We start from the raw sequence: 121,896 nt of genomic DNA, 5'->3' as shown, positions 1-121,896 counted from the left end.
CACATACTAATTTACTTAAGTGACACGTTACTTTGTCTTAACAACTGAGACACCTCAACAGCTGAACAGAAGTCACAAACTGAATCTCAGAGGAATAATTAGTATACAAAAACCAAACCAAGCTGAGATAGAGCCGCCCAGGCAAATGGCCCTTGGGGTCTGCCTACAAAACAACTTATTTACAATCAAAACAGTCACATCCTGAAGAAATTTTGACAGTGTCCTCCAAAGCTCCAGCTACTCCAGGAAAACAACCTGCTACAAAAGGTTGTCACAAAAAATTTATCTTGTGATGTGCAGCCAGACCCTGCATGGAAAACAGACTGAAATGTTTATCCATTACTCAAGAATAGCATAAGCAGAAGTTCCAAGCCCCAACTCCCCTGCAGGCTGCTACGGTGCTTCTACTACTCCCAGTGTAGGTTCAAGGTGCCTTTTTGTTGATATGTAGATGCCCACAACAGTCTGTAGCTGGAGCACAGCCCAGCAATCTTGTTGATATGTACCATATCAAGATGTTCTTCTTGTGCTCTCCAATTTTCTTCTGTGCTTCAACTATCCCTGGTTAGGAGTTTCCAGGAAAACTTGCTATAAATACCATCACTGCCAAGGAGCAAACCAACATCAAGGGCAATACTCTTCTATCAGAGAACTTCAGAAAGCAAGTCCACACTGAGATCTCTCTCTGGAAGCTTCTTGCATCCAACCAAGGACCAGTCCCTCCAGTCTGCTACTCAAACACCACCTCAGCCTCTGCAACACTCCTCCAACAGGACCACACTTACAACTACATACAGCTACTCAAGTCAGCCCCTCTACCATCAGCATTGACTTCTCACAGGGATTGTTTTACATAAGTCAAGACCAACCCATTGCTACTGGACAATATCTACTATGAATCTTTTGCACACCACCTTGCACTGCCTAAAATCACACCCTGGAGCCTTTGGTATCCATGTGTTGCAAGGGCTAGGAAACGCTTTCTTCCTCGGGTATGTAATTTCTCCTCCACGACTGTGCAATGCTTACTAAGGGCTTTACCCCCCAAACACCCACAGGCTGGCAATGCAAGCCCTAACTGGACGTTATTCTAAGCCTTGCTTATCTGTAGGAAGGACACATCCTAAAGCTTCCCATCTGCAAACATCAACGCTTTCACACTGACTACTCTCTACCTTGAGCTCACAAGTGAGATAATGGTGACTTAGTTTTGGCAGAAATGATAGTTGTGTTCCTCTTCCACGGGCATGTCAGCAACTCTCAGTAGTGCTGTGACCAGCAGTTTGAAGCACTTAGTAGGTTCTGGATTTTTAAACAAAGATGTATTCTCCTAAGTGTTTACAGGGCATTAAGCAAACATTTTACATTCTACTGAGATGTTTAAACATGGAAAACCATCTCAATTACTCAGCTTTCATTTATACATCTCTGTGACCTCTCTGTCCCAGAAGGCTGTAGAAACAAGACTGAGTTACTAATCACTTTTGCAAGAGATGACTTCACTGCCTTTTGGCAACTTTCAAATGCAAGAACAGCAACAAAAATTATATAAACCCTCTTTGCTTCACTTTACAGATTACTTTCTCTTTTCATACCAGTTAAAACCAAAACACTGTACAATAAAAAACAAGTCCACATCCAGGTTTGAAGGTGCTGCCCTGTTGTTAACATGTAATGCTAACAAAATTCTTGAGACCAACCAGTATGATCTATGAAATGACCATCTTCAGTGGGCAAAATAAAAACCAAAGAGTTTACTGAATGTAACAATTCTCACAAGTCCTCAAAATAGGTTCCTGGAGCAGCAAGGAAGCAATTCGGAGGTGCTAGATGCTCTCTCAAGTCGATACAGCTTTGCTGAAATCTTGCTGCTTCTCACAGCGTGCCGATGGGTTCTCTCATTAATAAAGCACATCTTTTTTGTCAGGTTTCCACTTGGCTCCAGACACTACTGTGAGACTGGCAGGTAATCATTTAAAATTACATTTGCTCTAACATTATAAGGTTATTTACTATCCACCTGCTCCAGTGCTTAACCACAAACAACGTAAAAGCGCCTAACAAGGCTCGGATGAGGCGCTCTACTGTTTACCTAACACCTATAGCAGGGTATCCACTTGTCAGGGACTTGCAGTCTGAAGTGTTAATACAGAAATATCTTGGGAAAGTCTGAAGTTAGAAGTCATGAGACATTTTTATGTATGCATGTGTACAAATATCAAGTTGTCTACTTTTCTTGTCAGAGATTTCCTCTGTAGCTAGAGAGTCAGACTGGCAGAAGATGACCTTGAGTATTTCACATTCTGGAGACCCTGGGCAGCACATACTTGAGGGCAGTGAAGATGCGAGTCATTTCATAGTCATTACTGATCCTTCTGCTTGACACTAGATTCTGAATCACAAATCTGGAGCTGCAGACAGATCCCAGGGCTCACTGCTAACAATGCACAAAAACAAGAGCAGGAAGAAGAGAAGTTATGCATCCATGCCATGGGCTAAAGTAATTGTTTGTAACTAGTCTGCCTTGTGTACACAGCAGAATTCCCTTATTTTTCTGCTGCTAAATTCCACTGTGGTTCTGGGTCACACATTGAAAGTCAAAATGAGGAGCTGTGATGGAGCACAGACATGTGGTACTGTTTACTTCCTGAGCAGGGCATGGCACTTGAACCCAGGGCCTCCCATGCATGATTAACTGCAGAAACTGGAATCTTTATACAAACAATTTTAAAAGGGAATTTGATTAAACTTAAAGAGTTATCTTCTCAGAATAGCTGTACCAGTGAGACCTGATTGTGCAAGGAGGAATCAGCCATGCAGCAAAAGGGAATTAGCTTAAAGAACAACCAATTAACTGCTTTTGGGTTTGGCTTTGTTTTTTTCAGTACTTGCTATTCTTTCAATTGTTTTTAAGGGAAAACATTAACAGCACAGCATACAGATCAGAGATTCATAGATTGTATGGGGTTGGAAGGGACCCTCTATCTTGTCCAACATGCCTGCAGTTAGCAGGGGCAAAGCAACTGTAAAGCTAGTTTTGGTATCAGAAAAGCTGTCCCTGAAGTTGCACTGGAAAGGCTAAAATTGATAGAAAATATAAACTAATAACGTTTTTGATATTTGCAAATGATGACACTTCTTACCTGAGAGGCCTCTTCAGGAGAGGTGGGACACAGTGCCCAAAAGAACAGAAATCAGGTCCAGCGAGGTCCATTCCTCCAGCGGAGCTGTATTTCTAGGGTATTTAAAAGGTACCAAGTCACAGCAGAGCTAGTTCCGCTGTTAGAGACATTTTTTATCTAGCAATGAAAATTTGGAACCCTCAGGAGGAGGGTCCTTCTGATCTTCCCAACTCTGTCCAGGATTTCCTGCTGAATCTTGTGGCAAGATGCAGATTTAATCCTCATTCACAAGGAAGTAACATGAGACAGAAGTAGGGACCCTTTCCCCAGGAAACCAAGACAAGCAACTCAGTTATCAATGATAGAGACAAGCCTACAGGACATGCCACGCTGCAGTTTGGGGAAGTCAACATCCAGTAGCTACTGGAAGCAAAATAAACCAAATACTTCAAGCCAGTCTTTCCTACAGGGAATCAAGGATTGTACACAATACTACAGAGGAACTTTTCAAAGCATTGGTGTGATGGCATCAACATTTCTTCATCTATCTGGAAGTACAATGCCCAGTGCCAGAGTGAGGAGTCAAAGTCCTTGTCTCCTGGAATTTAAGCACATGCAGCCACAACACTAACATGGTTGATGTCCAACTTCTACATCTGAAAGAGTGCCAGGCTCTGCCTATGAGCTATAACAGGGAGATAAATAAGCCCTTTCAGGATGTAATATATCAGTTTAGGGTCTAATTTAGGATTACATTCATTATACCCTATAAAAGCCTTTTTCTCTCTAAGGGATTCTGGACAGGTAGCTCAGGCAGTGATACCCATATCCACTGATGAATCCTGTACCTTGTGACTGACTAGTCAGGCATGAGTTTTTCTCTGGCATTCCCATGGCACCCATTCTTCTATTTCATTAATTCACCTAATTCTCCTTTCCATTATGACTTATTCTAAACTGTGAATACACAAAAGCAGTATCAAGAAGTCTGCAGCTACCTAGATCTCCTATTCATCTTTTTCTCCCAGAAATCAGCTCAGTTGTGTCAGCCACATGCCATCTTCCCTTTCAAAAGCTTATTCAGGTCTCGCTAAGGCAGTTTCATATGCTAGGTGCCAGACAAATTGTATCTGCTCCCCTGAAGTATGCAGATGGGGAAAAGGTCATCCCAGCTCAAAAGTGCACATTTTATTTGTATCGTTTCACACTTTCTCCTGTTCCAAACTACCTTAGTGAAAACTGCCTGTCCAGAATCAGAACATCTCAACCTCTCCCTCCTCATCATCTCTGACCGGGAACAAACAGAATTCAGTATGACATCTCTGTTTTCTTACTCTCATTTCCTGATCTCCCTGTTGTAAACTCTTTGGCTGTTCACTGTTTTCCCCCATCTTTAAAGGCCCTGCCCTTTGTTGCCCTTGTTAGGCTAGGCTTGCAGACTCCTTCCATGAAAACTTCTCCCCTTGAAGAAGGGGAAACTTCCAGGTGATTTCTCCATCTTTTATCAAAGTTCAGACCTCCTGTATGCTACTGTCCTCAAGATTCCCCTTCTTGATGACTTCAGAATCTAGTTCCCTTAATATTTTACAGCATTTCTCTCCCTGCTGCACTTCTGCAGCAGACAAACCATGCCTCCACCATTGCCAGCAAGCCTATTGCTGAGTTTTGTGTGTATGTGTGTTTTGTCTGGCTGGGTGCTTTGAGTGCTTGCTTGTTGTTTTTACACACACTTGCACATTTTGTTTGCTCTTTACTAAAAGCAAGACCAGAAATTACATTTCCTCTTATTAGCTGAAAGACAATTTGGGTGGATAAGCCAGAGCACAGTTCAGAGGAATAAGATAATAGGGTTTCAAACATCACACTGTATCTTTCAGACTGGAAGCTGGGTTTTTAAATAAAATCCACCCTTACACTAGTATTTTATAAAGCAGATACTTGGGAATTAGACTAAGATCTCACCCACAAACAGCACCAACATTGAACTCTTCCCTTTGAGCCTGAACTCCAGGCTCATATCAAATCCTGCAAGGTAGCTCCTATCCTAAGGGAGAAGTGCTCTGTGCTGCTGAGTTGTTCCTACACCACAGCTTGAAGAGAAGGGAAAGGCTGGGAAGACACATACATGTGCTCTGGAAACCAAGGTTTCCCCACATACACATATTCCCATTCTTTGTTAAGGGCCAAAGCTTAATTCAGCCTAAGCTGAATTTAGCTTAATTTAAAGCCTAAACCACAGTAGTTGCTGGAATGCCAATTGGGCCTTAAGATTTCAAAGCTGGAAGTTATCAGATACCAAATTTGTTTACGTAGGAAACAGGCCCTCAGGAACACTAAAAATAGCATTTAAACTCCATTCAGCAGTAATTCAACACTGCAGTCCCATTTACAAATACCATTACTAGGCAGAAATGTAGCAAGCACTGGTGTTTTCAAAAGCAGAATCATTACCACCACTTTACCTCTACATGCAGACTTCTCAGAAGATTCCTCAGGTGTGTGTTGGGGCAGAGTAAGCCCCCCAGCTTCCTCCTCTGCTGATGTTCCCTGACTGAGAGGGGACTGAAGGGGGAGGAAGTTCCTTTATTTTATTTTTGTTAGGGGGCACATGGGCAGGAAGGGCTGGCATGTATTGAAGTTTAAAGGCTGAAAGATCCTCGAGTTAAACAACTGTGCTATGAAAGTAGATCACTACCTTACTGGTACCATATTCTCCATCATCAGGAAAATTACAAAGATACTTTCCAGCAAGGAAACCCTCTCAATTCTTAAAAATGCTTCCTGTGCTTCCAAAGCTCCAAGCCTCTCTATCCCTGCCCTCCCTTTCCAATACAGAAAGGCAAGACTAATTCCTAACCTCTGTACACCACAGCACTGGAAACCATTGCAGTATCTTGCTGTATTACTTCTTCTGTGTTTAACACCCATGAGCAACACATTGTCCATGCTTTTGTGTTTAGTGATCAGTAGCACCCAGCATGTGAGGACAGAAAACACAACCTTCCAGCACAAAACTTTGTCCTTATGAGCATCTGTGATAGCAACATCTACACAGTGCTACATTTCAAGGGTACAAGTTGTATTTTCCATTATGCTGTAAACACATTTCTTTCCCTTGCAGGACAAAGATGACAACCTTGTTGACTGGTACAGCCAAGTGCTAGCCCCTTGTAGGCAGCAGACAGCAGTCTCCAGTTCCTCGTTACAATGGTGATGAGACTGTCAGTCTTCAGCTGTACCCTACAAGCTAGTCTCTGGTTCTACCCCCTCAAGACCAGACCCACTGGGTCCCAGTCCCACTGCTTCCCAAATATAACTGTTGGCTGAAGCTGGTGTGCCCATGCCAGCAGGACTGCAATGTGCAGCTGGGTGGCCAGGGTCAGGAATATGGCACACCACCAAAAAAGGAGCAGTATTCTCTCCAGGGCCACTGGCATGAATTGCACCAGGCAACTCCAGGTGGTAGCTCCACACTAAAGGGTGCTCACACTCCCAAGAGACAGTGACTCCATGGCAGTTAACTGCGCTCCAATGACACCTACACACAGATGATGCAAAAGAGGAAGGGGCAGACCCTGGCCAGTTTTCCTGACCAGAATCTGAAAGGTAGTGGATGAATTTTATTTGAGAACCACAGTTTACATGAATAACATTTTACTATGTATTTTATTACATCAATGGCTTGAAAAAAAAATTTATTTGATGTCAGCAAACATTGGAAATCATAGAAAAATGAATTATGCAGAATTTCACAAAGGAATTTACCCCACTATAATTCCTCATACAGTAAAATAATTCAAAACCAAAATGTTACTTTTCAGTGGCTAAGCAGTTTCATAATGCTATGAACATTCATCACAGTAAGTGTGCTGAATAATAGAAAACAGGCAAAAAAGACATTTAAAATATTACTTACAACATCATTATTACAACATACTTTCTTTAAAATCCCAATGAGTATTTTATCACTTCAAAAGCTATACAGCATTTCCATTATATTTGCAAACTTAACCTTATACATCTTTTAAAATCTTGAAAAAACTTCTTTTAAGCAATCTATAAGCAGTTAACAAAATTGGTAAAATCTACATAATGGAATACTATACACTCCAGTATAAATTTTAATTTTAAGAGAATATGAATGTAAACACTCATTATTATACAACATGCATAGACTATACTGACCTTCCATCTTCTGAACTGTAACTTTCACTGCAATTGTGCTTTACTATCGACAGGAAAAGCTGCATTAATCCAGGGAGTGGCAGAAAGTATTTGCTTTAGGGGCATTGCACAAGGTTGCTAGATTTTTGACTTGCTGAAGACAAGCTGGAGCTAATAAAAAATAATTTTTCTCTTTTGTTGTAAAGGCTAAGCATCAGACCACTCATCCCTGAATGGGCTGTGTGTAATTTCATTACAGATTTCAAAAGGAACGCATTATCAGTAAAGTTTCCTACAGTATTTTTGAGCTTCATTGACTTGGAGATTTATGTTCACAAATTCAGTGATCAGGTTAGTGTAATGCACTGTTTGGCTCATATTTGGTGTGCAAGAATACCAAGAGCATATTAGCAATTTTGAGAATAAAAACTGAAACTTAAAGTGACAATGAGCGTATTTTAATACATAATGTTTCAGATGCGTTTGTACAGGAAAGAAGAATGCTTGTCAGGACGCTGCTTGCAGAGTGTAAGAGTTTCACTCTCACATTAACTATTAAAAAAGTGTTCTAGTGGGTATTTATGGGGTCTTTCTGGTTGCAAACTTGTAAAAATAAATATTAAGAATTCATTATCCCCATTGGTATTAAATATATCAAGACACAACCACTGTGGTTGCACGACCAGTTATGGCTACTATGACCTTAAGCATCTGATTGTACGTTGTTGCTATACCGTTAAGCACAACTGAGACATGTATTTTTTCCCCCCTGGTTATACGATTAGATTACAAAAATTGATCACTGTCTCCAACCAGTTAACATGAATATTCAAGTAGCAAGGTTGTTTTAATGGATAAGCAAAAAAAAAAAGAAGTTACCTAGCACTTTACACAGCTACATCAAATTAAATAGAACAAATGGAATTCATGTATATGCAATACACTCTTATACCTTTAAGATTTCTAAAACTAAAGCTTAAACTATCATTTTCTTTAACGATACCATACTTTGCACAATAACTTAGGAGAAATTATTTCTCATTTTCCACAAAATATATATAATTATGACATTCACATTGATAGTTTAAGAAACAAAATTTAAGTGAGAATATGCTATCTTACGCAGTTATCTTTGTGGACCCTTGTAATCAGAATGCAACCAGTTGATGTATCTAATGCTTGACCCATTCAGAAAGTGAAAGAGAGGATCGTCACTTAAACAAGACCAAACCATTTAAACTTTCAAAAGCTAAAATTATTTTATTGCATTTAAAAACATAGTTAAAGAGAATGTAAAAAACTAAATGTTTAAAGTACGGTGCTATTATATTGTATGTATCAACTACAATAAGATAGCAGTCAACTGAAAAGTAATTTAACAACTTTTTTCTTCCTAATATCACAAATTACACGTTTCCCCCTACCCCTTGGGGATGAAGCCAAAACACAACTTTTCTGATCATAAGATGGACAGATTTGAGGGCAAAAACAGATGAGAAGTCCTCACAAGTAACAACTCACCAGCAGAAGCCTCTCCCGATGAGTGAGTTTCACCAGCTGGGATGCAAGCTCACACAACCCTCTGACACTGGTGAGGACCTGTCTCCATGCATTGGTACCAGCAGGAGGTTTAATACTGGAGTATTTCTAATGAGCAGCATTGCCTTACACCCAAACCGACAGCTGAATTCACAGTGCTATTTGCCCGGTCTTTGATCCTAACTCACACTGGCTAACCACTAGTGTCCTTTCCCACAACAACCTCCCAACTCCAACTGGCACAAGTCTACAGGAACATCTGCAGGACCACCATCAGAGCTGCCAGTTCACATCAACAGTGAGACATTGCCACAAACTAAGGATGCCAAGTTTCCAATACAGAGCATAGAAAATAGCTCCCTTCCATCCTCCCATGACCTCAAAGGATGTCTCTGGAGCTACCAGAACGAAATTGCTCAGAAGCAGCTACAAAGTGGCTGAAATGCCCTTTTTAGGCTTCACACACTAGCTTGCCTTAAGTAATGCCTATCTGTTCCTTTGTCGGTATGTTGTTGCTCCATTTCTGATGTCTAATTGCTTTTCTCACACAAGGCCCAAGGAGGAGACCGTGGTACATGAGGCTACCTCTCCTGCCTTTCTTTCTACATTGCAGGAGGTACAGTCAGAGCTGGCTCTGTCTCCTGGCTGGAATAATCCTACCTCATCTAGGTACAGAAAACAGAGCCCACGCAGCACACAACATGGCAGCCCAGCAGCTCTAACATCAGCATTGAGTTCGGGCTGTATTCTGAGCTGCAGCACCTCAGCTGCAGGACATGAACTAGGTCATTTGTGTTAAAACGCTGCTGCCATACATTGCTGTGTGCCAGCTTGGCCTAAAAGCTCTGTAGAGGAAGAAAGGCAAAGAAGGTCACCTGACAGTTTCTCCCGACATCATTAACCATTTTTAAATGCTTTGTGACTAGTGTTATTTTGCAGCTTTCCACTGGACAAGAAGTAATACTGCTGCTTCTGGCTTCTCTGAACACTGCTCGGCAGTCAGCAACTATCTTGTTCAAAGTGCAAAGTCCCCATACAGGACTTTCAAGAACAGCTCCAATTCTTGCCAGCTAGACAGGCCACAGCACAGGTCATCTGGTAAGAGGGCTGGGGATTTGAAAGCTGCATGCACCAAGTCTTTGGAAAAGCACCTCTTAGATTTTAAATTGCATATTTTGGTTCAGAACATGAAAGCGATGTGTGCTTCAGAAGGGTTAAAATGGCCAATGAAATTAACCCAGTTCTTCTCCAGTAAACTTTCAAGAGACCAAAAACTCCTGGAAGGCTGAATTTTATGCTCCAACCCTCAACCAGAATTCCAGCGGGAGAAGTAGTTTGATGTCTTTGGCAAGCAGCGCTCTGAAGAGGAATGAGACACTGGGACAGGAAGTGATCTATGGGAGCCAAATGTAAAAAAGGCACGTATTCCAAAAGGAGAGGCACCAGAGAAAGTTGTTTTGACTTAATCCCACAGAGGATCAGGAAAAAGAAAGTTGTGTAGCACTCATTTAACAAGTTACAATGCAAATGCTGAATGCCAGGGGTTAAATAGCGTATCAAATGGTTACGTATTCCCTTTTGCACTAAATAAAAGCCATTAAAACATACAGGACTAAAATGCTCGTTTAGGGAGCTAGCTCTCTATGAAGCGAGAACATACAGATACAGTGGAAAGAATTGCACAAACCAGAAGTGTAATGAGTTAGATCCACAGCCTTGGGCTGACCAAACCTTAGAAATAACATTTTCTGTCACTTTGCATTATTGAAGATTGTTTGTTACCACGCCCTGCCATTTCAGAACAAAGCTGACACCACTGGCGCGTGCACACACCGCCCCTTTCTTTATAGAAAGCTCAATAACAATAGTGTCACTGTAAGAATACACAGGAAGCGGAGACCACGAGGCCATGCAGCAATATGCACTTACACCCTACGGACTGAGTACTGTAAGAACTCCTAATGTGTAGTTACTGTGGGGCTGCTAAGGAGCTCGTTCTCCAGGTTGGTCAAAATTTACAGACAGGTGTTACTGGTTCTAGAAATCCCAATGCTTAAGCAGGACGTTGATGCTGAGCTACCTGGGTGCTTTGAAAGAAAGTGGAGGCAGTATGGAGGAATGAGGGGAGATTAAGGCAGATGTAGCACAGGACTGGAAGCGTTTGCCTTTTTTTGGTAATAGCTGCTTGTCCACAGATATGATGCAGATGGCTGTCTGAGGTTTGCTAATACCTGATATCCTGGATAACACAGTAGTCAACACAAATTGTTCTAGGCTACAGCACCTTCTCACGAAGCAGATGCATATCTGACATCAAGAACAGAAGTAGCCTGGAGGGAAGGAGGAGGAGGGAGAAAAAGGACACGTTTAGTTTTAAAATTAATATACACAGGCTTTCTTGTATCTCCAAACTTCACCCCAGATCCATGGTACTGGAAGCAACATGACAGATAACCCTGGCACATGGGAGGAATAGCAGCAGCTTCCCCTATTCTGATCTGCATCAGGATTTATTAGGAGTGCAAATGTACAAGAATTAAGACTGGAGTTGAGGTTACTTTATTATCATCAGTCTAACCTTCCTCCCTTCAAAAATAGAGAAAGAAAGAAAGGAAGAAACAAAACCACAAAACTGCAGCCACTTGCTATGAAAATACACTGAAGGGGAAAGCCCAGAGCAGTCAGAGGGCTGACACAGCTTTTACTAGGCTGGCAGCCAAGTAGACAAGGCATGCCAGAGGAAAAAGCACGCAAGGGACTTAGGAACTTCAGTGTTGGGCCAGAAATCTTCCTGACTACTGCTGAGTCCACCTGACTTGACCAGCCACCTGTGCAAGTGCTGCACGATACTGCACAGTTCAGGAGGGACCAGGAACACTCCTAGCTCAAATGCCTATGTGATAATTCCAATTTCACATCGCCCCCAGAACTGCTCAGACAGGCAAACAGTCAGCACTGCACTTGTTACCTCTAAAGGCAGGAGCACATTTACACCCAGCCTGAGAAACAGTGTCTGGTACTGTACAGCGGACATGCTCTCTGAGCACATTCATGTGCCCCTTCCTTGTATATTTTTACAACAGGATGCAGTCTTGGTAGTTAAAATCTCCTCCATGCTGCCAGCACCTCCCTCATTTCAGCTGTGACACATCAGTTCCTACTGTCTAGAATAGGCTTGGTCAAGAACTACAAGCCACATGGTGCTAGTGTAAGGCATATGTGGTATGTCATAGCTGGCAATTCACTGCCACAGTGCCTGGCTCCTGCTTGTGTCAGCCTGGTGCAGGCAGGCTCTCCCCTCACCCCTTACTCAACTGCATGGTACTTTGAACTGCCTGACTCCCACAACAGCTGTTTTATCTCTACGCTTTGCAAGTGTTCTCACCAGCCTGTTGTTCTAGTCCCCATCCCACCACTCAGCACTTGCTCAGCTCCAGCCTGGGCACTTTTCATCGTAAGTGTGGGGTTCACAACTGCTGCTCCACCAGCCATTTCACCAGACCCTGCTGTCATGCTTCCAATTCTCCCTCCTCCTCTAACTTCTCTGGGATCCTCATTGCTCCAAAGGCCACACACTCGATCACATCAGCGTGCTCCAATTCCTGCTGCAAACTAACACATTTTTATCTCAAATGAGATCAAGCATCAAGGGTGCATTTGAAGGCAGGAGGAATCTCAGAGGGCTCAGAGAAGAAAAACTCTGCACTGCTAACACATACAGCTCTACTGATCACAGGAAAAAGCAGTGACACAAGCCATGTAATTCAAACTGGCAGCTATATATTAGCACCATTGCTTCCTTGCTCCACTTCTCAGTTCTGGAAGAATGGGACAACTTTGCTCACACGCTTCTGAGAAGACAAGTTTTTTGAGTTTGGTTTTGTTCATCTGTCATACCTTTGGACTTAGTTCCAAAACAAGCATTTTTTTATTAACCCATCATTAGGATTTGTGAAGCAATGAAGTTCTGCTCTCTGAATGCCTGAATGGCAGCATAAGTGAGCCAGCCATAATCAGGACAACAAAAAGATACAGTACACTGAGAAGTCTTTTGTCCATGCAAGACCAAAGTTTGCCTTTTGCTGTTGACTGTGCTTACATTTAGAAGATAGGGCTTTTGTGCCAAGCTACCTTATAAAATTAGGCCAAAGAAAGCCCTAGATCAGACATTTTTAACATGCGAACCTCTAGCGGGGTTTTCTGTTGCAAGACTGTCAACATTATTCTTTTGTAACTAACTTTCGTATTTAAACACTCTACAGTCTTAAGTTCATTTCAACCACACGTAGTCTTTGGAGAAGTGTTATCACTGTGAAGCTCCATCAAGGAGAAGCTGTTTCTAGAATTTCTGTCTTCACAGAAACTGCTGTAAAAATCAATGAAACTTTGTCTCTAGGTAATTCCAGAGGGAACAGTTTCACACACTCGCCTTGTTTATAGCTTTCTTCCCTTCCCTCAAGTGAAACAACTCCATCATCAAAAACGAAAGAGTGAGCTTTGCTTGAGAAGACTGTAGGGTCCCACAAAGCCAAACCTAGAACAGCTTGTAGAACTGAGTGCAGGGAAAGCGTCCAAGTGAGATAATGATATATGGGGTTTCAGCAGCAAGTGGCATTAAAATGTCCATGTGCTGATGAGATACAGATACTGTCAGAGGGCTGCAAATGAATTGTTCTCTTTCCACTTTCACACGTGTCTGGAATTCCCAGTTCCCAAAACCAGTACTGGAATCTGTATATCCAGAGGAAGTGAAATACGCTCAAGATTGAAGATTGTCAGGAAATGGCTTTTGCACAGCGTGTGCATATACATACACACACATCTATCTGAACTGAGCTCAGATGGGGAATTTTACGCAACTTCTAAATTGGATTTACCTCATCTTCCTCTTCAGACATTTTAGTGGAGTTATCAGGGGATTTTACGGGCTTCTGGCTATTGGTTCCATTTGTCTCCTCTTTGCCATGCTCTGCCTCCCACTCCTGTAGAACCTCATCTATGTTGAAACGACGTCGATAATTTACAAAAAAGTTCTTCACTTGCACCACAGACTTGTTTCCAATCACATCAGAGATTGCCTGGAAGTCTCGGCCGTATTTCCTGATTGCTAAAAGCAACAAAAACAAAACCAGCATGTTACTTCCACTAAGGCCACAAATCAGCCTTGAGTTACAGCACAACAATCTGAAGCTGAACTTCCCAGAAAAGCTTGAAACCGTGACAGATTAATCAAGGGGGAAGAAAAAAAGACACCTAAAATAGCAAGAGAGGCAGTTAAGACTAGCTGTGCCGAGGAAGAATACAGTAAAGTGTAGCAGAGATGAGCAGAGCCATTCTAAAAAACCTGGGTAAATCTGGGCGTACTACTTGAGATGTTGTGCAGGAAAAGAGCATAGCTGTGAGTCCAGTAGAGTTTCACTGTCTGAAATCTTGGACAAGCACAGAGTTTTTGCAAATGTTTGTACGATGCAGTTTATACTGCCCAGGAAGAGGAAGAGGGATATTGCCTTCTTGTTCAATTCCGTTCTTTGTGCGTTAATACACAGCTATGACAAAATTCTTCATTAGCCACTGAAGAGAAACACTGCTCTGAAATGCAGCAGTTTTGATTGTCACCATCTTAAGTACAGATAGACTTGTAGTACCATACCTTGCACGGCAAGAAGCTGCTCATCCGTGGTCCAACGTGCATTAAATTTCTGAACAATCTAGACAAAAGAAATTAGGTAACTTCATTTATATATGCAACAACTTTTTTCACTTGTATCTGAGCTCATAAAAACCTCACAAAAACAAGCAATTAACTACTAGCCAAACCATATCATTCCTTTTAGTAGCAACAACGTTTTCAACGAAGAACTGCACATGGCATCCATTTCCTTAACTGTGACATACACTGTGCCAGTAAGCCATGACAATACAAAGAGATGGGGAATGCTCTGAGCAGATAACCAAGAGCCACACTCTTCCAAAGCACCTACTTGGTTTTATCACAGACACCCTAGGTAACCTTGGTCAAATTATTTCCAGCATGAGGTGCCAGCGTTGGAAGGAAAACAGCAAAAGCACCAAGTGTTAAGAGAACCACAGGCCATCAACGTCTCTCATTTCTCAGAACAAAGCAACTACCCCTCTCACAAGGGCACTGATAAAACAGGGCATCTCTGTAATACCCTGTACTTCTCTTAGACACCACTTTCATATGTTAAACACTGCTGTTTCTTCTCATTCCCCATCTTTGACTTCCATTACACAAAAACATTGAACATGGTAACAATCTCGATTCACAGTGACAACTAATATGACTCTGGTCCTGGTTTACTGGCAAGAGGAATAGCCCTGTTATGTAAACACAAATTAGCATTTAGCTCCACAATAAACAAAGGTCAGAAAAGGATCCTACCTCTGGAAGTCTGTATTGTTCTATACCACCTTCAAGCTTTTCTTTGAGTGCGCTGTTTGTCTGCTTGATATTCTGAATCTGAAAACAAAGTTTCATCCCTTTAACAAGGATTTAAAAAAAAATAAAATAATATTGGGACAAATCTTCCAGCAGCCCCAGCAGGAATCCCACAGTTCAGCATTCCAGTTCTCCCCACAACCTTCCTTTTCCAAAAAGAAATACACTGGACTAAAGGAACACAGGAACAGCTGGCATGTTAGGGGAACTCAATTTATTCTATCCTATATGTATCTGCAAGTTATTTGGAGCAAGAACTGCCCCCATACCCAGGGCTGCATAAAGCCTGACATAAGAAAAAAAGGCCCTGTACACAGCAAGTAATGGATTAAAGACTGCCAGAGAGCTTTTCTTCTCCCAAAGAGTGAGAAAAAGGCTTTAGGCCAAAATACCAATTCTACTAAGTTTAATAAAGACTTTGAGCCAGATCTCTGCTTTAAAAACAGTGAAAATGCTCACATCTATGAAACTAACTCATGTAGTAAACCTGTCTCTACTAACAAATATTTAAAAAGCATTTGTTTGAAATGTAGACCCATCAGAGAAGCAGAAGGTATATAGGAAGGTTTGTAAGACATCTGAAGAACACAAACATACCTGCCTGGTCCAAAAGTACCACAGGAAAAGGCAAAGGAAATTACACTTTGCTAAAACCAATGTTATCTAAGGAAAGTTCACAGTTAAAACATAATGATCTCTGAAATGCAAGAAATGCTAAGCGCCAACAAATGATTCTTCAAGGTAGTGCTATGGGTTTTTCCTGCTTAAAGTATAAAATATGCTTGCCCATAGATAGGAGATGTAAAACACAGGGCTGTGCTAGTTTATTGCAAAAGGCTACAGCTTGTCCATTAAGCCACATAATGATGTGAATCATCACTGTCAAGATACACATTCCAGCAAAGTTTGCAGACTGTGACAGGCACTATTGCCAAAAACTGCAGTTATTCTTGATCTATCCCATCCACACCTGCCGTTTGATTGAGACTAATTCCATGTCCAGTTGTCTGAGTACAGTGGTAGCAGCTGTCGCATTGGCAGAAACAGCTTCCACATCTTCCTGGGAAAGGAACATTCCTTTGGGAGGTTTCCTCTTTGCTCTGTTCTTGGCCTGTGTATTGTGCTTCTCCTTCTTCACCTGAGGAACGGTTTCAGTGGGCGGCACCTAGCAAACAACAGTCATTTTTACAAAACTAGATGAACTTCAAAGGTCCCTTCCAAGTCAAGCCATTCTGTGATTCTGTGTCTTTTAGCCATCTAGAGAATGAAAAAGGTAGCTTGCAAATGGAAACATTTTTTGCTTTTAGTGGCACATCACACAAACATTGTCTTACATAAATATCCCCTTTATTCTAGGCAGCTTTCAGTATGTAAAAGAGAGACTGCTGACCTTCTCAGCCTGGTCTCATGCTGGGAGACAGATGCCCACTTTCCCAGCAGTTAATATTTTAGTTATTTTCAAATGCTTCAAAACCTCTTCTCTTGTTTCCATCATCAGGCCTGACCATGCCAGTTCAACTTAACACCAGAAGAAAACAAAGCGGAGTTTGGAGACAGAGGACAAACACAACAAGTCTCTGTAAACCCTTCTAGGTTTTCTACATGTCAAACAGAACAGATAAACCAAATTTAAAGGCTCAGGATGAAGGAGTGAGTAAAATAACTTTTAGATTGTTACAGTTTCTTGGAAGCCAAGTTTCCTTCTTCCTGAAGACTGGAAGATCCCAGCACAACTGCTGGCAGATAAAAGCCTGCACCTTTTTCACTAGCTCAATGGCAAGAGCCACACAGGAACAGTAAGGTTGACAATTGCCTATTTTCTTCAGCACAAAGGACTGTATGAGAGAGAACGCCTAAGGCGAGCCCAGGAGCAAGAGGTAACTGTTGCTGTTACACGATGGATACCTTATTTCTTTTTGCAGAAGAGGGTGGGAAACAGGAGAAACCAGACTGGTCTAGCTACAATTAAGTGAGGTAAGCTCTGCAACTCCACTTCTGAAGCAAGCACTTTGATAACTGAGCCAGGTAAATTATTTATCACAGATAGACATTTCAGATTTATTCATGTTTCCTCTACGCACAGAATTTCACAGGATCATGCACAACGGATTCAGGCTGTAGGTGGACCAATACATAATGCCTGCAGTGCAAATATCCCAGAAGTCTCAACTTTACGGAAAAATTAAAACAGTTTCAAATTGTTTTACACAAAGAATGTGAAGCACCTTTGTGTTGTGGACAAAGAGCCAGAGCTCCAGCAGAACACTTTTTGACAGCTCCAAATGCCTCTAGGCCCCAGTGATATCATGCAGGGCTCTGAAAATGTGAATCTCTATCCTATCTTGGAAACTCTTGCTTTCCTGGCCACACACCTCTCTCTATAGAATTAAATCAATCAATGAAAACCACAGAATTAAAATATAGAGATGTAGCAGTGCTTCTCTATTTATATATTGCCACTTCTACCCAGTGCACTTCAGTCTTGCAAAACTCGTAATGCAAACAAGGTTCCCTTCCTCACATTGCGTGGCATAAAAAATAATTAGGGAGACCTTTCCAGGAACAGGGAAGATGAAGAGAAAGCAGCTCTAGTTCATGACCTCAGTATTATGGAGTCACTATGAGAGGAAACCTGAACAGTTAGTTGCACTGATGAGAGATTTCAGACACTCTAAGAAATCCCAGTATTATTTGGCAAGTCATATAGTAACTGACATGGCTCGGAGCTGGAGAAACCATCTCTGAGGTGCTGGGACAGGGAGGTTCTTTACAGTAAGTATGGTAAGCTAACAGCACCTCACCACCTCTGCACATCTGACCACATTATTAAAGGAAACTTAACAATTCAAAAAAAACAAAACACTTTCCCCTCCTGGATATCTGATCTCTCCCCAGCATTTTCAATTAGTGCCAGGCCCAGGTACTGCAAAATCAAATTAAATGAACTCTGAATAGGCTATGCAGGTTGTCACCTTCATTTTACCCACCAGTACAATACCCATCCAGAAGAACTTCTACAAGGCTACCTGCCATTGCATACACAGCCATGCATAGCTCCATGAGTTCCGGTGATATCTTTCAGATCGAGTGCCATGGCCTGCATGAGCATGACAGGGATGGCAGAGAGGCTCCTCCCATACAAGTCTATAAAAATGTCTTGATGGTAGCTATCAGCCATCTGCTCTGGTTTGGCCTTACAACAGAGGCAGCCAAATTGGCAAACTACCTTTCCCTCTTTTGCAGCAAGTTTGGAGTGTGTGAGTCTGGCAGCGAAGGAAGTAATAATAAACAGGATTGAAGTGAGCCCTCTAACAGATGCAAGCTTTCAAAGAGCTTATGGTGAAATCAAAAGTTGAAAATTCATTAAAACAATGGGAACTAAGACAACATTATTACATATTTATAAGACACACTAGAGAGCTGCACTATGCAGCTGTAACTTAGTCAAGTGAGAACCCTTCTAGTTTGGGTGCTGCACAGGCTTTTGAGCACTTGGTTTCTTGTAAGGATGAATATGAGTGGCTTCACGTCTACTCAGCTCCTAGGAATTCATCAGGGATGATGGTTCCTTTGGTGGAAGGAACAGCCAAGGCTTTGCTAGAAAGTTGAGAGCACTCTAGCATAGGTGAAGAATGGACCTGAATGCTGTGATTTTTCATTTATTCCACTCAAAATAACTTATTGGATGAATTAATCTCACTGACAGTAACTAACAAAACATCTGATCTAGGACTCTGGTCTTGCCTGTGTGCAGTCACATTTTAATTATGTTTTTTTTTCCTTACATATACCCTTTTAAAAATAGCTGGGAAAAAAAAAAAACAACTGAAAGAATAACTGTAAGAAAGAAATTGGGCTACAAGAAAGCAGGAAGGGAAGTTACTTCAGGGAGAGAAGGTCTTAGGGTAAATGTCTTCCTGTAGCACTCACATACAACCCACGCTCCCGCTGAAAAGCAAGACTTCTTTAATTTAGTAATAGATAACTAGCAGGTTATACACATTAAAATATGCACCTCCTTGTTAAGCAGCACAGACTGGGTTTTAAATAATGTCTATTATATTTGTGTGTCTATTTTCATCCAGAACTCCAAAGAGACTAAATGACATACTTCCCTTCCAACAAGCCATCTCAGTGGGGACATAAGTGCTACTACTCCGTTTCTACGCAGTTGATTTATACCATCACTGAAGGTGGCTCAAACTAACACAGCCAAAGAGAGAATCAAAGAGACTAGAAACATTCATATAGTACATTATCATGGGATGGTAAAGTCTTGAATTTTCCCAGCTACATTCATAACTTATTTTTCTCTACTTGTATTGATCTAAGAATAATTCTGAAGACAATTCTTCTTTTCTCCTGTGACAATTACACAATGCAGAAATAAAGAAAGTGTCACTAATTACTTCATGTAGAAGCCAAGTAAACACATTTGCACAGTTGTAAGAAAAAAATTATACCTCTTTTTTGCTCTCCTTGTTTTGTTCAACTTCAATGTCAATAGGGTTATTTCCATTTGCCTCCTCCATTTCATCCTCACTGGAAGACAAAAGCAAGCAGTTCTGTATTGGTTCATGAGGCCCTCTTTTTCTATAAATATCATGCTAAAAGAAACACATGGATGCAACAGCAAGTGCAACAGCTTTACTTACTTCTATTCCCAGGGTATTTGGTTGTTTTAGGGGTCTGGGGTGGGAGTTTTAGGTGTTTGTGTCAAGAAATTCTTAATTATAAAAATAGTGACCATGTCTCGTAAAGGAGGACTTCTCAGTAGTGCACTTAGACAAAGTCAGTCTGCTCAGATGAATGCAAGATAGGTGAAACTGAATATGCAAGTTATCATATAAAGCATGTGGGACACTGACCATTTTAACTTTGGACAAAACAAGACAGAAATGAAGACTTAGAACTATAGCAAGTAACTAAGCCACAGGTTTCATACAACTCAAACATTTAGCAAGAGACATGCACAAGATGAATTCCCTCAAGAACAAGTGTAAAAAAAATATGTTTGAGCTGTTGGTTTTGTTTGTTGTAGGGGCGTTTGCTTGTTTGGGGGGGGTGGGGGGGGGTGGGGTGTCTGGTTTTGCTTGTTCTTTTTGGTTGGTTTGGGTTTTGTTTATTTCAAGAGGTTATCAGTTACAGGATAGGCATGAAATTCATGCAATATTCAAAGTGACCTTGGCACACCCAGCCAGTTTGGCTTTGGTGTAACTTTAATCAGGTATTAAATCAAATGTATTTTCACCACTTAGAATTTGTGTACTGCACACAACTAAAAGTTAATAATAATTGTACTATTTGGGACGATGCTCAGAAACAGAAAAATAATCTGACCTAATCAAAGCTGTCTTTTTCAAAAAACAAACAAAAACCCAGTAACAGCGTCCTCCCCATAACCCAAAACTCCCCCAAAAAATCCAAAACAAGACAAACAAGCACACAAGCCTAAACTTGTTTTGTCATGTCCAACTCTGCAGGCTTGGGGTGACAACTTTGGATGGTACAGGTATGTCACAGCATCCATGCACAGCAGGGCTGTGCAGACAAACTCCAACAGAAGCTGTGTCATGCTATTGGGGTGCTGGAGTCAGCCAAGGGGTGCTCACACAGAAGCAAGGGACAGCAGCCACAGTGGGTGCTAAGGAGCATGGCTACAGTGCCAGCATTGAAGCCTGGCTGTCTCCCTGCTGCAGCAATGTGCTGTGCAGACGCAGGCCAAGAAGGAACATATCCCTGGGTAGCCTGAGCTTACATCCACCACCACAAGAGCAGTCACTTGTACAAACCATTCCTACTCTCTCTCAAACTGCCTGGCTCACAAGCTGATTCACAAGGTATTTAGTCAGTGTAATGACTATCCCAGGGAATACTTACAAGCACCCCCTCCCAGAGCTGCATATACAAAGACCCTTGCATACAGCTAAGAACAGCTACTGAAAACCTGGTCCCAAATGCACTGGGAGCTATTTTAGTGACAGACTGAGGAGCTGGGGGATTTCCCTGCCTAGCCACAGAAGACATATAGCAGTATTTGAGTGAGACACATCAGACTGCCTCTTCTCTTAGCTACATCTCCAAAAGAGCTTCCTTGAGTTTTCCCCTAGGCTCATATTTCAGCTTTTCTGCAAAGGCCAAACTCTCACAGGCTTCACTGTGCTCACAGTTTGCTCTTGTGTTCTAGCAAGTTCCCCAGACATGAACTAGATCAAACCCCACCCAATCATTTCTGCAGTTTTAAAAACCGCTAACTATTGACTGAAGAACACTTCTGAAGTTTTGCCAACACCTTATGACACAGTACAATCTCAAAATCCAGACACCCCAAATTCACCCAGCTTTTCTTCCATGCTCTGCATGTCTGCACTGATAACTCCTTCAGAGGTGTAAGGTGTTTGATAATTCAGGGGCAGAAGGGAAATCAAGTATCAAGCTGAAGGCCTGGTACATAGTTTGCATTTCCAATCCAGCTGTGTGCCTCCAAGGTTACAAAATTACAACACTTGGTAACCCATGCAGTTCTTTCCCAATTACCAGGTAGTCTGAGGTGCTGCTTTTCCCAGCAAACAGGCATAGGTACCAGAGAGATGTATTTCCAGATTGCAGTAATTTAATTTACAAGCACAGAACAAAACCAGAAAGGTAGTATCAAAAGATCCTAAACTACATCGCACAAGACAAAAACATACTCCTTGTAAGGGATTTTTTTTCTGCCCTCATAAATCGGTAGGGAAAAAACCCAAACCAAAATAACAAGCTATTGCAAAAAAAGAGCCAGGATGGGAAGGAGAAAAATCAAAAGAGTCTTTGCAAAGAAGGGAAAACAATGGAATGGGAAAAAAGTCTCAAGTCAGATAAAGCCAACCAAATAGTGGGCAAGTTGGCTGGTACTGGACAGGTTGGCTGCTAGTATCTCCCTGGCCCTGCTTGTTAAGCAAGCGCTGTGGATCTAGTGGAGAGAAGGGAGAGGTTGAATGAGTCATTACAGCTCAACCCTGCAAACACATTTCTTCTCCATTTCAAAATGGGGCTCACTCAATCACACTGGAGCCAGCAAGTGTCTCCCTGGGAAGTGCTAGAGCAGCAAGTCCTTCGAGGGAAAAAGCTTTTGTAGAATTTTGCTTAATTACATAAGGAGTCTCCCAAAGCCAGCAAAGACAAACTGCTTTTTGGAACAGGTTGAGAATGCACCTGCATCAAGCAGATGGAGCTGCTGGTGTTCAGAGGGATTTTTTCCCTCCAACACTTGCCTGAGGGCACATAATTTCTGAGGCCTTGTTAGCTCCAAAACCAGGAAAAGTCCTGTGGCAGACCTAAGTGTAAAAATATCTCTAGCAATACACACAAGGCCACTGGCTGACTAAGCCCTCAAGGGCTTGCCCAGTTATCTAGGAGGGTGAACTCGCAGACAAAGCTACACAAACAGGAGTCCAGCTCATCTGCTGAAGCTCAGTGGCCTTTGGAACACCACCGTACTCACCCAAATCCTAATGCACCCAGCACTCTTTGGGACACCTCTGCCAGAGAACTCATCCCAAATTCCTTTGTGCTACCCTCTTCTCAGTCACTCAAAAACACAGCCTCAAGTCCATCTTTCTCTGGAAACAGAACTTGCCCCAATAGCCTTATATTGATAACAGGTTTTGACATAAAAGGCAGGGGAAGGGGCTGTGTATGTACAAGACAGGGCTGAGGGGTGCTGCCCTGAAGCCTGTACCCTGGGAGGTACAGGTCCTCATTCTGTTGAGCATCACACAGAGGAAATAAAGGCAGATTTCTATCTCTCTCATTACTTCCTTTTACTGTCCTGCTTATCAGATTTTCTGGCTCTGCTGACAACAGTGCCAATCAACTTGTAACAGTTTTAGTTTCATTTTCCCCACCCTCAAGCAGTATCAGAAAAAAAGTTTCTACAGTAATGTGATAGTGACCACTGCAGTAGAGGGCAATGAGAAGTTGCAGTGTTGAGACAGGGAATCCACCTAATTGCTGACAGATTCCTTTTGGCTTTAAGCAAAGCAAAACATGCACAGCAGGGAAGAGGGGTGGGGAACAAGGTGTAGTACCAGGAAACATTTTGTGGAAAATCCTACATCTAGCTTCTAACAGGAATTGCTGAGATAACCTAAAGAAGTGAGCGTGTGTCAATACACAGCCTTTCTTCTCACAAACCTACCTTTCCTCACGTTCCCTTTTCTGTTTACGAGCATGACGGTCCATCACGCTAGTTTTAGTCCTTGTCTTCTTCCAGGAGTAGTAAAATTTCACCAGGCTGGCTATTGATTTGTCAGGAAGCTGCAAATTAAACATATATCCTTTTATATGTTTATATGTAAAGTATCCCCAGGAGTTCACATACAATTGGTCTGGTTTCGTCATGAACGTCTGATCATTTTGTGTTGGATTCTCTAAAAGCTCAAGTGAGGCAGTTCTGCAGCCTCTCCAAAAACTATCTATGAAGGAGTGTTTCAGGTTAGTGCCTACTATTTAGGGATAACCAAATCTCTAAGGAGTATCTCAGCAAGCCTCCATTTGCCAGCCAGGTAGCTGGTTCCCTTCAGAATAGATGAACATAGCAAGAGCAAATCCAAAATAGGGCCTTCAGACTGAGAATTTTAAAATGCAATACAGGCATGTGTAAGCAACCTCAGGAACTGCTGAATTGCAGGCTACATCCCAAGCACATCTTTGATGTTTGGTTAAAGAGGTTTATTCACACCATTCCAACAATGAAGTCTATTTGCACATCTCAACAAAGACGTTTTCAACGTCACTGTGGGGGGAACTGACAATACAGGTCCCAGAATTTTATCTTTCTCTTTTCTTCTTGTCCTCCTACATTAATGTCATTGCCCTGTAGCTATGGATGAAAAGTCTGCCTTCCAAAACACAAAATTTCATTAATCTTAATTTTCTACTTTTGAGGTATTCTGCATGGATGTCCTTACACAGGACTTGCACAAGGTAAAAGTCCAGCCTTTCTCACTGAATAAAACATGCTTTAGATCAGTGTCTGATTCAGCTTGGAGACCAGAACAAGTAGGGAGGAATAGCCAAATGTGAGCAAGAGCCAGATCTCTCTCTTTCAGATACAGCAACTTAAGTCTCCATTTGAGATAAGCCTGGTTCTCAGACTGCAGGTTGATTTTAGATTCTAATAATGGATCACACCAAAACTATGACCCTAGCCCACAGCTGCACACAGGCATAAATCCATCTGTGTTAGCAAGCCACAGGTGCTACAGTCAATGTGTTGTCAATAGCCATGCAGCAGGCTGGTACACTGGAATTAAAGAATTCCAAAGAACTAACAGAAGGACAATGCTGCTCCTGACAAACATCCACTTGGTCGCAAACACACGTTAAGAGCGCCAAAACAACAGATCCATCTCTGGTAAATATTGCCACTCACTTTCAATTCTCTAGCTTTGATGAACTTTTTTCTCCCCCTCAGTTCTAAGTGGCATCAGTGCTAATAGGGCAGCATATTAGGGTGCATCAAGAGAAGCGTGGCCAGCAGGTCAAGGGAGGTGATTCTCCCTCTCTACTCAGCTCTGGTGAGACCCCACCTGGAGTACTGCATCCAGTTCTGGAGCCCCTATTACAGAGGGATATGGACGTGCTGGAAGGTGTCCAGAGAAGGGCCACGAGGATGATCAGAGGGCTGGAGCACCTCTCCTATGAGGACAGACTGAAGGAGTTGGGGCTGTTCAGTATGGAGAAGAGAAGGCTCCGAGGTGACCTAATTGCAGCCTTCCAGTATCTGAAGGGGGCCTACAGGAAGGCTGGGGAGGGACTTCTCAGGATCTCAGGTAGTGATAGGACTAGGGGGAATGGAATGAAGCTGGAGGTGGGAAGATTCAGGCCAGACATGAGAAGGAAGTTCTTCACCATGAGAGTAGTGAAGCCCTGGAATGGGTTGTCTAGGGAGGTGGTTGAGGCCCCGTCTCTGGAGGTGTTTAAGACCAGGCTGGATGAGGCTCTGTCCAGCCTGATCTAGTGTGGGGTGTCCCTGCCCAAGGCAGGGGGGTTGGAACTAGATGATCCTTGTGGTCCCTTCCAACCCTGACTGATACTATGATATATAAACTCACCATTAATGTGCCCCTGACCCATGGATTCCTGTCACATTAAACAGAAAGCTTCATGCCATTTAATTCCTTTGATGCAGAATGGCTTTTCTAGGAGCAACAGTAAAAAAAAATAACTAGGGAACAGTGCATGAGTTTGGTGTTCCTGTACTGGAATGCACTTCACTCATGGAGAGAGTCATGCTTCTACACAAAGCAAATTTGAGAATTTTGTGCTTTGGTACTGAAACAAGCAACAGGACAGGCTTTATGTTCTCTTTTCCCTCCCCAGGAAATTCCCCTCTCCTTTTGTTTCTCCCTATGTAAGAACAGAGGAATAAAGAAAACAGCTTCATCCTTTCAGAGTCCACAACTCTTGAGACTGTATCCAGCTGTCCACAATATGTGCGAGCCTCACTATCTGACCCAAGAAAGTAGGGGACCCTAGGACTCCAAGACCATTTGAAAACAAACACAAGTGAAGGAGCTTCACCAAGGATAGGAAGAAAGCAAGCCAAGCCTCTTCCTGACACCCTTCTGAAAAGGGACCTGGCAGTTCTCCTTCATACTTGGGAGGCAAGTCACCTTTTGCTTTTCAGCAGGATCAGCAACACAGGCATTCATGTGTGCTTTGAAGTGGCTGAACAGACTGCAACAGCCTATGCTCACTTCAAAGGGTCACACGCAACATAACCAGGTCCTGCTGGAACACTCAAGAAGCACTTTACTGCAGGAGAGCAAAGAACAAAGCCTGGTTCCCACCCAGGTGATGAACCACTTGAAGAAACTCTCAAGATACAATTAATAAATATTTTTTAACATCCCATCCTCCCCCTCTTTTGAAAAATTGCACACACCCATGCAGTTCCCTTTCAGGCAGAAACCTATCACAGTTTTAAAAAATACCACTACCAGGCAAAAGCCAAGGACTGAATGCTGGCAGTGGTGTATGAACCTCCATACCACAGCACCCATTGACAGTCTCAAATCAGATTAAGCACAGACTTCATAGGCAAAATGAATTCCTAGAAAGCAGGCTGTAAAAAAGGAACAGGCTGTAGAAATTCCTAGAATTCCCAGAAAGCAGGCTGTAAAAAATTTGTACACAGATGATCTTTACTCTGTGTGTGGGTGGGTGGGCATGTGTGTACAGACCATATCTGATCTCCAGCTGAGACAAACACTACTGTAGCATGCTGGGGACTGAATACTGTAATTTCCAACCAAAAAAACCTGCACAGTCAAAGTTCATCCTGAACCAGGAAAACATTTCTACAGAGACTCTGGAAACAATGTGGTTTCTTTCCATTCATGGCAATATTTTTCCACTAACATCCCCTTTGGCCTGTTCTCTCCCAAGAGCATTAGACAGGAGCCTAGCACAATCAGGACTGAAGATGATGGTACAACTGCCTGCTGTGCTTTTCCATTCCTGTGACACCACTTACCATCTGCTGGATCCTGTGGAAGGTTTTCCCATGGAAACTGAAGGCCTGTTCAAATAAGACCTTGTCTTCCACTGTCCACTCATCTGGGAATGGAGTAAAGTTTGGCAGATCTGCCAAAGACTTCTCAATGTTATGCTTGTGCCAAAACAGCATTCCAAGGGCCTAGAAACAATTAGAACATCAAGGGAACAACTGTAATCGCAATTACATTATACACATGCAAAGGGAGGGATAACATTTTTCTCAGGCAACATGCTAGACAATTTTAATTCTCAGCTACATCAGACACTTCTCTGTATGTAAGAAACCCAGAATCTGATCTCCACCCCAGTAGTTGTGAAGGCCAGTGAAATGTTTATCCAAACCACACAGGTAGTAATGTAGTAAGACAACAGCAACAGAAAGGTGAAAGAAGAAAATTTAAGGCATTATTCCAGCTTCACTGGTCGTGGTATGTACAGGAAAGCTAAGCAAAGACTTGGGAAGGCTATCTAAAACCAGCCTGGGCTAATGGGAACTTCTTGCTAGTGCTCAACTCCCTTCACTTCTTGTGCAATTGGGACAGTTTAGTTGACTGGGGGGTGGTGGTGGTTATAGTTGTTTAGGGGGCAGAGTATGAGGGAAGAACATATACAGCTTTGACTTGCTGCTGACATCCCTGATCAAAAGGGGGAACAAACCTCACTCATTCTGGGGACTGCTCTTTTGTTCCTTGGAGAGATGCTTTGTTTCACTACTGCAGTCTCCAGTTCTAGGTTCCAAAGTGCAGGCACTGTACTTTAACTGCCAACATTCTCCTCCTGTTATATGTGAGACGCTTGCAGCCACCTCTCTCTCAGGAGTGCACAGCCCCCGTGTGTTATAACACATCACTACATCTGGCATGCCAGTGACATGCAAGTCATTTTGGGGAAGGCCTGACTGCAGAACTAGAAACCAGGCTTTGGCAATGGCTGTGAAAAGAAAACAATTCCCAACATGCTGAGTAAAACACCAGAGTAACCTGCTTGTCATATGCAAACTCAGCTTGGGTTTCAGCCACAGTGACCCTCATCTAGTAGTTTTGCTCTGGCCGCTCAGAGCTACAAAAATCCCTCTAAATTTGGGGGTTCCCCATTATGCTTTGCTATGCAAAATGCAGTTCCTTTATGGGATTTTGCTCCCCTAAGACTTTGCAGAGTGTGTATATAAACATTAGTGCTGCACAAGATCTTGCCCTGACCCTACTAGCCTCTCAACACTGCCCAGGCACCCTTCTCCTCCCTTTTGTCATCAAACAGAACAAGAAGCAGTCTTGACTGCAGCACGGTCACTCCAGATGTCATAGGAACAACACAGACACTTATCTCCATCCACCCTGGCAGGCACAGAGTGAAATAAACTATTTTGCAGCCACAATAGACTGAGTTTTCTCTCCCCAGCCACTCCTTTCAACTTCAATTACAAGATGTACCAAATAACCCCTGTGAGGAAGCAAGGGAAAAATCCAGGACACATTTTGGGATATCAGGGTAGTGTTAAATACCACCAAAGGTGACAGCAAGGGCTGAAGTATACAACAATGTTTTCCTTGTAGGCTTGCTTAACAGGAGAAAGTGTCCCTCCTCTGCCTTGTGCTATCCTAAGAAAGCTCTGCAATTGTCCACAAGTGAATGAATACGCAGCTATTCCAGCCTTCAGGGTGTCTGACATAGGCAGGCAGGACAGCACAGCTCACAGTCAGACTTGCTGTATCCACTCCCAAAAGCCTGCAACTCCTACAGCTCAGCAAAACCACCTACAACCATTTGCAAGACCAGTTGAAGTGGGCTTGCCCTGCTGGAGCTCATCTGCTTGACAGAACCTGCCTTTTCCCTGCCTTAGAGCTGGTGAGGCTGCAGGAACTCCCACCAGCACAGCCCCAAGCCTCCAACCATCATCTGACAGCAGCAGAGCCAACAACAGGGCACTTGGCCACAGGCAAGGGGACAGAAAGGACAGAATTATAGTAGCCACATGCAATGCATATGCAGCCAGCTGGACAGGAAAGCTGCTGGGCAAAGGAGTGCCAGAACATGCCCCAGCCACCCTGACAGGCAGCTTGCCATTCTCTCCAACAAACTAGTACATCTCAATCTGCAAAGGTAGGCTTTGGGCAGGGGGTACAGACAGAAGAATGGGAATTTCTGTAAAGATGGTCAGCTAAGCCACCTGCACAGAGGTCCAAAGAGACTGACTGCTGGGGAGATGCACGCATGGGAAAGGAATGCCCTGGTCAGGAAAGGCCAGAAACAGGGGCCAAGTGTAAACCAAGCTCTGCCTGGCTTCCAGGGAGTTCATATCAGCTTATCCACAGTTACCCAGCCAACAGCACCTCTGATGGTATCTGCTGAAGAGAGAGTATCCTGTGGTGACACAACTAATCATCCTGATTTGAAAGCCTTGACACTTGTCCTGTAACACAAAATGAGTGCATGTCTTCCAGAGCGATACAAGATAGATCCTCTCCAGTTATTTTCTGGATGTGCCTAGCTGAGCTGTCTAGGAAATCCCGAAGGACCTGGGAAACATGTTTAACACCAGAGCATTACACAAGAGTGTTGGAGCAAGAACAATCTTTAGAAGGAAGGAGACAATTTTACAAGTTGCTCAGCCACTTTATATCCTGGTGGGGTAAGTCCTGCAACTTCTACTTCTGTCTACAGAGAAGGGGAGAAAAACAAGGTGAAAAACTTTGAGGAATAAGCAGGAGGTCTGTTAAAATGAATGCAAATCTCTGTCAGACAAGTGTAAGTCTTTCAAAACACAGGAATTCAATACTGCTTTTTCTAGAAGTCACAAGCTTTGACCAATCTACAGTCTCCAGACAACACTTGTCCATTAAAGAAACCCATTTTTATTACCCTATGAACACCTATTTTGGGCAAATGTTACCCACAACATCCAATGCTAAGATATCCATCTCAAGTGAAGTGAGCTACCACCCTTATTTTCATTTAAGTTTGCAGCCTTTCAGTGCTTTCATCTTCCTTTTATTGTTGCCTTCTGCCCTTGGAAACTGCAATTATCAAGTCTGATCATTCCTGATTTTGCTGGAAATATTACTGGGTTTCTCAATTTCAGTGCTCTTTTTTCTGTCTTTTTGAGCATGAGTATCAACCACTGAAAGTCCAACTCAAAGATGATAGCAATTTGAATAGAAAACCTGCCCACCTAAGTCATTGGTCTCTATGCCCTTGGCCTGAACAATTTCATGAAGTTTCCATAGAATCCTTCTGTAAAGACAGTACATAATTTGCCAGTACACTATGTCAGTAGGTTCCCTGCCTTCCCTTTTCCAGGCAAGTATTAGTGCATAAGAAAACTCTACAGAATTCAGAAAAGCTTCCCAGGCATAGGTGTACTTATCTCCCCAGATGAGTGTTGAAATTCATGTTACCTAACCCAGGAAAGATTAGTATGCAACCTCAGACCACATGGAGTAAAGGAGAAGTCTGCTCCTCAGACAGGATTTCCATCCCTAGGCTAAAGGCACTGGCTAACCGCAGGGACAGCTGGTGAAGTCATCTACTGCTGCTACACATGTATCTCAAGTGCTCCTTTATTCAATGCAAAATGATTTGCAGCACAGTTTTTAAAGTAAATAACCATGGATACTGGTTTGCCTCAGAAAAGCATATGATGGTTCAATAGCTCATTAATAACTTCCAGTACGTCCATGAGGCAGAGGTGGAGCCATCAAGGGGAAACTGCAATGCAATCAGGCAGTTGTTCAAAGACAAGCCAATCTCTTTAACACAGCATAGGGGTTCTGAAAATGTTCAAGTTGTAGCCACCATAGGAAGCATAATACCCATGGTTAAATGCTGCTAGAAATTAACATGGCTTTGGTTTTCCAGTTTTGACTCTTGCAGTAAAGCTAAGGATGAACTACATATCCCCCAGAGCATGGGTTACTATTAAGAACAGCCAGTTTTGGAGAAGTTAGGAGAAGGGAAAAACCCAGACTGTATAGAAGGAAAGAAGCAGTTCTAGACAGTCACTTTATGACCTAACACCTGCTGAAAAAGATTTAAAAATAAATATTCAAAGGGTTTTACCTGCTCCATATTGTATCCATGCTTCTCTTTAGCAATGGCAATATATTCATCCACTGAAAAACAAAGACAAGGCATTAGAGCATTTCATAAAACCATCTCCTCTTACCCTTTCATTCTAAAGCCCAGCCCTGAAGCTCTGACTTCAATCATGGTCATTGCAACTTTCACATAGAACTTGCACGAACAGCTGCTGTTTCCAACAGTTCAGGAAAAACAGCAAACAAGAGGAAAAGAACAGTCACCAAACTACTATGTATTTTTCTTACCAAGCCTAGGTAATGTATGATATCCAATCCAGTTCCAGCACTTCTGAAACATGGCATATAGCATTTCAGAACTTGTTCACCAAAGCTATGGACATGACAAAAGTCCCCAGACACAGTCCATACCTTCTAATACTGCCAGAGTCCTAGCACTGCCAAACCACTGCAGATATCTTGGCAATTTTTTCAGCCCTTATGCCTCAGCAGTTTTACATCTTGGACTGAACTCCACCCTCTATGCATTATTAGGCCCCCAGCAGCTTTTACCCTTAACAATGCAAAGATGCTCTAAGGAGTTACATTTTACATAGACAAGACTACAACCAAAATGTCCCTTTCCATAAGAGCTTACACTATATGCAACAGCACCCATTTGATAAGGCTGGATCAAAGTCAGTACTAGCAGTGGCATTCTGCAGCCTGTGCCCTTGTGATTGGGCATTATTAAATGCACTGTAATTGACATCTTTGAAAAAACCCCACATGCTAGAAGGCGAAACTTCCACCATGAGGTTCTGGCTCTTCCAAGCTCCCACCTGCACACAACGGGGACTTCCAATGGGCTGACTAAACTGTTGCTGGACTCTGTTTTGGATGCATTCAGCAAAAGTTTTATTAGCCCTCAGGAAAAAGGTACAGCCCCGACCATTTGTACCTCATGCAGTACAAATGCATCTGTCTCTGCAAGTCAGCAAATTGTTTCTAAGGACCATATTGAACATGGGATGAAAACTATCCCTTCTTGCTAATTTCTTCTTGTGCAAGGCAAACATAATAGAACAGCTTCACAGACAGTGCAGGGAATGGGGACAGTAACAGAAAATTCTTAGATTGAAATTGCTCCACTGCCTAATAAAACAGTGAGCAGTTGAGGGTTACCAAAGGGTAGGAACCTCAGAAATCAGCTTTGACATGGAAAGGAACAACAACAAAAAAACAAAACAAGAAAACACAATTCAGGAGGACCACACAAAGAAAATGGGGACAAATGGAACTGCCTCCTCCCTACACACCATCCCTTCCCTCCACATGCCAAAGAAGGCAGGGAACATCAGTAGGATGTGGACAGAAGAATGATTTCATATGCTCCCAGTGTTTAAAAGCAGACCAAAAACAAAGGCTGCCAGGAAACCTCAAGTGCAGCATTTCCCTGTACTTCAGCTAAACCCCTTAGGGCAGGTATTGCCCATGCAGTGTTATATATTTTGTGTAAGGGAGAGGGGGAGGGAAAAGAGTTGAATTCTCTGAAGTCCATGGCTGAATTCAGCTCTTGAATGCTAAGCACTGCTGCATTAACTAGCTCCCTTTTGCTGTGGAAAGATCTACAGTTCTTGATTTGACTTCAGCATCTTATCCTTTAATACAGGCAAACAAAAGATGGGGGCTTTCCTCTTTCCTACCTATTACTCTTCCTATGCCAGATGCTATGTACAGTGAGAATACTCCCTCTCTTTTGCACCCTAGCCCCCTCAAAAATATAAAATCATTACAGCCATTTCCTCTCCTAACCAAGCAAGATCAGCAAGGTCCCCATGTATTAATAGGATTTCTCTTGAATCAAGTCAATACACCACAGAGCCAAACAGCAGACTGTGAGTGACTGGATACTATGAAAGGCAGGAGGATGCTTTTCTTGTCATGGTGAGGTCTGTGATACCTCAGTGTCATCCCTCACGGTTAGAGTAAAGGAAGAGAGGAGAAAAATAAGATGCAATAAGGCAGTACTCCCATATACTAAAGGAGCATCTGTGGATGAAGGAAGGGCAAGGAGTACCCCATTGTAATGCTACTCTTGCCTGCTCACTGACAATCTAGCTCGTTCTGCTTGTCATTTCTTGGCTAGTTACAGATTTGCTTGCTTTGATGCTTGCACCATCTGAGAGGTATGACAGTGTCTTGAGCAATCCTTCTGATTGCTCTTTCTTTACGAAATATGAACAAGCACAGCACCAGCTGAGTCATACAATCCTTTAGTCTCCCATACCAGTAGAGCCTGGAATTGCCATAAGCTTAATGCTGGGAAAAAAAGAAAGAAAAGAAAAAAAAAAGAGTGTCCTCTTCCATTTGTGCCTTCCACACGTACCTCTAGCAAGCTCAGGGCAGCAGGCACATGAAATTCTGCTCCACTGCATTTCAGTCGCATTCAGTCACACAGCATGTAACCCAGCAATATGTTTAGACATCAGAGTTCAGAGCCAGAGAAGCCCGGGGCTGAGCCATGCTTACACCAGAAGAGACAGTATGCCAGAAGAGAATAAGCAAAGGCAGCAAAGTAATCCCATCCCATTTTCCCCAGCATAAACTACAGCACCACACACTTTCTACCAGCATAATTTTTCTCCAAACATGTCAGACAAAAAGCATTCTCCCATCCCATTCAACTCATTTCTCTATGCTGGAAAGATATTTTGGCACAGACCAGGACAGAAAAAGACAATATTTGAATAGAGGCAGTTGTGTGACACAAGATGCATTGCTCCTGTGAAGGCTCTTGTTGCTACTAGAAACCAGATGGGGGGAGCGATGGAAATGAGAATCAAACTAGTATTTCTTTTGCATGCATTTCATCTGTGATGGGGTGAGCAGGATGCTTCTGGCAGCCCCATACCCAGAATGGAGTGAGCAGTGCCCAAAAGAGCCCCTTCTTAAAGCCAGTCATACTCAGGAAGGCAGAAGCAGCACAAAAGGTGGGGATGCAAAGGGAATAGAGTCCCACATACTGTCCCCAGCAAAGAGGAGAACAGAATGCTCAGAAATACTGAAAAACATCTCCCCATAGTGCAAGAATTGAGGTCTACAATGAAATGACTAAAGGACCCTAGGTGCAGCACTAACAAAAGAGACAAGAGAAATTGAAGGGAGTAGGAAAGGAAGCAGAAAAAGATGCTTCCCTTCCTACCATCTAGAGAACAGTTTATGACCAAAATGTTGTCATCAACCCCCTGAATTTTATGATCTTGTTTCCAGACATCTTTCTTCACTCACCCTTTTTTCCTGCTAACTATCTTTCCTGCAAGAATTCCTCACTAGAGGTAAAAGACAGGCAACCCTCGTCTGACAGAGGGAAGGAGAGACAAGAACAAACTGCATTGCTGATTTTCAGTCCTGCATTCTAGAAGAATGAATTGAGAGATGTAAAACAGGGAGGCATTAATTTGAGAGTTCTCCCACCCTGAAAAGGGAAATGCCTGAAAGCAATGACTCCACTCATCACCATTTGACCAGATGAAACTCTTTCCTAGTGGGACTTTCAAGAGGATTTCTACCCCCTACTCATATTGCTTCTTAATGACACTACCAGCATTGCTGGTCAACTTAGTGACCCCAAGGAGGGTTTGCTGCAGAAATGAGTGTGCTAAAGCTTATAGAAAGCAACAGGAATGCAGAGGTAGAGCTGTTGCAGCAGCCTCAGATCACCCCTATTACTGGGGTACTGCAGGAGCTCTGAACACTTTGCATATTACGTGATGCAATACCCTGACAGAACAGGGTGAAATGAGGACAAAAGGAGCAGCCTTCACAGCCTCAGTAACGTGCTTCACAGGGTTTGATCAATGCTGGAACCTGTGAGGAATTCAGAATGTTTCTGTATACCTCCCACTCCCCTCCATCTCGCGTGAGAACAGGGGAAAGGAAAAAAGTCAATTCCCATAACAGATTAATGGCATATAAAGAAAATAAGGAACATAGACACATCCATGTGAAATTCTTCCAAGTTGCAAAACACAATTATACACAACAATTGTACACAAACAACTAAGCTTTGCCATGGCTGTAATAATGAGCAGCTGCATTGCTGTCCCACCGCCCTTGCAGCATTGGCAGAACAATCCTGCCACCTCGTGGTTCCAGCACAGGAGAGAAAGATGCAAAAAGCACAAAGATTGGACAAGTGTCTCACCAAAGCCAGCTGTGACAGGGAGGGGAGAACAAGCAGAGAGCAAAAGACAGTGGCTTGATCACTTTTTCCAAGCAGAATCACTTCAAATAAAATCAGCCTATTTGAAAGACTCCTTTAACACTGTTTCTAGCAATAGAGAGCGACAGTTACACTAACATAAAGGCTACTTAAAAATTACCTCATGCAACTGAAGGCATGAAAGGATTTAGGCTTCAACTGCATTGCATCCACAGCTAGTGAGGGAAATTCTGGATGCAACTGGCAGGCAAAGTAAAGGGAAAAAAAAAAAAAAAAAAAAGAAAATCACCCATACCTGGACAAGCAATAGGAGCAACAGAAAAATACCCTGCAGTGGGGTAGGGTACCTTGAGCAACAAGGCTCCACAGCATCTCTCAACTGCACACCTACTTACCTACTTGCCTCCCTTAACTCAGACTTTATTTGTATCTCATCTCATGCACAGGACCAGAAGGTGCTAATCCATTAGAAGTCTAGGTAGGCAGCATGGCCAGGTAAAGCACCCCTAGCATCCAGCCACCTGTTGCCACCTGGGAACACGCACATTTACTGGGACCCCGAGGAACTGGACTAGGAAACTGCTCCACCTGAGAAACATCCACTCTTCTCCTGCTGTGTTATCTCCTCTCACCCAAGCAGCAGTGAGGCCATGTAAGCACTGAGTGGTGGTGGTTGAAAGGACTGAGATGGTCTCACCTACCAGGATAGGCAATCCCAGACCCCACTATCACCAGCCCTAACTACACAGGCTGCCCCTTTCTCTTTGCACTAGCTCAACTCAAGGCACTGAACAGGTGACCACCACCAAAGCAACATGATACTCATAAAACGAAGTCTTACACTTGTTTTATGGTTGTATATGATATAAATTACTTTCCTGGAATGTTACACAAGACTGAAAAGAGACAAGCCTCCTAGTTCCAGCAAGGAATGAGATTGTCTCAGTCAAAAGTGAGCTCATTCCTTGCCCAGACACCCCACAGCTGCAGACATGAGCAGGAACAGGCATGGACAGGTAAAGTAGCACTGGTCAGAAAGTTGTTCACAAACCACATCTGGAGTCTGGAAACTACAGCCTTGGAGAGCATAAAACAAAAAATAAAATGGAGTGCTCCATGCTGGGCAATTTATCCCTTTAAAAGCTCTGACAGCTACCAAAAGCTTCCTATCCCACACAAAGGTAATCAGTCCCCACCTAAGCAGTGCACACTAATAAGCTAGAAAAGGAACATCATTATTTCCTATTTTCCTCCCACCCTTTTTCTCTCTTTTTTTTTTTTTTTTTAATACTGCTCTTTGCATGGTGTACATCTAAGGGCAAGTTCAAAGTTGAAACTCCAGTGATGGTTGAAGACCTCAGTCATCTGCCTTTTGATTTTCACCACATCAGCAAGAAGGCTGCACTGCAGACAGGTATACTGAACAATCTAACATAGGTTTGGCAAGCAACAAAATCTATTTTAAATTGTTTATCAGGAAAGCCTTTTGCTAGTTGACACACTACTTTTAAAGCTTTTGCCAATATATGCTCATTCCTAAAGCTGGACCCCAGCTGACACTACCAAGGAAAGGTTCCACACACTGCATATAGGTATGGGGAGATGTATTAATGAGGATTTCCATAAAAGAAAGCCAGCCAGCTGTTGCTCTCTTGGCTTTTTGCTGCTGCTGTCTTCCCTCAGAAAGGCCATGTAGATGCCCATTGTAAGGACATCCATGGAGGACCTAGGGGCCTAACCTATGACCATATTAGATCTGAGTATAGCTATCACTTGGACAGGTACTGGATTGTATTAAACATACTTAGCACATAATACTGGGTTTGTAGGTCACACAAGAACATAAACCCAGTGTACATTAGCTTTTGACAGGGAGGGAGTACTTATTCCCATGTATGACCTTCCAAGACATGGACTGGAAGTTACAGACAGGATAAACATATAGATCAGACACCCTAACGACAGAGTGAGTTTATACCAGAGCAGCTCTTTGTCCAGCAGTGCTCTCAGTTCAGTCCAAGCAGCCCTAAGCCCAGATTTATTCTGCTCTCACACTGTGGCTTGAGTTAACTCCGAGAGGCTATAGGCCTGGATTACATACTTAACTACCAGCAGTGACATGCCCAGGCAATGCAAGTAGCAACATTATCAATACAATTATGATAGGAGGTAAAACATTCAAAAAAAATATTTGATCAGATGGGTCAATGCACGAGATGGCAGCCTGGATTAGAAGAAACTTCCCTCACAGATTTTGTTATGGATTTTTTTTTAAATGCCTAACACAGTGGATCCTTTCCAAAAGCCAGCTTCACTAATTCAGAAAAATACCATTTGACACACACTGATGACAGAGTCGGCACAGGAGGCCATAGATTCTAGACTACTAGTAGCATGACACAAAGCTTTGGTACTCTACCCAGGAACAGCATTCTTAATAGTATGAAATTCTTGGTCTGCAAGATAGCCAGCACAGGTTACCATAAAGCTTGGTCAGACAAACTGCTGCCAACCAACTTCACAAGCCACCAAGGAATATTCAGACCTCTGAAAAGAGTAAAACCTTCCACAAGGTCCCTTCAAAATATTCTGAAGCCTTCTAAAACCAGAACTGCTATATTCCTCATTGTAATAGGAATGCAAACTCATGACAACACTGTATCAGAGCCAGGCTCCCTAAAAACCACGGGTAACCCTACTTCCCCATGACACAGGGTCTTTGTGCAGTACAAGGGCACACACACAAGGGATGAGTGGGAGCAGAATAGCCTTCAGGTTAATTACAACTCATTATTATTGTTACCAATAATAAAACCTGTGACAAGAGTAGAAGCCATGCTGACTGCCTTTATAATGGATACAAAACCAAAAGAAATGATCAATCTGTCCCTTAGCTACTTCCTTGAAGGATGTCACTTGAGCAGAATGGAAGCATGGGGCAAGCCAGCAGGCAGTGAAAGGAAGATGAGTTGGAGTCACACAGAGGAGATGCCCTCAGTAGATATGCCAAGAGCCAGGAGCTGCTCAAAGAGCAAAGTGAGCCTCCAGCTGTAATTGCCCACATCCAGCTTCTCAGCAGCTCCAACAGGAGAACTCCCTGATCCTGAATGGTGAGTGGTCAGGCCACAAAAGCACCCCTTACTATTTCAGTTATTTTTCACAGCCAGTGGCCTCATTTCCAAACCCAACTATGAGTAACACAATAGTCTCAGCACCCCAGATGGCCTCTACAGTCAAGAACAAGTTGCATGAAAGATTGCTTCCAGCAAAATGAGATGAAGAATGCCAGGGACTAAGTAACAGCAACTTGATGTTGGAGAGGAATGAATCCTTCAGTTGTATTTTCTGAAGTGTAACTGAAATGCTTTTGTTCCATCTGCAGATAAAAGCCTGTTTGCAGATGTTTGGTGCCAGTCCCTTTGGAGAAGGCAGGAGCTTTCCCACAACTCCACTCAAGGCACTACTGCATCTGGATGCTAAGCATGAAAAAACTAGCTCTCAGACTTGCTTTGAAAGATTACATCTTCCTCACTTTCACTTCAGTAGGATGTGAGCACATTAGTAGCAAGCACAGTAAAAGAGACTTACTTCAAATGCACAGAGTGTTGCAAAAACTAAAGAGAGCAGGTTCTCTCAAGAACAGTTGTGGCTCTGCCACCCAGTTACTTGCCCAACCCCTTCTATTCTTGCTTCCTGAAAAAAAACAGCTCAGCCACTTGATAAGCACCTGTTTAATCACTTCATAAGGCAATCCATGAACTAAGAGAGCATAAACAAGCACCTACTACAGGTTAAGGTGCAGCAGATCGTAAAATTCCAGGTACCTTACCCCACACAACATGAGAACCTGGGCAATATACAAGAGTTCTGGGTGATGAACCCTTTCTCCATTGGAGAAGCCATCAATGGGCAAACTCACATGGACTGCCCTACTGTAGGCAGGCCAGACTTTAAGGGACACTAACACTCAATAAATCCATTCTTGCACTTGTTTACTTCCTACAGGTCTGAAACCAAAGCAGTACAAAGAAAACTTTTTGACCCCTCAAAGAAATCCAGGCAGAAAGACAACAAGCTTATATTGTCAGCCAGACCTTGGACAACATAATCTTTATAGCTACCTCTAAACCCAAGTATTAGTGTTACATTGACAGATAAAGGTACTGAAAAATACACCCCCCAAAAAAAATAGAAAATGCACTACTACCCTACCCTAACATGAATCTGCAGAAGCACAAGATTGAGAAAGTAACTTAACATGGAGTGCAAAAATAAAGAGTACAGGAAAAATAACTGTGGGAGTGGTTCCTAATTAGAGCAAATAATGCCTCAGCAAACACATTATGGTCAGGGAAGCTCTGGCACATGTCCTTGAGAAAGCCTAGCTGCAATGCCTCCTGCACCAGCACCTCTTTAAAGGTCACACTCTGCAGCAGCATATGATATAGCAAGCTGTTACAGCCATAACCTCCTCTAACATTCCTCAACAGAAGATATATCCCAAAAGAGCCACTCCCTGCCTGTGCACAGCTCCCATCACATCCCTAAAAACACATATTTGTTGGTGCATTTGCTAACTAACCTTGTTCAAAGGGAAAAAATATATATATACTTTTTCAAAAGTTACCCTCTAGTTCCCCAATCCTTCTTAATTTTCCATCACAGCTACAGTAAGACACAAGAGGTCAAGAAAAATTACCTAGTCCTCTGAAATGCTCCATGCCTGCCATTCCCAACAAGATCAGCAAGACTTGAGCACACTCAGCCCATCCCAGGGCTGGGTGCAAGCTGTGTGAATTAGCTGCAGCTTGCAAGTTCTTGTCATACTGGTCCTACAACTCCAAGTGCCTATCAGGCTAGCTAAGGCTGCTCCCAAACCTATTTCAGATCGAGGCTTGCTGCCAGGACAGCTCTTAGCACAGCTATCATCACTCCATTACATCCACATCATCTTGTCCCTAAACTTCTCTTAGAAAAAAACCCAGCTTCTTAGCACAAGTACTAGTTCAGTCCCTGCAGCAGCAACAGTAGTGGCAACCTCCAAACTGGGTCATCCTGACATGTTTGGAGGCCTGTTTCACACTGCAGTAAAAAGGAGGAACAAACAGGTGGCAGAAGAGAACAAGGCACATGGAGAAACTGGTGACTGCCCTCACCATCCCCCCCTCTCCACACAGCAGCAAAAATTCCTGTAGAATAACATAGCTATCTTAGATAAGACACCCTACATTCTCTCCACCACATTCTCTCCTTCAGGGTGTTTATGGGTTTTTGAGGGTATTTGTTTGTTTGGGGGTTCCCCCCCCCTTATTTTTTGGTCTTTGTATTTGAAAAATAAAAGCAAAAAATAAATCCAAGCAAACTGCACACCACACAATACACTATGCTATGGGTGAAATCCATCCCAAACACACGCTAGTCCTTTCAAACTAAATTGCTCTCCTAGCTCCGATACAAACCACTGCTGTGAAAGGGTTAAAAACTCATGCTGCTTTAAATAGGCATTCGGGATCCAGTAATACCAACCTGCAGCAATAATGATGAAAGAGCAGCTCCAAGATTTCCACACAGCATTGCAACAGCAACTAGCACAGCAGATGACATAAGGCAAACTGCAGCTAAGTTTGAGGCAACTGAGGCACTCATGGGATACACCCATAGGCTGCTATCTTCTTTTTGCTGTTTGCAAAATTGCTACCATAAGCACTGAAGATTGACTCAGCTACAATGAAGAACTGCATCACTTTACCTTTTGAGCATTTTCTGAAATGCAGTAACTGTGGCTGCCCAGAGAAGTGGCCTTGACTACTATTTCTACAGCTAAACTTAAACAGAATCTTAAAAGGAACAACGGTTGTCTCATTTCTCAATGCATAGAGTTGTGTTCTTCAGGTACTGTATTTGCATCCAAGCTTCCCAGCTGCCAGGTTCTTGGCGTAGTATGAAATTAAATAGATGCAATTCTGCTTTTCCATTAATCCTTTTTGCTATCAGTGAGACAGCCAACAAACTGGTATTTCTAGGGAGGAAGTACATAGAAACAGCAAGACCATAATTTTGAGGGTTTTGTTATATCTTCACTTGAGTGACAAAAGATAAGCACCTAGCTTCAGGTGACAGTTATAACCCCTCAGGTCTACCTCCTCAAAGACCTCTCTTGTCTCTACCTGGCAGCTGTTTTTTAAGGCTAACACTTCTCATACTGTCATTAAAAAAAAAAAAAAGAAAAAAGAAAAACCTCAAAAGAAATAAAAAAGGAGAAGAGAAAAAAGAGGCAGCTCAGACACAAGCAAAAAAAAAACCCAAACAAGAAAAGCACAATCCATGCACTCCTTTCAAAATCCTTCTACAGCACTTAGCCAGCCACAAAACAAACAAACAAACAAAGAGACAAGCTCAGCTAAGAGTTCAACAACAGTTTTCTTCTCTCTGGTGCAAAGCCTAAGGCAGCTCCCACCCTCCTATCTCTGACCAAGGTAGCTGTACTCTCCCTGAGCACCAACACAACCTTTCTTGGGGTTGTCTAACAAACCAGGTCACAATAATGACAGGGGCTGGAGGGGAGATGGGACCAAAAATAAAACCACAGATCTAACTATTCCCAGCATCCTTTTTACAGTGTGATGAAGAGGAAGGATTTAAAAAGCAGATTTGCTGATGCTGAATATGTACTTGACTACATTCTTTCCCTCACTGATGCTGCCTGAGGAGGGGCGCCTGTGTGGCAGGGAGGGGGTGGTTCCTAGGTACCTCTGAAGCATTAATCCCTTCCTTGTTAATCCCTTCATGCTTAACAGAGGCTTCGTTTTCTAAAACAGAGATTTTAAGACCACTTTTCCTCATCTGTAGTGTCCCATTTGTAGTTTTCTACCTTATTGCTATGGCACCCTACACCCCCAGGAAAACAACTACAGATAATGATAATGGGAGTCGTCTGTGCACAGAATTCACAGGCCAAAATAAATGAGCTGAAGGAGAAAGGATGTGTCCAGGTAGAAGCTCTTCTTGAAACAACCATGGGTGAGGTACACACTGAAAACAGACTCACCACACAAAGCATGATCAGACACACTCAGCAACCTGAGAAGACAACCATTTTCTTGTCATCTACTCTGGCAGACATTTTAAGTTAGACATTTCAGGCAAAGGTGATTTCCACCTTTAATATCCCCATTAAAAGAGAAACGAACAATAATAGCCTGTTCTAGTCACAGACTACCCTTTGAACTATAGCTGGAGACAGACTCTGGCCACTTAAATCTGCAATCTGCCCTCAAAAATTCCAGTATTCACCTCACCTTCACAACAGAATCTACCAAAACTCACTCTCAAAGAAGGCTGTTGACACTAATGACCAGGACACACTTACAGACTTGGCTGAGAGGCTTTTGAGACCTTGAATGTCAACTCATAGCTTCTTAGGGTGGAACATCACTACTCTCACACTCCCAAACCGTTACCCAGCCTGTGGCACAGTTAATTAAACCTTGCCCATCCAGACACAACAGGGTTAATACAGTAACCATAGCGACGAGCACTTCTTCCTCCATCAGCACCTCAGCTGGTACATTGTTGCCTTCCCAGGATCAGGTTTCCAAGCACATTCAGGGACTCCCTCCCTTTCCCCCAGTCACAGGGCTTGGCCAAGCATATCATGAGGATGATAAAGCACTCACTGTTTCACCTCATCTGGCACTCCTCCGTCCCCATGTCCTCTGGGCACTTCTACCTTCCCTCCATAGGAGGAGGGAGATTGTCTAAATTCTCTCCAAGTGCACCAAGGGAGACGTAAAGCAGGGAGCCAGCTGCAGCCTCAAAGGAAGAGATGCCATGGGGTTATAAGGGAAGCACTGATGAGCATCCAAGGTTGGCATACCAGTCAACCATCAGGTCAAAGAGAAGCAGCACTGCAAACCAGAAGACCTAGCTACCATCCACAACCTGCTGTCTCACAGGTATTAGGGAGAGCATCTGCCTCCATAAACTGCAAATCCACTGGACACACCCACCAAGACACCAAAACTTCCATCTAGTGGCATATGTCTTCTGTCAGGAAGAGAGCACAAAAATTACTTTCACAACAGAGCTTATCACTACCAAAGCAATGTGTCTTTCTCCTCTTGTAGTTCACCTTTGAACTCCAGATGCATAAAGGCAATCATCGCATCCTTTCTTCTTGCTTGGTTTCCATCCCTCACTTTTGGGCAGCTGCAGATGCCAGTACTTGCTCATTTCTAAACCAACTCAATGTCATTTTTATGGTTCTACCCACTGGTGTACTTGGCACAGAGAGTGTTGTTTTATTAATAGCTTCATGCTGGCCCAGCTCTATCCTGTGCAGGGTTTCCACAGCATCATTACAATGCATTTTTCACTATTTCTCCCCTCCTTCCCAATGGGCCATTCAGACAGAGCAGACATCTGCCTTCCACCTAGCTGTTCTTGCTCCTCAATGTCATCTTGCTCAAGACTTCACTCTTCCTCCTCTCTCCTTTCCCACCCTCTGTGACAGAGTCTCAGCACAGCCAGAACAATTGCTCTCCATGGCACCAAGTCCTCAGAGAGCCTCTCAGGCATCTCATTTTGAGAGCAAGTTCTTTGTAAGAGTTGCAACACCACCCACAGCACATGGGGTATTTGGAGCAGAGCTAGAAGGGGAGCACAGTTATTTTAAGTTCAAATGTTCAGTTGCTGCACAATGACAATTCTTTCTTTGTTCTTCAAAAGAGACAGGACAAACTTCTACCTTTGGTCTAACTTTGTGAACTACTCACTAATGGTGACAACTGCTATATAAGTGACCTCTCAAAGGCAGAGGTATGGCAGTAAATATGGAACATGCTGGCAGTATTCAACTTTGGTATTAATCTGGGCAAGGCAGTTAGTGGTTTGGACCCAGGATTAATAGTTAACAAGGCACAGAATAAAAAAAAAGTAGTCCATGTGCCAGCACACACACTTCCGTTTCATTTTTCTCTACCATATGCATCATTTCATTGCTCCCAGGTGAAACGTTTCTCCAACATGATTAAAATATTACTCCAGCATACAGGGTGCATGGGACCAAAACAAGCTTTAACTAAGTGTATGAGCCTGAAACATCTAGTATACAGGTACCTACCTGGTCTTGGCTGACACACTGATCTTTCTAGAGTTCATCTCAGTAGCTTACAACCTCTGCCAGTTTGGCCAACCCCCAGCAAACCCATCAGCATGTATTGCTCCAGGCATTGTCACAGATCTGCTTACAGTGTTTTGTAGCAGAGATTCACCTTAACAGAAATGGCTTCCAAAAGTTTCACCAACCACACAGAGCCATCTTGCTCATGAGAGCTACCAGTACACTCCCAACTGACAGCTAACATGTGCTGCACTAACTTCCGTCTTCACATTGAGTTCCAGCCATAGAAACAGGGAAGAGGCCCATGACTTTTTAAAGAGTTCACTACAAGAATTGGCATAGGAAAGATTAAAAGGCTTTGGAGTACAAAGCAAAGTAAGTAGACACAAGTGCCAACATGCTGCTGACTGCAAGATTTGTACATCCACACTTCAAACTGATCAGCAATATTAAAGAATGGATTTGCTAGTTAAGATTCATAGGTCTTATAACCAAAAGGGGCTAAATGAAACTCATGCAGACCACAGCTCCTTTCACTTGCCATTTCACATTGCCAATAATTTCTCCCATCAAGGATAACACATCACAAAAATCCATGGTTCTAAAAAAAAAGCAGCAAGAAATAGAGACTCCATTATTTCCTTGGATAACTTCCACTAGTCAATCACAAAAATCCCCACCCAAACTCAGGCATTTCCTTCTAAGTCCATGTGGACTTACTTTGTAGCCTTTTATTTATATTATGCATGTATCTTACTATGTCAAAACCTCTCTTTGAGAAAATAATTGACAATAGTCCCCTTTCAGTCTCTTTTCGGTAAGCTAAACAGATGCCGTTTGCTGCATCTTCACTTTCCAAAACATTTCAGTAGCTCCCATGCCCATCCTTTTCTCAGATTTTCAACACACAAAAAAAAAAAAAAAAAAATCACTATTCTGAGGTTCACTTTCTGGAATGCTGCTGGTTGCAGAGACAATAAACCATTCCAGTAACTACCTCTTTACACCCACATCATCTATTGGGTCAAGCAGAACAAGGCGAAACTTTGTCAAATTACCTGCGCACTGTGTCCCCATAAATTGCTCTCCAAGACACTTTTTTCCAAGTACCAGCCCTGATGCAGAAGATAAGGCCAGAACTTCTAGTACTGAGATTCATAACCTTGCAGTTGTGTCATTAAGAGCCCACTGCATTGGCATCAATCCGTGTTAGGGAAAGACCCAAACCACTCTACAGGACTGTCAGTAGCATTTGTTTTATTTACTGTTCTGTCAATCTATGCCTCATTCTGAATTTCTCTCCACAGTAATTCCATATCCCGTCCCATATCACTGATGGATATGTTGATCATCATCAGTCTTCTTACACATCTCCATGGACCTCATTTAGTTAGGATTCACTAACAACAGTGCCAAGATATGTCAGTGAACACCAGAGTAGCTGAAAAGTTCTCCTGTCCCCTGATGTTTGCTCTTCATAAACCATAAAAGACATTAGAGAATTCTGCTTGTAATACATTCAGTACGTGCTCTACAGCCATTGCAGAGCACTGGTGTTTTGGAAGAGGTTCCCATCTTCTGAAAGGAAGGAGGATAAAATCAGGCTCTCAAGCAGTAGCAAATCAGTGCATAACAGTTGGCTGAGTACATTACAGCTCTAGACTTATTTCTACAAATCAATCCATTTCTAGTCTCAAAAAGAACAAAAGCCTTCAGCAAGATTTGGTTTTCATTTTTAAGCAACACCTGATCGTGAGGAGAGTAACAGATACCTTTTAGTTGCATAAGCTCAAAAGGACAGAAGACAAAAGCAGTAACCAACCAGCCCCCCTCTTACTCTAATCTCATTCTCTGCACAGCTACCCTCATCTGCTGGAGTTTCCCTGCCACTCCAAGGTCCTTTGGGCCACCTCTCCCAGTGCTCCTTTTGGGCTTTTTTACTGCTACTAGATGCTGAATTTCACAACCCCGTTCCTCTCAATTAGACACGAGAGAAATATCTTGTGCCATATACAGCACAAGAACATCGTACCTCTCCCCCTCAAAACACCACACAAAATATTTACCTTTTTTTCCCCCCTCTTTTTTTGAAAGGCAAAATTACTGATGCAATTTCTTACTGAAATTTTGAGCCTTTTGAGAAATTTCTTGTTGCTTATGTTCGCACTGTTTACTGTACCAATAGCCAAGTGCCACCTAGTTTTTATTCAGTGTCATGCTACATTTTTAACTGCCTCTTCGGTTCACGACATCTTAGTAGATACTATATCCTTTGTACCTTTTATAATATCCTTGCATATTTTTGTGCTGGTTGCCACAGAATATTCAGACTATTTTACTCCACCTATCTTCACTCCTTTTCCTCCTTCACTCTCTCTTCCCTTTCCAAGAATCAGGTTTCCTATCAGGCAGGAGTTAAATGTTCCAAAGCTGAGTTGAGATTCACAAGACTGTCAGACTTGAGAATCAGCTAAAGGAATCCTGTGTCACAGAGCAGACCCTCCTTTTGGTGGAGGCAGCAGTTTATTGCTCTTGTACCTTTTGAGAGGTTTCTTGCTGTAGGTAACTGTGAAATATATCCCTCTCCCCGTAAGTCTTCAGGAAGCAGACAACATACCACTGGTAGAAGGCAGACATGATCCTTGAAAAGCCCTTTTATCTGTAGATCACAATACCATCATCCTTAGTTATTCAAGGGGTAACTTGTTCAGTGGAACAAATGCCCCAGGACAGAGACCAGCCCTTTCATGACAGAGCCAGTTTGTGCACAGTCTCTGCTACCTTAATTTGCAAACGCCATCACATCCCCACAAATATGTTATGATACCTGATGCATCTTAACCCTTGGGTCTAGGGGAAAATCAGTTATCAGCTTAATAGTGCCACCACAAACAACTGCAAAGGAACGAGAATACAAGACTTTTATTCCTGGTCCCAGAATCAGAAAAGAGGGGGGAGGGGGGAAAAAAAGGCTATGAGCACGAAGTCAAAAATAGCTCCTTTTAAAGGCTCCCTCCCCCAGAATCACTTAGGTTTAGTTACTGCATTCAAACAGCAGCCCTTTAATCAAGGAGTCCTACTTATTCAGAAGGAAAACTGTAGCTAGACAAACCTTTCAAACACGAGCTCTGCCATCTGGCAGCAGCACTGAGACTTGTTCCCAGATACACAGAGTGCTGGTAATTGCCCTCACGTGGAATTCCAAGGCATTGCAATTGTTCTGGTATTTAAACCTCCATGGGCTCCAGATGTAGATTGTGTCTTTGTCAGGAAAGATACTACTAATAGCTATATATTCCACCTCCAAAATACTTTTCTGTTTGCTCTCTCCAGTTATTTCTGTGATCTTCTACAGCACCAGCAGTAAAAAAGTAGACCATGAAGGGCTGTGGATTAGTATCTTAAAGAATTCATACCAAGGGAGAGTGTGTCAGATTTCTCCTGCTTTCCCTGCCTTCATAGATTTGATGCTCTGAGCAACTGCGCAGTGGGGAATGAAGGTCTTCCCAGGGATTGCTTTGTAGGCTTTGCTTTTTTCAAATTAATTTTATATCATAATGGAAAGGTCATAGACATAACCTCTCTATCGGAAGTGGCAATTCTGCACCCTTTAGGTGATACATAGAAAGGAAGAAGGGAATAAAAGGATTTGAACAGACTTACATTTTGCTTCAGACAGATTCTGATTAGGTGACCAGACCAGCATGCCGAGATTCTCTCTCTCTTGACTTCGCCTTGCAAGTTTGGCTTAAGAGAAAACAGACACAAACCAGGTTACAGCAAAATCATTTCAGATGCAAAATGGATACAAAAGTGACTTCTCACACATATATCTGTAGCTTTTAATCAAGATATAAAACCCATCTGTAGAGTTAAAACCCCATCTTCCCATTCAGACCTGAGGCTTTTCCTTTTTTCTGCAACACATCTCCCCCTATATAACATGACAGACACCACACACTCACTCTTTCATGCAGAGCACTAAGAAGCACACGTTAGATGTAAATTAAAATTTAATTAATGTTTCTCTTCCAGCATACTTGATTGTTTTTCTTCCAGCCATCATTAAACAAAAAAGGGAGTAGCTAGGCTCAGGCAGCAAGCTCCAAGCCCTTGACATCCTGAGACTGTACTGTGAAGCCAGGTTAACACTTGAGGGTAGACACATGCATGAACACCCTCAATTTCACTTCTGAGGACCTCCTTCCCTTGGCCCAAATGCCCTTCTATTAATCCATGCTCTTTACAAGACAGAAATGGACACCAAGGTGACACTCAAGTCTTCCCAGGTCAGAATCACCTGCACTCCAAAAGCAAGTCTGTTTTCAGCCAACTTAATGCTTGGTTGGCCTGAGAGCTCTATAAGTCTCAGGCAAAGAAACAAAGCCACAAGTTTTAAAGACCAACCTCAAGCTAAGGTGTGTTTCAACAGTGAGTTCCTGTCACAAGCAGTCAAAAGAGGAGGTGGATGAAAAGAGAAACAAACTTGCTCCATTGAGTCAGCACATGCACAGCCAGCTCAACTACCCACCCTGGCCAAGAGAAACTTGCAGGTCTTTTTATGAATAAGTGTCTACAGTGTTACTTCCACTCCAAAACGTCACATAATGCTGACATTTTATGCAACACCTCAACACAATGCTATTTTCTCTGCATTGTGCAATTAGACATATAAACACCACTTCATGTGTTAAACAGGTCACAAACTACACTTCAACGCTATGAGCACTCAATTTGCTCAGCTAAAAGGTTTTAGATAAAAATTTTAACATTAAGTGTAAATCACAAATAACATGCATTAAAAATAACCAGTTGCCAGCAACACACATACACTGAACTAACAACTTTTTTTCCAAGACAATCACTATGATTATCTTTCATACAGTTTGTTGTGCTTTTTCAAAAATAAGGTTAGGAACTGCACATACAAGATACTGTGTGCTGTGCATATTCATTACTTTCTATACTAGACAGAAAAACAGGACAGAGAAGAGACAACAGCCACCTCTGGTGGCAAGATATGGGGGTGGACACCAGGTCTATACACAGAACATGAAGGGCAACTTCATTTAAAATTACAACTTCATACAAAGAAATATATTCTTGAAGAGTTGGGGATTAAATCATACTTTCTCCCTCATTTCAAATCTAAGTCTGGAACGCAAAGAACCATAAGCCTCTCCTTTATCAAATTTTGCTTCTCCCCCCCTACCCAGGATGGTCTGTCCTAATGAAGTCTAGCATAGGGTTTAAGATGCAAAAAGTTTCCACACTTTCCATTATACTGAAAAGCACATACTTATCCCATAAAAATACTCAAAGGCAGGTGTTACCCTAAACTGTAACAACAGAAATCATCCGTCAGGTCTCTTAAACACTCTTCACCCAAACAACCCACTGCAGTTCAGGAGCCTGCACACACTCTGCCAGGAAGATTTAATACTAGGCAAATTGTCATCCTGGCCTTACCACAGTCTCACTCACTGAACTGGTAAAACACACCTAACCTAAGAAAAGAGAAAGTTTTCTTCTAGTTTAGTAGGCTGAACCTCCTCCCCGATGTGTCTTGGCGTACATCCTAGCCCAACTGCCCCTTTTTGGAGCAAAGCACCACTAGCTCAGCTCACCCACTGGTGAAGTTTCACCTCCCACAGTTAGAACTCCAAGTTACACTTTTGTGTGTTAGGAGGGAGCACCACAGCCTTCCTGGACCTGAACTGCAGTGAACCCTGGGTGATCATGACCAGTGCAGGGAGATACTGCAGGACCTCATGGCACCCAAGCAGTGTTGGTAAAACAAGTTCCTCATTCTCCATCACAGCTCCCCACCAGGCACCTAAGATCTCCCACTGCAAAGGGAGTGCCTTGGGTTAGGGGGGACCTCCTTCCAGCACCACATTCCAGGGTAAACTAATCCTAGGCCTCACACCCAGAAGAACCCCCTGCACTGGATGCTGGCTTCAGGCAATCCTTAGAACTCTCTTCCATCCAGTTCCCACAGCCCAGTTTCTTCCTCCTTCCAGCCTCTTGGTGGCAACAAGCAGCCAAGTTGCACTGCAGTTGCACACTGCCCCTTTCGTGTGCACACACCACCTCTCCCACCCTGCCTCTCTGCCCAAACCCACACCTGTTCACCCTCAACTCTTGTTCCTGAGTGGTAGAGGCCAGTTCAAGGCATGCTGTAGGATAAAGTTAAAACTCATGCTTCTCTGCAAAGCACAGGAGCACCTAAAGGCCAATACACAACGCAAGGTGGGGGACGGGGATTAGTGAGCGTCCTCAAACATCCAAAGAGGCCAAGTCTTCTTCTATGGTATCAGAGGTGACTTAGCCTGCCACCCAGCTTCTTCATCTAGTTCAAACCCCTTGGTAGAGCAGGATCACCTAGAGTAGATCACACAGAAACATGTCCAGGTGGGTTTTGAATGTCTCCATTGAAGGAAACTCCACAACCTCTCTCGGCAGCCTGGTCCAGTGTTCTGTCACCCTCACAGTGAAAAGCTTTTTCCCTACATTTATATGGAACTTCCTATGCTTGCACCCACTGCCCCTTGTCCTATCATTGGGCATCACTGATAAGAGCCTGGCTCCATCCTCACACTTTGCATATTAACAAACATTAATGAGGTCACCCCCTCAGTCTCCTCTTCTCCAAGCTAGAGAACCAGCTCCCTCATAAGGGAGATGTTCCATTCAATCATCTTTGTGGCTCTACACTGGATTCTTTCAAGCAGTCCCCTGTCCTTCTTGAACTGAAGGGCCCAGAACTGGACACAATATTCCAGATGTGGCCTTGGCAGTGCAGAGGGGAAGCAGAACCTCTGTCGCCCACCACCACCACAGCAGACATGACAGGCATTCTTCACAGTCCAGTGTTCGCCTCATGATGAATACATGCAGCACACAGTCTTGTTACATTGATGTAGCAAAGAAAAGGTTAAGAGCTCGCTCAGAATTTGGAAGCACACTAAAATGGTTATTTCATAGCAACAGCCATGAGAGGCGAAGACAGGGCTTAGGGAAGAGCAGTTATTAACATCCCTTGCCTCAATATTTCCAAGCACAGGTGCAAGGCTCACCAACAAGGAGTTCTTACTTCCCCTGCTTCTGGACAAAGAATTTGAACACTCTACACATCACTGACAATGTTAAAAAGCTAATTCAATTTAATCTGTTGTATATTCCACATAAAAGTAATCACAAGGAGGACAAAAGTTACTATTTTTCAGACAAACACATGAATTTAGGATCTGGTTTAGAATTTGCTTGTTTCAGCAACTGCAATTAAACCAACATAATCTGTGTTTAGAGAAGCTGTATACTGGCATAAGATCATCTGATGTTTCAGGAAATCATTTAGTTTACTCACCAGATATTTGTAAAGCCTCTGCCATAGCCATTAGCTCCCCATCATGGTTGTTGTGAGAGCAGACATTCCATAATACCTTTCCCACTGTTGGCTTTCCTATTTGTCCTAAGACCAGGAATAATTGTGGATGCTTCCTTCATCCTCAACTGGAAGACTAGTACAAGCAGCACCTCCTAAATTTTGCTCCACTGTCAGAATTCAAAGGATGCAAGCTTCCATTGCTCTTCCCCAAGCAGAGAAGTACAAACTCAACCAGGCACAGTGCCATGTTGTAGTTCCCATCCCTCTCTCCTCTCTCATCCCCAGAACCCTACTCTACAGGCTATACACTGAAACATAGGAGGGAGCTGATCCAGGTTAAAACTCACCTTGTGAAGAAAACGTTAGTTTTACAGTTGGTCCCAGCTACAGATCTGGTTTACTGCACAAGGCCAAGCAGCTCAAGTGTGCAAGGGAGGAGATGAGGCAAAGCATAATACCTATATACATCAACATTATTCTGTAAAAAAGTTGTGGAGTTTTGGGTTTGGTTTTTTTCATTTCCACCCTCACCCTGGAGCTGTGAGAACGCAACACCAGCATGCAGCTGACCACAGAGCAGGTAGAAATATATTGATTTGCAGAGTAGAGAGGCAACACCACCACTGGAAGTTCCTATCACTTCTGCTTGTAGGCTGAGGCTTTTTGTCCCTGGGGGTCCCTGAGCTGCCTGTGCTAAGGCACAGGCCTGGCACATGCAAGAGCAGCACACTGCCAGATGTGAAAACTCAGTCCACAGCAGCTATGGCTCATCCCCAACTCTTGGAAAGCTTTTGCAAGACTGACACACAGAAAACACCACAGGGGTTTCAACCAGCAGCAGCAGTCAGCTCAGACTCCAAGAGGCATTAGGCCAAATTTAACAAACAAGTATCTTGACTAAGTCCTTAAAGCATGTCTTCTCTTCTGTGAAGGTTACTACCTGGAACAGCCTCAATCCCAAGACTGTGTGTCTGTCACTTGCGTACATACAACATCAGTCCTGCTCTCCCACTCCCTCTAAGAGCCACACTTCCTTGTTGTTTTTAATCCAAGTCAGAGAAGAGGGTGAAGGCTGCCAAATGCCCTCTGCAGAAAGAGCAGAAAAGTGGAACTTGCAAGATCCCTGCAAGGAACTTCCTGAAGGACACTAAGCCCTAATTAAACCTACAAGTCCTCTGATCTGTTACCTTAAACCCCGGGTCTGGAACCCCTCCCTATACCATGAAATATTAATCTATCTCCTCACATTTGAGAGGCTGCTCTGCAGACAACGTAGCTTCCTATTTTCTCTTAGGCAAACCAAAGTTGTACTGGTGCTGGCATCAGGACTGTATGAATAAGCTCAGTGTTGAACATGCTGCAGACTTTGTCATCATGAATACATTTGTGTTGACATGAAACCACAAATCTTTGTTCAGGCTCTCTAGAACGTTGCAAGACATAACGTACACGGCACTCCAGGCTCCTCAGCCACCACGCTCAGCAGAGTTGCTGCAAGTGGACAATAAAGCAGGGCTGAAGGCAACAAGCCTGCTTCTCTCCTCACCTCTACCCAAGTGCTGTGAAGTCAGGACACCTGACAGCAAAAGGGAAATGGTGCATGTCTCCATACAGAAGCTACCAAAGGCTACTGCAGCACACATATGAAGTTCCCCCTACAGGTCAGAGTACCTTTCCCATCCCTCTGACCCCTCCTGAATTTCAAGTTAGCCATGGAGGCACTGGCGATCAGTACAAAGGGAAAGCTGTGTCTGGCTGTAATACCACTCAGTTCATCCCACCTGAATCTCTTTTTGGGGAGATGAACTCAGAGCCTCTGAAGAGTAAAGTCAGAAGGCCAAAGGATGAAGCTTGCACTTCATCACTTGAATCTTTTCAACACCTCACCACTTCTGAAGGGAGAGGAGAGGAGGGTCCTGCTCAGCCAGCTTTTCTCTGTTTTTCTGACATGTGCTCCCTGCCTCTGCCTACCATCAAGCTTCGACTCTGACATTTATACCTCCAAACCAAACACATTTGCTAAAAGTAACCTGGCAAAATAGAAGCAAACAGCATTTTCTTCAATTATTTAATCAAATCGGATGGCTGCAAGATGAGGCCAACAGCTAAACAGGTACACAGGGAGCAGGAGGCCTATGTGGACAGGGGACTTTCTGCCTCCACTCCAGAGCTTTACCTCAACGTGATGGTTCAAGAGCACCACTGCAGGAGAGTTTCCCCTTCTACCAACACTTATTTGAGAAACCAAAGCAGGGGATCTACCTGAGCTTAAAAAAAAAAAGTAAACCACCAAAACAAAACAAAAGCTGTTAGCTTTAACTCATACCAGTTCCTAGTTTTCTACTGTATATCCTAAGAGACAAGGAAGACAAATGAGGAAGAAGGGACAGGCAGGACACCTCCCTCAATCACACCACCAGTTAATGCTATCTTAAGGACCACTGGTGGAATAACAGTGCACACAGAGCACACCACCAAGCAGAAGCCAAGCACAGTACAGCTCCAGCTTGATACATCCCATTTGATTTTTCTTCTGCAAATTGCAGAAGAAATGTGCCTGAATCAACTCAATGGGAAATAAGAGCCACCAATCACTCTATTACCTATTATTTTGCTTCTGTGCAAAGCACCAGTGCCAGCTGCCACTTGAGTTCCTGCACTTGAAGGAGCTGCTCCATCTTGCAGCTCTCCCCAAGGACACTGCACATCCCAGCTTTATGTTCTGCTTTAGGCAGCTGTGCTGACCCTCAGAGAAGATCCTTGCCTCCTGCAGATGCCAAGACACACTGCTTCCCAGCTCCATCCTGTCCAAGTGGGGAAAAAGATCTGCCAGAAGGCCTCCAGCATTACTCCTCCTCCATAACCTTTTCAGTAGTCTCTGATGGCACTTTTTGCTGTTGCTGTTTGCACAAGGCAAAGCCCTGTGAGTTTCAAAGCAAAACATGCTAACACATGGCTGTGCAAGAGCCCAGCAACAACCACCACAAAGAAGGGGCAACTGCAGCTAGTCAGTGCATCTTACTCAGAAAAAGCAAAAAGTAACTCAGAAAAGCATCTCCACTGTCAGGTATTTGATACAGAAACACTGTTGTACCATCTCTGGAGGGTAAACACAAGCAAATCAAACTATGAAAAGCACTTGCCATAGAAGTACAGGGAATTCTTCAGGCACTGATCTCTTGCAAGACAACAGGTAAGAAAGCATTTCCAGATCTAAACAATGTATTTCATTAAGTTATTAAAGTTTACACAATAACTGAAATCCCCAAGGTACAGGATGGAAAAATTCCCAACTACAAAGGCTCCCATGTTACTAACAGCATTTACTGATCTCCCCCCATAACTAACTCATTTTTAAATCACATACTGTAGGTTTAATTTTAAAGACTAGAGAAACACCTTTTCAATGTGTCACCCTCAACATATATAGCAAACAAGCATCGTATAATACTCAAATGTGATCAGATGTTGCTATTGTTTGGGGAAGAGCTAGAGCTGACATAGGACCATTTAGCTGATGAATGCTGCTTAAAGAGGTTTTAGACCAAGTCTAAACATAGTTATTTCTAATGAAGTGAGATTAATAAGTGCTTCCATTCTCAACCATACCCTCTTAAATAAAGAAAATGTTAATAGTCATGATGACTGCTAAACACAGTAAGGTAAGGGAGGCACTGGCTCCCATAGTTTAAAAAAAACTTGATGTTATCCAAACTTAGAATGTTAACTGTAAATGCACAGCTGCAACACAACAACAAAATACTTGTGGCACAAGAGAATTCGATCAGAACTGAGCAGCAGAAGAAAAAGTTCTCCACCTTCCTTCTCCTCTGCTAGCAGTGGTGTCCTAAGCAGTAACTTGAAGACATTTGAAGAACTTTAATGTCCACCTCCCTCCACTTCCTTCTGCATGTGACTTGTCTCGAGTCAGCAAATGATGCTTGTGGTCCCCTTTCATTTGTGTTTTCTAAGGACTGCAAAGATATGTAACATCTTTGCACACACTACAGAATCATTAAATGCATCAGAATATTTTAAACTGGAATCCTGCAACTTGAGGAAACTTTTTTAATTGAAGTTATAAATTAAGCAACAGTTAGGTCTACCTATACATGGCTACACGCAGTTGACACTATAATCTATATGCAAAGAACATTCTGAGGGCATTTTTGTATCTGCCTTTGGAAACAAAGGTTTCTATACAGAGCAGCAGCTGAAGGGCCTTAATGCCTCAGAATAGGTGTGTAGGTACTGCGCTGCAAAAACCTACACAATATAGCAGTGTGAAAAATATTGCTTAAAAAAAATAACCAGTTAAAGGCTAATCATCCAGTAATGATTACAAAGGTCATTATTACCATTAGAATAACTGGAAGAGAAAATGAGAATATGCATGGTATGCAAAAGTTTCACTCACTTCACAAAGTAATCAAGTTCAATGCATACCAAGTTTGAACTTCCTATCTTTACTTTTCTTAAGTTTTATTTCAAACTCTTTAAGAATGTACCAGATCCAACATGCCTTTACTGCTAGTTAAAGAGCTAGCAGTAAAGCAAAAGCGGTGGCCTACATTTTGTCCACAGCCCAGGCCAGAACAAACAATAAAGCCAGAACAGATGTTGAGGCCTTGCCTTGTTTTTTTTTTTTCCCTGAATAATACAGTCCACTCATTCTTTCCTGCAAGCAGGTGGCACCAATGTGCAGCCATAGATGAGGTTTGAATAACTATACAAGCAAACAGCTTTTCAATGTATACCCTAAGTGTGCAAAATAATTTTCACTACATGCATGCAATTCCAATCTGAGCTTCTGCCCTGCAACCCATACAGGTACAGGAAATATGTTACCCAAAGCATGAAATATACCCCTTCACACACTCAATATTGAGAAGCACACCTCAGCTAATCACAACAGGCTTTTGTCTAGACATGGCTGGGGTTTTGCAATGAACCATGGAAGGGCTGGTGTATGTTTAAAGAGAGTAAAATATAAAATTAAGAGCACACACATTTGATCAAATTTCTTCATTCCTCAAATGGCTTACAATAGATCTATGGTAAAATATTATACCATCCACTTTTGGTTTTGTTTGTTTAAGGAAAAGGGTTACCACAGCTGTCTTGAGTGCACAACCAGAGAGGAGGTAACCAGAACAAAGCAAAAGCCTGCAGTGCACATGTTGGGTTGGCCCTATGAGGCTCGTCTGCCTTTTCCAAACACAATTCTCCCCTCAACATCAGAGAGCATCCTTGGCATCCCCAGGTCACAATTCAGAACCATAGCAACTTCAAAGCTTCACTAGCAGGACTGGGGTGGGACTGGACCCATTCCACTCTACTGGTCAGTAGCAGTAAATAGCATATATGAGGCCTCATGGGCCCCACACACCCTACGGCTACCAACCCACAACCCGCAGCTGCCATGCTAGGCCCCACATCCTGCCACCAACCTTGGTAACCCCTGCACACCCACAGCCCTACAAAAACCACAATGGAAGACCTCCACAGAGCCATGAAGAGAACCATTTTAAAGTCTGTTAAAAATAGGTAAAATGCATGCCCACAATTAGGTCTGAGAGCCAAGCTACAAACTGAGCCAAACTAAAGTGAGCCAACTACTGTTGGTTACTGTTCTGAACACTGCCCCAATAAGAAAGCATTTTCTTCCTTCCCTCCAAGCTGTTTCCTTTCCACGCACATTTAGTTGACCAAGAAGTCACACATACATGCCTACTTGAATGCAAGTAAGATCCATGTATAGAATTTAATATACAGAAAAGAAATAGCAATAACGTAGCACCAGGTCTCATGCTGCCAACAAATAGATCACTGCCAAATGTGTTTGAAGCTCAACAGTCTACCGACAAGGAAGAAGAGATAAGGTAGAAATCTTTCTCTTTCCATCATAGATCTTGATTCTGCTGACTCCCTTGATCCTTTGCAATAACTAATTCCTACACACACAGCTCTATATTCATAGTTTCCCATTTCTTTACAAAGCCAGACCTTAGGTATTCTCACCCACTGAACAGGGTCATCTGTTATGTTCCCTCATACCTAGCATGAAGAGCTGTTCGGGCCCAGTCCTGCCTGTTACTCACAGGCAGCACTCAGGAATAATGAGTCCCGGACCAGCAGAGAGAATTATTGAGCCTGGTTTTGTATCTGCATCATTGGATTTAATGGCCCTTCATTGGGGCGGGGGCAAAGTCCATCAAATAGTCTAATCCTTTTTGAACCCATTTGTAATTTTGGCATCTCCAACATCCTGTGGCAGAGTGCTTCAATTTAATTACATGTTTGTTGTCTGAAGGAGAACAAAGAAAGCCTATGCACACACTTGGTTCTCAGCTCTGAAGCTGCTACTCAGTCATTTCATTTGGTGGCCCCATTTCCTGCCTTATGAGAAGCAGAGGATAACTGTACCCTGTTCATCTCCCCTGTGTCTCTTTCTGTTTTACAGACCCTCTACCACACTCCTCTCAGTCATCTGTTTTCCAAGCTAGGCAGTCTGGGGTTTTCTGCTTCCCCCTTATACAGAGATGGAAAAGAACAACTCCTGTACTTTATCTACTTATCTTACAGGTCTGAGAATTACATATGCATGGGGAAGGGATGAAAATGGGGCACAAGCAGAACTGTACACAGTGTTCACAAAGAGGGTACACCACCGGATTTATGAAATATGGCACACTGAGGTTCTGTTTTGTTCTCAGATGCTTTCATAACAGCTTTTAACATTACACTTGCATTTTAACTATTACCATTAAGCTGATGAAGAAAACACTATGACTTCCAAGATCTTTATCTAGAACAGCAAGAGCTAATTTAGAGACCACTACCATACACATAGAATTAAGAGCCGTCCCACCCACTACCCACTTCTTAAATATTGCTCAGCACATAAGAGTTACCTGTCACTTTTATAGCTGTATTGTCACAAGACAGAACAGGTTGCCTATTCCCCCCATTCAGCAGATACCCACAGCCCTTCTGCTGCTCTCTCCTTCAATATACATACTGTCTTTTGCACACTTACAAGAGGACAATCCAGCTGTTAGTAGTAAATGTAAAAAGCAAGAAACAAAGACAACAATCTATGTAATCTGAAATGGAGAATACAAAAGTGTTGCTTTATTTGGAAAGTGAGAAATGCAGTGGCTCCTCTCCAACCCCCAGCTCCAGGACACCTCTGGCTTCCCAAGTCTTCTTGCCCCAGGAGACATGACACAAGGAACAAGAAGCCAACAGTTTCTCAGACCTTGCAGCTTCCCCCTATCCCCTTTCTCATTAGAGACCAATGCTGTTTAAGACCACCAACATAATGCTGTTGAAGGCTGCCAATCCTTTTTCATTCCATAGCACTCATCAGGGAGTAAGAACACCCAGTACCTCTGCTCAGGAAAGACACTCCCACATTTAGAAAGCACTGAACCTCCTTACTCAGAGAGCAAACCCTGTTACCCCTGCAAAGCATCAAACCTGGCCTTCATAGGCCTGCACAAGCACTGGCAACCCAAACAAGCAACACTTTATGCATCTTTCCCACACACTAAGGAGCAGCTGGTCTGGTTTCTACTGCCTCAAGGCAAGAAGAAAGGAAAAGAAGTCAGTCTTGAGTGTTTGCAAAGCAGAGAAATTACTTTTTTTTTGTATTTTTATCAACACCTCTTCCCTTCCCACCCATCCAAAGTTCACATGACAGCATACTTTTGAGATAGCTTACACGGACCACAAGTAACCAGTGCCTAGAAAGAGACAGTGATATGAAACGTAGATTCTTGGTTAATGAAGTAACTGGTTTATTTTTTCCACCAGGCTTTAAAAAATCCTCACCAAGAGGTAGTCAGGAATAGATCTAACTAGAACCCTCTCTCCAAAGAGTATGGGATGTGCATACTTCTTCCTCCTCCTCACCCAACATCTCAGAAGTTCATTAAAGAAAAAAAAAAAAATTAAAAATCTCTATCAACTGTGCTCAATGGCTTATGAACTAAGGCTGCTGGGAAAACATGTTACTGTTTGGCAAGACCATACTGTGAAGGGCATGCAAACAGGACTCACTGGTGTCTTCATCCAGACAAGAGTCTACTCAAGAGGTCAAATGAAAGACAAATTCCACATTACTGTACTCTTGCAGTTCCAAATCATTTTACACAGCTGAATGAATCAATTTGCAACAGCTAATCACAGTCACCTCTCAATAAGTAATAAAATTACTCACATAATGATTATTTAAAACATGAGTCAAATACCACTTTTCAAGGCCCTAAGAAGACAATCCCATCATATACAGTGGCAGACAAATCTTCCAAAGTCAGTTGTGTTCTTTGGACAGGCTGAACATCTAAGAAGGTACCACCAATGCACGTCCTGCTGGAAGCAGTGCCCTCCAAAAACAGCAAAATCAGGCCCTAGCCACATGCCCAGAAAAGGCCTCACCTCTGTGCTTAAGTCGTTTAAACTAACCCGATCGCTTCTACCTAAAGCTGGTTTCATACAGCTTAAAGGGAGTGTCTTGGCTGGCAGAGCAGCAGAGATAGCAACCTCTGAAGAAAGGGCAGAGCTTTCTCTCCCAATACAGAAGCAGTGACGGGTCCTCAGGCCAATGTGAGTGTACAAGTAGTTTACATATCAAATCCAACCCAGTACTGAGTCATGCACCAATGTGGTATGCAACTGCAATCAACAGGCTGCGAGCATGCCCAGTTTAACCCACACAAATCCGACTATCAAACGTCTGCAACAATTGCATATCCTCCTCTCACCCCCATCCGTGACAGCCTTCCAGGTCCTTATCCTCACAGCACCGCTACCAACAGATGAGAGCTTTTATCAACACACACACGCAAAGCACAGCGTGCCAGGCTTGCAGGAGCTGAGCCACGTTTCCCAGGCCCTGTGCTAGACCCCAACTGTGGGTCATCCTTACTCATCAACCCACACTCAGAAAAGCTGAAATCAAATAGGAGCCCATAAATAACACATTTGTAGTATTTCAAATCAGATCTTGAACAGTCAGCCTGCTTCAAGCTCTCCTTGGAGATGACTGCTGTATTCATTAACGCACAAGCCCTCCAAGGCACAGACAGTCCCTCTCCTTCTGTCTGCATGGGGCCTGGCTCACCAGGGTGCTGTAAGGATAATATTCATACCCAAAAACAAAGTCAGACTTAACATGCCCTTGAAATGCAGGCAGCTCCTGGATCACATTTGGTCCCTGACAGATTTCACAAGTTCGTTTTTTCCCCCATTTTTGCCAAACTCAGAGGCACATAAGGACTATATTTAAAATGTTACTAACAATCAGAGCAAGTCTTAAAATTTTGGTCTTAACATTCAACTTTTAGACCATCCAAAGCAAGTCATCTGATCCCTCCTCTCCTGTCTTCAAAAAGTCTCAGAAATAGTTTGCCCTGCATCTACATTAATAATATCAGAGCAAGAAAGCAGTATACCGAGTATGAGAGAGGCTGAACAATTCATCATTGCTACATACCAAGCACTGCCTTGCACTCATTCTGCACTGCTGTTCTGCTCATACTCCCACTTCAAGCCAAATGTAACTGATCCTAAAAGGTACCAAAGTAACAGCAAACCAACACCTGGAGAGACAGGCTCTTGGCAATAAGCAGCAACAAGCACACCTACCACCCAGAGGAACAAAACAGGGACACAGCCTTGCAAAGATGTTGGATTTTCCTGAGCTGACTCTGCTTTGGATTTATGAACACACCTTCTGCAGTACCAGCATTTGCATACCACAGCATATTAAAATTAAAAAAAAAAATCAGGACACAAGCACAAGGGTGAATAGTGGGAAGAGGCCCACTGTGCTTGGGGAACTGCACAGAAAAGCGTGAGTCTTTCTGCTCTGTTTATACACTTCAGGGAAAAGCAAATCGGTTATGACCTATCCGTGTCTAAAGCACAATCCCCTTCCCAGCCTATGCAACAAAGGGGACAAAGTTTGCAGGCACAAGGCCTTAGAAGCTCTCTGAAACACAACCACCACGTGGCGATCGTCAGGAGCAGCGCTCACACAAAGAGCCGAGAGGCAGCAGGAGAGGGGAGAGAGCTGGGAAATCCTCGGCAACCAAGCAGCAGGGGTAAGAGAGACCAAGCGTTATTATTCCATGGCCAGGATGAATCAAGCACAAAGGGGATGGTGAGGCTAAGCAGATAAGGCGAAGTCAAACGAATGCCAGCCTGGCAGTTTAGATAAACGGAAGGGCCAGACTGCTGGAAGAGGAGTGTGGTTTGGTGGAGAGCTGAGGGAGGAACCCAGCTTCGCGCTGCTCCGGGAGGGGAAGGAGGAGGCACTTCCAGGCAAGGCAGAGGAAAGTGGTTCACACAGCAGTTACCTGCCCTGTAGCACGTCTCTTGCACTGCAGCACCGTCCTTATCACACACACACAACTACAAAATTAATTTAACTATACTGTGTTCAGGGCCATTAGTCTTTCCAATCTGAGGATCAAAATCCTATTCAGCACAAACGCCTCTCGACTGAGACTGACAATTCATCTGTTTATTCCAGTTAAAAAACAAACAAACAATCCCTTTTAGATAGAATTCATGCTCAGGGCAAAACACCTTCGATGTCTTCCCTCCCAAAACTCATCATCACAGTGAAAGCAGTCAGAGCATCCCTGCCTGCATTACGAGCCCAAAGGTCTCATGTTTTCCCTTCCTGCAAAAAACATAATGGGGACCAAAAATGCAGTGGCTGGCCCCCAGCAGCTGTTTGATAGGAATACAGCTGTGCCTCCTCACACATCAGTAACGCTGCCCTGCACTGCGCAAGCTCAAAATGTGGCTGTCATACTCATTTTCTTTACCCAGAGACCATTGGATAACTCCATAAAAGCAACCAGCAGCTCCCCACAGGGCACCACATTGAACTCCAGTCACATAAGGAGGCATTAAGCAAAGTCCCTGTCCTTCAACACCTATTGCTACCACTAGAACACTGTCTCCACACTATCACCTTCTGAGCATCAGTGACCCACTGATGCCTCCTGTTCTGCCACCAGGTCACTTCAAATCCAAAACTCAGCACCTCAGCTTGTAGAAAGCACTTAATGGGACTTAAACATATCATCCATAGAGAAGTTTAAAAAAACCCTACCAAAACCAAACCACACACACACAAAAATACACCACCAACGATCAGCAACAAGAACGAGGCAGCAAGGGAAACAAAACACACAGGGACATAAAGAGGACAGAGAGCCTCAGGGGAGGGACAGTATTTAGAAGAGCAGAGTTATTAGAGACTGAGAAGCTAAATCATGCTAAGGTTGCTGGGGCTTCAAAGAGGAAAGAAAAAAAGTCTCTGCAGAGTATTTTACCCACCTATAAGGTTATTGTGTTATGTGGTCTGGAGCAGAGCAAAGCTGAGACACACTGGCACCAAAGTGGAAAGCAGATGGTCAAAGAAAACTATAAGGCAAGGTAAGCCAGGGAATCTGCATCATTTACCTACAGCAAGGGGCTCTGTCAAGCATTTTGAGACTCTTGCATCTTCCTCAGGAGAAAAGCTGTGCATCTTCATTTCTATCCTGGCCTGCACTTTCTTTGCAACTTTCCCAGCACAATTCAATTGCATTTACTGTTTTCCTGACATCTGGATTTTCAGAGGGTGCTACCTTAGACTACAAGACAAGAACCATGAAATGGGGACTCATAACCACCATTCTTAGTGCAGCTGAGCTCTGATCTGATTTGAAAGATTTGAGTCCTCTGCTCTGTGCCAACACTCAAATCCAAATTGCTACTAGGGAGACGAGACCAACACCATATCACTGCAGCCACCTTTCAGGTAGTTGTAGAGAGCAGTGAGGTCTCCCCTCAGCCTCCTCTTTTCCAGACTAAACAATTCTAGTTCCCTCAGCTGCTCCTCCAGCAGTTCTCCAGATCCCTCACCAGCTTTGTTACCTTTCTATGGGCATGCTCCAGCACCTCAGTGTCCTTCTTGTGGTGAGGGGCCCAAAACTCAAACAAGATACAACCTCACCAGTACCATATACAGGGGCACAATCATTTTCCTACTCTTGCTGGTCACACCATTGCTGATACAGGCCAGGATGCTGTTGGCCTTGCCCACCTGAGCACACTACTACCTCATGGTCAACCAGCTGTCAATCAACACCCCCAAATCCTTCTCTAGGGGGCAGCTTTCCAGATGCTTTCCCAATTCTGTAGCATTGTCTGGGGTTGCTGTGTCCCAAGTGCAGGACAGAGCACTTACTCCTGTTAAATCTCATACAACTGACCTCATCCCATCAATCCAGCCTGTCTAGGTCCATCTGCAGAGCCTTCCTACCTTCGAGCAGGGCAGCACTCCCACAAAATTTAGTGTCATCTGCAATCTTACTGAGGGTGCACTCAATTTCCTCATCCAGACCATTGGTAAAGATATTAAAGAAAACTGGCCCAAATACTGGGCTTTGGGGAACACCACTTGTGATCAGCTGCCAACTCACTTTAACTCCATTCACCACCACTCTTTGGGCCTGGCCATCCAGCCAGTTTTTTTATACCCAGTATAGTGTCCACCCATCCAAGTCATGAGCAGACAGTCCCTCCAGGAGGATGCTGTGGAAGACTGTCAAATGCTTTACTAAAAAACAGGTAAACAACATCCACAGCCTTTATCTCATCCACTAAGTGGGTCACCTTGCTGTAGAAGGCAATCAGGTTCATCAAGCAGGACCTGCCCTTCATGAACCCATGGTGACTGGGCCTGATCAACTGGCTGCCCTGCACATGCTGCATAATTACACTCAGGATGATCTGTTCCATGACCATGCCTGGCACCAAGGTCAGACTGATAGGTCTGTATTTTCAAGTCCTCTTTCTGGTCCTTCTTGTAGAAGAATGTGTGTCGAAATGATTTGGGCTAAGTTGACTCCACAGGCTTCCCTCTTCTCCAATCCCATAAAATCCCTCAGCCTCACCTCACTCTCCTTGCATGCACGCAGCTCCTCCACAAAAGCTTTACAATCATTAAGCCAGACTTGTTACCAGGGCCAGAGACACTGCTGGGAGCCTCAGCTCCTTTTAAGGCACACTCCAATTGGTCCAGCTTTCTAATGATAAAACTATTTGCAGTCAGACATTCATGATGCCAGCAGTGATTCCTGTTATAATCATGTTCATTATGATCTAGCCTCGTTATACAACAAAGGAAGAAGAGTTCACAGCCCATAAAAGATACTCAGCTCCAGTTAAAAAAAATAAAACAAAAAACACAAACTCGAGAATAAACCAGCTTCACCAAACAAGACTGAAGCTCTTTTCCTACAGCAGATTTCTGTATCATACATTTACTGTGAAGAACAAGAATATCTTATTCTCCTTGTTCCTAAGATCCTGCCCAAGAGCTGCCCACAGAAGGCACTGGATGTCCGTACTTCGCCAAACATGACTCCAAGCTCAAGCTTGTAAACATTTCCTACATCTCCACTTGCAGAGTCCTGCATGAGGGTTTCAGTGTGACATGCTCAACCTCCCACACCTCTGCATACAGTTCTCCATTATCCTGCAACATCTGTAGGAACCGCCTGTGACAACAGTTACAACACGTGCTGCTGCAAAAGACACAGAAGCAGCAGAGAAAAGGGACCCTCTGAAGCCCTCAACAAACACCCATCTTCAACAACTGTCATTCAGGAGGAAAATGGCAGAAGCCTCTCAACATCTGGATGCCAGATCTTTGCACCTAGGCAGTTTGTTTAGTATATCCAGCATAAGCTACAAATGTTAGCTCATGTTCTAGCAAGGCCTGAATGCCAGCAAGACCTTGGTCACAATGCAGGGAGATAGAAACAACTCTGATGAGCCCCAAGAAATTTGTGGTGGTGTTCTCTGCAAGTTCATGATTATCATCAGTAACAAGCATTTTGTCCAGGCTAGTAAGCCACATGCTAAATCAACTCACATGGCCTCCAGCAACACAGCACTAATATCAGCCTTAGAACTGTAGCCATGTTTGCCCCAACATGCCCCACACAACCCAGTCAGTATGCGGAAGAGTCACATGAGACTAGCACAAATGCAGGAAGAGTAGGATTTAAGTTATTCCTTTATAAGAAAAAGGAGTAGTAGCTAAGCAATGCTTAGTAAAATGTTTGGGCTCTCTCCTTGAGAATCCTTGCATCCTTGGGTTATAGCAGTACACCAAGAGCACTTGCTCTCTGCAGCTTGTTTAAATATCTGTACTGTCTACATTAACAAAACAACCTCTGCAGCCATTTCTAGGAAAGATGACACCAAAGTACCACAGTCTCCACAGATCTGGCTTACCGCCCTTGGAGAGCTCTTTCTGTGCAAAATCTACAAGGCTGGAAAACTTGTTTCCATCTGACACCGGTTGGTGATGTAACTTCCTTTTCCCTCAGCCTAATCAAGAGCAAAGCCCTTCTGAAGATTCCACTCAGTGGTCTACAGGAACAGACTAACTACATCTTTTTCTTCCAGATCTCTTTTTTTCTGAGTGCTACTACTGGAAAGCTACAGCTTTCACAATGAGCTTCTAGGTTGCTTCTCAATTCCTAAAAAGGAAGGTCACACACCAGCAGGCTTAGCCGGTGCCCTGCAGTAACACTTTGTGAAAGGCAAGGGCACCATGCCTTTGCCCTGCTGCGTTACCTGCAATAAAGAATTTCCCCTCTAGGAGCAGGGGAGAGACAAAAGGGACAGGGAACACACTAGGCTATGGTACATAGAAACAAAACATAAGCAGGTTGTCTCTTACAGCCACCATCTAACAGAAGAATATTCAGTATTCCTAAGGTTGGAAGAGGCCTCAGAGGTCATCGAGTCCACCCTGTCACCACAGACCTCATGACTAGAGTAGGGAGAACACTACTGCCCACTGCAGGCTTGAACTCACGAACCTTCTCTATTAAGGGTCTGATGTGCTACCAACTGAGCCACCTGAGGGGATCAAATACTGCAGAGCAGACCCTGCCCCAAGCTGCATGGACATGTGCTACATGGGCAGTTGTTACTCCTTCAAGTTTAGGACTGGTGATGTCCCATGTCACCCTGTGATGCTGGTAGCTTCCTGAATAAAGGATGTGGCACTTGAAGCCATGGTTTAGTTAGTCATGAGGTGTTAGCTATTAGGTTGGACTTGATGATCTCTGAGGTCTTTTCCAACCTTGTTGATTCTAGGTTTCAATTCAAATGTATAGGCCAAGGCCATGCTACCAAGACTGCTAGGAAAGCATGTTTTTCTGCTTTCAGAAGCTTTTCCTCTTCTGTTCCCACAGAACTACCAATTTTGGCCACCAGAAACCTTGTGACACGGGTTAAAAAAAATTAAAGAAATAAAAATTAATAGAAGCATCAATCATCATGTCTGGATTTGCCATTTAGCTATACTAACAATCTCTTCCCTGGCTTACTTGGCTCTTCTGTAGAAAACTCACTTGAAACCACCACAAAACCCTACTAGTTCTGCCATTGTTCAAAAAATGGTAATTTCCCCCTGTTCCTCCCATTTCTTTGTTCAGGTGATTTCAAGGCCATCTACAATAGTCTCATTCTTGGCACTGCCACTGAAAATAACACTTCTGAATTACAAAGGCGGCTTCCCTAGCTGTCTAAATCCTCCTAGAACAAGGCACACATGCAGAGGACAGAGGTAAAGGTCCCTACCACGTCCCGTGTGCTCATAGGTGAGACACTGTCCTGTCACATCCTAACATAAAGATGATCATTCTTGCTCACCTCATGCATCACAAGTGCAATGTTCTCTTAAGTTGTGAAATACAAGGAGTGAAAACTATTTCTTTCTTTTTTTTCTTCCAAAAGTTTTTAAAGAAAGCTGTTGGAACTTGGAACTTCATTTGCTCATCCTGGAATTAGAAGTATGTCCTGTCTAACTGAGTTAGCACATACAATTCTATCAAGTATGCTTCCAAGTACAGCCTTTTAATACAAGGCACATTTATCAACATTCAGAAGTGAGACTAGAATGTCACAGCACACTATGGTTAAGTGTATTTGTTGCCAGCTGACGTATCTGTAAAATGAGACAAAGGAGGGAGAAAGTGTCACAAATAGAAAGTATCAATATTGTTAACTACAACAGAAGGTTATATATCCTGAGGGCTCTGAAGTGATACACCAATAAAGACCCAGTGTCACAATGCAAGCGTAAAGAAACAAGTACAACATCCCAATCTGCATAAAAATGTCCTTCGGTGTGACATGGAAACAGCAAGGAACAAAAAGTGAATCTGATCCCATGTTATCACTAATTCAACTATTACAGACTGGGTTTTTTTTATTGTTTTTTAATGAAGCAAATTCATTAGTGACAGAAAAAAATTCTAAATAACTTATGGGCTGCAGTAATCTTCATTTAGAGCTTTTCACTTTTAATCCTAAATACATCTCAAGAATATCCCTCCTGATTTTTCTATGCAGGACTTTCAGAAGGGAAAGTGGATTCTGAGAGCTAATGACTTTTCCCCTAATACATTCTCACATCTAGTACATCACATCCATAACCTTTCCATAGAGATTAAGTGTTGTTTCATGCACTGAATTTTGCCCTAGAAAAGTATATGGCCTTCATGAAACAACACTGTCATCCACAGACCAGTCTCAGGTATCATTTACCTCTGGTTATGAGGATCTGTGTTAATCTGACCTTCTGTCTTTGAGCCCAAAGTTCACAAGATACCCATAAAACCATCTTATTAATTTATTAAAACAAATAAAAAACCTGAGGGAATTATTTTCTTCTCACAGACCTAAAAGATCTCATCCCTGGAATGGGAGACTGCATTTCATTACTGATTCATGAAGACCTTACCCTGCTAAGTTGCTTTGTAGCCAGAAGCCCCACATTTTCTCCTTCTCAAGCACTGTTACAACAAAAGCTCAGATCATCTGCTAGAATGTTTATGAACTGCAGTTCTGAAGAAAAAACTATATGAAAATGGATTTATTTTGGACTAACAGAGAAAGTGGATGAATGTAGAACAGGAATCTATTGGGAAGCCACACTTTGTTCCTTGGAGTAGAAGCAAGTCATTTCACCTCTGTGCCTCTATTTCCTCCTGCCTTCAACTCACAGCAATACTCAGCACTCTGCAGACATATATGCAGAGGACTAGAAAGCCCAAAGGCCATCATCAGGACGGCATTCCAGGCTCCACAGCAGAAAGAATTGCTGTGCATGTGCAAGCCATGCAAAGATTTGGAGGAATTTTCACCACTGCACTTCAAAGTGAGAAGACCACCAAAGCAATTCAAGTTACTTCCTGAAGGCAACGGTGGCCATAGGAAGTTTCCATCCATCACATTCAAAGAACAAATCTTCCAGTATTACCAGTACAGGCAGGTTACCATACCTGCTGAAGAACAGCCTCTGTAGCCGGCCAAAAATTGTTCCTCAGGAAAACTACTGTTCTTTCCAGTCAATTATTTCATACCTTTTCCATTATTGACACCAACAGCACTTGCATATCCAGTTCCAGCATTAATGAGAGCAGAAATCAGTGTCAGACCAGGTACACCAGCAAGTGTCTTGGTAGCTGTGTCCCTTTTGCTTGCAACACAAGTCTTTCCAGGGACCTAGATACCAGAGATCTCTGTAAAATGGCTCCTGGACTGAGGGGGGCAAAGCAAAAGCGGAAACCATTCATTCCAGCAGGACAACAGGAAAGTATCCTTGGGCTCACAGTCTATTTAAGGTTTCACAAAACCCCTTTCTAAATAGAAAGCCCCAATGGAAGAAGAAAGGAAAGGGAAAGCAAGCTCTTCAGAACTGACTGGGGTTCCTGCATGTGGGTTATACAGCTTTAACTACTGCAAATTAAATTCACACCCTAGCTCAGCTCAGACAAAAGATTTTAGTACAAAGAGCAAGTCAGAACCCTACACCTCTGCAGCTCTGTAGCCAAAGTTATGCTACACACCTCAAGCTTTGCTTAAAGAAATCTACTAAAAGAATAATGATACCCATATACATGAGCTATCAAAAGGCATTTCTGAAGTTCTTACACCCAGGAATATCACTACAGAGTACAGTCAGCCTACCTACAGCTGCTACCTCAACTAGGGACAGTCATGACATAACCCACATCTTTGTACAGACATGGAAGTTGAGAGCAAGTTAAACTGAGCAGTTATCAGTGAAAAAGTAGTCACATCATACTATGTTCACTGTGTTGCAGGGGAAGGTGGCTGCCCCATGGTTATACAGGTATAATTGATTTAAATCAGCAGCAAAATTTCACCAGGAAACTGAAATCCTGTGTCCATTAGGTGTGCTCCTCCTCAGAGGCTGCTGAACTAAGCCCCCTTTTCCTACAGTTCAGTTAAGATAGACAGCAAACTTCCCATTGAGTACAAAGATGCTCTGACATTCTGCAGTGTTTTCATATAATACCTTTGAAGAAAATATTGCCAAAATACAACAGAAGGGCATGGCAGTACCAGCCCCACTCTCCCACAAACCCCACATTTTTTCCACAATGAAACTTGATAGGTTATGTGCTGAGAAGATGCCTAGCTATAGCTCAGGACAATTGATGCCTACAGAAAGAGATTTTAACTCTGGCTGGTAAAATATTAGGATGGAGGAAAAAAAACAGGGGGGGGAAGGGATCAGAATGAACCACACAGCTATTTACAGCACTGCAGACTTCCTGTTTGGAAGCCAGCAAGATCTTCTGGCAAACCCAGGAACAAAATCAGTGGTTAAGGAGGATAAACTAGAGAAGCTAATGATCTATCATTGTTACACTTCAGAAAAGATGAAACTGCATCTATGCCTATCCTTTTCTAGCAGTATTACAAAGACAAGAAAATGAAAGAATATATTAGTAAACAAGAAAGAAAAGCAAACTTGTTGGCATGAGAAAGGAGGTCATCAACACCTTTGCAGTTTCAGATAAAATTCTTCTTCCCCACTTCCCCTGTCCACTCTATCTTGTGTGCCCCATCAGTTTATTCTAACCAGGCACTGCAGCAGTGAGTACCACATGCAGAGCCTTTAGGACACAGGCAGACAAAGTTCAGAACAGCAACTCTTGCTTCCACACAGGGTGAACTGCCTGAAAAAGTAACTGGAGACAGCTATAAGACAAGCTAAACAAGTGAAGACATTTAAGTTCTAGAAATCTGACTGCTCTTATTAGAAGAGCTTCTAGAATACTCAAATGGATTTTAACATATTGCTAAGCTTTAATAAAGTCTCTTGTCAATATACAGTTTTGGAGAATCATTGGTGATAGAATAAGACAATACTGTGGGTTCAAATCAGCTACATAAAAGAGGAAAGGAAAAAAAATCCTCTCGCAACTCTTTCGCATCATAAATTGGAAAAAAGCGCGGAGAAATATCAATACAAGGCCCAGCCTACAGCCCTTTGACACCAAGGGATTTGTTCCACTGACCTAGCTAGGTTGTGGCTCATGGATTCACTCTACACTAGTTAAGTATAAAACCATCCCAGATTGCTCCCTGTATGTGTCCTGCTATATGGACAGAGCTGTGCTGTGTTCTGCTGGTAGAAGGGTGGGGTGTGCTGGCCCCACATCACCTGGCAACAGTTGACCCATACCTCTGACTCAAAGATGAGCCAACAGCATACCCCATCATTGTAAACCTCTACACAGCCAATAATTCCAAGTTTATTTGTAAAGCTGTAATTGATAAAGCCACAAAAGAGCTTTGCAAAGTAGCAACAGAGACACCCTGCAAGCCTTCCATCAGAGCCAGTCAGTGCACTTAGAAGTGATGGGTCTCAAGTACTGCTTTCAAAATACCAGCAACATCACTCAGTGCTATCCTAGAAGCAGCTCTACAGCGGAACACGGTGCTGCACGCCTCTTTCTTCCAAGCCCCTGGACCAGTTAATCACTCACTTATAAGCATGAAATTTCAGAGTTGAGAAGAGACAAGTAGCAGGCAGCCAGGCTACCAGCAACTGCTCCTGAATCCAGGGGCTCCATCAGGGGTCCCTTGCACATACTGCACCAAGGATCATAGAATGGCCCAGGCCAGAAGAGACCTCCAAAACTCATCTAGTCCAACCTCCCCGCAGTCAGCTGGGACATCCTCAACTAGACCAGGCTGCCCAAGGCCTCACCCTCACCTTGAATATCTCCAGGGAAGGGGCCTCAACCACCTCCTCAAAGCAGACATTTAGGACCTGCTTTTTATCTCTCCCTTCCAAGAACCAACTGAGCACAAGTTCCATTAAGAGTTTCAAACAGCCAGCACTCGCACATTGTACAGAGACACCTTGCACACAGCAGGCTGGATCAAACCTGAGCTCCACTAAGGACTTCCAATGGGTGCAGCAGACACAGCACTCTGACTACCTTAACAAATGCTGTAGTGTCTCCATAGACCAGCTGTCCTCTCAGTGCTTAGAAGATTTGGAATGCATTTCCCATTTTACACCATTGAGAGGAAAATTACTTTTGCTCAAAGGCATGAGGCAATGGTGTGGCTGATGCAGAGGGTGCTTATTTAGGCAGGCAGCTAGAGAAGAGCCCAAGAGAAATGAACATGGTTGTATTAGCATCACTTGGAATTCACTTCTCCATCTTTCACAGTCAGTAAGGCCTTAGATTGTGGAAAATTCTGGGCTTAAGGCACTTTCTTCGATCCAGCATTCCAGAACACACTGCCTTAAGAGCTTCCACTCCTCCTTTAACATCCTGCACTCTCCTCTCAGATTTTCAGGAGACAAGTCTCCAGATTCTCAGAAACCCTCTTGTGAAAACATCACAGAAAAGAATGGAAGAGAAACTGACAACAAACACTTCAAACTCTTTAACTGGGAAACAGGATTTCTTCTGAGACAGTGAAATCCCTCTGCTCCAGGGCTGTGACTGTTCCACTATGCCAGGTTTCACCCACAGAATTAACATTCCAGAAACAGGGACAATGCAGTCAGAGCAGAAGATTCCAGTGATTCCTGGGAGCAGTATTTCTTGCATGAGACAAGTGAAAGAGGCAGCATCATGAAATACAAGCTAAGGTAACCCAGAGAAATACACCCTTGAATGAGCAGCACTGAGCAGTCCAGGAAACCTTCTGGTCCCTCATCACTCCATTATAGGCAGAGGAAAAGAATCAAACTTTTGAGACACATCAACACTGTTCATAAGGCCCAGCACAGGTCTGGCACAAGAGTCTAACACAAACACATTTATTGCTATCTTATATACATATTTCTCTTCCTTCCAAGCAGACTCAGAGGGAAATATGTAAAATCAGCTTCTGCCTTCCCTGCTAGAGGCATGTTTCCCTTCCCCCCCCAGCAGAGAATTGCAGACCAGACTCCTCCCTCAGATGGCCAAGGCAAGCCAAATACTGGCCACACCTGCTTTACTTTGCAGTAAAGCTAGAGCAAGTACACTGTCTTCACAAGAAATACACAGTGGAATAGTTAATGCACCTTAGTTACTCTGCAGCCAGAAACACTTTTTGACTTTTGGAAGACAGATTACAAAGGAAAATTTCTTCCTGTTTTACCTTCAGAACATGAATTAGTCTGTTGTGGTCAGACCAGACTTCGGATGCATCAATTCTGTAAATACCACAAACACTGACATCTTTCCCCATCTTACTGTCACCAAATCAGACAGGGGAGTTTCCAGCTCTGCCATTAAGCAGTAGATCTGCTGAGGCTGCCGCCTCCTTCTCTAACATCTCGAGATACAACACACACTTGTCCACTCGATGCTCATCTGCACGTTGAACAGCACCAGCAGCTTTAAAGAAAACAGAATGCTAAAAGGTTCAGCTTTGTGCCCAAGGTCACACTGAAAGTCAAGCAATGAGCATCCTATGGTGAAACACCTGTCACAGCCTCTGCCAAATGGAAAAGATTCTCACATGTCAAGGTTTTTAGGTGAGTTTGCTTAAAGAAATCAAGCTCTATTTCGAGTCTTCTCTCTGCCACCACCTCTTACTTTGAGATGTCACTGTTCTTTTGCTGCAGGGAACAGCAATCTAAGCTGAGCTTATCTTCCCCTCCTAGAAAAAGTCTTGCCTGTTTCCCCATTTGAAAAATCAATTGGAAGATGCTTTTTCAGAACAAATTTTTAAGCCATGGGCCCAAAATGGAAGGGAAGGAGAAGAAATATCACCATCTCATGTGCATGCCAACCTGGCTTGCCTCCCAGCTGGTTTCTCACTCATCCAAATCCAGCCTCCACTGTGCAAAGTCAGGTGACCCAGCTGGGCTAACAGAATAAGAAACAGGAACTTGAAGGCTTGACTATGGAGAGCGTATAGACAGAAGAGAGGTACTAATTTCTCATCTTTGTACATGGATTAACTGTGTGCACTGAAAGGCCTGTCCTGCTCTAAATGGGAACAGTGGCTTTTGCCCTGTGGCATACAAATGTCCCAAGGTCTTTAATGTGAAGACAAGTACCAAGAGCTGTACACACGGCATGCAGTATCATTAATTTTCCTCAATCCCAGCACAAGCTGGTATTCTTGCAGTCCAAATGACTGAAGGGAACAAGTTACTTTTCTTTCCATGCCCCTGCCCATCTTCTCACCAGCACACAGCTAAATCCTGAAGAAACCCATGATCCAGATTCGCACACCACCTCCAGCAGTCAGATATACCCAGCAGAGCCCTCCAGAGGCTAGTGTCAAATCCCAGCATCCTGCATGCTCTTTACCCCATCACTACCAATTAGACTTCTACACAGAAGGGCCATTCTTGGTGTGCTGATGGCTTCCTCCATTAATTTCATTCCCAGGTCTGTCTATGATCTTTACTCCATTCCTTCACTTCAGTAACACTCCAGTTGTGCTGGGCTGTGACTAAAGACTATTCCTTTATGGCTATTAAAAGTTTATATTCCCACCATCTCCCTCAATGCCAGCCTATACTCCTACTCAACTGTAGCTGCATTGAAATAGTTCACTACAGCTCAAGTTCAATAGCCATTTAAAGATCTGCTTTGACAAGATGACCTTTGTCATACTACAGTTAGCTGTGTGACACAGACACCTGTGAAACAACAGATCCAAGGACAACAGGGGTTTTATACCTAACAGCAGCACCATCACAGAGTACCTGTTCTCACTGAATAGGGTCCTGGACCAGAGTAACCACCTGCTGCAGCATGGACAGACCAATGGCAGACCAATGCTCTGAATCAACAGCACAGAACTGCTCACAAGTCACTGCAATATTAATTGTTTTTCACAGAGGGGAAGTTGAATTGTTGCATGGTGAAATGAACAGGAATTGGCATGACCCAGGAGATCTGAGTTACACAAGGCCTTACCCAGGCTCAGAGAACTAAGAATGCAGACACCTCTGGAAGAGATACAGTGTTTTATGCAGCTCAGGGATGAAACAAGGACTCCAAAAAGAAGGGAGGTTATAGGTAGAAAGAAAGTCACAAGGGCCCCTTAACCCAAACAAATACTTAGTCAAGAACATACATAGAGCAAAACACAGAGATTGAGAAACAAGACCTGCACTGTAAAACTCAAGCCTGTAGAGAAGTAGGAAGACTTGAGAAGGTCAGACTCTAGAGTCTGCAAACCACATCTTGCAGTTTTATTCAGCAGAATATTGTGCCAAGAGTCAGCCTGCATGGTAACTTAGTGTGTGATTCTTTCTGCACCTGGCCCAGGCACAATCCCCAGAGCCAGCAGCTCATTTGGCTCCCTCACACTTCCAGCAGCCTGCTAGTCCAGCAAAAGGTAATCACACTCAAGGTCCCCATGCCACAAAGACAGTACAAAGGGATGCTGCATGGCTTCAAAGGACAGGCAGGACAAGCAACAGGAAAGTCAGTATATTTGACAGAATGACCAAAACGCTTGCAATCCCCCCAGCGCCTTTATTGCAGGACATGGCAAGCAAATCATTAGCTCTATGGTGACCAAGTTTCACCAAGCCTAGCAGAATGAGGCCAAGTAAACAGTATGCACTGGGGACATCACACTCTGCTGATGGTCACAGGAAATCATGAATGACAGACCAACAATAGCATGTGCCAAAGAATGTGCATCCCCACTCCGTAAGTCCACAACTTCTGAGAAAAATGCCTTTGTGTAAAGTAGAAAAAACTTAGAGCAAAAGACTGTTTCAGATGAATGGTCAGCTGTGGAGCTAGGAAAGGGCACATGAACAGAGGAAACCACAGATCTCCTTCCCTGGGAGGAGAGAAAAGGACAGGCCTGCTCTGGCTCTCCCATCGCCAGGCAAGCTGCATATTTGCCCAGCTTGCCAAAGCAATGTCCATCCAAGTACATAAGCCCCTAACAGACAAGGACAGCTGCTATAGGCAGAAGCAGCAGCTCAGCTCAATGTGGATGTGTCAGGTCTTCAGAGGCAGCAGCTTCTGGCTAGTAAGATGCTGTCATGAATGTAGGTTCCCCTCCACCACCACCCCAACAGCCTGGTTGCCTCCTGATTGCAGAAATTCTATTCAAGACCATATTCTCCAAAGTGTGGGAAGGGTAGATTTGCACTTATCTGACCTGGCAGCAGTGTGTTTAAAGCATCAAATGATAAAAAACCAGAAAGAATAGCCGTGTATCTCTGGAAGAGAACACTAACGGCAGGAGATATACATTTTTATTTTTTTTAAAAGAGATTTTTCCCACTGCCACTTTCCAGCCCTTCTTGGTTGGTTCTCTTCCTGTTCCCCCTCCCTCCCATCTAAGACAGTTAGCTTCCAGCTCTGCTGTCCTCACAAGTCCTTCTCGCATCATCCTTGCACCTCCACTGATTTCTCTCTTCTTACAGTTGCCCTCCAAGACTACATTTTGGCAAGACTCTATAGAAAATAAAACACATTCTTGTTTTCAATTCAGCTTGTCCTTTTAACATAAGGTACACAAAGCTTTGTTTCATCTTAAACTCAAAGCAACAAAGTTTAGCAGTTGGCTCTCATTATAGTATTACAGAAGGTGAAATTCTGGGCACAGTAAAAAATATGGTATTTTAAATTCTACATAGATTCAAGAACACTGGAAGCCACTTAAAAAAAAATAAAAGCAACAGAAAGACACAAGCTTCATACAGCCTGGAAGCAATTCTGCCATTTGTTTTAAGCTTTCCAGTAATATAGCAGGGCCTTCAACATTTCATTTCAAACCACTTAAACAATATGATTGCTCTGTTGCCACAGACACTGCCATTGGAAAAAGTAAAGTTGGATACATATGTTCTGATTCCCTAAAACAAAGGGCAAAAACCCCAAGAGCATGAAAAGATGTTTCTAATTACTTTTATACTATTGATGAGAAGCAGATATTTACTCCCCGCTGCATAATCCCTATGTGCCAGGTACTGCAAAACTCTCTACGATATTTTCTCATGAAGTTGCTTACAGCAAGCTTTTGCTTTTTGACCATATAAGCCTGTACAATAGTTATTAAAAAAAAAATCACAATAGAATGGTCTGTTGAAACTCATAGTAACTGCCATTGCCAAAACTTCCAGGTACTTTCTGAAAATATCCCCCTCCTCCACTCTCTTTAGATGCATAAACATTGACAAGATATACTGCAAAGCAAACTCTGCAGTTAAGCCTTACCTAGGTCTTAACCATCACTCCACTTAAGAATTTTGGTTAGCACGATTATGCCCAGAAAGACATGGAAGGATGCATTTCTTTTGAAGGCAGTGTCCCATATCAAATCCATTTCCACCTAGAGAACAGCTACTTAGAACATTTTGTTCAAACTGAAAAATCTCCAGCCCTTTGATTACAAAGGCAACCTGCCAAGTAAGAGTATAAAATTAGCACATTAGTGCAGTAGTGTCTTCCATAGTATGAAGACAGCTTCAGTACCCCAACTGCGTATCAGTTTTACAGGGTAGAACTGAGCTAAGACTAACTAGATTCATTCTTTCCTGCTCTGGACGCTCAGAATCACTTGAACAACAGTGAAATACAGATATCAAGCCAAATTACGTCTACTCATGAAAGAGCAAGAATCAAGTAGCACTAAGAGTGCTAAGGCAACCCAAACATACAAGGAGAACCCCACTGTAACAGCCAACAAACACAGTAAGCGAGCAGCATCCAACCATTTTATCCCTTCCTGCTGCAGGGCATATTGCAGCACAGGTGTTTCCCACTGCGGCTTGCAAGCACCAAGCCAGTTTTTCAAACCCTGGTTGTACGTGCTACTCACTATATTTCTAAAGTTACTGTTAAAATTAATCATAAAAAAAAAAAGTTAAATACAGCCCTTTCCTTTTATTCTTTTGTTTGATAAACATTTTGGCAGGCATCTATCCAACTTAAGCAAGCTCTGGGTGTGCACCTGCTCAAAGCTTTGTCCCAGCTCTGGCAGTATGAATTAAATCTGCTGCCTTTATTTATACAAGCACTATACAGTCCACTGGCAAGGTTTCTCCTACCCATCTCTTTCAGAGACCCCACCACACCTCCTCCCACCCCCTCAGCAGACACTGACATGATTTTGCAAGTAATGCTACTCCACCTAGTAGTTTTCTTCTCTTGAGCTGAAACAAAAGGACACACTGCTGTTCAGGAGGTATTGCCCTGGGCAACGCAGCAGCCACTGCAGAACCAGTGATAACCAGGCAGGGCAGCATTCCTCCAAACTGAGCTGGAGACAGTTGGTTTCAAGAGGAGACCAGCGTCTGCTCCCAGAGCCTCTTTGCTCAGGTAAAAGGACATAAACACAGTTCCCTTCCCAACAGTTTCAGAGCTTAAGAACTGCATCCAAGTTCCAAGTTTAATTCCTCCAACATCTCATTTCTTAAAGGTTTAAGAGTCCTGCCTGTATTTCTCCCCCATCCTCCAAAATTACTTTAACAAGATAGGTACAATAAAAAAATATCAATTTTTCTTATGTAACTTCTCAGTCACAAACTCTGGCTCCATGATTAAACCCAAATCCACAAATATACCTTCCTAGATCCTTCCCACTATTGGATGGGATGGCTGGATTTGTGTCTGCCTTCTTTACACCACAAGGACAACATCTGAGCTGTGCATGGAGGACAGCTTGCCATTTCACTTGAAATTCCCCAAGAAAAGAAACAAAATAAATTGACCCCATGCACTCATGCTCCCAAGCAAAGCAGGGGGAGAGGCATCTTAAGAACCAAATCAAGAGGACTAAAATTTCACCCAAAATATAGAAGGAGGTAAAGCACAACGCAGCAGTTTCCCAGCAAACAGAACAGCTTCGCAGAGCCAGTACCCACAGGAGGAAAGAATTTGCCAAGCAACTCTGATTTTGGGCTGAAAGCCAGAGAACAGCTCTGGGGGAAAATAAATAAATAACAGGGGTTTTCTTTTTAAAAAAAAAAAATCTTCCTCCTGCCACAAGTTCCTACCAGCAAGCCTCTCCTCCCAGTTATTCAGTACTTGCACAAAGCCTAACAGGAGAAGAAAGCCAATGAGAACTTCAGATGAGATCCAGCTGTACCCTCTTCAGCTGCCCTCAGTCCCATCCAACTCCACACACTGGATCAGTCCAAGGTTGAGTCTACAGCAAGAAGAGGGAAAGCTCTTCAGAGCACTAGCCCATCCCCTCTGCAACACAACTTACTGCTTGCAAATGCATCGGCCAGCAACCCCAAGTTTTGCTTTATTCACAAAACAGAAATGGAGACCTCCATTCCCTCCTTTCCAAACTCATAGGATAGGCTTCATAGCTACTCTCAGCACCCAGCTAGCAGGGATGGGCTGAAAGCTTCAGCCAAGCAGGAATGAGAACAGCTACTCAGAACATTTTGTTTAATCCATCAAATGATAGATAGTCTGTAGCCAGGGCAGCCCTGGCTGCAGGAGAGATCAAGTCTCTCACCTTTCTCACACACCTGTTTGCTCACAGCAGCAATGGTTCAGAAGAGTGACACTACTGGCCAAAGTGACAAATGCTCTACTAAAGTACGAAGGAGCGTTTGCTTCTACAAGAGCAAGGAGAACCTTGAGGCTTCCCCCAGAGAAGCTGGGGTAGCAGTTCTTCAGCAGTGCAAAAAAGCCTTGAGAAAGGAGCCTGAAAAGGCAAAAACATCACTGCCATTTAAATGCTTGAAAAGCAGGCAGATGCCACATTCAGAGGCATAAGTTTTAAAATAAATTGTCAAGGAGCACAGTTCTGCTACATTTTCCCCTCTTTTAGAGACAAATAACAGTAAAAATCATGTTTGCTTTCTTCCAGCCTGAGAGGCAACTGGGGAGAACAATTACAGTGTAGCTCTGGCACAAAGAAGGTATCTCTCCTGAAGGGACAAAGGGGAAAGAAGGCTCACGAGGATAGAGAAGAGCACAGAAATCCATGCAGGGTTAGATTGGTAAGAGGGTGGAGAGATAGGATCTAGAAGCTGTACACAAATTATAATGGCAGTGGGAGAACCACAAATAGCAACTTAGGAAGTGAAAAAAGGGCTGAGGCATACTAAAGGGAGGCAATCTTTTCTTCTAAGAGTTGACTACAATAACATTTTGGGCAAACCAAGAAAGCAGTTGTCCCCCCAGAAGTAGGTCATTTCTGGAAGAACAAGCAAGGACAACTGCAATTTGTTAGGGTGGTCAGAGGGGAAAAGGATAGCAGTGAGCCAAGGTGCAAAGAGAAAATTACTTCAAAGCAGTTGCTGTGGGAGGTTAAATTAGGTAAGACTGTACTTTGCAAAGAAAGAAAAAGAGCAGGTGGTAATTGGGAGCATCTCTATAAATGGCTTTTTTCCAACAGGAATGAAAGTTACTGCACAGCAAATGTTTATGAAATAAAAAAGATCCATTTAAACCAGTGGCCAGAGCATAACCAATTACTGCTGTGACACAGGAAGCCAACAGCTGCAGAGACAAAGGCATGCTGGAACTCAGCCCTCAAGAAGCACACAGGGCCCATCACCCCCTGAAAGTCTGGGTCTCCAGCTCCCTTCAGGCCCCTATAATTTCCCATACACCCTTTGTCAGGCATTGATGACAAAAACAACATGAGGGAACGGGCTGCCCTTATTTTGTTAACAAGAAATACCACAACATGAGCTTGAGACAAAGCACATTATCAGCAAGAGATTGACCAAGTTAAAAGGTCTGTATCAGCTCATACAGCATATACCAGCATCTGTGCTAAGAGTGTACAACAGCAGCCTAAGTTTTGAAGGCATTTACCTTGCCCTAGTCCGAATTTTAAGTTTTTACAGCCAGGGTTTAGAAGCGATCTTGTGATACTTTAAGCCTGTGACCTTTGTTTAGAGTGTATGTCACTTTTAGCAGTGCCTATTTTAATGCAGGCTACAACTTTCAGACCGTATGAGCTGTGCATCAGATGGCTCATGGCTTTACTTCACAGCAGTTTGTTCTTAAGAAAAGATGATGTTGAAACCTACCTGCTGGAACTCCCCCCACCCAACCACCAAGTACTCATTATTCAGATGTACTAGAGGGTTTTCCCCCAAAGTTGCCTGGTGTCAGGGACCCTTTGGGGACTAGTTTCATTCTGTCTGCCTAAAGACAAATAGCCAGAATTTGGGATGAGCCAAGTAGTCCTCCTCCATGAAAAAGGTAGAATATCAGACCAGAAGGAGGCTTTTCATGTTTAGGACTACTTAATCCACACATGGAACTGGGTCTGCCTAGCAACAAGTTGGGAGTTTTAAACTTGTATCATCCTACGTGTGTTCCCATGGCTACTGTCATGAACAGTACCCTGGCAGCTGCACAAATGAGCACAAGGGTCCCAGGAGAGACATCTTTAAGATTCCCAGACAGGAAACAATATCAAGAAAGTATAAGCACTACACCTGGTATGCCTGCCTGCCTTTACAGCCTTTCCCCCAAAAGCACCTAGTGCAGTCCCCCTCTAAGGACAGGGAGATTTCAGTTGGGAGAATAGACCTGCACACTGGTATCTACAGGTCATTTGCATTGTTTAGCACAAAAAAAGCTCATATTACAGATTCTGCAGTTTTAGATGCTTACACAGCTGTTAGCAAGCTAAGCATACAACCATATACAACTCCAGTCAATGGCACCAGATACTTGGGGCAGCTACCTAAGAATACAGGCTGGGGAGGATGTGAAAAAGACTTCCCTATCCCTATTCACACCACCAAATCTCAAACCAATGTTATTGATGAGAACACAGGGATTAGTTTAGACCTCCAAAAGAAGGTGAGAAGTCAGAAGGAAGAGGAAAAAACTCCACATTTCACTGTGAACTGCATGTAAGGATTTTCATCAAAAGTAATGCTATTATGTAAACCAGACCTTCCCAATCCTGCCACTTCATTTCTTGAAGAGGGGAGGCCATTTCCTATTCAAAAGAGGTTTTTCTTAGCCTTTATACAACCCAAGTCCCACTGTGGAACTAGAATCTCTCTCTGCTCTCTCCAGGAACCAGTTAAGAAGGGCAGGCATGCATCATACCCCTGTATGCAAGCCTTGTTCATTAGGGGATTTCTAAACCCAAAAGCCACAACCATATCACACACTTGTTATGCTGTGCCTTCATACCAGTGTTATAAACTCTAGAAAGATACAAATTCAAGGTCACAAACACTAATGTGTAATACCCAGTTTTCAAATCAAAGTCTCTTTATAAACTATATCTCTACCTGTTAACACATCTAGTCATCTAAAAGCATGCACACATGCTATCATGACAGGTTACCACATACATACCAAGAGAAGAACTGAAAAGCTGTAACAGTCAAGTGGTTAGACCCCTCTAATTAGACAACAAAAACTAGTTGCTTGCTTGCTCAGATTATTGTGTGTGAAATACATCCAGGTGTAAAGCACAAATATAAGATAAGTGGCAAGGAAGACAAAATCATTTTAAGAAAAGACTCACCACCTTATCTTCCTGCCCCTAATGGGACAAGAGAATATAGACATACCTAGTGACACATGCAGAGTGCATACAATGTCTGCTATAGGTACCTGCATGACAGAAGGACAGGGCTGAATGGGGAAGCATAGACTAGAATTTCCTCTTGAGAGGGGATTTTTTTCAATTTTATCACACTTCTGCAGCCTCCTCCCCCCAGAGAGGCAACATTTACCAATACTTCCTTTAAAGAAGTTCAAAGAGTAGCTGATGCATACAGCTGAACTTTTGAAGACACTTGAAAAGGCAAATTAAACTTACTTGTCTTAAAACTGTACATGAGAAGTGAAGCAAATGTATTGAGTTTGATGGGACTGCCTTTAAGTATTGTAGGTCAATCTGTTGCATTTCAAAACAGTGAGAACAGTACAAAAGCAGCTTAATTCTACAATATGCTGGAGAAACTTTCACTGCCTTCACCAAGGCTGAGCACATCCTCTTGCACTTTCGAGAAGTAAAAAGTCAAAGCTTTCATATGGAACTGTAAATTAAAAGCTTGTAAAGTTTAAAGACAGACAACTCACCCAACATTCCTTACAAGGGCATTTTTGAAGACCAAGTTCAGTTTACAAATGCACTTTGAAACTCATTTCTTTAAAATACAAACTGTTCAAGTTTAAACACTTAAGAACATGAGATTGCTCATCTTGTTATACCATCAAGTTAAAGCCTCAAAAGGCAGCCACGCAGTGTAGAAAAAGGTACAGACTTCACAGGAAGGGTGCATGCTCCAACAATCACAAAGTTCTCTGATTTGGTCTGTAGAATCAGTCAGCCACTAATCACCATGTCTCAATCCCACCTTACACTTGGAATGGGCAAGGCAAACCTTGGCCACAATCAGAAATTGTTATGTCTGAGGGAAGCAGGAACTAGTGCACTAACCACAAGTTTAAGGAGTTAATTACTTCAGAATTTACCTGCCTGGTGCATACTAAAATATATATATATACATTAAAGTTACATCAGTTTAAAAAAAATACATGTTTATGTCAAACAAAGCTTTGCCATATATACTCTGAAGGTACGTGACAGGAGTAGAGCCCACTATAAGCCGCATTATACAGTGAGCCTTGATCACAGAGGCAAAGATTTCCGAGCTAATTATAATGACTAATCACAGGGAGCTCTAAACCTTCACTTGGCCAAGTCACAGACCTAACTAGGGCTGAAAACAAGAGTTTTAAGAGCAACTCATTAAGCAGCAGGAATCAGTTATGAAGAATAAAGCAGTCACTCTACATAGTATTAATTCCAGTCCAGCCATTAATACATTTGTCAATGCGAGACAGCTATTACCTCTACACACAAACAATGTACCTGCCAGGCAGGAAAGGAAGCCACAGGCTTTGGCTACACCAAGACATGTTTGTTCATTACAGCATTAAGGTTTGAGAAGGATGCTCCGGTACTATTTGAATAGACTGGTATTATCTGAATAACAAGAATGTTTTGAAACCATGCCCTGCTTCAGGAGAAGCAGAAGAACTGCTCACCACCAGCAGCCTCTGTACCACTTCACAGAAGGAGTGAACAAATTGGGTGAAAGGCAACTACTGAGCCACAGAGGCGATGGCTTCCCTTGGGTGAGCAGCCCAGAGCTAACAAAGGCATGGTACCAAATCAAGCTGAACTCCTGCTGAGGTGCCAGAGATATGGATAATAAAGTCTCCAACTTGAGCACCACTACTCTTTCTCCAGGGTGGATTTATGGAACAGACAATAAAACCAAAGTGTCAGCATCTATATGTCAGCTTCATTCTCCTAAGGCAGGAGTAGTGAGACTTCTCCCACCGCAGTGAGTGGACCAGCAGTACATGCCAGCAATGGAACAAGATGAGACTGAGAGTCACCCACACACCATCAGAGTTGCTAGCACAGTAAGGAAGCAGCAGAAATCATCTCCCCTTCCTGAGAGCTGAGAACCAGCCTGACCCCTTTGACTGTACCTTAAATGCCTACAGGGTTGAGACAGCTAAAAAAAAAAACCCAACACAGTTTGGCAACAACTTTGGTGAACCACCTTTTGAAGACCTTACCTTCCAATCCATTCTGCAGTACAGCACATATATTCAGACTTGTGGAAGGGGAACAAAACAAATATAACCCATGAGGGAGTAAGAGGCTGAGCAAACTGCAACTAGGAGGAAATCTCCTCCCAACAGGAAGTTTAAGAGAAAATCCATAATACCTGAATTTTCCACCACCTAACTGGGAAAACAGTCCTGTTGGAGACAACACACACCTCCTCAGACACCAGCAAAAGATCAAGAAATGCCTGGTTTATCAAGATACTAGGTAGCCTCTGTCAGCCAAACACTTTGGGCATTAGTACGTTACGGTTTTGGGGTTTTTTTATCAGATCAAACATCTCATAATCCTCTCTTCTTCCCCAAAGACATTGTTGCACTACAGGAGCTCCTACCTGTTGTGTTTAAGGCAGTGATTTGAGGAGATGAGATAGCTTTCCAGGATACCAGTATTTCCAGTTTCAAGAGCTTGGCTTTGACTTTTCCACCTGCTCAGATGGAGATCCCAAAGTCTCACCTGAAAGGCACACTTCTCCCCCCTTACCCCCTTTTCTCATGAGTCCTTTCATCTAAACTCCATTGGGTACTCAGACTATTTGCAAACTATTAGGACTGTTAGGAGCGGGACTACTTGCAAAGAAAGAACAAGCTGGCTGGGAGTTGGACTTGCCAAGTAGTAGTAAAGGTAGCGTTTAACAACCTCTTGTTTAATAAAGGTTACTGTTTCTATTGTGTAGGCTGATAGGTGCTGCTACTGAAAACCCCTCCAAGTAGCTTAAGATAGAACCTAATGAAATCTGGCCTTTTCAACCACTAGAGAAATACAGCTATTGTAGGGAAATCAGCCACCCAGCGTCTGTCTCATTATTATACTTTCATCTTTGATCTGGAGTAGACAAGAGAGTGGGCACCTTTAACAGTCAGAGTTGGATGAATGGAAGCAGGAGCTTCCTCCTCTAGGACACAGTTAAGACACCACTCCCTATCAAGCATTCCAGATCAGAGACAGCAGAGGTTTTGTTTTTAACCCTTCTTAGACAACTACACTGACAGAGTTTGACTACATTGAAAAGGTTTGTTCCTATGGAGTTTCCCCTCACCCCATCCCCTTCATTTTTCGTTAATGATGAAACACACTCTTGGCCATGAAAGAAGGCAAGGGAATATCCGGTGTTTGTGGAGGAGCAGGCAGAGCACAGCTAACTGTGGACCAGAAAACAAGTGCCTCAAAGACCAGTGACATTCTAGAACTGACAGCCTTCCAGCAGACTTCAGCACCTAGGGATGAAAGCACTACAGAGTATTTCCTTTGGCCATTTTTACTGTTACAGTACAATACCAGAAAACTGGGAAGAGAGCAGTGTTGCAAACACAGGATTGAAGTCTCAAAAGTGACACACAGCCCAACTTTGGAAGCCTGCAAGACACTATTGAGTGAAACAAGCTTTTGCTTAACTGCTTCCACTGGAAATAGCCCAGAAGTTACTTTCCAAAGATGACCAACACAACTGATGTACAAAGGCACAAGTTGTGGCTACTATTTTTATGACATCACAATGAATGTGACAATCTAAAGTTGAAGTGCTACAGAGAAGAAAGAAAAGTTCATCTGCTTTTAATACATGTCAAAATTTAGGACAGACCGTATCTTCACTGGCTGTGTTAAAGTGCTCACTAATATTTTCTTCTTCCTATTTTCAATGCTCCAATAGCACAAATTAATAAGCAACAAATGGTCAAGTACAATATCAATGCTTCCCCAAATGAAAGACTTTATTTAGCTTTAGGATATGTAATGTTTCCTTCCACTGATTTTTTCCATTAAGAGGACATGTGGGTTTCATTTGTATGGATTAAAAGAACAGTAATAGTTTTCCCTCTTCAAAACCTTTAATGTCTCAGACTGAGCACTCACAAGAAATGCTGACCTACCAATACCAGCCGTTGTTTAACACATGGAATTTTCAGCTAGCAAATATTTGACTCTCAGCTCTAATAAAGAGAGGAAATAGGAAAGACAATAGCAATTTTTCACATAGCATCTATGAAATCAAAGCCAAGCAGTGAAACACACAGCTGAAGTGCAAGTTTTACTGGTTCTAGTGAGTTCTGGCATGGCATTTTCAGTCCCAGAAGTTTTCTTTTTCTTCTCCCTATTTGAATCAACTTGTTTAATAAACAGTTTGCCTCTGCAAAGTGTCTTATACCAATAATAACTGAGGTGTAAGTACTACACCAATAATAAAAGAAGTGTATGTTTTTGAGAGAATAAAAGGAGTGGGATCATTGCACAGAGAACTCGCTTTCCCAAAATAAGGGGAGATTGGGATAGGTAAGAAAGATACTAGTGTTAACTTTGACAAAGAACCTATAGGCTCTGCCAGCACAGGGAATAGGTCTTCCCACTATAAAGAGTTTTACTAAAGGAGTTGCAAGCAAGGACCACCTCCTACAGAGGATTCCAGCCATGAGCATTTTTTACAGTCAGAGAATCACATCTGGCCCTTCCTTAGCCACTACCAGAGCAAGTTTTAGCCAAATGTGCACCAATACATTTTAATTCAGGATGAAAACTTGCTATTTTCTGGTTTTAAGGGTGAAGCAAAACCAAAGAATTGCAACCCTTAATTTTTCTCATACTCTGCTCAAATAAGACAGACAAGCACTCTCTATACTCCTTCGTGCTAACCAAAAAATGTCAAGGCCCATTCTCTCCCTAAACCTAAGCAATCATTGAGGGTGCAACTCTCTTTGCTTGCAGGCCATATCATATGATACTTTTTCACTCTCTCTCTAGCTATTTAGTTCACCGAGCCCAGACCAACATCCCACCACTGTCTGACTCTACCTCTCTTTTCTCCCATAGTCTTACAGAAAAGGTTTTCAGAAAAAAAATTCCAGAAAAGCATAACAGATTTTACTGTTCTCTGCTAGAACTCAGATGTGGCTGAGAAGTAAAATAAAATTAAATGCCTTGTCTACCCCCATGCAAGGGGACAGAGGAACACTCGCATAAGAATGCTGATATAAGAATCAGCAGTTACAGATATACCTCAACCAAAACCAAGCTAGAAATGGATACCAAGTTTTAAAAAAATAATAGCACACAAGGCATAGCCTGTGCCATTCTCCCCTCAGATACAGCTACAGCAGCAAGAACCCTCTGCACTTTACCAGCCAACTAATCCGAAGGTGAAAGCCTCCACAACTCAACACCAAACAACCTTCAAGCTTTAGGATCCTTTTGTCAATCAGTCTCTAAAATTTCTAGTGAGAAACAGACACAGCATCTGTGTGCCCTGATAACAGCATTCCATTGATTTCACTTTAAAATTATCAGTGAGACAATTTCAGTTTCAAGCAAAAGATCTTAATGCAATGTGTTAGACTTCTTCAGGGTTTTCTTTCTTAAACAGGGAAAGGAAAGAGGCACAGTAAATAAACACAATGTGTCTGAAGAGATCACAAAATTCAGGGAAAAAGTTGCATTGCAAATTTTTTCCTGGGTAATTCTACAGGACAGGAAACCAGTTCTTTAACACAAGCAGACAAAAGCTCACCACAAACTTGTTAACTTTTAAAGGGGGTGGGGGGGAGGATGTGAAAAGTCTGGAAAAGGAGGATCTGATACCCATCCAGGTCATCAGAAGACTGATCATTTACTTGAGGTCACTCTACTAAAAGCTTGCTCTATTACACCATGTAGTCAAACAAGACTGCCTGCTGATGCTGCGTTAAGGTATATATTACTCAGAAAAAAAAAACAAAAGTTAAAGTGTTTCCCTGCATCACACTTCCCCCTCTCTTCCACCCCACACCGCACAGAAAGCAATAACCTTTGTACAGGTCACTGTACATCTAGAAGTTAAAACCAGAACAATGTATAACTGAGCACATAATAGTGAGGCAGGGGCACATAGTATTTTTTGCCCTCCATGTACCATGTTCGGGAAATGAATTGCACAAAGAGTGCAACCAAAACGCCCAAGTATCCTTGTGATACCTGGCTAATAGCCAGCTTGATGCACATTGCATGTTATAGAAATGTTGGGTTTGACCTACAGATTGAAAAACAGTGTCAAGCGCTGCCTAACTAATAGCTCTCTCTCCCTCCCCCTCTAGTTTTTCTCCTCCTCCCCACCCCCGCCCCTTCCTCCTCCTGGTCAACCAAGAAATGGTGTTCCCATGCGCCAAGATTTGCTATCTTGTTTTGTCAAGAAAATGAAGAGGGGAATGAGTGGGGGAAATGATTCTTTAACTAAATATAAAGCAATATTGAACTTAGGAAAAAAAAAAAATCCTCTTTGCCCTCCACCACTCTCCCCCATCCTTCCCACGACCTCAGCAGATAAGAATAAACATATTTAGTAAGTAATAAAAAGGTATCCAACATATTAGTGCACAGTCTCGAGGGCTATTCACAAGAAACCTTTTTCCTAAATTCACACAGTAGTAACTCACGATTATTCCACAAGGAGACGCCGTGCCTTTCCACACCATTCTTTTTGTTTTAGGGCAAGAGGTGCGGAGGATTCAATTAAGTTTGGGCTGGGCAAGGGGACAACTCCAAACGCTAGAATCTCCAGGCAAGGAAGGTTTTCGCTAGCTTCAACCTCCACTTACAAAGGAACAAAAACATTTAAAAGAAAACTGCTTATGCTTCAAACTAAGGAGGTCAACAACCTGTCTTTTTATACACACAGAGATACATCAGTATTAACGTGCTTCCAGCACCTGCCTTTCAGCACAGCCCCAATTCCTTTGTTTGCTCAAAATTTGCTTCCATACCACTTTAAATTAGCTCGCAAAGAACAGCAGCAGGACAGCTAAGATGTGATTTCTTTTTATTTATTTTTTTGAGAGGGGAAGGCAAGCATCTTCTTAGGAAGAGAAAACTGAAATACAGACTCAAGACGCTTCTATATACCTTCGTTAAAATACATATTCTCAACTTGATTTCTTCTAGTTCCACCCCTACCACCGAGCCCACAGACACACAAGTCCTGGAGAGAATGGGAGAAGGTGAAAAAGAAAAAAAAAAAAGAAAGAAAAAAAACGGAAAAAAAGGAAAGAAAATAAAATAAAGGGGGGGGGGGGGGGGGGGGGGGAGGGGGGGAAGAGCGAGAGAGAGAAAGAAAGAAAGAAAAAAAAAAAACCACCCAACTGCCATCTCCTGCCTCCTCTAGTCCTGCCAGCTTCCCTATTTCTCCTTGCCTGCAAAGCGCCCTCTGGAAAGCATCGAGACTTCTTTTATCAAGCATGGGGGGTGGGGGGGGGGTAAGGGGGGTGGAGACACGTACTCCTTGTTCTTGCTCTAGGTGTTTGGGACTGGAACGGGGGGGGGGGGAAGGGGTGTATTTTTTGACTCCCCCGATGAGCATAAGTACCTTCGCCCCTCAAGTTCCGCTGACCGCGGGGGGTCGAAAGCAATGATGAGGGGGAGGAGTCGCCCCCCCTCCCCCCCCAGCAATTAAAAAAAAAAAAAAAAAAAAAATTATAAAGACTTACCGGGGTCGAAATCAGGGACCACCGCCTGGTACTGCGGCCCGACCCTCATACCGCCGCCAGCTGCGGGAGACAGAGGGAGAAGCGTTACCCGCGTGGGCCCGCCCGGCCCCTACCCCCCCGCCCGCTCCCCGTTACCACCACACGCCGCCACCCCCCGCTCCTCACCGTGCTCCTCATCGCTGGAAGACCCCGAGCTACCCTCCTCCCAGGAGTTGCCGCTGCTGTTGCCGTTGGGGGCGGCAGATAAACTTTTGCTACCACCGTTGTTATTATTCGCGCCGGCAGCGTTGTGGTTCCTGCCCCGCCGTTTCCCCGAGACCTCTGGGCCCTTCTCGATCATGGCTGGCATTTAGGGGAGGAAGGGGAGGGGGGGGTGTGGAGAAGAAGGGAAGGGGGGGAGGTTGGGAATCAGAGTTTAAAAACTGCTGGGGGGGGCTGGGGGAGGTGCCGAAGAAGGCGGGAGCCGGGGCGGGCCGGGCCGGTGCGCGGCGGTAGCGGCGCTGCTACATCCCCCACCACGATCGCCCTGAACTTTGAGGCTCATCCCAGCCCTGCGCTGGGACTCCGTTCAACCTGCACTGCTGCCTACGATCAACCCCGCCTCCCCCCGTTCCTGCCCCTGCCTATTGGCTAAACCTACATTTTGGGAGGCCAACCCGCCTGCCTATTGGACGGAGCTTTCTGTCCATCGTGGCGGCCTGGCGCTTCCGTTTGCTGGGTTAGGTGGAGGCGTATCGTCGGGCTGTACGTGTGAGGGCTCCGCGATCTCTCCGCCCAGCGATACCTTTCCTCCGAGGGCTACGCCGGAGCGAAGCGGGCGAGAGGCGGGTTCGCACGCCCCACTGGAGAGGCGCTCCTCGGCTCTGTCCGGCCCGCGGAGTGGGCAGCAGCGGGGTCCGCCGCCCCGCTGTGAACTCAGTCCCCAAGGAGTGTGGCGAGGGACTACTTTCCCTCCCCCCCCCCCCCCGCCTCGCGGCGGAAGGTTACCACGTGGTTTGAATGGGATTCCATACAAAGCCCCCGTTACCCATGGGCCGGTTGGTGTCGTGGCTTTGCGTGCGGCCCAATTGGGGCGGTTCCGGTGGCAGGGGCGGCTGTGAAGCGAGGCGGGGGGAAGAAGTCCTTCGAGGGGCTGGGGAATCCCAGCGGTAGGGAGCGCCTTAAAGAGAGCGCCTTAAAAAGAGCGGGGGCGGGCGCCCCGGCCAGCTGGGAGCGGCGCTGGGGATACGGGTAGTGTCGGGGAAGGGAGAGGTTCCGCGGAGCGAAGCCCTGAGGGGTTGGGAGCAGCCAGCCGCGAAGGCGGCACCACCCTGACGGAGGTCTCGGGCAGCAGCCCAAAGCAGGATCAGGCCCCGCTCGTGGGTGCTAGCCGCTGGGCTGTTGTAAGGGCCACAAAGGGCCGCCGAGGCCGTTGTCCCGGACTGCGATGCTAGTCGCCCGACCTCCTCTTAAGTAACTCCTAAGCCCCCGCTTCCCCTTGGGGGTCTTCTCTGCGAAGTCAAGATCCGCTCTGTGGGCCCAGCCTGAACAACCGTCGTCACGCCCCAGATCTGCCCAGCCCCAGGTATGCCTCGCTCTCGCCTGGCGAGGCGCCAGGCTCCCCGAGTGGGCTCGACGGCATGTCCGGGACTCTCGGGGCACGGAGGAGCCCCTTCAACCCACGAAGGCTTTGGCACGGCACAAAAACCTTCCCCACGTGGTTGCCGTCGTGAGATCGGGCTTGGGGAGCCGGGGCCGGTATCGTGCTTCGTTTGTACACTTTCCCCATTTCGGGGCGGCACCGTGCGTGGTCTGCCCCACCGCCAGCGGCACCGTGTGCGCTCTGCCCCACCGCCAGCCTCCCACAGCAGCGCACCCGAAAGCTGTGAGGAAGCCAGGACAAAGACAGGAGACAAAAGGGGAAGCGGCACCACTGGTCCTTTCCCTGTGGCACCAGGCTCCTGTCGGCAAACTCTCTACGCTTCAGGGCAAGAGCTGCCTCAGGGGAGAATGGGAACGGGGGTCCAGACCCGTCCTGACACTAATCGGCTACAAAAGTATACAAACTGGTCGTTTTTATTTTCCACTAGGACTGTGCAGCAGGGTGAGGGGAAACAACACACAATCATGGGAAGCAGCTTGCGGGGGGTGTCTTCTATTTTAATTCAAATTAACTTCAGTAGTGATTTTTTTTTTTTCTTTTGCAAGCCCGTGCAATTTGTCTAGCAGCGGTTTTCTTGTATCAGACAAACTGTCCCCAGCCACTCCCCTCTTCCCTCTGCCATTTTAATCCAAGAGAATTTGCACAGGGGGCGGGGGGAAAGAGCTGCTGCACGAGAGCTGCGGTCTCAGTGCGGGGTTCCCCGTGCCTTTCCAGTGCTGTGCTTAAGATTAGTAAAATTCTTCCACTTCCAATCAGTCGTTTGGAAAGGGTCCTCTTTAAGTTTCGTGCACTGTTTTCTCCATTAAAATTAGGGAAATACTTTTTTGAAATGCTTCGTAGTTTCTTTCAGCATACTGACCTCTTTACAGTATTTACTTTCTGTATTTAGAGTATGTGTTGCCTCTGTATACTGACACATGCATAATCGGTTTCCTTCATGTACATACGCAGGTACCTGTGCATATTTATTCACCACACACACAAGTTTATTTACACTACACAAAAATACCTTTTTTTCTAGCTCACAAAATGAAATTTTATGATGGTAATTCTTGATCCCACATTTTTTTAAAAATACCAGTTCTAAATCAGAGGAACAATTAGCAATGCTTTAAAACCACAGCACTGACAGCCACAAATATTTCCCAGTGAGCAGTGTATTAGTTCTTTAGCTCAGAATACGTTTTCATGATGGACAGGAATGCAAACATGGTAGTGTTCATTATTCTTCTCTGTACTCCAGTATTTCTGCTCTAGAAATGCAAGGGCAGGAAGGGAACACTTGAACACCTGATTTTTTCATTTAAAAATGAGCTTGAGTGACATTGAAAGGATTTTCCATCTGCTTTGCAGGTCTCACTCCTGAAAAAAAAACACCTCAGAATTTCACCCAAGAATTAGACTGAAGCACACCTGAGTATTCAAGTTGAACCTGAGACCATGCTTACACCAAGATGCAGGTGCATGCTTTGCAAATTGGGGTCTAATTTTCATCTTCCCTCACTTCCTGTCCCACCCTCTCTCCTTTTTTTGTAACCATTACCCACTTAGGCCCCAGGATTGACATCTAAGTCAAAAATCTAAAATACTCATAACAGAAGTTCACTCTTTTAAACTGTTGAAGTGACTTTTACAACCTCCACAATCATTTGCCTTCCCTAAAGTGCCCCTGAAACTGACCCTCCCGGGATTGGGGCTGAAAAGTACAGTCCTGGAGGAACAGGCTGGAGGAGCAGTGCATCCCCACTTCTGCTTGGCAGCACCATGATAGATGCCAGCCATGATGCCACTTGTGCTGAAGACATCATTTAGGACAGCAGCACATGCTCTGTCACACCTGCCTGCTCACCAACCTGCTCCTTCACTGCAACAGAAAATGAGGAAATGGCCAGAAAGAGGAGCAGATTGGTATCTTCTTCCTTGGGTGCCAAGGGGCACATGCATGTCTGTCCCCAGAGTAGGAAGCCTTGGGGTTGTCACAGTCAGAGCCAGTTTGCACCTGTCACAGCTGCTGTCTCAGGCACACACCCTCTTTATCCCCAGCAGGGCTGCTTCTCTTTTTCAAAATTTCTACAGAAATTCATGTAGCCCTGAAAATAATCTCTCTGACAGCAATGGAGCATTTAGTTCCTAACCACTGAGAAATGTTTTCATGTTTGATTGTGCTTCCACTTTCTTTCTGCTTAGACTAAAAGCCTGAAGTTTTGAGAGTAACCCAACACAGCACCACAGATTTTGATGTTCCTCTTCAAGGAACCTTTGAAAAATTCTTTTTCTGACCGTAAAGAAAACTCTTTGCAGAGTGTAGGCAAGTGTGTACACAAAGACTGTACACAAAATACAGAACTGTATTTTATTTTTCAGCCACAACAGTGAATGCACTTTTTTCGCAGCTTTTGGCCACTTCAAATGCCAAAAGGCCAAAAAATTCTGTTCCTCCAGCTCATGCAACTTGCTCTGGAGAAACACGGTATTAAAACTTCATTATTTTTAAGTTCTGCAATGTGGGACAGATGAGGAAACGTCTATGACCACGAAGAAAGACACTGGTGTATATGTGGGCTTGTTAACTTGGACCAAAGATCAGAGAAAAAGGGAGTAAAAAACAAAAGAAAAAAATCCCTTATAAAGATGGTGTCACTGTTGTGTGTTTGGTGTAGCCCCACACGTGTTGGACCAGGCAGGACTGTCTTCTTTTAAACAATTTCTTGATTTAGAAAGGTAGCCAGGGTGCCCACAACTGAGCAGCTTTCATTCCCTGGACAAAATGCAAGGTGTCTTGCACTTCTTTCTCTGCCTCCTCCGTGCCCGGGTGAGTGTTTCGTGCCTTTCACTGGGATAGCAATGCTCTCCTCGCATCCCTGAGGCTGCCTAATTCTTACAACAAAGGGTTACAAGAGCTAAACCCCTTCCTGTTTGCCCAAGCCATAAAAACCAGCTCTCACCCCCTCTATATTGTATTCTCCTTGAAAACAGACACACTAAAAGTGTGCCTCTGTGTTTACACAAATGTATATATATATGTGTGTGTGTATATACACACACAGATACATACTTGCTTACAAGTAGTAGAAGGAACCATTTATCATGCTCTAGACTGATTGTTTTTAATACTGAAAGGCTATTAATCAGGAAAACGTTACCCTTTGAACAAGATGTTTATAGAGGCAGCACTATGGCCTGTTTTATTTGCCTGGTGCTAAGATGCCTGCTAAAGCAGAGCAGAAATCAGGTTTATAATCTCTTACATTCAAACTTCCTACTCCAAGTTTGACAACAATTTTGGCTGCAATTTAGGAGGAGTGTAGAGGAGTTGATGCCTGGCTCTCTTTGGTTTCAAGGGGACTGAAGTGGTCAAAATCCAAATCTGTGAAAGTATTTTGATGCCTACAAGCTTACAAAGACATCTATGTAAACCTCAAAAATATTTCCTTCTGCTGAAAAATAAAAGCCCATGTGGCATTTAATTTCACTTCAATGTAACTGAAAGACCTTAAAAATCTGTCCCTTAATTTCCAATGCTTCTTTGCAAATTGGTCCTTGGAGCCTTTCAGCCTGAAAGATACATTTAGAAAAGGAATAATACAACAAATTTTAATCCAAACTTTCATTTCCCACTGAAGAGATGGCTTATATCCTGTAGTGAGTGGCAAGCCGGGGAAAAAATACAGGGAAGACCATGGTGGGAGTACAAGAGTGCAGAGAGGCAGCTGGGCAGTGAGGGAAAGCAGGAGAAGGGCTGCTGGCAGCTGCAGGGTGAGCATGGTGAGCTGCAGCAGCAGGAGAAACCTTATCATGGCCTGGAGCAGGGCTCCTGTCTGGCCTAGAGAGGAAGCACTAAGGGCTGGCCCTGGGAGGAAGGAGAAGATGGAACTGAAATCTTACACAACCAGAGGCCAGGGAAAGCAGTGGGACAAATACACATGGCATGCACAAAGTTGTAGAGAACATCCCCAGTGAGTGTGTTTCAGTGTACGTGCTAGGAACTATTTCACAGCTCATGAAGCCGATGGGAACAGGCATCACCCAGTAGTTATTCTGAGCATCCCCATAGCAGGGATTTGTCTGCTAAAGTTTATGTCCTTCCCCACAATCCTGTGTTGCTCCTACAGAACTCCCCTCTCTCCTTTTCTCCCTGCTTCTCTCAGCTAGTTAAATGTAGGCTTTTGAGGAGCCCTGTTCCCTACTAGCTCTCTCATCTCCCTACCCAACATGCCTCTGCTTCAGGGACACCCCTAGGCAGGCAGCACCTAGAGCAGACAGCCCTTCTCTGCCCTTACTTACCCTACACCCCTGATAAGTCCTGAAGAAGTGCTCAGGAGGAGAGAGTGGGAAGGGACAGCAGTGAGAGGCAAGACAGGAGCTAGGCTCTGGTACTATTAACCCCTCTGTAGCTGGTGCCCTCTCACAGGGAAATACCAAGCTCCTTTTATAAACTTCTTTCTTTTAATTTCTCTCCATCATCACCATCTGTGCAGCTACTGCACAATGCTAAAGTCTGTTATAGGAAACAGGGTTGTGGGGGACAGCTGCCATTGCTTTCAGGGTGATCAGGAGTTCAATAACTTAATTTTCTTACAGGAGACTTTAAACAAGAAATATACACCATCCCTTCAGGGAACATTTTGTCACAAGACCTGATGAGAGGAAAAATTGGATGTTGTACACTTAAGAGATCCAGGGGTTTAAGGAAGACAATTCCTTGCATGTCAGTGTTTAAATAAATCTCTCAGAGAGCGAGGGGAGAAGCTATGGCATTACCTTAGTAGGATGCTACTGGTGGCAGGGCTCATGGACTATGAGAATCATCAGCCAGATCCAGGGCAGGGCAACTCCTCTATGCAGGACACTCCATGGTAGCAGCTTTGCAATGGCTCATGTTGCTGCAATCCACTGGTGGGAGCAGAAAAGGCAGCCAAGATGTCCCTCCTCTGCCACCGGGCACACAGACCCCTGCTTGCCACCTCCTATGGAGGTGCACCAGTGTCCCAGGCTCTGACAGAAATTCTGCAAAAAAGTCCTCCAGCCAAGCAGTCTCCTGCCTCTCCAGGGGACCTCTTCATTTGCCTTGCTGCTGTAGAGGTAATCCCAGCAATGGGGAAGAGAGGTGCAGCTGAGAGGCAGCTGCTTGCTCCTGAAATCCTAACAAAAAATTCTGTTTGACTTTCTGCCAGCACAGCCCCTTGACTCCACCATTCAGACCAATCTCTTCCCATGACATAGGATGATCTTAGAGAAATTCAGCCAGAGGTATCCTACAGGATCAAATTTTTGTACGAGAGTTAAAATGTGTAGGTTGGTATGACCACACACATGTGGGCATACCAGCCATACCATATGGGAATCCTTTTGATAAACAGGGATCACTCTGCTGAAATACCTGGAAATTCCCTTTGCTGTAAAACCAGTACAAGAAAGCTCAGGCTCAGCGTTTCTGTGAACACACTCCCTAAGGCAGAGCACAATTCATCAGGACTCTAGTGCCAACCTTTTATTTTACACACTCTCTTCTTTTCATTCCAAATATAATCTGGAAATCTCAAAAGCTAGTGATCTCATGGTGAAGAGAGGGAAATCAAAGTTAGTTCCTCGCTTCTGTTTGTCTAAAGAAAGTCTGCAATACTTGAAGACCTGGAATGTAAGAGGAAAACAAAAATCAACAAAACCCCAATCTGGCATCAAATGGCAGATTAATTACCAACTAAAAGAAACAATTTTAGAAAATGCCATGACCTCATATCTCTTAAAATCACAGTTTTAAAAATAGCTATATTCCTATCTGCCCTATCTTCCCTCATTAAACACCAAAACCATCAAATAGAGATGCATTTCCTCTTCCCTCTCCACCATCACTGAGCTTAGGGGATGAGTGGTGTTTCTCCATGGATAACTCGATGATACCCTCTCATGCTACCACAGAGCTGGGATTCATCCAAGGACACTGGGAACCTTGTACCAAACCCTCAGTCATCAGACCAAATCTCTATACTGTGGCCATCCTCTTCTGAGTTATTTCAGCGTAAATCCAGAATTTACATTGATCCAAACCTGCTCAGAGGCACCAGGAGGCTCTGGGTTAATATCAAGCACAGACACCTGCCTCCTGCCGTTTCTGTACCTCTGGTATCAATAGTGATTTTGGAAATTATTATTTCTGTACAGGCTATAATGACTTAGAAGGAACAGTTACAGCCTGTTGTGCAAATATGAACAATACTGTCTTTTTTAAAACATGGATTTTTCATACAACAGGAACTAATGGCCCTTTCAGAGCAGTTACAGTCTATCTTGTCAATTTGGCTTCTATTCATGCATGCTAAGTGAATTTTTATAGCCAAATGAGGAGTCCTTAAAAATGGGCCTTATACTGGAAATGCAGATATGACTTACAGTGAGTTGTGCTAGAAGAGCATCCCTGCCCCTGGGGAACCAGAGCCAGTAAATCAGAATTCCCTTTCTCTGTGCACATAACATGACTCGCAGGCACTCTTTCATCTGCACTGAGAGGCAGGAAGAAGAGGCAGAATTAGCCCCTCATTACAATAATGTTTCTCACACTTTCTCCAGCTACTCTCTGCAGGCATTAGTAGAGGGGCTCTGGCAGCCAGAAATGCTGAACACTTACACCTCCAGTTAAAAGAAATCAGAGAGCAGGATGCTCAGCAGCTCTGAAAATCAGACCCACTGAGCTCTGCTTTTATACTATTATATTTAAAAGAAAAAGAGAGAGAGAGGCTCACCTTAACTCTCTCTCTTTGAGAGCTGTGGTATGAAAGAAAATGTTTATTTTCCAGACTATCTGATTTCTCTATGGCTTCCTCACTATAAACTGTACCATATACATACTGATATCAATATATTTACCTTCCTGCTTCACAGTTGGAAAAAAAAAAAAAATTGAGTCATCTCAGTCAGCTTCACATTTAGCAAGAGAAGACTGACTTTTTTTCCCTCACTCAATGCCAATCAAAAAGTGAAATGTGGACAATCTGCCAATCACTTTCATTGTCCAGAATGGATAGTCTTCTGTACTTACCATCAACCTGATCCTTGTCCAAGACTAGAAAAAGCAGGAGAACACAGAGTATATGATCTCACTATGCATTTATTTAAAATGTTGTAGTTATGCTTTCCTTCATCTTTTGGCTCCTTAACCAAAATCTATGTAATAAGGTACATCTCAGAACCTGACCATCAGCAGGCACAACAGCTCCACTAAAACGAATGTGTTTGTACCGATTTACAGCAGTTAAGGATCTGCCACAGCATATCCAGGGGATACCTGACTTTCCAGAAAGAAAGATACACCTCTAACAATATCTTCCCAAAGTATTTCTCAGAGATCTCTCGCCCCAGTGGAGTAAGAGCCATCCCCACTCCAACTTCTCTCTCAGTCGCTGCACTGAGTGCCTAACCACCTTGTCCTCACCATAGAGGCTCTCTGAAAAGGCATGGAGCCAAACCTGGCATGAACCTATCAGATATGTACAAAGGGAAATCTTGACAGCATCTGTGAAGAGAGTTTAAGAGAAAGGAACAAAATACCACATATGTTAACAGATTGAAATGGTAGCTATGGTGACCATGGACAAAGAACAAACCATTTTAACTGAATCCAGCCAATTCTTTCTGACAACAAACTACAAGTATAAAGCAAACTTTTAAAAATCTCTAATGAAACCATTATAACAAATCCATTCTGTTCTGTTTGGCTTGTTTGCTTTTTAAATTTCAGTTGCAGCTATTACATTAAACCTATTAATCATTGAGGTAGTCAAATACTTCCCACTGACTAAAAAAGAGGATTTACTCATTGTAAAAGAAATAAATATGTTATTGTTTGTGTTTTCAAATAAATTTTAAAAAGGAATGAATAGCTACTGTGAAATGACAGCCATTCATACTTCAGAGCATTTTCTTGTGCATGAGAGTGTGTCTGGGTTTTGTAGAATAAAGGCTTGTTTATGAAAGTTGGATTACTTTCCCTATCCTGATACACAGCATAACAATGAAAAATTACTGTCCTGTTTATTGTGTGTTGCAGTGTCAAATGCTTTGGAGTTTCTTTCTTTCTCCTTCTCACATTTCTTTCTAAAGTGTGCCAGCCATTTTTTTCAACCCTTCAGAGAAGCTGACGCTCAGCGCTCTCCCATCGAGGGCTGCCCAGTTTTGCCTAGGGGAAGTGAACCAAGGACAATGCAGGAGAGCACAGAGCTGGGCTATCAAGGGATGGAAAAGCTGCCTGGAAGCAGGCAGGCAGGAGATGGGGAGGAGTACCCTAGTAGCAGCACAGCATAAGGCTGCTCAAAGTGATGAGCAGCTGCTTGCTTGGAATCTCCCTCCTCTTCAAGAGGCTTGAAGGGGCCACAGGAGGTTCCACAGGGAATGTCACAATGGAGACTCAGCATATTGCCTGCTGTGGAGCACCCCAGGCATATCCAGACAGAAACCTCAGTGCCTGTGGCCACTCAGATTTAGCCCAGGAACCATTTCAGTAAAAGCAAAATTAATTATACTGCCCCTGCACCCCCTCCCTCCAGCGGGCTACACTTACTGGATATAGATTCAAGGCACTACACAAAATCTTACTTCTAAACTGTAGAAAAGCTGCTGTCATTTCCTTGACTGAGTGCTTAATATTTAACTTGGTACCTTCTGCAGCTGGTAGAATTCATAACAATATGGATTTGCAATATGGCTATGCTTTTGATGCTCCTGGAGCAGGAACTTTGGGTTTCTGTGGTGCATGGACATTCTCAACTATACTCTCATATTTTCGTGTGCTGAAGTTCATTATCCTTTAAAGAACAGCAAGAAAAAAAGAAAACCAGTACCAAAGTGCCCACCATTCAAATGAATCTGTCTAATGACTGTGGCTTGGCTTAGCCTTCTGTAAACTGAATTCAGTTCCCAGCTATGCCATTGGTGCCTTCCTGACAAGGGGAACTTCAGCTGGCTCTGCTCTTCCTTTCCTCTTACACTAAAATACTTTAGGCCTTTTGCTTCTGCCTTGCATGGTCCTTCCCTGTGTTCTCCGCCCATTTCCTTTGCTTTCACTCTTGCCAGGGCAAAGTGCAGGTCCTTTGGGACTCTTCCTTATGCTGTGTTGGTACCCAAGAGAAGAACTGAGTGAGGGTGTGTGTGCCTCTGTCTTTTGTAAAGGGATGGCCAGAGGAATAAGCAGTCTCACACAGCCTCACCTGCTGAAGTTGCTTGATTTAGCTGTGACTCAAGTTCAGCAAGAGCACAGGGAAGGGAGGGAAAAGAAAAAAGAAAAGGCACTTTTTCTTTCAGTATTGCCTGGAAACAGTAAAGAAACAGTTACTTTGATTTCTTGTACAGTAAGCCCTCACTAGATGGCTCCTTACGGCAAGTAAATATATTGCCTACAAAAAGAACACTGACATGGCATAATCCCTGTGAAAGTGGGGATAGCACAATGCTAACTGAGCTTTATTGCTGGCTGAGTGTTTTACATGGAAAAGCAGCATACAGCATGGCTGTGGGTGGGTGAGCAAGTGAGCATTTAAACAAATTACGAATGACACTTCGCCACGAGTCATGAACTGTGAGTCAGATGGGCACAGGCGTCCCAGGCACATCAAAAATGCCACTTGCCTTTTTCTGTAGTTTTGGGGTGGTTTTTTTTTAGTTAATCTGCTTCACATTCAACTTTCTATTTCAGAAAGCAGAACCAGGCTGTGGTCATGGCTGCCAGCATTGGACATCCTGGGGGTAAACAGCTGATGCCAGCAGCCAAGGTAATAGGTGATATTAAGGCTGAAACCCCAAATTGCCTGCAGTCACTCCTTGTCAAGGAAGCAACAGTCACTTCTGAAATGCACCCCAGCCCCCATCTCCCCACTTCCCATCACAAGAACATGTTATTTATAATCTGTGTATTGGCAGAATGTTCTGGACAGAAGAACAAAAAGAAATGAGCTGTCATCTGCAGTTAACTTCTCATTCATACAGCACTGCATGCACTCGGTGGTTCAAGGTTATGCAAGCTGATTGTGCCTTCATTAATGCACTGTGTTAATTGTTGTCTCTCATTGAGGTAAACATGTATGTCACATATTAAAAGTGCTGCAGGCTGTGCAAGAGCTGTGTGATATACAGATGTATATGAGCCCTGCACAGGGAACCACAGGCAGAGATCATGTTGCAAAATGCTAGGTCTGATTTAAATACATCAGTAATTTCAATAAGGGCTAGACCATGGCCCTGTAAGATGGTCTGGTGCCTCTTGGCAGAACTCTCCTGCCATCTCTCCAGCTCCCCATACCAGCTCTTGCCACATCCCTGAGTGCTCTGCCTACATCCCATATTTCAAGGTGGATCAGCAGTGATTTTAGTCTACCTTAAACCATCAGGCTGGAAGCTTCAGCCATCAGCAGTGCGCAGGCAGTTTAACCATCCATGCAGCCAGACAAGCAGACACTGGAGAAGATGTTGTCTATCCCCATACAAACAGCCCCTACTCAGGAATCAGTTAGGTTGGCTCCTGGTCTCCCTGTCAGCTGCACTAATGGTTTTATCCAGCTTCTTCCCCCTTGCTCTTTCCTCTGCCCACATGCTGGCATGTTGTTAACTCAGGATGAGCTCAAGTACACAGACCTACCCACCTCAGCTCTCCTGGTGACTGACAGAAAACAAGGTCTGAAGTGGTGACAAACTTGCACATCATGAAAAGACTAAAAAGACTCCTTTTTTTGTGTGTTGAAAATTAGCATGCATAAATACACTGAACCAGGTCGTAATCAACACACAACACTGATACAAAAACACAGATTAGAGAACTGCAGCAGTTAGATTGAATAACTTGCTGGAATATTGGAAATTCTCAAAAGAAGAGAGTCATGCATCTCACAAGCAAGCCGAGGCCATGCCAGACCAATGCAAGAATTTACTAATAAAGTTGTATGTTGTCATCTGATTAGCAGAGCTGTTATTCCCCCATAACAACTTAGGGCTTAGAGCTTTTAGAGACATTTTGCCTCATCATTTAAAAAAAGAAAAGTAGCACCTGACAGACTTTTCTCCCCTTAGTGGCATTCCTTAGAAATGCAGTTGTTTACTTCAGGCCCTGAAGGCCAAATTAACAGCCAAAATTGTTTGCTTTAAATTACACACGCAAATTGTATTGCTGTTGCTTCTGTCACTAATAAGCTGTTTAATAAATGTCAAAGTAGCAGAGCTCAGCAACTGCAAAAACAAAAGAGTCAAATAACTGAACCCAGAAATAGTAGATCTTGCCTTCATTTCACACAATGTACTTGCAGCAGGTAGTGTGAAAGCGCTTCCACCTTTCATAGCATCCAGGAAGAACAGCTCATGAGTCAACTCAAAGTCATCACCCAGTGAGTCTTCAGCATATACAAAACCAACCTGCATCTAGGGCATGCAGGGAGGAGTTTTTACAACATTGGTTGTAGTCAGCAGTTTATTGCCATAGCCCTGGGTGTGGGCAGGTATCTCAGTGACTGAGACTGTGATTGCCTCCAACATGACTGCTCATTTCACATCATAGCTCTCATCTTCCTTCTTTTCAAAACAGGAAAGAGAATGAGATGGGTTGTTTTGGTTTTTTTTGCTAACTGCTGAAAAGATCCAGCTAAGTCCACATGGCTGTTCCTTGAGTTCCTCTCTGTACTCCATATTGTGCTTACCTCACCAAGGGAAGGGTAGGGCTCTTATCTCAACTTTCTGGAGTCCCAACCCTTCTGCAACTGAATGAAAACAAACAGAAAGGAAAAAATAATGAGCTTAGTACACTTCCTTACTTGTGTAAATTAAGCATCACACTCATTGGAAAAAGGAAGATGCAGATTTGGAAATCATTTGTGGATTCCTCCATTTTTCATGCAATCATGCAAGTGTTATAACTGTATACACAGAGGACTTTTTTTTTCCCCACTCAGCTTTACACCAAAATAAAGACCTCAGTTGTTCTAGTTGGTGATTAGGCTCAATGTTATGCCTCTGGGAATGGGAAGCACAGGGACTGAAAGGAACAGAAAATTTAATGAGTTCTTTATCTGAAGAAGGGAAAATTTTTCAAAGTGTTTTCCAGAGCATAGAGAAGGGATGCAGAGCCTCTTCCCTCTTTGGAAGAATGCAGCTTTTCCAGATGAAAAAAATTATAACCCTTGCCAAGAAGCAGCCCCTCAACAAAGGTTTCCCTGCCCTCCAAGTCCACAGCTGAGCTACAATGCACAAATTCTTTTACTAGCTAAAACAAAGTTGTCTATCCTTTTACTAGATACTTTTACTGATATGACTAATACTGGCACATCTCACTGCAGGACTCAGGACATACAGTGGGATCGCTCAAATCAATGTTTGACTGCACAACAAGCTCCAGAAAGACAATGAATATTTCCAGTGAATTTGCATACACTCACCTTGAAGTGGAACTTGTAGGTGACCTGTGAACCATAGGAGGTCCCTGTTCTGGATAGGCTCCAGAACCTAGGACTAACCCAAGAACATGTAAACTGAAAATGGAAACTGCTCCACCATAAGCTGAAGGGCCAGAAACCCTGCCCAGCAGGAGCAAAAAGAAAATATTGTTCCCTGTTCTTTATCTGTTGTAGAGTTTGGGGGGTTTTCAAATGTGAATATTTTAGGTAATGGAAAAAAAAACAAAACCCAACCTTAGAATTGCTTACAGAGCACTGGGCAGAGCATCAGTGAGGCTGGTCAGTAGCTTCCACTGTCACCCTGAGGTAGAGCCCCCGTATGCTGCTGGGTCTGTCACACCTACCCAGGGAAAACACCACACATGCCACAAACCCTGGAGTCAGCTGTCCCAGCACTGGAGCCATGGGCCAGCCCTAACTCCAAAGCAGCCCAGGTAACAGCATCCCCTGCATCCCAGGGCAGTGCTGCTGCTGGGACACAGCACTTACTTCCAGTGCAGAGGCATTTTATTTGAAGGGGTACCCCATGGCACTTAGTGAAGATGATGATGCTGTCAGCTCTGTCTACACTAGGAAGTAAAGGCACAATGCTAAAAGCTACTAGTTATCTTATTTTATCCTAGTTCAGATGTCCCTAAATGATTGAGCTGTGCCTGGTGCTTCTAAGTGCACTCAAGCCTGCATGAGGACAGGCAAAATAGCAGCATTGCACAATGCTGAGAATAACAGAAGTGGTCACCAGTGTACTCCGGCTGCTAAGAAAACTCTTTCAATTAAATGAGACACACTACATAATAAAAACGCACATGACATACATTGATAGTATCTCCTGGGCTGCCTTATAGCAAGATGAAAAAAAAATTACCCATACAAAGCCCACATCATCTATAATCAGCAAAGCATTTGGACTAAGGGAAGCTAGCCTTAACCCAAACCATGTGTGCTTGATTTTAAAACCAGCATTCTCGGGGCTCAGGCAGCCTGTGTGAAATCCTGCCTGTCCTGGATTCAGTGCTTCTCTCCCAGCTTCAGCAGTTTTCTCTCTGCATTCACAGCTGAATCACCCTCGCATCAGCAGCATCACCATGGGTAGTATTCCATCTTTGGGGCAGGCAAGCATCAAGACTTCCAACCCAGCTCTACTCAAGCTGGCAGTGGCATGAGAACTCTTCCAGGACACTGTGACAGACTTCTGAAGGGCCTTGTGCAACTCTTTTTTTTAAATCCCAAATTAGAACTTGAGCTTCAAAGGCAGAGATCTGAGGGGGGAGGAGGAGGTCTCTTCATGTGGGTACTGTATTTCTGGAATAGATCCTTTAATTTTGTGGTTAGCCAGAGCTGAAGACATTACTATTCAAATCCTTATTTAGGCTCTAATGCTCTTTAGTATTGGATATAAGGATTTCAGACTGGAAATGGCACTCTTGACTTTGCTATCACCCCAAACAGACAATCAAAATTTAAGCTGCTATTGCTTTTCCAGCCTTCTTATGCTGTTGCTAACATCCTCCAGAAATTGCAATTATTCTGCCATATCTACTCTACCAATAAAAGGTATTCTGCTCTGTGTTTCCCCCCCCCATTTTCTTCTCAAATCCTACACCATCAAGTAAAATCAAGGGTTTCATTTGTGAAGTGGTGATTGGTAGCTCAGGTTTTACTCACAGTCCTTTCAACAGGCTACAAGGATGATGAATGGGTAGAAATGTACCATAGTAATACATACTGTGGTCCAACCTCCAGCACCATTTTGTATGAGAAGTCCTGTAGCAGCTCCGTCCTTTTAGTTTTGGGTTGTTTGGGTTTTTTTAATTCTTGATGATGATTCCAAGGCCTGGAGCCCTTTTTTCCCCCCTTGGGGAAAGAAAAAAATAAAGGAAAAAAGAAAGAAAAAAAAACCAACCACAAAACACACTACCCACATTAAGGCTCAGCTGAAACTTGGCTGTATGTTCCTTCCCTTAGTGGAAAACAGGGACTCCAGAAACTGTGGAGGAGGACAGAAATTGAATATTCCCAAAAGGCAGTGGGCAGGAGCCTTTTACATGGTCTCACATTCCCTCATCTAAACAAATACTCCCAAATAAATAAAACAGTCAAACCCCTTCAATGTTTTCATATCTGGGGAATACTGCAAAAAATAGTTATGAATAGTTTTTCATGTTCCTAGCGTGTGGACACACACTGCTGTGGTAGCAGCTTTTCGTGAGCACTCCAGCTAACAAGCTTGCCACAGAATGATCTTTGAGCATCAAATTATAGAAAGAGCCCTAGAATATATTCCCCAGAAGACAATTTGGAATAACTAATCATAAAAAAAACCCACACTGGACACCTAATTTAGAAGCTCTGACCATCCCTTCAGCAGCTAGAAATGTAACACTTCATCTGCTCGTCCAGTCAGAACAAATGTGCGTAGCTCACAACGAACCACTTGGCAAGTTTATTGCTCAGCAGTACCATGTACTGAAAGTCATGGTTTGCTTGCAGAAAACTCATAAGTGAGAAAAAGCACATGTGTGTCAAGGAGTTCCCCTGAGTAAATTATTTACTATGAATTACTTACTCAGCCCTAGATATTAATTGATAATTCTTCCCTTGATGTGCTCTGTATAAAGGAAATGTTAACCAAAGCTAATCCATGGCGCAGTTGGGAAGGGGATTATTTTGCCAATAATTACTTTCTTTAAACATGGAAATGTGATCAAAGCAATATGGTTCTGATTTTTTCCCTCTGTTTTTAGCTTTGTAGTATGGTTCTTCTTACTATTAAGTTACCACTATAAGCATGCTGTGAATTTCCAATATAGTAAAGCTTTAATAATTTGCAGCCATAATTGCTCCTGCTTCAGTCTCCAATTCAATTTGGTGTGGAATTCCCATCTCCCAACACAAAGCTGAAGTCAATGGTATCTGTGTGAGACAGACTATGAAACTAGTCTGGTATAATGGACTTCATTAAGGAGCAGGCAAATTATTTTTATCCATAATCTGTTTTAAATGGACAAAAAAAAAGGACTTTTTAATAAATATTTTTCTTTCAAAAGTTATTAATTTGTGGGAAATAGGAGATAGTTGCTGTTGTTCCTTTTCTTTTTGTTTATTTTTATAAAAGGTTTGAAATTTTTTTTTTAGCTGACTTATTTCTTTGTTTGAAATAAATATTTGAGCCAGGAACAGAAACAGCATCTTTTTATTTTACTGTAGAGTGAAAGACTGATAGTTACTTTTACTTTTTTTGCCTGCCCAGATGTAACATTATTTTTTATGCTAAAATCCAAGCTCCTGGGCTGACACCACAAGCATCACCCACCTCTCAAAGTCAGTGGCCATTTGTCTGCCTATGCACAGATTTGGTAGCCTCAAACTGGTTTTTAGTCAGGCTCCAAAGCAGCAAGATATGCGATTCTAGCACAGATATCTGTTTTTAAGAGGCAGTCTTCCTTGCATTGGCACAAGACCCATTAACCCTAACTTGAACTGCACACACACAGACTAATAACAGGTTGGAGGATAGTCTTATTCAAGCTCTGCACATGAGAGTAAATTACTCCCTTGATGAATAAAACCCATTACTTAGTATTTAGCATCATAGCAAGAAGCCTCTTTGGCCTGTTCCTAACAGAGATGTTACAGTTAATTTAGTGTAAAATTATCACCTGCTGTACAATAAAGCAACAAACTGCAGTCAAATAATCTCTTAATAAATGAAAATGTGTAATAAACTGTGTCAGCACCACAGAGACTTGGCAGGGCTGAATACCCTAAAGGTACCAATCCAAACAAATTCACCATACAATATACGGCCTGTGTCATTTCTGGTTCTTATCAGAGATGATTCATCTGGGAATCCTTGGCACCGAGTTTTACCTCTAAAGACCAGGCAGTTATTACAATGATATAATTTCTGCCACATTAATTAAATATAATGTCTATAAGCCCCTTTATAGGGGTCTATAAATTTGTTGTAAGCATATGCTGTAGATGGGCATATGTAGACTACAAAATGCAATAAACATTCAGTTAATTTCCGCTCCCTTGCAGAGCCCGGAGTGAAGTCAAACAATCACTGTCCCCAAAAAAAACCACAAACACCCAGAAGTCAACTGAAGTTTGCTTCTGCCATGCATGTTATATATATATATATATGGCAGAAACTCAGGTGTCTCAGAGGAAAAGGCAGAGGGAGCAGAGGCACTGGGCATGTGTTTTTGCTGCAGCAGGCAGGAGGACAAGCGGCTGCTCTCACTGCCTGCAGGCCACCAGCTCCAACATGGGTGTACATGGACAACAAAAGGCACTTCAAGTCACTGCAGTTCATCCCAGTCCTTCTGCTGGCTTCTGACTGCAGGAGAGCAGTGGATATGTTTTATCTTGGTAAAAATCTATGTTGCACTAATTTGCTGAGGATTCAAATGCTCCCCCTACCTGGTATGAAGAAAAGTATGGGGGGAAACAAGGGGAAACAAAGCCAAGCAAACAGAAGCTGGGTAACACTTTCTGCAGTCAGCCAGACTCAGAATTTCAGTAGGTTGCCTGAAGTCCAATCTGGGCAGAAATAACAGTTTCTGCTGCGTTACAGGAAGAAGTTAAGGAGGAACTTCCCTAGTGCTGTGCTGCCCTGGCAATAGGAAGGCTGTGTGCTCAGTGGGCAGGGGCAGAGGGGTGCTGCTTGCCCAGAAATCCAGCCCACCCTTTTGGAAACCAGAAAGAGACCTTCAGGCTTTGTCTTTCTGTGACCTGACCCCAGGCTGGCTGCTGGAGTTTTGTGCCCTTCACCCGTGCAGGTGAGAGGCTGTTTGCTGGCATACAGAGCAAATTATCTTCTGGAGCTTGACCAGGCCATATGTCCAGAGCTGCTGACTCCTGGCCTCTGTCCTTGGAGGTCTGCAGCACATGTCATTCACATTTTCATGCTGTACTTGTTTTGTTTTGCATAGTTCACATGACAAGAGCAAGGGACAGCCTATGTCAGCTGAAAATGATGTAGGGGCAGGGCAAGACAGCAGAATCATAGAATCATTAAGGTTAGAAAAGACCTCTTAGATCATTGAGTCCAACTGTCAAACCAACACTACTATGACTGCTAAACTATATACCAAAGTGCCAGGTCTACATGTTTTGTGAACACTTCCAGGGATGGTGACTCCACCACTTCCCTGCCATCTTGTTTCAATGCCCGACCAAACACAGCTACTCAGAAGAAATTTTAGGTACAAATCATCATCAGTACCCTTCTCTTTCCCCAGAAATACTAGTCAAATTATGAAAACATATCAAAAATTGTGTGCAGTGTCTTCTATATAGGCATTGCTGATCCCATTCCCACTGTCACAGCCATTATAATGTAATGTAGTCTGACTAGAACAGCAGCTTCACTGGGGACAAAGTGAGAGCTGACTGGCACCCCACACCAGCTCACTGAAGGGCTGCACACAGTGCAGGTCAGAACTGAACTCAGGCCTTTGTGTTAGCCCCTTTATAATGCAGCCCTTCCTGGTACAAATTACTCTGGTCCATCAATATTCTAGTACCATGGGGAGCAGGAATGACCTTCCCAGTCTACTGGCTAACACTTATCTTCCAAACCATTGTTGGTGTCTTTACACAGGGAATTGAACCCCACAACTGCTTAGGTCCTCACCTCCCTCCAGTGCCTTCTGCAGAAGAGCTAAGAAGCACTTTCTCTCAGGCTTTCAGGATGGGGAAGTAGGCTGTACCAATGCATAAACTTGGCACCTGGAGGCAAAACAGCACTATTTCAGCCCCTACCTCCAACAAAAAAGCCAGAATGTCTTTGGCCATCCACATTCCTGGCTAGCAAGTTGACATGACACCACCAGAGACCCATAAGAAGTTTGGGTGCCGCTACTGGGCTGGGTGCAATTGCTACATGAACAGACAATGTCCAGGAACCCATAGGATAACCTCTTATAATACTAGACAGCACTAGAAGTAGAACAAGTCTCATGCATTACTTACCATCATTAAACTGAAAGGGTCTTCTGGTGGGTGGCTATTTTCCAGAGACAGGACCACCCAGCTCACAGCTGAGCCATGAGGACCTCCATGAGCAGGACTGGAGGCAGTTTATGCATTTTACACCACCATGATGGCAAAGCATACATCCAGCAGAGCTCACCCCTCTAAAAGGTCAAGATGGATCATTTTAAAACAGGAAATTAAAACAACAACTGTAGGAGACATTTCCTCCACCCAGCTCCCTCCTTGGGAAGCTAGAGTCTCACATAAACATCCCCTACAGTTAACCTTTCTGGACAGCATCCTCCCCAAGCAGCGATAGCAGAGCCCTTTCTTCAAATTGAGTTAAGATGAGCGAAGATAAATACAGCATTTGTCCTGAATTACATCAAGCATTTTCAACAGACAGGATTGTCAGGACACACCAGCACCTCCTGGTAGCAGGAAGAGCTGTGCAGCAGCGGAGCTGGCGGCTCCTGACATCTGTCCGTCTGGGGGTTCAGCTTTACAGAGGTGAGCAGCCCAGGCAAACTTCTGCTATGGCAGGCCAGCTGCTATCTAAATTGGCCTCAGGAGCAAACTGAAATGTAAAATGCTGTGCTCTTCAAAGGTTTTCCTTGTTTTTAAAAATGCTTTTGATCAAAATGGTGAAAGATTTTGAGCAGTTTGACAGCCACACCTCGCAGCACAGCCCGTGTTCTGTCGTACTGCCCATGGCTGTGTGTGCTTGCAAAGGTAACAAAAAAAAAAAAAATAAGGAGCACAGTGGAAAAAAACCAACATTCTCCCTTTATAAGGCCAGGAACAGTCTCCATATCCATTTTTATTAATCCAGTGTTTGAGAGGGATCCTTCCTGGCCACCAGTTTAAGGCAGGAAGGCTGTTGACCACCAGTCCTCAGAGACAGAGCAAAGAAACAGGCCCAAGACAACTGACAACTCCAGCAGGTTTTGCTCAGGGTGATGCTGCTTGACAAAATAGAGAAAGGGCCTTGCCTACTCAAAGGCTGAACATAATCCTTCAGCCTTTAGTTATAAAACAGATGGGAAAACATACAGCATCAAGCCAGGCTGGGCCAAAGGCAGCGTTGACACCTCTGAAGTGAGGCAGTGGGCTCTACCCCAGCTCCCATGGCAGCCAGGGAGCTGGACCCAGATCATAGAATCATAGAAACAACCAGGTTGGAAGAGATGTCCAAGATCATGCAGTCCAACCTATTACCCATCCCTATCCAATCAACTAGACCATAGCAGTGCCTCATCCAGTCTTTTCTTGAAGATCTCCAGGGATGGCAACTCCACCACCTCCCCGGGCAGCCCATTCCAATGGCAAATCACTCTCTGTGAAGAACTTCTTTCTAAGGATCCAGTCTGAACCTCCCCTGGCACAGCTTGAGACTGTGTCCCCTCATTCTGTTGCTGGTTGCCCGGGAGAACAGACCGACCCCCACCTGGCTACAATCTCCCTCCAGGTATCCTGTGACAACTTAACTTTATATAAATATCCTGGTCCTAGGAAAAGCCAGCAAATGACCCAAGTGTAACCTTGCAGTGCAAATACAAAATGGGCAGAGGAGGACTAGGAAGCATGTTTTGGCCTTTTCAAGCTCTTCTCATTTTAAGTATGGAGAGGAAATGCAAAACACGTGAGGTTTTGTTGGAATGAGTCTTGACCAGAAAATCAGAGAATTTTTGGGGCATGCAGGATGAGACTCTGGCACCCTGCAAGTAGCTGTGCTCTTCACTTGGCTGCACACATTTGCATAGGGGAGATATCTATAGCTGCTTCTCCTCTGGTACTTAAAAACCAACAAGTCTATTGCCTATCTGACACAAAGTAGAAGTTGCTAATAATGGGATGTTATAGAAAACCTTGTCACTTCCAAGATAGGCAGAACCTGCCTCAGTCCAATACCTCCAGCCAAGGGCAGCTGATATGACACTAGAATCTGGCCACTGAGACACTGTGCTAATCAAAAGGACATCACAGTGGTGAGACTATTGATCCAGCTCGCTTTGTGGTCCCTGACTGATGTCTGACAGGGAGCACTGCCTGCAAACCCATCCACCACACCACAGGAAACAAAATTGTTCAAAGCAAAGCTAACTGGCAGAGCTGAGGGCAAGACTGCTACTGGTTGCTGCTCTGTGCTTGCACCCGTGGGCAGAAGGGGTCAAGGACACAGCAGCTCATCATTCTGATCACAAACTCATCCTCATGGGTAGCAGGGCTATATGTACATCCTCCACATCCTTCCACCTCTCTGCATCTGACTACTAAAACAGTTAAACCACTCAGCCCAATATGGTTTCAGTTTATCGCATATCATGTACAGTCCTCCCAGTGCTTGCTTGCTCTGCTGATGTTTAGTTTCCTCAAAAAGCCACCCTATTAAAAAAATAGTTAATTCAGCTGGAATGAGGGAGTCTGGTATTTTTTGAGATTCGGGGGTTGGTTTTTTTCCCACCAAGCAAAATCACTTTGTCCTCCTATAACTGGAAACAGAGACAGGAGATCAGTATGATCCAGACTCTTAAACTGCTGTTGAAAGCACAAAAGGAGGAACTGTAGTTTCCTTATCCCGTTCCAGAAGGGCCACACTGTCTGTAAGGCTAGTGACTCTATGATCTTAATCTCAATGGAAGGGACAGACCACCACATGTATTTGTGTTCTTACTGCTGTCACCAGGGTGCCAAATGACTCTCCCTTTCCAAACCAGATCTCCAATGTTAGCATGCCCCTTTCTCTGTATTATGAAAATGGCTATTAACATGACTATTTTTGCTACTGGCACTTCAGTTCAACATGAAATGAAGTATCTGGCTTAGTACTGAACCACTACCTTAAGGGGGTTTATTAAAATTAAAATCTGAATAAAAGTTTGAAATAAATTGTTGTTTGAAACTTTTGGAAAGGCAGTAGACTGTTCAGCTTTAATTTTCTTTAGCTTTCTAATGTCATTGAATTTTTGCAGTTTTTGTAGAAGAAACTCAGTAACTCCAGTAATGAGCTGTAAAGCTAAGGGAAAAAATTTTCATGTAGCCTTTCTCTGTTGCCAAATCAGACCATGCCTTTTGCCTGAAGCACAGTTATATTACAGCAGATGCCCACATAAGAACAATTTTCTCATAACATCTATGGCCATCTCCCTAACTCATGTGCTCAAACAGGACTGACTTTACTTGTCCAGGATCACCTTGCTTTCTCTTTTGCCCAGTCCTGGATTTTTTTTCCTTCCTCCATTGAAGGCAAAATCATGTTTGCACAGTGCCACAAGGGCATCAAGGGCAAACAGAAAAAGGGCAGCAAAACAGTATCCTTTTGCTGGATGCTAGCTGCAAAGATGCAAGGGACCCTCTCCCCTGCCATCCTGTCAAGGACAAACATAACAGATAACAATTCCCCCTTGGCCACCACAGTCCTGCCCAGGGTCCTAGCATACATAGGACCACACCATGCTCATACCCCGGCTTCACAGCCCAGAGCATGCCTGCCCCCTTTCAGAAATCCTCACTTAAGGACAAGTGCAGAAGGGCAATACTGGCAGCCTTTTTGGAGTTACTCCTGATTTATACCACCACTACAGCAAATTTAGGGATTTCTACTGGAATAGCACTTTACTCCTGGTTGCATGTGGTCCAGCATGACTGCTTGGGTGGTGGCAAGGAGCAGGGTTTCATCTTGTATTATGGTGTCATTATTTTGATAATGACTTCTGCTTAAGAGTAATTTTTTCCTCTCTGCTGAGTGCAAGCATCACACTGAGCCAAAAGCTATCCAAAAGTGCATTAAAATGCAGAACTATTTATATTTCACAGAAGGACCATGAGCATCTTTGATAGGCTACATGGATAGCTCTCATTCTATTTTACCCCAGACCCTGTTATGGTAAGGGAAAAAGAGGAATGTGCTTTAAGTAATGTGGAAGCTGTTGAACATTTGCACCCAGTCTGTCAAAAATCCACATACACAAAATGAAGCGGGGGGGGAACAAAACACAGCCACACCACAACTAGAAAACCAAACCACACACCAAAAACCTCCTACAATTCCATTTCCAGTCTACCAATGCTAGTTTACATGTTCCCAGCCATCAGGTATGGGCAGAGAGAGTCTGTGCTTTCCAAGCAATAACAACTTTTTCTTGAATTAGATTTAAGTTTCCTTTGCCTATAAGCAGCACACCAGTTTTGCTTTACAAGCTTTACAAGAATTGAGATCAACAACTGAGACCAGCAACTGAGACCTCTATACATGATCGCACCCATGTAACCAGAATTCTAGAGTAACATAGGTATTACATAAAGAAACCAAGAAGCAGGAGAGACTCGTGTGCACCCTGATTTTACCTTTGCCCAGAAGCAGAGATGGTTCTACCACAACTACATTCAAAGGGCCACCAAACACCACAGTCTGGGCTTCTTCCTGGTTTGAGTTTTTTTCCCCAGCTGCATGGTCTGGGCATTGCAGATGCACCCAGGGACTCAACACCATGAGGACTGAACATCAGCACAGCTCAGCATCAGTGCCTCCAATGGGAGTGTGAAAAAGCTTATTGCCAAGTGAAAAGCACCTGAGTTCTCACCTGATACACAGCTAGGAGATGGAGCAAGGGAGGCTCCCACAGATGTTTAGCTCTTCAGGTTGCATTTTCAGCTCATGAGGGAAAGCTACCACCACGCAGCTTTCTGGGCCATGTGCCTAGCAGCAGGGCTGCAAACCCAGGCACAGCCAGTCCCATACCCAGCATTGCAAGGGAAGACCCTGGGGCAGGATGGGGAATGAAAACAGCTCCATCGACAGCCCTGCTCACATGTGCACTGTAGGAATGTGCCACAACAGCAGCATAACCAGCAGAGAAACAGCAAAATGGTTGCCCCAGAGAGAGAAGGGGAGCTGAACCCACTTTTACCCTGCTTAGCCAAGAAAAGAAAATCCAGTTGCAGTATCTCTGCAATAAATAGCTCCAGTTTGCTTCTCTTCCTTTGCTCTTTTTCCATTCCTTATGGACCTTTGACTGTTCAGGTTTTCCTGTTAGTGTAACCAAGTGCACAACTATCCTGAAACCAATTTCTTCTCTCCCAGGACAGAAGAATATTAAAGTACAGATTTTCCTCTCTCAGTTAATTTCTCCTTTCTACTTTCCACAGATTTCCATTTCCTCTAATCCTAATTCTCTTCTTTTGAAAAAAAAAAAAATCCCTCAAACCAACTAATCCTCCTGCCTCATCTTCCTTCCCATTTCATCATGTCTATTCCTCCCCTGCTTCTAGTTTGTTCCCCTTCATCTTGTTTCTCTCCACAAGCTGGGCTCTCCCTTACTTCCCAGCCTCTCTTCACTCTATCATTATTTTTTTTACTCATGCTAATTAGGCACTTGGAAAACATCTCCTCTGCCTGCCTCCCTCCCTCACTCCCTTTCCACACCTTCCTAACCCCACTGTCCTGGCATTTTCCTCTCCAGGGTTGCCTTTAATACCCTTCTGTGATAAAGAGGCCACCTAGCAGTTCTAGGTCTGCATGGGCTCTGGCAACCTACTTGAAAGTGTTCTTGTTCAGAAAGCTGACCTGGCTACCACGTGCAGCTCAGCACCAGCAAGGTGCCACTATAATTACAGTTGCCCCGACTGAGGCCCACCAATTAAGAGAAAGAGGTCAAATCATTATCAGCAGGTCAGCCCACCAACAGCAGCTCTGCAAGTGCAGCCATGCCAGCTGTCTTCCTCTCCCAACACCCCCAGCTCTGCACGTAAACTCCTCCACTGCAGTCCCAAGTCGTGACCATCTGGGGTCAGACGCACGCAGCTAGAGTGCACCCGAAGTGCTGGCTGCTAGGAAGGTCTGCCAAGGCACTGCACGGCTCCCCCTGCAGAGGGGAAATGGAGCCACATGGAAGCATACTCGTGTCAGAGATGCTGTTTATGCTGCTTGCCCTCCATGGCATATGTTACAGCAGCAGTAACTTATAAGCAGAGTTTTGTTTGGCATCCTGGTGGCAAGTTCCCAAGCCTCCAAATACCTCAGCTCGCTGACAAATTGTATGATTCAGATGCCAAATCCCTCATATCTAAGATGGCTCTCATTGAGAGGGGAGGAGGGCTTGCTGCTCCTGAGAAACCCAGCCCACTGCTGAGAGAGGACATGGAGGGAGAGGTCAGAGGGTTTTTGTTTGTATTTTAGGAGGAGACTTGATGGGGTGCTTGGTGCCATGGTTTGGTTGATTAGATGGTGTTGGATGATGGGTTGGACATGATGACCTTGAAGGTCTCTTCCAACCTGGTTTATTCTATTCTATTCTACTTGTGCAAAGCTGGGCTGGAAGAAAGTTTCCCCTCCCAAGCGGACTTTGAGCTGTTTGTCCCAGGGGTATTTGTCCCAGCACAGGATCCCCAGGCAAAGATTCTGGCAGCTGTCAGAAAAAAATGCTTGCAAAGAAACCCAGAGCAGCTCAGTGCATTTTGTTTCAGTCTGTCATTTTTCTCTTATCATCACAGTTTGTCTCTACCATCAGAGTGATCAACACTTCGCTACTAGGCTAGACCCTGACTGTGCCAAACACAGAATGATGAACTCTGGTACAAGGGCAGTCATCTAGACAATTCACTTCTGAAAATCATCTGAAACAAAGGTAGAGTTTTTTTAAACTTTGCAAACATTAAGACACCACTTACCTGCCCACAGCAGGAGTTCTCCAGTTGTATTGCTCATATGTATGATCCACCTGAGGATGCAGGAGGCAAACAGGCATTTATAGGAAAGTTGGATTTTGGCCAGCACTGCCTTTAACACCCAGACTTCACCTGTTTCCAGGCTACCCAGGGAGGGGATAGCAGGTACCTCTCTTACAGGGAAGAACTGGAGGCTGAAACCTGTAGATACATGGTCAGCTTCACCAAAGTGACACCCAAAGCAGTTTTGCTGAGAATAGCCCTAACAGACCCACACCTTCAGAGACTCACTGCTGCAAGCATCAGGCTGTGCAGACACTTTGGAGGATTTGCCTCAGCTCATCACAGACCTTCCTCAGAGTGAGAAACCCACATGGGGTCAGTGGGACCAGAGAGGGCTCTGCTGAACATACATAAGAGCTGGCACAGGGACACCACTGTCCCTCCCCACCCCTGCAGGGCCTTTCCAAGGACAATGAGCCACCACAGATGTCTCTACACTTCAGCTTCCCCTGCTTGGAGGAATACCCACTTGGGATGTGTTTGACCCCATATGAACCTTCTCCCTCCTCTCTCTGCCAGCTGCAAACGTGTCACAGAGGGGCACTGCAAGAGCCAACCTTTGTAAGAAGTCAGGTAGGTCTTACTGCAAATTTGATGAAAATGAGGCAGTTTGCACATGAAACTCTCTCCAAAAAAATGTTTTGACAGGGATGAAGTTATTGCATTTTTTGCATGACCAGATCTAAATAATTATTACAAATATTTAAAAGTTTCAGTTGATTCCTTTCTCTCTCCCTTCCTTTGTTTTAAAAGCCATGTTAGCAAATGTGACAATGCAGCAGCAGTGCTGTAAGCTCCCAAACAGCTTCCTCATTAACCTCATGGCACAGGCAGAAGAATTAATACTAGAGGATTCCTTTAAACTGCTCTCTCCTTTTCCCTTCACTTCCCACTCTGCTCCCCAGTATGTAGCCTCCCCTGGATCTGCCGAGCAAACAGAATCTATCTCCTCTTCCACAAATATCACACTTCTGTATGCAGCAGCAATAAACCCTCCAGGTACAGGCTGCTCCCCTTCAGCTACCTCTGGATTCATGGAGCCAGGCTAAGGACCATCCCAACTTCTCCCCAGGTCAGGGCTTTTTGCTGCTGCAGAGCTTTGCCTGGGCTGGGTTACCCAAGCACATTGGCAGACCCCCAAGTTCTGTGCCTGCCCACTTCAAACATTGTTTCTTCACTAGCTGCAGGGTGGAACGAGTATGCCCACCTCCACCATGGCTTCACCCTCACACTTGCCAGAGTTAAAAAACAGCAAGTCACCTGCAGTGCAAAACTGGTCCTGATCAGGCATGAATACAGGGAGAGTGAATTACCCTAAGGACTGCAGCTAGCTGGATGATACATGCCAGGGCCATGCCAGCTGTGGGAAGATGGGTAACCTCCAATGAACCATGCAGGTGGAACAGCTCTGACAAGCACTATCCAATCTTGCATCAAGCCTGCTGATAGTTTACTTGTCAGTATGTTTTAAGCCCATTTGGACATGCACCAAGGGGGTTATGACAGCAGTGATGCAGTCTCCAGGAGCAGGTATCCACTGCACCAGCAAACCCGTGGTTCTTTTCTCATCCAGCTCCTGATGTTGAAGTTGGACAAATCTACATCATGGCACAAAGCAAAAAGCAGCAGCACATTTTAACTATGCTTATTGATAAGCAGTAAGCAGCAACAGCCATGGCCAGCCAAAAAGGGAGAATTTTAAGGCAGCAACTGGCTTCAGACAGGACTAACCACATGTGTTCTGGAGATGAGGCACTGGCACAAAAGGAAGAAAGAAACAGGGACAAGATCAGCAGTGCTTTCCTCTCAGCAGCAGTGATTCATCTAAGAAAGTTAACTAAGTAAAGTTTTTCTGGGAAACAGAACAAGGTTCATCCCTGCAATTATTTAAAAAGTCTTCACTCTAAGGGTTGTTGCTAAACTTTCCATTAAGCATCAGCAGCTTCCTTGGCCACAGACAGAAAATAGCAGAAAAACAAACAAAAAAATAGTTCCCTTCCATCACTGGCAGATCAAAGGTGTTGGCTTGTGAAGGGCAAGAAATGCATTTTTAGGGGCTTTGTACAACTTTGTGAGCTTCCACGGCAAAAATAAAAGAGGTGGCTTGGGCACCATGTTTCCACCATCAGTAAAATGCTACATACCTATGAAACTCCTTCTAAGGGCATAATGTAAGACTAAGCTGAAATGTGGTGCTTTTGCCTTATTTAGAGAGGTTGCATTTTTAGTGGAGCCTTAATTACTTCTTCCAGCTGTAGGCCTTAAATAAGCCTGTCTGTCAAAAGCTCAAAGGTTGGGTTGAAGTGGAAATTTTTGTGTAGCCAAATTTGGAGCAGATTAAATTTAAAGAAAAATAAACCACAGAAAAAGAACAAAATGACATCATGTACTGAACTGGAATTAATTTTGCTTTTTTGCCAGCCTTCTGGAAGGAGTCACCAAATCCAACGTGCCCGCACCCAAGGTATCAGGCAGGAAGATAAAAGAGTTGCTACAGTTTTAATGCTGTGAGGACCATCTACCAAAAGCTGATAAAAACCTAGAATAACTAAAGTCAAATTTCTTTGCTGCATCTTTGTATCTTTGCTGTAGTTCCTTGGTGCAGCTGCATTTTATCCTTTCCCAGGCTCAGTTTTACTGAATGTCACAGTCAGCAATTGACATCTTTTATTGGTGTGCCACTTTGCAGCAGGTTTGACATAAATTAAAATGGGTGCAGTTTTCAGCAGGGTGGGCAGCTGTTGTGGCATGTCAGCTCTAACACAGAGAGCTCTTAGCTGTGGCTACCCCAGAAGTCAGCTTGGGGCAGAGCCAGGGCCATCCTGGGCTTAAGTAGTATTTGGCCACTCAGAGCCATGGAGTGCACCCACAGGCCCCCCCAGAACCATTCACACTATGTCACAGCCTTCACCAGGGACAGTGCTCAGACCAGCAGCAACAGCCCACTGCAGGGACTTTGATGGGACAGTAAGACTGCCAAAGCCAAGAGTCACTGTTGGAGCATTAGAGCCTATTGCCACTGTACGATCCCCTGCAGTTTGGATGGAGAGGTGGTCCTAAACCACAAAACAACATTTGGAACAGAAAAACTCCCTTGGGTCGTCATCCTCCTCACTTTCCCCTGCATTCAAAAGGTGTGCTGCTCAGCCACCACAACAGCTGGGACATTAAACATGGGACAATGTCTGGCCCTGGAAGAAGAGGACCCTTTGTGAAGAAAGGAGCACAGAAGGGAGTCCCTGCAGTGGAGGCAGGGAGAATCTGTCTGCAGGAGGGATCATCTGGCAGCCAAGGAGCTGTATTTGAGGATCTGTACACTTTATAGCCACACTGCACAGCTGCTAGTCAGCTCCCACAGCTACTTACAGAGTCTACCCTTGCTGTTGGCAAAGCCCAGAGCATTCTTCAATGAAGGCACCTCAACACCCTCACCTCTCTGCCCAATCTCGTGCACCCCTAGTCCCCCCAAGTTGGGCTGGTCACCTCACTGCAGCACAGCCCTACCTCCACCCCTCTCTGAGCCCATCCCCAAAGGTTTTGTTGTGCCTGATGGCAGGCACCAAAGCACAGATCATCGGCTGACCTCCATGTCCTCCAGAAACAAAGGGCACAGAAAAACAAACCAAAACCAACGAACCAAAACAGACCACCAACAAAACAACAAAAAAAAAACCCCAAACACAAAATCAGCTTTCATAGCTTTTGAAAACCTCAGCAGAAGCCACCCTATTACATACATTCTCAAGTGACGTAACTTTGCAACAACAAACCTTACCCACCCAGACCAGGGAAGAAAGCCGACCTACTCTTTCAGATTCAATATATTGAGCAAAATACAAACCCCCAGATTCGATGAAAAACAAAATGCCTCCTGCACTCATCTCTCCCCAGCCCCAGAGCAGGACAAGAGAACAGACAACTCAGGACAGGTGCTATCACCTCCCACCACACTGGACTGTGTTTAATGACAGAGCAATCATCTTTGACAACTCTAGGGAAGAGGAAGATGTGCCCAGAGGAGGCTCTCCTGCTTGCAGCAGAACCATGTACTTGTGCACGTCATCTGCCCCCCTACCCACGCATTTTCTTTGCCATTTCAGAAGCATTCAGTGTTTCTTCAGGCTTCCCCCTGCCACCATTTCGGTGACATTCATTGACTGTCAAGTTCTTTCCTATCCCTGCAACGACCAGCAAGTCTCACAGTGTGTGGGGAAAGCACCACAGTTGCTTTCACCGCAACACTGGGGTCCCACCGAGGCATCTGCCAAACCCCGGGGCCCATGGCCGCCCAAGCACCACCTCGGCCGCCCGTACGCGATGTGCCGCTTCGCCGGCGGCTGCTCCCTTTCCCGTACCGGATCGCATTGCCCTCTAGTGGAGCCGAGCCCGCAAAAAGCCAGCAGCGACCGTGACTGGGGAAATAAACGGAGAGAGAAAATTGAAAATCCAAATCCAGCACAGCACCTCCGAGCCAAACTCCTAGGCATGAGCGGCTGGTTTCTGAAGACAACAGCATCCAAAGGCAGCAACCACAGAGCACTCTGGAAACTCCAGGTCCAGTGAAGAGCAAAGCAGGCTTTACAGAACACAGTTTACAGCCACCCCTCAAAACAAGGTTGGGACCTTTTACACCCCATCTGGTTCCCCTTTGCAGCCAGGGCTGAAGCCTGTGTTATCCACAGGCTGCTGCATTTTGTGCAAGCAAGCAAGAAGAAATCTACCCCTTCCCAGTTCAAGACCTTTGCAATAACTTTGACAGCACTGCAGATTGGGCCAACATCAAGCCTACTCTTCTACCACACCACCATAAGCCAAATTTTTGATGAATTTTGGTGCACAAAAGACAGGGGATTTGAGCTTTCATGCCAGTCCCCCACCTAAAACAGTTAAAAGAAACATGGCTAATTTTGCCTTACAGGTCAGCACAGGTGAGCACAGACCCTGTCCTCCTCAGCAGGTTTCACCTACCCTAGGATGCCACCAGCTGCACCAGGAGCTTAGGACCACACTGGGTCAGGGCATTGCCCTACTTAGCCTCAGAGAGATGTCTCAAGCAGTGTGCTTGGGGTCTTTTGCAGGTATACCCCAGGGTGCCTTTCAGCAACTTCTGTTTTAAAGTTTCTGTTGTTTTGTGGTTTGGAGGGCTGGAT

The 121,896-nt window shown here is 43.8% G+C and overlaps 1 protein-coding gene across 1 annotated transcript; it reads right to left on the bottom strand.

The window, feature by feature from the left end:
• Nucleotides 1–6,769: 6,769 nt before the first annotated feature.
• Nucleotides 6,770–90,532, bottom strand: RCOR1 (REST corepressor 1). Its single transcript, XM_068160154.1, has 12 exons — nucleotides 90,131–90,532; nucleotides 89,966–90,025; nucleotides 47,852–47,935; nucleotides 30,886–30,938; nucleotides 26,807–26,968; nucleotides 23,465–23,583; nucleotides 19,749–19,827; nucleotides 16,256–16,450; nucleotides 15,229–15,306; nucleotides 14,476–14,533; nucleotides 13,703–13,932; nucleotides 6,770–11,155 (listed from the first exon to the last, which is right to left on the bottom strand). The coding sequence occupies exons 1-12, from the start codon at nucleotides 90,312–90,314 to the stop codon at nucleotides 11,114–11,116; spliced, it is 1,344 nt and encodes a 447-aa protein (XP_068016255.1). The 5' UTR covers nucleotides 90,315–90,532; the 3' UTR covers nucleotides 6,770–11,113.
• Between the last annotated feature and the right edge of the window lie 31,364 nt (nucleotides 90,533–121,896).

Source organism: Melanerpes formicivorus, unplaced genomic scaffold, assembly GCF_026170545.1.
Source record: "Melanerpes formicivorus ecotype bairdi unplaced genomic scaffold, bMelFor1.0.p_v2 SCAF_48, whole genome shotgun sequence".
Classification (NCBI taxonomy): Eukaryota; Metazoa; Chordata; class Aves; order Piciformes; family Picidae; genus Melanerpes; species Melanerpes formicivorus.
The sequence above is the reverse complement of the archived record's forward strand: the minus strand, read 5'-3'. Positions and strand labels throughout refer to the sequence as shown.

Bases quoted from the DNA above. Each gene is read 5' to 3' on its own strand.
- RCOR1 (XM_068160154.1), bottom strand. From the start codon at position 90,314: ATGCCAGCCATGATCGAGAAGGGCCCAGAGGTCTCGGGGAAACGGCGG. The intron at 90,026-90,130 runs GTGAGGAGCGGG...TGTCTCCCGCAG, and splicing joins TTCCAGCGATGAGGAGCACG to CTGGCGGCGGTATGAGGGTC. The intron at 15,307-16,255 runs GTGTGGATGGGA...CTTTGTTTTCAG, and splicing joins TAGTCTCAATCAAACGGCAG to ATTCAGAATATCAAGCAGAC.